The 104,438-nt window shown below is 39.7% G+C and overlaps 4 protein-coding genes and 1 long non-coding RNA gene across 7 annotated transcripts; 3 read left to right on the top strand and 2 right to left on the bottom strand.

The window, feature by feature from the left end:
• Positions 1–11,098: 11,098 nt before the first annotated feature.
• On the bottom strand, positions 11,099–29,577 carry LOC140934226 (sodium- and chloride-dependent GABA transporter 1-like). The gene is made up of 15 exons (XM_073383889.1): positions 29,346–29,577; positions 24,018–24,152; positions 22,247–22,397; positions 21,338–21,436; positions 20,593–20,725; positions 20,066–20,200; positions 19,223–19,326; positions 18,641–18,765; positions 17,670–17,782; positions 17,252–17,386; positions 16,373–16,472; positions 15,359–15,459; positions 14,184–14,351; positions 13,741–13,836; positions 11,099–11,155 (listed from the first exon to the last, which is right to left on the bottom strand). Exons 1-15 carry the CDS (start codon positions 29,575–29,577, stop codon positions 11,099–11,101), a joined length of 1,884 nt encoding a protein of 627 aa, XP_073239990.1.
• Positions 29,578–31,550: 1,973 nt separating this feature from the next.
• Positions 31,551–52,295, top strand: LOC140935959 (sodium- and chloride-dependent GABA transporter 1-like). 3 transcript variants are annotated; one of them, XM_073385534.1, is made up of 15 exons: positions 31,551–31,821; positions 36,217–36,351; positions 37,212–37,362; positions 38,419–38,514; positions 39,426–39,558; positions 40,176–40,310; positions 41,100–41,203; positions 41,846–41,970; positions 42,602–42,714; positions 43,190–43,324; positions 43,752–43,851; positions 46,908–47,008; positions 48,384–48,551; positions 49,594–49,689; positions 50,325–52,295. In XM_073385534.1, exons 1-15 carry the CDS (start codon positions 31,590–31,592, stop codon positions 50,328–50,330), a joined length of 1,830 nt encoding a protein of 609 aa, XP_073241635.1. In that variant the 5' UTR covers positions 31,551–31,589; the 3' UTR covers positions 50,331–52,295. The 3 variants fall into 3 exon arrangements, 2 of the variants coding, with proteins under 2 accessions (XP_073241635.1, XP_073241636.1); XM_073385535.1 differs by lacking the exon at positions 31,551–31,821 and adding an exon at positions 33,192–33,557; XR_012165277.1 differs by lacking the exons at positions 48,384–48,551; positions 49,594–49,689; positions 50,325–52,295 and adding an exon at positions 45,522–45,724.
• On the bottom strand, positions 51,614–76,736 carry LOC140935958 (sodium- and chloride-dependent betaine transporter-like). The gene is made up of 15 exons (XM_073385533.1): positions 76,136–76,736; positions 65,835–65,969; positions 64,834–64,984; positions 64,331–64,423; positions 63,401–63,533; positions 61,141–61,275; positions 60,184–60,287; positions 58,710–58,834; positions 58,098–58,210; positions 56,841–56,972; positions 56,356–56,455; positions 55,018–55,118; positions 54,177–54,350; positions 53,516–53,618; positions 51,614–52,586 (listed from the first exon to the last, which is right to left on the bottom strand). The coding sequence occupies exons 1-14, from the start codon at positions 76,374–76,376 to the stop codon at positions 53,526–53,528; spliced, it is 1,830 nt and encodes a 609-aa protein (XP_073241634.1). The 5' UTR covers positions 76,377–76,736; the 3' UTR covers positions 51,614–52,586; positions 53,516–53,525.
• A 5,504-nt stretch (positions 76,737–82,240) lies between these two features.
• On the top strand, positions 82,241–88,491 carry LOC140935957 (uncharacterized). Its single transcript, XM_073385531.1, has one exon. The coding sequence runs from the start codon at positions 82,889–82,891 to the stop codon at positions 87,443–87,445; it is 4,557 nt and encodes a 1,518-aa protein (XP_073241632.1). The 5' UTR covers positions 82,241–82,888; the 3' UTR covers positions 87,446–88,491.
• A 119-nt stretch (positions 88,492–88,610) lies between these two features.
• On the top strand, positions 88,611–93,898 carry LOC140935965 (uncharacterized). The gene is made up of 3 exons (XR_012165278.1): positions 88,611–89,382; positions 89,996–90,139; positions 90,474–93,898. It is a non-coding gene; the product is annotated as an uncharacterized lncRNA (long non-coding RNA).
• Positions 93,899–104,438: the final 10,540 nt, after the last annotated feature.

The raw sequence follows: 104,438 nt of genomic DNA, 5'->3' as shown, positions 1-104,438 counted from the left end.
AAAGTGCACAATCCTTTGTTTTCTGTTGGCAAATTGTTACGGAATAAATTAATGCAACGTTTTTATTGGTCAATACAATCAAAATGATAGGAATTCTTTTGAGCGTTGTGCACTTTCAGGTCCACAAAAACATATAACAAAGGAGTCTGACGGGTTTCATAACCATTCCACTCAATTAACTATGGTCAAGCGTACCCCCCAAGATTCCATTAATGAATTTATTATTCGAAAGTTGAATCCCTTGGTACTTCTGATTTCAGATTCATCTCAGACAGTCTGCATTCTTGCTTTCGTAATGAGCTCTGAATTCACACGCGAGGCAGTTAGGCTCGTTTAGCTCCGTTAGCTGAGTTTCCCTGAATTTGATGTAAATGTCTTTTAAGAAATTTCATCCATTCAAAGATTTTCAATCTGTCCAAATACAGAGAAGTTCTCGTAACATATTCACTGCTCAGTAGGAAGGTCGAAGGAGACTCTGTTCGCAGGGTATACGCATGCAGAATGCCGAATTGAATTTGACACCAGTTGCGGGAACAACAAACGGATTCATTTTTCAAATAATCAATTCATAAAAAGAATCTTGTGGGCTACGCTTGACCTGCCTTGACTGTAAAAGAAGGTTAAATATAAACCCAAATCTACTATGGACTCAGTCCTCAAAGCCTGTTCGCGATAATACACATTCTTGTAATCAAGATGATAACCCGACGCGGAGAATCTGAGATTATCTCCAACCTCGTACCCAGGCGGGGCGAGTAGGAGAGAATCCTGGAAACGAGGTTGATTTCCCACTACCTCGCATTGCCACAATAATAAACTGAATTTTGGTTACTAGGTACATTGAACTGAAACGTGTCACAACTGTGGATGTATGAAACAATACGGTTGCTGCTTTTGTCACTTTTAGCATTATTCTGATTATTATCAGTGGCAGATCCAGGGGAGGGGCCCGCCCCCCTTATTTTTAGACCAAAATGAGACCCGAAGGGCGAAAACATTTTTTTTTTTAGGCCGCTCCCCCCCCCCTTACTCAGGGTTTCGATGACCCCCACTCCCTTCTTATCTGAAGGTCTGGACTGCTCATTTAGTACTTGCCATAATTCGTATCGCTTATCTCGGCCGTAGATAATTATATTATTAATTTTGTTTTGTTTATTACCAAGTATTTATCAGTAGTTCGTTTGTAAGACTTTCCTTTTACCCTTTAAGGTCCCTGTTTAGTAGAACGCTTCTTTAGTAACTACTGTTCTGCAGACTGGCTCTCCATCAGGGAGATCTCCAGTGAAGACTAGTCTCTGACGAAGGATCCGGTCTTTAATTAAAGGGGATGTCAATAAAACGAATGTAAGGAAAAATGACATAACACCCCACGAAACGACCAGAATGTTTGTAAAAAACATGGCGATTCATTTGAATATATAGAGCGATTTTCGTATGACCTTGAATAATGGTTTCAGCAATCGGTAAGTGTACGCTATTTATTTTATCAGCCAACGGATGAGAGATTAAAACATGGCCTCTTCGTTTTCCCGCCAAAGAAAACCCTAATGGAGAAGGCATTGTTCGATTGGCCAATCGTGTGGCAGTTTGACGTCAAAGCGAAGTATCTATTGATTTCTAGAAAGTTCTCGGGCATGACGTTTTTTTTCGCTTAACCAACCAAAAGGATTAACGTGATATTTATTCTGAGACAAGGAATGTTTAGATAGTAAAATCTCCCAGAATTGATAATGTTTTTAACCTACATAAGAGCCTTCCCGGCCGCCAGCTAAAATGCTGCGTCACGCAAAAGGCTAGAAATTCAAACGTCACCTCTATCGCAAAACGAAGAACCCTTTCGAACCAAAACTTTGTCCAAATAAAGGTGTTTAGGAGCTGTAATACCTCATGAAACTCAGAAACTCAGAAGAGTCGATAGTTTCTTAGTTTGAATTTTTGGTGACGTCATGTGAAAACCGAGGCCGGGCTGATCTGGAGCACAATCGGAGCCGGACTAGAACAACCGGTCTGCGGCATTTTCGAGCCAAAATCGAGTCAAACAAGCATGGCATTCCTGTGACCGCTAAACAAATTGAAGACTTTGTCTATGGTGACTTGGATTGCCTGACACAACATCGTGGCTAAGATCTTTACAGATTATGGTAATTATAGTTTGGAATTTTTGACCTTGTTAAGAACCGACGAAGCCTGGGACTTGTCTCGTGCTCAGGGTTCGCCATTTTGCTTCCGCATTTTTTGTTACATTCAGTTGGAAACAAAAAGTTAATCTTTTTGCAAAGGGAAGCTGGCTGAAGAAAGGAGAAAATGAAAAAGCCATCTCTTAAACTTTGAAAGTGACAAATAAACTTTAGTTCAAGCTGCGGCTTAACTCGTGAGTTCTTGAGAAATGTTTTAATACTTTCGTTACTTGTCATGTCGCGCGGTGCTTTGTGAAAGAGATACAGGAGGGCTTAGCAGAGGTCAGTCTCATTTTCAACACATAAAGAACCAGTTTGGTGGACTGATTCACTTTAAGTTAGGAACAACAAGATTGTCCCTTAAAAATGATTATACAATACCGCGTCAATATCAGATAGGGGGTAAGACTAATCTGTGGAACCGCAATCCGTGGAATCGCGGAACCTGCGGAACCGGCGGAACCGAAGGAAATTACTGTTTTTTTACAACTACCTTTAGCTAACGTGACAAAATAACTAGTTAAAATCAATTATAACACTGATAGACTGTTCACAGTGCCCTATGTTCCCTTAAGATCGTCGAGATCGAGCACTCACCGTCACTGGTAGCCATTTTGTAATTGATTTCAAATGCACCGAGAGGGCGGGCGTCGGGGTTCCCAAACCGTCCCACACCCTTTAAGTAGAGTAGATGGTCATCTTCCTCACCGGTCAAGATGGCCGCGTGTAGCACTCGTTCTCGACGATCTTGCGGAAAAATAGGGGACTATAAACAGTCTATAACATTAATCGAGAGCTAACGGGAAGTCCGCGAATCGCGGACTTCCGGCTTTGTTAGTACTTCTGAAGGGAACTAGAGGTATAGATTTAAACACAGTAGCACAACACTGGAAGGAAGATAGAATGTTAATGTGTTTTTGAAAACTACATGATATTGAGGGAAGAGCTGGGTTGTATCCGGCAACAAAAGGATTACGTGTTGGTGAGTCGCTTATGGCATCGCTGGGCCGGTCGATGGGTTCGGAGTGCGTCAGTGCGCGTGATAGTGTGAACACTCTTCTGGTTGAGGAAACCGACATTGTATCCACGTCTGTTAAGGTATTTTGTTGGTTCGTTACAACGCAGTCTGTACGTCTCAATTTTCTGATTTATTTTTATTAAAAAGCTATTCAGCGGTACTGGAATTGTTTGGTATTAAAGAATGAACTTGACTTGTCAGACACAAATCAGCAACGTAGTCATAGTTGGCACTAAATCTGCCCCCGACCTTTCAAAAACCGAATTAAGACTCCATGTGGTTATCCATGTATTCGCCATGAACCTTTGAAACATGGACCACTGTTTCAAGTTTCTCACCTTTAAGATATTTCCCAGTTCACTTTTTCTGATCCTTGTATCAAATAAAACAGTCGACGCCCGAACCTTCAAGGGAAATCGGAAAAAGTTCGAGTTATCGGGAACTCAAAGAAAATAGCCGGAAGTAAGGAAAAAAAACCAGTTTTTTCTGCACAGTGAACATTTTAATCACCCATTTAATTATAGAAAGGTTAAAGAGACAATTGAAAGATCAGAAAAGATATTTCTACATTATAAATCAGAACGTAACGTAACAAAACATTGCCTAAATAGAGCATGCGATGTACTGTTTTGAGAAGTAAAGCTGTTTCAAATTAGATTTGTGACAAACAACATAAGCCTCCACTAGTAAACTATATGGCTAGAGCACGTTTTCGATCACGTCAATGGGAAATTCAAAATTCGATGGTTCGGACGCCAGGTTCGCTGTTATTTTTTTTTCCGACGTTTTAAGGGCTCAAAACATGTTTCGAGTTATCCAGGGTAAAATTATATAGAAATGATCTAAGGGGAAACAAAAATTACTTCGAGTTAGCGGGTGGCTCGAGTTATCGAGGGTAAAATTACAGTAAATGTATAACGGAAATCCAGAGGAAATCGATTTTGGTTCGAGTTAGCGCAAGGTTCAAGGTTTCGAGTTATCGGGAGTCAACTGTACCATGAGCAGTTTTTGTCGTCCAGTTTCCGTTGACTTTTCGCGCAAAATCGCTTGTGGGAAAGAGAAAACAAGCTGCGCCACCATCACTTCATTCTGCTAGTGTTATCGACAATAGCTCTCTAGTTATTGTAATAAAAATAATTGTAACTAAAGCTTCAAAGGTAGTTGTAATAAAAACAGTCATTTCCTTAGGTTCCGCCGGTTCCACAGCTTCCGCAGTGTTTGGTCTTGTTAATTGGCGCATATCTCAAGGACGCCTACAAACACAGCGAATTTTACTTCTACACCGATTTTGGACTTAGGACCTCGATGTTGAATAAACACGGAAGGATGTTTAAAATTTTCGCAGTAAGAAAGTTAAAAATAAAAATAATAAGTAACTGACAACGAATTCAGCAATAGAATTAGAATATCGAGCAAGCATCAATTTGAGCCGTAATACATAATCAAAGGGTCAAACAGTTGTAATATGTTAGCCATGGGCGCAAGCCAATTTTAAAGAGTGCTGTTGACCTGACCAACTTCAATGGACGAGTTCGATGACATAACAACATATTTTGCACCTTTTGTACGCAAGATGCGCACAAATACAACACATAAAAGCAAACTGAAGAAACATAATTTACCTCCTCCGTTATTGTAACACAGGTAAGGAAATCGCCATACATTTCCAAGCCCGACAGCATACCCGATACAAGAGAGAAGGAAATCTAGTTTTCTTGGCCAATTCTCACGGGTTGGCTCTGTGATAATCGGCGAAACATCGTCTTGCCTCTCTTCGGCTCTTGTGAGGGTGATGTTGCTTGGATTGCCAACCGGGTAGAGATCTAAGTCAGTCTTGTTGCCTGATTCGGCAGTCATAGTAATTGTCAACGTTGTTAACCGCGCGCTTGCCTTCCTCTACTGAAACGTGCTGAAACGAACTACGATGTGGAGTATACAGTTACGGGAAGTAAGCAAACTCAGTGCAAAAGGTCAATGGGGTTAGACTGATTTAGACTGGCGCCAAACAACGTTGCTTTATAATTTTTTTTTTATTGGAAAAAATGAAATGAAAGGTGAACTGCTGTCAACGTATTTACTGTTTACGATCAGCGCTGACAGGTTTCTGGTAAGATAGACTTCTGGCTCCTACCACTTTTTAGTACTCGTCAACAAATCCATGAACGAATTTGGCGGGGAAAGAGCGATTGTACTTACCGGGCGACCGGAAAACACTGTCACCTACGTTTGAGGAGTACAAGTATTACCACGCCTCTTTGACAAAGGATGTTCTAATCTTGTTGCCTTCGTTGTAAAAATATTTATGAATTGATTTGGAATTCAACCGGAAAACATTAATGTATTTTTTAAAACAAAAATGGGTAAGTAACGTCACTGTAAGTTAGGAAAGCCGTCAAGTACTGGTTACTGAAATAGGCGCAACTATACCTCCCATTACCTTCCCCTCCCCTCAGAAAAAGGCAAAAAAATGTTCACTTCTTTTCCTGATGGGGAGGGGGAGATTAAACATAGGTTACCAGCGTCAATGTCCGATTTTAAGCAAAAATAAATTTAAGTTCCATTAAGGGCAAAATGTATGAAAAGCCTCCTAGTTTAAACGCTCTCCTTCGAATAAGCTCCCCCAATTCTTCTACAATCTTGGACAAAATAAAATGGAACAGCTCACCCCCCCCCCCCCCCACCCATCCCCCCAGATCAAGGATGAAGCCGCAATTTTCCCATCCTTGATTTGGGAGGGAGCGGGGGGAGGGTCGGGGGCGCAAGATTCTTAGGCCCAGTTCAGACGTCGTGCTTCTGCCGTGCCGAACTAATTCGACAAAAGCACGGCAGAGGCACGGCGTCTGAATCAAACTTTTGAATTAAGTTCGGCAAGCAATTAAGTTCGACAAGCGCTGCCGTGCTACACGGCTCTGGCACGGCAGCGATTCAAACGTCGTGCTTCTGCCGCGCTAAGCAAAATTCATAAATTGTATTAATGTATTTTGGCGAGATTGCGTTCCCACGGGGAGTTAGGAGGAGAATTGTTACGAGGCATCAGTAAGTCCTGAATTTGGTTCGACTCTGGCACGACATCTGAATCAAAGTTGTTTTGCTGCCGTGCTACAGTCGAACCGAATTACAATTAAGTTCGGCACGGCAGAAGCACGACGTCTGAGCTGGGTCTTATTCGAGGGATGACGGTAATTCGAGGAGCTTAAACATGATTAAAGGAGCCGTGTCACAAAATTAATCAAAATTTAGACAGTGAGAACTGCGACCAAAAATAACCACCTCAAAACATTTAAAAGAAGGTTAAATATAATCCTACTCAGCAATAATGCAAAGTAAGACAAGCCATGGATGGACAAACTTGAAGCTTAAGAAGATTAAAACGGATTAAAATTGTTAGTTTAATTTTTTTTTACAGTTTATTTTTGTTTTCTATATCGTTTGATTTAATGCTTGGGATACGTATCACATATCTGTGATTTTGCCAGTGATTCCGTCGCTAACTTTTTTTTCCTTTCCGAAATTAAGACGTGTAATTCGCACAGTAAAAACCCGCGTATAAGAATGTAAGTTTTTCCAAGCTAGGCTAAGAAGGTTTTTGTAAAAATGGTGCTAACTGGAAAATTAGGCTACTCGGGTTCTTAAAAGGTTCTTATTTTTAAAAAATTAATAAGATGTTTGTCATTGGTAGGTGTGGCCCATTTTGGGCCTATTTTTGGCATTGCATGCATATTATGTTATAAAAATCCATTTAATCCAAGCACGTTACCAAAGCTATGCAAGTTAAACAGAACAAATTAAGGACAAGGATATATATAGATCTAAATGTCAGTGGTCTCCTTGCCAGGGTTTTATATTCATTTTACTACCTGGTAGAGCTTGTTCAATGAAATATTCAGTGTTTAACTGAATTTCTCAAAATAAGAACTTGTTTCAAAATTGTAGGCTTAAACAGGTTCTTTTGTGTCGAAGGGGTCTAAATGGACAATCTTAGCCTAACAGCTTCTTAAAATCTACGTTCTTATAGGCGGGTTTTTACTGTACAGTGGAACCTTGATTTAACGAACCTCTATATAACGAAGTTCTCGGTATAACGAACGATTTTCTTCAGCCCGGCCAAAATTACAGTAAAATGTATGGAACACAACCTCAATGTAACGAACCTCGATTTAACGAAATCCTCGTTATAACGAACACAATCCACAAGCCCAAACGTAAAATTTGCCTCGATATAACGAATAAATGTCACCGTGTGATAAAAGATAAATGCCAAACAGACCAACAAGGATAAAATTTATGTGTACAACAGTTTGAAGCATTTTTGTTTGCCTGTTCTTGAGTTTCTAGTGCCATAGCCCTGCATAGCTCGGTACTGAAGTGTTATTACAGTAATTTTTCAGATCCGGAAATAATGGGTTTTGTAAATTAATATCGAGGTTCCACTGTATTTCCAAAACGAACTAGTGAGCCGTGACGCAGAGGTTACGTGATAATTAGACACAGATGTACGTGAAAACACAACCAGTCATAAGCTCTACTGGAAGTGGACAAAGCTATTGCACACAGCAATCAGGGGCACCCATTGAGAATATAGTTCAAAACCACTTAAACATAGCATTGTTAAACGTATTTTAGTATTTAAACGGTAGATATAGGCATATTTTTATCCCCTAAAAATTTTTCATCTGTTCGGATTTCCTAGCTGGAAGTCTAGTGATCCGAAAATTATAGGGATCAAAACTTACCTTTTCGAAAATTTCAGCCAGAAAAAAGGCTCCCGAAAATTCTAGGTGACCTTTTTAGGGTAAAAATCCGTTAAAAATGGGCAATTATACTATTCTTTAGATCTTCGAAAATCCTAAGAGAGGCAGGCATGCAAACAAGAAATTTTAAACAAAATAATGTTCCGAAATTTCTAGATCTCAAATCGTCTTCCGAACAGATATTTTCCGAAAATTGACGTTGGGTGCCCCTGAGCAATGAATAGATTAAAAAATGAAACGGAGGAAAATAGGAAGACAAATTCTGATCGTAGTCGAGCACTTTCGAAAAGTTATTCAATTTTTAAACATTAGTATAGTTATAGGTTATCGCAGTATAAGCTTAAGGGACTGTTCGTTATTTATGCCTAAGGGGGGGGGCCGGTGTTTAGAGTGGGGGGGTAAAATTTTCAAAATCAATGAAAAAGGGGGGTGTTTTTTTAAAATACAAATAAGGGCGGGGGGTAAGCTTTTAGAAACTGTTGTTTCAACACTTGTGCAGCCGTTTTGCAGACATATTTAAAAAGTTGAACTCTGTATCGATCTTTTCTGGGCCCACGTTAACACCGGCGCTGCAAAGTCGCTTTCCTTATTTAGAACTTCCATACTGTACGATCACAAAAGACCTTGCAATGGATTTTGGTTTATCGGCAACCGGCCAGAACACGTGTTGTACGCAATTTCGCAATCGGGGGCACGTCGCGTCCTGAGAGGAGGGGAGTGGGGGTAGGGGGGTTACATTTTGGGCCTGTCACATAAACGGGGGGGTAATTTTTTAAATTACCCACTTCCGGGGAGGGGTAAATTTTTCATATGCCTGAATTTCTTGAAAATCAACGGCCCCCCCTTAGGCATAAATAACGAACAGTCCCTAAGCAAGCTTTAAATAAGTTGCCAAAAACTGTCCAAAACGCGTAGGCCATTATCCAGTTTAAGAAGTGAAGCCAGTGATAATTTCGTTGAATTACAACCGGGTCCTGGGAACGAACACGACCATTATGCAGAGTTGAAGAGTACAAAATTATAATTAAAGTTAAAAATAATGAACGCCTTTTCCCATGGAGTTCCATCCCGCCAAAAATCAAAGTAGATCACCACATTCAACTTGAGAGTGTAACATTTGACTTGCGAAAGATCAACATTCAACTTTGCAGTTCAATTTTGTAGTTCTTAACGCAATCTTCAAAACTTTAGACTTCAACTTTATTAGTGAGGGTTCAACATTAAACTTTGTCCATCAATATTCAAGTTTACTGATCAACATTGCTCTCGATACATGCGCTTTCCGCGAAAGATGAACTTTGAATCATCAAGTTAATTGTTGAGTAACCAAAGGCGTACCAATCCCGCCAAAAATCAAAGTAGATCACAACATTCAACTTGAGAGTGTAACATTTGACTTGAGAAAGATCAACATTCACCTTTGTAGTTCAATTTTGTAGTTCTTAACGCAATCGTCAAGACTTTAAACTTCAACTTTATTAGTGAGAGTTCAACATTAAACTTTGCCCATCAACATTCAAGTTTACTGATCAACATTGCTCTCGATACATGCGCTTTCCGCGAAAGATGAAATTTGAATCATCAAGTTAATTGTTGAGGTACCAAAGGCGTGCTAATCCCGCCATAAATCGAAGCTGAGACTTCAACTTTCGAGACGAGAGTTCAACATCAAATGTTACGTATCGACATGCAACTTCGGCAATGAACATTTGTATTGACCATAAAGATAATTAGACTGGTCCCTTTTTTGGCAAAACTGTTAACTTTCTAGGCCAACATAAACAATGTTGAATTGCACTGCGTACCATTTCCGACAATAATGCGGGACTCTGTAAAGGGAGGAACAGCGGACGGCGGATGACGGAGGGCAGAAAATGATAAATAAATAAATTTATAAGATAGATATATAATACAGATAAATAATTATAAGTAATATAATTATAATATAAGTAATTAAACGTTAAAAATATAAATAGCAGTTGTGACATCTTCTGATATAGACAGAGTAGCCAGCTATGTGGCTCCCTAGAATGTTAGTTCCAACTCGTGGCCGAGGAAAAATGTCGTCTCATTTTGCGAAATTCTTTTGCTGTAAGGTCCGGGTGCCTATGTCGAAGAAAATCATGGACAAGAGAAGCTACGCTGATGTATTATTTGGCCGGTAGGTACCCTGGCCCAGTAAATTAAATTGTGCGGTATCCATAATATTTTTGTTTGGCCTTCGCAGCTTCTGTCCACTGCCTTAGATTTCTTCCCGGTCAACTGACTCCGATAAAAAATCACACACACACAAACAAAACTTTAAGACTAGTTGCAAGAGCGGGCTCGCCTACACCCAGGCCTTTTGAAGAGGGGTGAGATCCGAGGAGGGAACCAAAAAAAGATGGTCATTTTGGCATGGCTCAATCTGAGAACAACTGGCTGAGCATGGCTCAGTGACCCCCTAAAGGAGATCATACTCCAACACGATATAACGGCATTTCTGTACATTTCTATTTTACGCACAACCCTAAGAGAAACCTTTATAAGTAAAAATATTGGCTTTCCTTCCTACCAAAATCGGCAATTTATATTCCCAAGTGATACGACGAGCATTTCCGTCATATTGATGTGGGAGTCCCAACCAACATGGAAAACTCACCAAAAAATGGCGGCTTCGAAAAAGCTTTATAAGCGAACATACAGTAAAATACAGAAATCAGACACAAGATTAGTCTTTCTTTTTTCGATCCTTTTCAAAAGACAAAATTTAAGACAAGTTTTTTTTAAAATTTATTCATTTATTTCCAAACAATCTCTCAAGACCTCTCAAGTTTAAACGAAGCTCGTCGAGGCTGGGATTAATGTGCCACGGTTAATTCACCCATGCATGCAACATACCGCTCATGCTTTCTTAAACCACGAAGAATATTCCATGTCTGGGAAAATTTTATCATGATGGCACGTTTGATACTCTGGTTGTATGAAGATGCAGGAAGAACAAGACCTACGATTATGAGTTTTTGAACCCGGTTTTTTTGGTTAAGAGGTGAGGAATATCTGATAAATTCAGTTTTATATTCAAAAAAAAAAAAAAAAAAAGCCAGTTTTGTTGGTGCTTTTGCAGAACCTCATAATGGGATGTTCAACCCCTTATGAGATTCTGGTTTTTGTTATTCAATTGGAGTCAGCTGACCCGGAAGGGATCCATTAAAGGCAGCGGACATAAGCTGCGGTAAACAAAAAAAAAAATTGGACACTGCAAAATTTAACATACTGCGGTACCTACCAGCCAAATAATACATCAGCAGTCCCCTCCTCAGGCGCTTCGTTTCTCGCACGGTTTCGCAAAGAGGCGAGCGCAACTGGCGTGAGTGACTGGTGACGAAGCGCAAGGAACCGCGAGCAAATTTTAACGAAACAGAGACGTCTGACTACGCGAAGCAGATACATTAGCGTAGCTTCTCCTGTCCATTTTCTTCGACATAGGCACACGGACCTTACAGCAAAAGGATTTCAGAAACTGAGACAAAAGAGACTACAGATCTTTTTTCCTCGGCCACAAGTTGGAACTGACATCCGAGGAAGCCACATAGCTAGTTACTCTGTCTATATCAGAAGATTTCACAACTGCTATTTATATTTTTAACATTTTAATTACTTATATTTTCATCAATTTGTCTTAATTATTTATTTATCTTATAAATTTATTTATTTATCATTTTCTGCCGTCCGTCATCCGCCGTCCGTCGTCCGCTATTCCTCCCTTTACAGAGTCCCGCATTTTTTTCGGAAATGGTACGCACTACAACTCAACATTGTTTATGTTTGCCTAGAAAGTTAACAGTTTTGCCAAAAAAAGGGACCAATTTAATTGTCCTTATGGTCAATACCAATGTTCATTGCCGAAGTTGCATGTTGATACGTAACATTCAAGATGTTGAACTCTCGACTCGAAAGTTGAAGTCTGAGACTGAGACTTCGATTTATGGCTGGATTGGCACGCCTTTGGTAACTCAACCACCAGCTTGGTGATTCAAAGTTCATCTTTCGCGAACAGCGCATGCATCGAGAGCAATGTTGATCAGTAAACTTGAATGTTGATGGACATAGTTTAATGTTGAACTCTCACTTATAAAGTTGAAGTCTAAAGTTTTGACGATCGCGTTAAGAACTACGAAGTCTTGAACAGCAAAATTGAATGTTGTGATCTACTTTGATTTTTGGCGGGATTGGTACGCCTTTGGTTACTCAACAATTAACTTGATGATTCAAAGTTCATCTTTCGCGGAAAGCGCATGTATCGAGAGCAATGTTGATCAGTAAACTTGAATGTTGATGGACAAAGTTTAATGTTGAACTCTCACTAATAAAGTTGAAGTCTAAAGTTTTGACGACTGCGTTAAGAACTACAAAATTGAACAGCAAAGTTGAATGTTGATCTTTCGCAAGTCAAATGTTACACTCTCAAGGTGAATGTTGTGATCTACTTTGATTTTTGGCGGGGATGGAACTCCATAAGTATTTCCTGAGAGACCAGAGAAAAGATGATTTGTATACTCTGTTCTATTTGATGAGAGGGTTGAGTGGCATTCGCCGGGGCCCGTGCAGTTTATTTCATAGGAGTAGCCCCTCCCCCGCGAGATTCTTGAAGAACAGAACAAAACCAAGACGTGCCGACCACAATGATATTATACAAGTCATGCAAGAGAGGATCATTTGTTTCCATACATTTATTTTGTAAAAGTTAAATAAACAGAAAAAAAACTGAAACAACTTGATTCTCCGTTGTTTGACTGGACTGAACCTATAGCCTAAACCATAAAAAATATACTTTGGGCTAGAGAATAAAAATTACAAAAACTCCTATTAAGAAAAAAGAAACAACAAACGAAGAAAAGAAAATAATCAGTATGTACCTCACTCATGTTGTGGCCTATTAAAGGGGTATTAAATACGTTTTCCCGAAAATCTGATCTGTAGCTAGTATTATGCTTTAAAAAAAATAAGACAGAGTTGTACGATTTGCATTCATAACAATTACCAACTGAGCTTGCTCTCAATCGCCGAATTCCCAGCAGCGTTTAGTTGAAAGAGTATCGACAATGCCTTGATCAGTCTCACATGGTTGCTTCTCACAGCTATAAAGTGGAAAATGAAACAGAAACAAAAACCAAAAAAAAAAACAAACACGGAAAAGAATAAAGAAAGGCTTTAAAAATGATGAACAAAACAGCGATTGCCATTTTGAGATTCCTCCTGAGACTGGGTCGGTGTTGTGTCGAATTGCACTATGGGATGGTTTGAAGTTCTGTATTGGCTTTCACGAAGTTGCGCAGAATAATGGGTCAAAATTCGTCTGTCAAAACAGTCCCATAATGCAGTTCGAGCGCAGCCCCAAAATGGCCAATATCCATGTAGACAACCTCCGAGTTCTATTTAAACAAAAGAAATTACATTGTGTACCTGTCAGTCACACATCTCCGAGGGTCACGGAGGCTACCTCACGCGGTCACATTGCATGTAACATTGCCGGGTAACATTGAAACATTAATGACATGCAACACTGAAACTCTTTCCTGCGCCAAATGGGTAAACACTACAGAGTGATTGTAATTACCCGCGCAACCTGAATCTCAGTAGGAGCCTTACGATCCGATGACGGAAATTAAACGTCAGTGAAAATCAGATGCCCTCGAATTCTTTTAAAAATTTCCTCGAAAATTCTAACTGGATCATCTATCAGTTTTAAAGGCCATTATAAAGTATAGCTTTAGCACGTTTCAGGACATAATTATACCAGAGGCACACTCACCAAATTCGGGTCTTCATTCTTATCGCGCTGAAGACCATGGTCTCGTTCAATTCGGGCCATCATTTTTTCATCGGGTTTCAAAAGTATAGCGAAGCGCTGATAAAGACAAACAAAAGTGATTTAAATTCTTGCAGTCGATTTGCTAACAAGAACCACATGGTGCTAATACGTTTCATAAGACATACAAGCAGGGTGAAGTTCCACAGAATAAAAACCTTTGGTGAATCCCAAGAAACTTCGCTAGATTATGAATTGCCTTCATCATGCAGAATTTTCCTATGGTAATACGCAATTTCGTATGGCTGGGATAAAAATTCAATGCGTATGTCAAAATTCTACTGACTAACTTCTACTTCCTTTGCGAAATTTCGCTATTTCATCCGGGGAGGCAACATTTCACAAATGTTTCAAGTCAATCAGGGGAAATTTCAAAACTTCATTACCTCTTTAATACTTCCAGGTGTTTTCCAGAGCTGGTAAATTGCAAATCCAGGAATAAGAGACATGGAAGATAAAGCCATAACCCAGCCAATAAACTCAGCCCACCCAGGGTAAGGTTTTTTGTTGTATGACACTCCATTCCATTGAATAATATTCGCCATGATGATTATCTGTGGAAAGGAAAGAGAGAGAAATAGGCGATCGAAATTAAAAATAAACTCCACCAGCGAACTTCCGCTTTGAAACTTGTACAGTCGAATCTCTATAAACCTCTACCCCTTGCCTGGGTTGGTCGCCCAATAGAGGTTCGTCATAAAGTAGCATAATTTGTAACAGAAACATCACCTTATTTTGAAACTAGAGAGATTAAGCATCGCCGTTTTATATACATACGGCAAAACGACAAATGTGAATCGTACCACGTGACCAAGTTTTCCATTTACTTGTCACTTACTGTTCATTATAGCTACAAGAAAATCGGTACATTCACGCCAACTCTATCCATGGAGAACAATTTTTTCGAATCTGCTTATTTCTCACTTTGAGCATTTCTCCACGTGAATCTCACGTTTGCAGTGAAAACGATGCTTAATCTCTCTACTTACACCGGGCGGGAATCCCGGGTCAGTTTTTCAAAAACGAAATAGCGCTATCCAATGGATAAATCACTATTCCATGCCAGTGGATAAGTATTAGGGACACCAATTGCACTATCCCCTGGATCTCAATCTAAATTTTATTCCAAATTATTACTGAATAATCGCCTATGTGGGATGTGAAGATACAACTTGAAATGATAACTGGTATTAGACTACTCCAGAAAATTTCTGAAGATTTTTCGTATTTAACAAAATTATGATAGAAATAAGAATTAGTGTAACTTAAAATATTTTCCTTCCCTTCATTTTTTTTTTTCTTTTAACTGGGCCGCTTAGATTAGCAATTGTTATTTTGCGGGCCAGTCTGTTGTAAAAACCATTTTTACTGAAATAAAGTTGAAGTTTGAAAGTTTAAAGTTAGAACTACCGCTGACCATGCGTTATCTACCTTTTGAACAATTGAGACTTGCTATCTGTCTTGTTGAGTACTCGTACAGTGTACAGCACTCATGTAATTTTTAAAATAATAGCACCCCAGTAAGCAGCTAGCTTCATTTCTTTGACTATGTTCAACTTACCAGTGTAACGACAGGTGAAATGTATTTCCAAGCAATTCTGAACCACAAGTTTGGCTTTCTGCCTGTCATAGCTTCCACGTCTGAACTGAATCGATCAACACCTTTGCGGAAAATTAACAAACGTTAAGCATCTCTGAATGATTGCGAGACCCTCACATCCATGAGTTTTAAATGTAAGTTTTCTAGGAACTTATTGTCGTGGGAAATTTACGCTCATTTTTAAAAAGCCGCCGTAAAGCAGCTAAGGGATCAGCCTGCCCATGACACTGCAAAACTTGCATTGATTATGCAATAAAGCATTCTCGACCCCAGAGTAATTTTTGTTTGACTGCGCATGAGAAACGAACTCAGAGAATCTCCGGGTTATGAGCAGCCATAAAGCCTGAGGCTTTGGTAACGAGAATTCTCCACTTTGACGTTGCCCATAATTCATCCGTCACCAAAAAAAAAATAACAAAAAATCGAAATATTTTCAAATTATCTTGGGTATCACAGTATCACAGTCGTACGTCCCAAGGCAAGACAAAAACAATGCTTATGCAACTTTTTGTTTTCCTTTTTGGGGGGCTGGGGAGAGGGGTGTTGGGAGTAACGAATGTGAAAATAACGATGATATAATAACGATGGTAATGTGAAAATAGCGATGATATAAAGCCTGTTCAGCACAAACTTCCAGCAGGGCTCCGGACAGGACTGCTGCGGCGATAATAAACAATTATTGGATTAGGTTGAGCATGATATCATGAATTATCAAAACCGAGGTCTGTGTTATCGGCTGAGGCAGATAATACAGACACGAGGTTTTGATAATTCATGATATCATGCGAAAACCGAATTCAATAATTGTTTTATTATACATCTTTTAAACAACTAACTAATCTGCAGGTTGCGCTGATTTCCAAAATTAGCTGTAGGCTCTTAGCCAATGAGAAGACAGATAGTGAGTACAATGTATAATAATAGTAGTTATTACCTTTTTTAAGCGTTTAGTTTGATCAATTATTCTGCACTCACCGTAGATCCACCCAATAGAGATAACTTCCATCAGAGATATAAACAGCAAAGACAATCCAGCAGTCTGGTAATCCATCAGGTTAAATATATACATTCCGCCCTTAAAAGGTAACATTACCAGTTTTTTTTAATGGCTTTGCGGAATACTAACAAAGACACAAAGAAAACCGTAGTCTTGGGAACTATATACAAGGCTATTCAGCACGGACAAACCCATCAGAGGCATGCGCATTCACTGGAAACGCCACTACTTTGTAACGATTTAGTAATTATCCATTATGCCTGACTGATTTTTTGAACGACTGCAGTTTCAATTTGACAAAGACTAAACGGCAAACCTTTACCGTTGTACTGTATCTGTCTATAAGTCGGACAACTGCTTGCTGGCCGATTTCCACTTTCGCTTAACACGCTTTAACGTTCATGTGCGGCACTTCATACATTGCCTCCATTTGCGTGGAAATCTACCTCCAGAGAAGTTCATAACCACAAATTCGTTACAACTCCCTTGTTATAATGAGACCTCTTCTTCAGTAAAGTTCTCTTCCCCCCACCCCCACCCTTTGAATGGCCAGTATTTTAGGCAAGTGCACACCGCCAATAAGCATAACATGCCTACGTTCGAACTCCCATTGGTGAATAGTTGCCTTCCTTTTTTTTATTAAGGAAGGTAAGGGTAGTAGCTGGGGTTAAGGTTGGGTTACAGGTTATGGAGGCAGCGTTAATGGCCGGTACCGTGAAGATGCAAAGGATTAAGGTCGAACATTTTGAGTAGATCATCCAGCAAATAATATATTTTTTGGGTGAATCATAGTCAGGAAGGCGTGCTGAGGTTCGATCAACGAACATTTTAGACAAGTTTGGCGGCCGTTAACTCACCTGTGTAACACACGGAAGCCCAAGAATAAACATGCTAATGCACAACAAAATTACGAATATCATCTTTCTTTTGCCTTTCTTCAGCCATGGATATTCATCCACTATGCCGGTAATAACTGCCTCAATCGTGGCAAACTGAAATTCAAAAAAAGAGAGTAAGAATTCCTCGAATATTTTCTAGCGGACGAGTAAGAAGCCAGGGGTTAAATACTAAAGGTTACAAACATGGAAATGTCGTTATAAATGTCGTAATGGATCAGTTATACGTATATGGACGGAAATGCTGGGTGGACCTTAGATACTGGTGGATTACAATTTCGGGCTTAGCGCTTCATTGGAAAATCACGTGGTCACAGTGTTCATTTACAATGAACATGAATATCTTGCACAAAAGATGTTAACGTTTTGTCTTGCTCACCTGACTGTCCAGTCCAAGAGTCACTAACATGAAGAAAAACAATATGGCCCACAAAACTGACAAAGGCATTTGGGAAATTGCTTCGGGATAAACAACAAAAGCCAATCCAGGACCTGGCAAGCGGATCAGAAATAAACGGAAGTGTATGTTCAGTACATTTTTAACATACGACACTTATGTCCAGAAATATCTAAATGCAAGAAAACTCGGACTTAAGATACCTTATATTAGACATAATTATTTCTAATTCCCCTTGGATGATGACTGTACTTCATACAGACAGAATTGCTTGCGGTTTGTTGAGGGTCAGGGCTAGGGGACACTCTTTGATATCTTTCATAAGGAGCATAAATCTCATAAAACTTGCGATCTTTGACATATCCATCTGGAAATCATACTAAAGTACCGCACGTATCTCGAGCTTGAAGGTGGCACAATTTTTTGTCCAAAGCTCCTTAGCAAGTTCACACATGTCATACCACAGGTGGCCCAATTTTGAAAATCGCCCATCAGCCTTGTTCCTCCCCCATACAAATTCTTATGTTTTAAACGTTCATCAACATTGCCGATGGTCATATTTTGAGCTTGGGCCACCTGTGGCAATACTTTATACTCTTCATACTGTCTTCATACACGTCAACGATCCTCGTCCTATTAACAATTATCCATCGAGCCCGAATGGGCTCTGAGTCAATAGCCCTTCCTTCGGCCATATGGGCTATTGACTCAGAGGCCATGAGGGCGAGAGGAATAATTGTTTAGTAAAATCCAACTAGTTGGCAAAAATATCGAGACAAAACAACTTTAGCTAGTTAAAGCTAGACTTAAACCCTTTTTTGGGGCCAAAAGGCCGACGCTTTTTCGCTACTAATGGGCTATAACATATAGTAGTACCTCAACCAATCAGAACGCAGCATTGATAATAGACCACTAGTTGGATTTTACTAACAGTTTTTATAAATGACACCCACCAGAAGTAGCAACATTGGCCACTGTAGTGTCCAAGATGAACGCCATGAAACCAAGAACACTGAAAATCACAAAACCCGCGAAAAAGCTGGTCCCACAGTTAGTGAATGTGATGATGAACGCGTCTCTGTAGAAGAACAACAAGAACAGGTGTCACAAAACTACTCTCTGTCACGGTTCACGTTCACTTAAGGTCAAGCCATAGAAAAGTATTGTGAAGGCTAGACCGCACTTACTCGATTAAACGCCACCTCCAATAAACGCCACAGATAAACACTGTCCTTATCACGCCCAGTCAGAAGAATGCGGCGTTTATTCGAGGATTATAGGAAAAAACTCAGTATACACCATCCAGATAATCCGGCAGGATTTCGTCTCAGTAAAAAAAATGCCAGACACTTGAGCTTTAAACATCTTCCTTTGTGTTTTACACATTACTGATTCACTAAACGATTTACATCATAATTGTGGCATTGATTTAAGAATTTCGTGTGATTTTGAAATTAATGCCACCCTCGAATAAATGCCGTGCGTTCAACTGAGTAAATACGGCAATTGTATTGATGCCGGTCTGGCTTTGGTACCTATGGCAGTTGTTTTGAAAGGTGTTATAGCTTCCAAATGTGATGAGGGTTCCAAAGCCCACTCCAAGTGACCAGTAGATTTGAGTCGCAGCGTAAATCCACACCTAATATAGAAAAATGAAATTTCATTGGCACGATGATGTAGTAACCTTTTATTTCCTTCGAATCTAGCCAGCGAACATAGCCACTATCCATCGGTTACAACCCATGTAAACTGACAACTTCGAGAGGTGATGACAGACTGCCATATTCCCAGGGTTTTCGAGTTGGAAAATAAGGAAACACTAGTTAGATTTCTAGATTTGTCCGTTGCAATTGAAGTGCTGCGTGATTTAGTGCAAACATTTTTCACTTGTTCCACGAGCAAATACAAGTCAATTTGGAAGGACAATCAAGCCGTTTGTGGAGTCACATGCAGGGGCTTTTTGCTCTAGCTAGGCTCTTTTTAAATCGATGTTGTGACAGTTAATCTCAAGGATGGATAGATTTTAAGAAATTGCAATTTACCATCCTCTCTTGTCGCTTTAAGATGTTTTTACCCTGCGTCTTGAAACCAAATGGTGAGAGGGGAGGGGGAAGGGTTGACCTAGCTAGGCTGCGGTGAATAGGGCGATACATGGGAATTCAAGGATCCTCATTAGATTCCCCCTTGCCACACTTGTTGAAGAGGAACAAAAATGTGTTTAAGGCGTGCATGGCGGGCATTCGGAAGAAGGGAGGGGGTGTGGGAAGGATTGGGGGCTCGGGGAGAAACCTAGCCTCCTACCGCCTTCGCGTTCCCTCGTGCCTGCAAGAAAAATCTTCCTTTACCGCTCGCGTCTGCCACTCAGGCTTGTTGATTACCTGGGGATCAGCAAGTCGTGAGAAGTCTGGCTTAAGATAGAACAGAATTCCTTTTCCAGCACCTTCTAAAGTGACGCCACGGATGAAGAGAATGAAAAGAACAATAAAAGGAAACGTAGCTGTGAAGTAGACGACCTGAAATTTATGAAAATAAAACCTTGAGAAGTTAACAACAAACGGTAACTTTAAGTACTAGTTTTAGTAAAGAATGTAGCTGTGCTGTTTTGCCATATGATAAATCAGGATAATTAATAATTGAAAATATACCGGCTTTTATAATTAAAATAGAAAAAATTGAAAATAGTTTAAATGGAACATAACCGACCCTCATAACATAGTTAAAAATCCCAACTAGTAGGAGGCGAACCAGTTGGTTATTTTACAAGCGTAAACGAGGATTTGAACTTGGGACTACCGAACCCAAATCCAGCTAGCGGTCAGGGCGGGACTCCAAAATGGGGGCCTCTGAATTACAAGTCCAGCTCTCTAACCGCTCGGCCACGATGCCTCCTTATTGCTTGTATTACCTTTCCAGATGACTTGATTCCTTTAAAGAGGCAGAAGAATACAATAACCCAAGCAAGACATGTAGTTCCAACTAACTCCCACCGCATATCTCCAAAGTCTCCAATCTCTTCAGTTATCTGCAGTACATTGTGTCTTGAAAATGGACATATCAATTATAAACTATTTTAGTAGAATCCAGCTAGTGACCTATTATCAATGCTATACGCTCTGATTGGTTGAGCTACTACTAGGCTATATGTTTTTGCCCACTAGTAGCGATAAGCGCGGGCTTTTTGGCGGCAAAAAAGGATTAAAGTCTAGCTTTAACTAGCTAAATTTTTTATCTCGCTTTTTTTGACAAACTAGTTAGCCCGTTCGGCCTTCGGTCTCATGGGCTATTGACTCAGAGCCCATTTGGGCCCGGGGAATAATTGTTAATTATCCGTATACCACTTCACAAATACTTAGAGAATATTTAGATTTTGTGAAAGTGTTTAAAAACCGTAGTACGTCATTTCTTTTCTGCGTAGAAATTATATTTTGCGTTTCTTTCCAATATTTTCGATGTCGCATTACTGAATTCGCAACTTTTGAAATTCGCCAGTACGCGTGCAAAGACTCGGTAATTATTCAGGTAATCTACACAAAACTAACACATGGCACGAAGCTTAGCATATCAATAACAAAAGCAATATTGTTGCTTTGCCTAAATAAAATCGAAGCAAAAAGCCATGGAAAATAACAAAATTATTAGAGTATACTTACGTCCAGAACTCGCCGGTTGGAGAGGTATACTTCGCCGTGCAGTTTTCTGGCAAATTGTACGCTGAGCAATTAAAAATATCACCTCCTTTTCTTTCTGCTCTATAAAAGAAGGAGTTAAACGCACTTTTATATTAAATTTGTTTTGGTAAATTAAAACAGTAATAAAAATCAGTTGAATAAAAAGACGTTTCTGTCGAGCATAGGTACGTTCATGTAGGAATCACTTGACTGAGTCATACTTCGTAGCTACACCATGCTGAGGCTTAGAGACATAACAGGCGTTATGTTTTCGCGTTTTTTAGGCGAGCAACGAGCGACGAGGGAGTGCGCAGAAAGAATAACCCGTTGTGCGTGTCTCGCGATCCACACCCGTCAATCGCTGGCCTTAGCTTGCCTGAGAAACGCCAAAAAACAACGTTTATCAGGCTAGCTGCGACTCTGCCAACGTTAAAATGTTAAAATAAAGAGTTCCACTTTGGTGGTTTTTCCGGAGGTTTTCCTTATAAAGACCCCATAGGCGACGGAAAGGAAAAAGAATTCGCTGATGTCATGCCGTGAACCTTTTTTCAGGTGTCTCTTTTCAAAAATTGGATATAGGAGGTCGTTTGGAAATGGTCTCAAATTAGTAATTTGACTGAAACAAGAAAACTAAATATCAGGAAAGCACGTTAAAACAAACAACGTTAATTTGCAGGTTTCATTTGAAGCGAAGTTTGCAACTCATGCATCCAACATGAGAAGAAACGCATTGTTCATGTAATACTTATCCACTGATGCCAAACACACTCTCCTTTCGATTTCCGTTAACTTTTGTTGGTGGGGGGTAATTCTATGATTCCCGATTGTTTCCAGGCTTAGCGAAGGGTAACTATATCATCTCGCACGAAAATGGTCGAATACTAAACTTACCGACAAAATTCTGTATTCCAAGGCTTATCGCATGTTTTCCAAGGAACCTCAGATCGAAATGATTCGAACAAGTAGAATAACGTCCATGACAAAATGATGATGTAGTAGATGCAGCAAAGATAGGACATCACACATATAGCGTAACCAATACCTAAAAAAAAAGGTTTAAAGACTTGTTTATACAGTCAACTCTCTCTAAGATGGACACCTTCGGGACCGGCACTAAGTGTCCGTCTTAGAGAGGTGTCCACCTTATAGAGAATCAAATAAAGGGAGTATAGAAAGGCAGGGACCAACTCTAGGTGTCCGTTAAAAGAGAGTCGACTGTAGTTAGTTTACAGGCACGCAACTCAAATACTTACTAAGAAACAAATAATTCAAATATAACATGACGGGATTAAAAGCCCCAACTGGCCGCTAGCAGGCAACCAGTTGGCTATTTACATTTTTGCCGCGGATTTGAACTTGGGACGACCAAGAACAATTCCAGCAAGTGACCAGAGCGGGACTCGAACCCGGGACCGTGCGCTGTCCACCCTGCCACGCTGCCTCCTATAGCTGTTGCTTCTTCCTGGAATCGTTAAAAGCAACTATCATTTATTAGTAAAATCCAACTAGTGGTCTATTGTCAATGCTGCGTTCTGATTGGTTGAGCTACTACTCGGCTATATGTTAAAGCCCGCTAGTAGCGAAAAGCGCCGGCTTTGAAAACCAATACAATGGCGGCTGAATCGCGTTATGCTAGCTAAAGTTGTTTTGTCCCGATATTTTTGACTAACTAGTTGGATTTTTCTAAAACAATTATTCCTCTCACGATCATGGCCTCTGAGTGAAAAGCTCATTCGGCCTTCGGCCTCATATGGGCCATTGACTCAGAGCCCATTCGGGCTCGAGGAACAATTGTTAAATATCTTGATCTGGTTATGGGGAAGGGTGATGGGGAGGATGCAGGAGGGGGTTAAACCCAGGATTAGAGTTAGGATAGGGAAAAAAAGGCAGAGAAAATAGACGGGACAGACCGTTCTCTCGACTTCATGCACATCCCCCTGTAACGCATGCCCTCCCCCACTCTGCGCCTGAAATCCATTGTAGCGTATTCACCCAACAGGTATTGAGCGATCGCTGCGAAGCGAGTGCATCAGTAAGCAGTTGGGCGAAAATACTCTATTAAGGTCGTGTTCGATTGATCGTATTCCAGAATAAGAATAAAGTGGAATGAACTCTAGAAGTCACTTGTTTTGACGCCCTTTACTTTCTAATATATCTAGAAATCTCCTTGAAATAAAATATTGCGATGTATGTACCGTTTAAGTGGTCCAACCGTAAAGATTTGCGATAAAACTTTTGCGTATTCTTACGGAATACCATCAATCAGTCACACCATATAATAAGGTAAATCAGACAGTGAATCGGACATATTCTGATAAAACATTAGCTTTTGATACGTGACAACCCGCCTTTCAATCATACTTTGTCCAATTGGCCGATACAACCGCGCGACGTTTTTTTTTATTTAAGACTCCGAGGAGTCTCTTACTTTTCTTTTTGAGTCACGGTAGATCGCGAACACGCGCGAAGGGCGTGCGGCGAAGCCACGAAGAACGAGGGTGCAGTCCGAGATAAGGAAAAAATTTCTCTCCACTTAATCTCTCCTCACTTTTTACCTCTAATTTGCATAATTTTACTTTTTCGCCCGCCGCGCGTGGTTCTGAGGAAAGAATGACGACCGCTCGCGGTCTGCGTTTTTTGTAACTTCTGGAGTCACGCTTACCTTTCATTAGAGGGCACACGGATTTCCAGACCCCAATTACTCCAGCGCTAAACCACTGACCAATGGCAAGCTCCATAAAGAAAAAGGGAATTCCGTTCAGGAACAACATCAGGAAATATGGAATAAGAAACGATGCTGTAAGAGAAATAAGCTACAATTTTGGAAAGCATGTAAGGAAAATTGAAGATCATCCCTTCCCTTAAATCAAAGCTTGGAAAAGTATGGCGCGTTTTGGTCTTTGCGCGGATTCAAATTTGATTTCGGGAAAACGAGCTGAGTTTGGTTTTCTATTTTACAATGTCAAAAATTGATCTTAGACAAAATAGAGGGGAAAATTTAGACTCCACCCATCTCTCTCCTGAAAGCTTGCGTGGCAACGCTTGCAAGTAATACGGGCACAAGAAAGAACGGGGCGCTAGTCCCGTTTTTTCTTGCACCCATGTCACTTACAAGCGCCTACTACGTAAACTCCCCTCCCGATCCTCCCTTAGCCCGCCTTCATCCTTGATCATGTTCTTGACGGAAATGAGGTTTGCTTTACCAATTAATTCTTCCTAGATTTTAGGTTATGACACCTCTGTGAGGAAAGTTAGTTCTCCCTCTCCCTACCGCGATTTTGCAATACAAATGAAAAAAGCTTTAATTTGTCTTTAAGGAAATTCACAGGCTCTGCGCAACAGTAAATCAGAACCCCTCTTTTCGAAGAACCCCATATAACGAAGCACGTTCACTAGTTTTCCTTAAACTGTTGTGCCATTTAACGAATATACAACAATTTTCTAAAGTGGCTAACCTGGTACAGACCTTACAAATGTAGACTGCAAAACAGTCGGTTTTTATATCAAAGCTTATCATAATCGTTTTCTCTAGGTTCGAAGCGCCGGCGTAGCGTCTCACTCGCCTCCCTAATCTCGCTCTCCGTTTTTAGCCTCGCTCCAGACCTTTTTTACACTGTTCGCTCGTACTTGACTACGAAAAAAATAAAGATTGTTTTCAAAATTTTCAAATTCCTGTAAAGCCACGTTACATCGGAGGCTAGTGGTTTCTCTGAAGTGCATTTCCGGCGATTCTTAGAAAATCGCACGCGCGCGAGAGAAATATGCACCATTTCCGTTAATCTTAACCAATGAGCACAGAAGAAATTACTTAGTTATTGCTAAAATTATGTTAACTTGCCCTGCTTACACTGGCCGGCGTAGCAGGCGCCGGTTTTTTAGGGCAAAGGAAGAAATCTCGAGAACGCGCGAGAGTAGAAAAGGTGCCTTCTCTTTCCTTCGCGTGTTTCCCTCACGTGGCCTGTAACTACGACTTATTATACGACCCTTTATGGCAAGAACTCAGTAGAGTACCTGGTGGCTATTACTTGGAAAAAGATTTCTGATACCATAGGATCCCTAAGTACATTGCCAGCTTTTAAAAAAGCACTCCGCCAGCTAAGGTTCTAGCAAATTCTCAATAATATCTATATTCTATTATGTAATTAGGCTTTTTTTGGTAAATAGCTATATCACTTAATGTTAGGCTTTATACTGTAAATAAGCTTTCGTATATCCCTTTCTTTCTCTATTATTTAATTTTTGTTTTATTTTTCTCGGCTTATTAGCATATTTTTGCTAGAGGTCCAACCAACCTCATCAAACCGGAGATTAAATAAAGCTTCATTCATTCATTCATATTCATACCCAGGCTATGTTGCACAAGCCAGCGATATGCATGCGTAATATTCTGCTAGGTAAAGGTAAAATGACCACGTTATTTTCACATTTTCGCCAGGGATAATTTTCTATATAATGTATATTTCTAGGAAATGTATATTTCTCTGTTGATTGCTCCACGATCACTGTGGACCGAAAAAGGGATACTCATCAAAAGGGGGTTTTCCGTGAACTATGAACACCTATTTTTGATTGCCGTGAATCGTGAATGAAAGAATATCTTTCTCGTGATTCGTGAAATAACTATTTTGTTTCTCGAGATTCGTGAACAGGGTCTATAATTAGCTAATTTTTCGTGAAATATTCAACCTAAACTTTCGAGGAACTTGCTGTCAACAAAGATGAACAAAATGCCAGGATCATCCCAGACATGTCTAACCGTCACATGATCAAATGACTGGCACGATGAGGTGCATTTGATATCATATGAAATAAGGCGAACGAACTATGAGGGAAGCGTTTTCCAAGTTTTTTCCGACCTATCCAATCGAACAAAACCGAACAAAAAACCAATCGAACCCAATCGAACTCCAATCGTTCGATTGGGTTGGGTAATCGAACAAAATCGAACACCTATTTTGCTGTGAGTTCGATTTTCGAACCAATCGAACCAATATAATCGAACAAAATCGAACAAAATCGAACTAATCCAATGCAATTGTCTCTTGACGCCTCAAACTGAGTAAAACACGTGGAATATAATCATTGTCAGCTTTTATTGAATAAACAGGAACTGAACATCATACTGCAAGAATGTCAATGTTCGAACAAAACAAAACAAATAAAAGGCATTTCACCACTTCCATTTCAATTTTGATTGGAACGTTAATCCCACCGCCAACTCGCCATCTTCCTTTTGGATCGTCGAAAGGCCTTCCAATAACTTCGCTGGAAAAAAAAGGAAAACAATTCTCCTGTTATTCCCGGGGGAAGTTTCTGTTATCCCTCGTGGCATTTCCGCTTGACACGAACACCACTGTTCGCCCTGGACGAGGCGCAAAAATAGAACGCGTGTTCCTTTTCCGATTTGACAACATTGGTCAAATGTTTGACCACAAGAGCATCCTAACTGGCCGAAGTTAATTGCCAACTGTTTGGTGGCTTAAATTTAATGAGAATTCCTAAGCAAGTCGGAAAAGTAACTGTTTTCACGAGATTTCCGGTTGAAAGTCGCTAAGCGACTTGAAAAATCGCTCGTGAAAACACGGCCATTTTCTCCTTAAAACCCGGTGAAAACAAAATCCGTTTAGCATAAGTGCCCGTAAGTGGGATCATAACTCACCATTTCATCCCGTCCTTAAAGGGCCAAAGTGGTGAGACCAACGTCCGCTCAAGATGTCCTAACTGCCCTTTAGTGTTGGTAACCTTGAATGCTCTTCCCTTAGAGCCAATCTTCTTAAAGATAAAGAATTCTTCTCCCACATCAACAGTAAAATTACATTCTTGGTAACCTTTTACACTGCATGTAATTTCAATACATGCAGTGTCCTCCCTCTCCTCCGTGTTTGACATTTCAGACATTTCAGTCCTGGGTTTCACTGCTCAGCAAAAGCCGCGTAAAAAGGGAAGGGAGTTAGCGGTGATTTCACTTTCACCTTCGGAATTTTCCAATACAACATGCCTATCATGCGATGCGGCGTCCGTTAATCGAACGTTCGATTATACCAATCGTTCGGTAATCGAACGTTCGATTGGGTTCGATTACCAATCGATCGGTAATCGAACGTTCGATTGTGTTCGATTGGCAAAATTTTATTGTGAATTCGATTATGTTCGATTGAGTTCAGCAATCGAACGATTGGTGTTCGATTGGGTTCGATTGCCGAACTGTTCGATTGGATAGGTCGGGAAGTTTTGGAAGGTGTTTTCTATTATGTGGATCCAACAACATCCTCAAATGCAATGAATGCGTTTGTTGCGGAGTGGCAGCAAAGAGCGTGTACGTCAGTATTCCTTTATCGGGAACGCACTGCTCCTTGCAGGCATTTGTAAGGCACGTGGTAGAACATGCAGGCACAGTTGTGATTGTGTTATCTGTGTCATTGCCTTATGAGACCTATAAAAGTACTGGCAAAGATATTGTCGTTGTACATACGCACTACATTAAAGGATTTCAAATAATGAAGCGTAACCAGTTCTGCTTGTGTAGAGTACAGGGGCACCCAGCGACGTGTTTCTGTAAAATAACTGTTCGAAGGAGCACATATTGAATATGTGCTCCTTCGAACAGTTATTTTACAGAAACACGTCGCTGGGTACCCCTGTACTCTACACAAGCAGAACTGGTTACGCTATTGCCTATGAATTTCTCCGAATTTCTAAAGCTTGAGAAAAGCTATAAATATCTGGATAACCGTTCCATTTGTCTTAAATGTTGGGAGGTTTTCTAGTAGCTTAACTACCATTTTCGGAGGTTGCATTATTCACATTTTAATACCATGCAAGGTATTGCGATAGTCTGCAACACATCCGTTTTTAGTGTCGTCACGCAATGCTCCTCCGAGGAGCGTTGCGTGACGACACTAAAAACGGCTGTGTAGCAGACTAGGTATTGCGATTATTGTCAAAAAAGGTCTCCTTAGGCTAAAAATTTCGGTTTAAGGGTAGCTAACACTTTCGGATAAGACGAAAAAGCCACGTAAGACTTTCGTGACAACCAAAGTTCCCGTAAGACATCCGAACAGATAATCAGTTTTTAGGGCAATGCCAAATTAACTAAACAGGCCTCTAAAGCCAGGAGAAAACCATTTGAGACACTTCTGGCGTATTTGGAAACATTCGGCCGTTGGGTGCCCCTGAGAGTAAGGCATGCAGTTGTGAATTAATAACGAAAGTTTAGTATTTTAGGGCGTGAAAACAATGATTTCTTGTCTTTTAAGTGGCCAACCATACACGTCATATTATGTAATTTCCGGTCATTATTTTACTCCATATATATTTCTGTAAATTCGTGATATCTCAATAAACCTGATGAAGACTGGTATTGGTTAGTCGAAATATCGCAACTTAACTCTATTTCACGTTGTTTGATCAGTCCCTGCAAAAGTCTTCTTGACTGTAACGTTTTCAATTTGATCTATTATGACTGATCACGATCATTTTGGATGATCATTTTGGATTGATCGTACACGGTTTTTGCACTGTTTTTTTTTACCTTAACTAAACAATTCAAAATAGTCGACACCTCAGTTTTGCAATACTGTATGGACGACAAATCAAACGCTGAATTTCGCATGATTCGTGAAAAGTCTGATTTTATCCCCGTGAACCGTGCACGACACCTCTCTCCCAACCCCCACCCCCCCTTCCAACCCTCTCATAGTTGAATTATTGACAATGCAGAGCGGCAATGAACACCAAGAAAGCAGGCGCTCTGACTGGGCAGCTCAACACTTACAACGACCTGATGCGTAGCAGGAGTACAGTTTAAAGTCATCTTTCAATCAGTCTTGATTTTCAATCGACCCTTAAGTGGAAACCTTTTCGTCTTTTAAATTATCCGGACTATTTGAAACCGATAGAATTTCGTACCATGTGGCAGGCGTGCTGGAATTAGCATATCAATACAGTGATCAAATAACATACCATGTTAAAAGTGTTCCAAATCTCTTACCTCCTCCATTCTTGTAAGCCAAGTAAGGAAACCTCCAAATGTTGCCAAATCCGACACAGTAGCCTAAGGACGCGAGAATGAAATCCGCCTTTCGACCCCACTTCTCACGCTTTTCGCCATTTTGATCCTCTAGCTTTTCGGGAGGCGGTTCATGCGAACTGATGTTTCGCACACTACCACTTGCTTCTTGTAGGGCAACATTCTCAGCGATTGAATCTTTTTCCGTGGGCATATTTATCAATGGAAAAACACTTACTGTACGGATCGAACTGCTAGACCAGGAATCAAAATTCGGCCAGTTGATAATCGTTATGATTTGTTTTGGAAAGACCAGATTCACGGCCTTCAAATTGCTTGGCTGTGAAGTCAACTGTTTCACCTCATGTCAGCAGAAGCTGTGTATTGTTTTACTCCACGTGACACTTTTCCGTCGGAAGAAAAAAGGAGAATATTAGAGGGGGTGGGGTAGGGAAAGTTTCCTCTTTCCCCCCCTCCCCTCCCTCTTCGTCCATCTTTTCGGTTTGCTCGCTCCAACTTTCGCGCGATATCTGGATCGGAAAACGCATGTAACGGAGGCTAACATCACTGGGCGCGATCCATTCATCTAAAATTCAGACCGGTCCGACCGGGAAAAGTGGTCCACCTCAAAAGGTGGACCAGTTATTCCGAAACTTTTCCGGTTGGACCGAACCGATCCATTGAGTTTTGGACCGAAATTTCCGGAAATTTTGGTTGAATGGATCGCGCCCGACCCACAGATAACATCCCATTGCGACTTTGACAGTCCCCATAATGCAATTTGTTTTCCCCACAAAATTTTGTATAAATACTGTTTTCAATTTTCTCTTGAAAACCAACCGTCCGCTGAAAATTTGAAAACAAAACTTATGGAAAATTATGTGGGGAAGACAATTTGCTTCATGGGGAACGTGCACAAATGCACCAAAAGAATACAGCGCCGATTTGTGTCGTCGAGCGCGAACAAGTGACGAGTACTCTAGTATTCCAAATATGCCTAATAACCTGTAGTACTCCTCAAAGACCAGGCAATATGAATTCTTACCATAAAAGGTAATTTCACGTCTTCAGTGCGCCTTGCAATTGATAGTGAGAGCGTCACTAGCTTGTGAAACTTATGTTATTACCTTCGAGTTTAAATGTACCCTTTTTGGCACAGTTATAGACAGGTTAGCCTGTTCCAAGCGTTCAGATAGTGGAGAGCTTTTATTTTTTTCGCGCTCCTTTTTACTTCGCACCGCTCCCCACTATCTGAACGCCTGGAACAGGCTATAGACAGGTATTCTTTAGATACATTTTATTCCTACGCTTTTTTTGTCTTTCAATTTGCATGCAAAAGAGTTATGTTTAATTCAAACAGCGGGGTGGTGGCTTTTGCGGTTATCGGCTAAAATTTTGGCTCTTTTAAGGCTATCGGTTAATTTATTTCAGTTACGGTTAACTATTTTTTTACCCTATTTACGACTAACCGTTAAAATTTTTCAATTTTTACGGCTATCGACTAAATTTTTGGACGTTTTACGCCTATCGGTTAACCCCATTAAGACCCTCTTGTAAAAGCCAATTCCATGATCAATAGGAAGTTTGTTTTGACCACAATACTATATATTAATGGCCAGAATTATTCACAGCGATATTTGAATAAATTATTTTCCTTGTGAATATCTTATGCTTTATGATAGATTTTGTTGTATGACATTATTAGCGTTTAACTCCACAGTCAGCCTCGTTGATGATAGATGTCGTTACGGAACATACAAGCCCAAACGTTGTTTCTGTAGTTAGGTAAATATCTGTTTGCAGGGAACAAAGTTTTCTTGTACGCTTCTGCCAAAGAGTCAGTGTTATTTAGGATAAAATTGAATAGAGTGTTTTCACATGACGTCACGGCGGCCATATTGGTGTCCCAAAACAATGAAACGGCGGCCATGTTGGTGTCCCAAACCAATCCTCTGGGAGTTGTACTCTTTTCTTATGCAAACGCTTTCTTTTGTTCCTATAAATTTGCATAGATGCTGGCCACGTGAGTGAAAACACTCTATAGCTGCCAGTTATATACTGTTATTACAACCGCGCCTATTGGCTAATGGCTATTCCGGGTACATACTATGAAAGCGACATGTGCTTTGAGGCTTGACTTTATATCCGAGACCTACTTGACCAGTTCGGAACTGTGCGTCGGTTCTTCTGGATTATCCCGTTTTGACAAGTAAAGTCAGGTTAAACATGTCCAGTGATAAAGACACAACTGAAAACCGTCCTTTACACGAGCTAGAGCCTGAGCCGGCAGCAAGTGATAGTGTCGACCAGTCCTCGGAGAAAGAAAATGAAGTTTTGATAGTGGAAAAGCGCGAGAAATGGGGTCGCAAGGCAGATTTTCTTCTCTCATCACTCGGATACTGCGTGGGCTTTGGCAATGTGTGGAGGTTCCCTTATCTCGCGTACAAGAATGGTGGAGGTATGATCTTGATGTTTATAGGGCTTATAGCATTAAAAGTGCTGCTGTAGTGATCAAAGATATGCAAATTTAGTTAGCTATCGTGATCGAGTAAGTAGCTCAATAGAAACACCTAAAAATAATTGTATCTGGACATATTTTATAACGCTCTTAAAGACACAGACCGGGGCAAAACACATTTTTTCTTGTTTGGATTTTCGTTGTCGTTTTTAAGACTGATAAACGATTTGAGGTGATAGTATAAAAGGACTAATATCACTGTGCTCCCTGGTGGGCAAACATTGATTCATGTTCAAGTTTCGACACTTGATCTAAAAACAAACTTAAGATGATGTTGGCCTAATATATAGGAAGTCAAGAAGTCGGAATATAAAGTATACAAAATTAATGCCAATAAAGCTACCCTCCATTTAAAAGAGCCAATAGCGGTAACGGTACCGTTGGAGGTTTCAATTTGAATTTTCAAGTACCGATACCGAATATGGTACAACGCCCTGGTTGATTTGTCACGCGCCAAAGAATTTATCAAACAAGAATTCATCAGCAATAATTATTAAGACTTTCGTGAGGTTTCCCGCCTAAAAGTCTGGGAAGTTTCCAAACGGAGGCCTAAAGGTAGATAAATATTAATGAAATACAGCTGCACTAAATTGTCAATGACTGAAGGTTTTGTTGTTAATAAGTGGTTTCGGCTGAGAACGCGACAGTTTCAATTTAGTCTTTATTTGTTTTTTCTCCGTGGCTTATTTAAAATGCAAAGCTATGTTCACAACTGATACCGGACAATGCAACGTTACGCAGGACGTTACGTGCCAACAAGAAAATCAAAGTGCATGTATTGTATGACCAGCGAAGTCACAGCGCTAGCCCGCACTGGAACAAGTTGTTGAGACACACATAGAAAACCTCTTGGAAAGTTGAGAACATTTTTCAGCGATTCGGCCGCCATCGAATCCACTTCGCAGTAGCTTGGGCCTGAGTCAGGCAATGCTCCCTTGCGGGCCTCCACCATAGAGAGAAATAACAGAGTATGAACCCCTACCTAGTCTGCTACACAGCCGTTTTTAGTGTCGTCACGCAACGCTCCTCCCCACTAAGTGGGGAGGAGCGTTGCGTGACGAACTAAAAACGGCTGTGTAGCAGACTAACCCCTACCCTGACAAGAAGATTTTTGTTGACCACGCTGGACTTAGCCTCCCCCCCAGACATTCTTAGGTGGGACTGGGAATTATACTCTTAGGAAGTGAGCTGCTTTGTTGCCGGGAACAACACGTGTTAAACGATTCTGGACCACTAATCTGGCTTTTTGCCGCTTTTATATTGTTTATATATTTATTGCTTTTCCGTTTTCATCATCGTGATTATCTGCACGTGAAAGTCAGAAAATATGTAATTAAGCAGAGCTGCCTCGCCTGTACGAGCGACAACTCAGTCCAGCTTTGAGGGTTGTTCTGTACACACTTTTTAGTACAGAGTCCATTGTCGGTAGATAACTTTATATTACTAAGCACATGTGCGAGACATTGACATGTCAAAAACCGAGAATACTGTTCCACAAGATTCAAATCAGAGTCGTGACTCGAATGAATCTACAAACGACGGGGCAAAGGTTGTTTGGGAAATTGAACGAGACAAATGGGCTCGCAAAGCGGATTTCTTTCTCTCATCCCTGGGGTATTGCGTCGGATTCGGTAACTTGTGGAGATTTCCTTACTTGGCATACAAGAATGGTGGAGGTAGGCCTTAATTTTTTGTCGGGTATGCCCGATTCCTTGCCGTGTATCAAAACATTTAAATTATGTCTAGTAATTATATTCATATTTATTAATTCATTTACAATTCATTTACATTGTACAATTACCGTATTTATTCGAATAAGCGCCCATCCTGAAGGCCGAAAAAGTTAATAGGCGCCCACCCTCTCCTCCTCCCAATCAAACTCAAATGAGCGCTCACCCCCACCCCACCCACTTGAGTGAATAAATTCTAATAAGAGACTTCCCCGAGGACGGAGTTTTCTTCAGAGTATTTTACAGAAACCGGCCTTGCTTTGTTACTTCTTCGCGTTCTGTTATTAGCATTTATTGTTTTGTTGCAAAATAAACATACTTCACTTGCTGAAAACATAGTTAATAGAGGGAATGGTTATGAAACCCGACAAAGTTCTTTGTTGTATGTTTTTGTTCTCTTTTTTGGCCTTGACCCTGCACAAAACACAATAGTTGTTTACTCCGTACTGAGGAACTAACCAATAGAAACGTGCTGGTTACGTAATTCATGCATAACGTATGAACGCAAAACAAAAGATTGTGCAGGGTCGTGGACCTTCTAACATAAATCTTGGCATCTTTGTTTGCTCCTTTGATGTTTGCCGGGCTTCATAACCAGTCACCTGCATTAACTATGCTGAAAATGTTGAAAATGTAATAAGCGCCCGGCCTCGAATAAGCGCCCACTCTCAAGGTCCAAAAATTTAATAAGCGCCCAGGGCGGTTAATCGAATAAATACGGTAATACAGTGTATTTTATTCTGCTCTTCTTAATGGAGCTTCCGAGAGCGGGCAGTTTTTTACGATCTTGCCCGCTAACCCGGGCGGAATCGTTGGCAGCTTTATTCACAGGTTTGTTTGTTGTTTGTGAATGAGCAAAACCGGTGATTTTTAACCATTTTTCTTTTAAAACTTGCGCTATTATTAGCGTTAGCTAGGGAAGAGTAAATTTTGTTATTCCGACAAAACATCTGTGGGCAAGGCAGCCAGGAAAACCGCTAAAGTAAAGCAAAACAGGCGGCTCGTGACGTCGCTTCAGGCTTTATAACCTACGCTGTAAGTACTGCAATCTTGCTCTTCTGCACCGTTTATTCGACATTTTTCCTCTGTTTCAGTTTGTAGGTTTGTTTTCCATTTTTGCTGTCTGAATCTAGATTCTGCCGTTTATCATGCATTGAATTTTGCCGCGCTAGTTTTCTACTTTTCAGAAAAGGTTGATTGAGGGATCGATATTATACTGTAATGCCCTCCCTGCCGTTTAGTTTGCGTGGCGCACTGAGGTCAGGGTGTGAGGTAATGTCTAGAATCTCCTCATGTTTGTTCCCGATTTGTAGCTTCGCTCGAGTCAAAGTTTCGCTCGAAACCATTAAGTTATCTTAGATCCTTGCTCAAGCCCCGCTTAAGTTGGATTGTGTCAGATGCATGGTCTCTTTAAGGAAACACTGTGGTTTCCTTGCGCCCCTTTTAGCGGCAAAAAGCAGTCGCTGACATATAGCTGATTCTAATCAATAAAGGTTGCTTTGGGCGTTGGGAGTTGGGCATTGGGAAGCTATTGTTTGGTGGTCACTCAAGTAAATAATTTCATTGTTTCATTTGCTCAAATGTCCCATGACCAATTACCAAAGCAAAATTTTTTGATCAAGCTGTATATGTATCCACGATTAGCCTGCGAAAACATCCGTTTCTCCTCGCTCTTCGCCGCTGAAGACGTTTCGCGCGAAACGTCCCCAGCGGCGAAGAGCGAGGAGAAACGGATGTTTTTGCAGGTTAATCTACAATCGGCCACAAAATGAGTTGAGATACTTCGCTCAAAACTGGGCTTTTTTACGTTTTACTAACTTCAAAAGGAGGAAATCTAGCTTTCCTCCCCCATTCGCTCCATGAAATGTTGTGCCGATGTTCGAGCTACCCATAGAAAACAACAAACACCCCCAACTTTGAATGGAGGGGACAGGGGAGGAGTGTGGATTATTTTGTTCTCTGAAGTTACCCTATGCCTGAACAATTTTGTCGCCAATTGTATAGCTGTATATGATTGTGGGCAAATGGGCGGAAGTCCAGCGTATAGCACACAATCATTTGGCGAGCGCTCTTTATTATAAGCTTTCTGTACTCGAAAAAATGGTAGCCGCTATTCCAGCGCAGACTTAAAAGGCACACCACCCGCCCTTGTACAAGATCCCTTTAATGCTTTGACGGGAGTAAGATTAATACTTCTTCTTGTTCAGCCGATAACTAAGCCAGTACTGATGTATATATCCCAAACACGACGAATAAATATGCCCTCTAACTTAAGTACTGCAGAAGTTTGAGTATCGAAAAGAGAAATAAAATCAGTATTTACAAGTGTTTTTGTAATTGTTAGTCACTAATGGCTTTATCCTGTATTAGTGCGAAAAACGAACAATAATGAACTGTAATTTCAATGGGACTTATTCACCCAATCAGAGAAAACTTTAGTTTTCATTGGTATTGCAGGATACTGCAAACTTTATGCTGCAACTGCTACTGCATGAAATAAAAAAAGGAAAGAAAGTGTATATAGTAGTAAGGTTCACCCTTGCAAAATGCGGCAGTGTGTGCAGTTGAATACAGGCAGAAGCGTTTTTTTATTTTTATTTTACAGCATCTTTTCTTATCCCCTACTTTCTGATGTTGATCATCAACGGAGTTCCTCTTTTCTTTATGGAACTTGCCATTGGTCAGTGGTACAGCTCTGGAGTGATCGGTGTCTGGAAATCTGTGTGCCCACTAATGAAAGGTAATGCTGTCTATATTTTTTTCCTTCTGCGACAGTTTTGTTTTAGTGTGGGGTCCACATTCAACGTTTGAACAACCGGACCGCGGACCAGGTGTTCGTGGCGCGGCTGGGAACAATTCAAGGTGTGAATCCGTCTTAAAGAGGCGTTCGTTGAAACAGAGTTAATTGTGCGAAAAATATAGAGAAATGTACTGTAGTAACATTTAATACACAGCATCTAATGTTCTATATAGAGTCATTTACTCAGTAACATTAAATTCACAGTAACTATTTGCTTGTTCCAGGCGTTCAGATAGTAGAGTGCGGCGGTCGATGGGGAGCGAGTCTCCCCTCGTTTTTTTTTCTTCTTGAATTTTTCTCCCGCGCTCTACTGTCTGAACGCCTGGAACAGGCTAAGTATCTATAATATTCTTGAGTTTCTGCACCTTAGCTATCGGTGTTATATGCACCGGATCGGAGATATGGGAGTTCACGGTTTTCAAAATCTGCAGAGCAAAAGCTCTCCGGGGAGGTCTAGCGGTGGAGAGCTTGTTCGCAAGCTACAGAGAACCGTCAATAATCCAGTTTCGAATGCGTCGTGGCCGGCTGGCCGCTGAATAGAAGCACTGAAGACTCATTTATACAGGGTTAGCCTCGACCTAAGGTAAATATATTCATAAATTCCATTCAGACGAAGATCTGTGTACAACTGTGTCTATTGCTTTAAAGTCAAATTCAGCCGCCCTCTCACCGGTATTTGTGAATATTTTACGTTAGATCGAGGCTAACCCTGTATAAATGAGTCTTCAGTGCTTCTATTCAGCGGCCGCGACGAATTCGAAACTGGACTATTTATGATTTATTTTCTCATTGAACTCTAGGTATTGGATATGCTATATGTGTTATGGGTTATTTGGTTGGTATCTACTACATTATCATTTTGTCCTGGACATTCTTCCTCTTGTTCCAATCATTTCGTTCCGAAGTGCCTTGGAAAACTTGCGATAACTCATGGAATACAATGTTTTGCAGGTAATGACCTGGGGTACCCAACGACTGTTTTCTGTAAAATAACTGTTCGGAGAAGCACATGGCTAGAATTAATTTTCTATCACTTGAGGACGGCTAAAAAATTCTAGATGACCGTTCCATTCATGAACGATTTTCGAAGCTTATCTGACTAATAAATTCAATACAATTTTCTGAAATTTCACCGCCCAGGTTAGGCTATTTTTCGTACAAAAAAGGAAACCTACAATTTTCGGATTCACAAATGTGATGGAAAGAGGAATCAGAAAAAATTCTCACTTTCGTAATAACTTAAAGTACATCTAAAATTTTCGTGAAAATATATAATAATATACTGAGCCCTTGTAATTTCGAAAAGACTTAGATTCCCCTAGGATGACCGAACACGTACGGGTACAAATTTTATAGCGCCTCTTAGAATGCATTTCTGGAAATCTAGAAGAAGTATGGATAGCCCAAAAAGTGTGCTTTTAATTTATCAAGGAGGAAACCGTCCTTGGGTGTCCCTGAATGGCAAAATGTTTCACTTCTGGGACTCAAGCATTATCTTGGCTGTATGTGTTTAGTCATTTGTTGTGCGATGTTACGAAGGCCCTGTTCACACATACTACGCAAAGTTTTGTTTGTTTTGCAAAAAATCTGTCAACAGGCTGTCTCTCCAGTTTAGTGCAAACGAGTTTTTTAACCTATACCAAAATTTTCTCAAGTGTCACCAACTCCAAAGATGCTGTCGAGAAGATTTTGGAGGCCTACAATTTTTTGTTAAGCGACAAAAACCTAACTTTGTAACTTGACAGCTATCTTTCGTCGGGTCATCTTATTGCGCAAACATGACCAATTAAAGTTCCAATTGACGTTTCTGGTTATACGAAAAATTTTGCGTGTCTCGGGTGCGAACAAAGCTACAAAAACGAAAAATTGGTGATTACAAAATTTTCATTTTTTTTTTTGCAAACGTGGAACTCTATTTTTTTTTTTGTCGTTGCACGAGAGGGCCGAAGACAGAGAAGTATTATAAAGTGTATTTGTTGGTATGTTTGTTTTTCTATTTCTTTGTAGGGAAGAAAGAAAGGGTGACAGTTTTAACTGCACTGTCTTTGATTTGCCCGTGAATTGTACAGCGAAGTACACCTCCCCGAGCGCCGAATTCTGGACGTACGTAAATTCAATTTTTATCGGTCTTTATAGCAATAATAAGGGGTTTGAACATCATTGTCCTATAGAGTTCTAAGATCTTTCTGCTTGCGAGTGACTTATATGGAGGGAGCCAAACTCTCCAAACTCCATTACAACTGCTACTGATACAAATATAGGACAAAAATTGTCTGTCAAATGTAGTTAGACAAGAAATTGACCTGAGTCGTAATATGATGGAAATTGCTCATTCTCACTCTCAGACACTTTCAGTTTCTGTGATCGTGTGTTTTGATAGAGATCATGATATTATTGATTATATAAAAATCCGTCTGTTAAAATTTGGTCAAATAAGTTTCAACTGTTAATGGATAATTATAGTAAGCTGTGTGAAAGTTTATAGGAAAATCTGAAGAGCGAATTTTATGTAAACTGAGCAAAAGTGAAATGTTAAGGTTGTATTCAATTGTTCATGTTGCCATGGAGTCTACGAAAACGTCACATTTTACCTGGCAATCAAAATATTTCATCTATATTTTGTTTATTTGCCAATTAGTTTCAGCTTGTGAGCTGCAACCTTTGTCTTGCCATGATTTGGCAAATTACATATACTCACAAACTGCCAGATCTGTGTTCAGCCACCTTAATTGGTGCCTGCCACGGCACAAGCTATAGAATCCATTCTAGTTCCACTGACCAAAGAATCGGGAATCCAGTAAGCATGGAGTCCGGAATCCAAAGCGTAGAATCCAGAATCCAAGACTGGATTACCAGGGGCGAGGTATGAAATATTGTTTGGCTGAAAAGAAATATTGGGCGATAAAAATGATACTTTTTAAATTTCAAATTAGCCTCGCATTTGGTGTTAAATTTAAACAAACCACTTGGCGAGCTTGAAAACAGGTTAAAATCCAGTCATTTTCATTTAATAGAAACAACTTACTGCAGATAACCGGAGAGATCGGAGACTTTGGAGATATGCGGTGGGAGCTGGTTGGAACAACATTGTTATCATGGGTTGTTGTCTATTTGTGCCTCTTCAAGGGAATTAAGTCATCTGGAAAGGTAAAGAATGCATTTTAAGTTAATCGGGAGCGATTGAAACTCAAAATATAATAGGAAAGAAAAAAAAGATTCCCAATCCTTGGGCACTCAAAAATTGCTAATTAATCGGAAAGAAAGACTTCCTTTTGACGAAATTAGGGAACAGTCTTTTCGTGTCTTATAATGAAAATAAATCAACGAAGACCATTCATCTATACTTTGATTATTTCCTCGATGCAGTAACTAATTGGTAGATTTACTAAAGAAGGCAATGTCGGTACATTTAATAAAACCAAGATCCCCGCTAGTTTAAGAAAGCACTCGGTTTCGATAATCTTGCGTGGAAACAGGGAACTGTAACAGTCCATAACACTGCAATCTCGCCTTAGGACGCGTGTTGGCCTTCTCTCCACTTCCCTGAGGTTTTTATTAAAGAAACGAACATTCTTTGTAAACGTCTCATCCGTTGGCAGGAGACAATTACCTGTCCTAACCTTGTTCCTAATGTTCTCTCCTACCCGTCGCTACGGAGCGAGAGAGAGAGAGAGGGTAGGAGAGAGAACCTGGGAACGAGGTTGTTACCTGCCCTTGGTTTTTATCAAGGTCTTAATTCCATGAACATCTGTGTAACATTTCAGGTCGTGTATTTCACAGCCACATTTCCGTTTATCGTTCTTTTTATTCTCTTCATCCGCGGTGTTACTTTGGATGGTGCTGGAGAAGGGGTTCTGTTCTACCTTAAGCCAGATTTCTCACGCCTTGCCGATCCTCAGGTAAAAACTAGGTAAAAACTCCTTCCTTTCGTTTTTGATATCATCATTCATCATCATCATCATCAGAATCACGAGAACATTATCATTATCATCAGCATCATCATCACAATCTTCATCGTCATCACCATCACCGTTATCATCATCCATGTGGATAATGCCTTACACCTTGCCATCATCATCATCATCTTGATAACTTGATAACAACTAGCATGAGGTTCCTCTTGAAGGGCATTTGTTTGCTTGCCTTTCACGCTATTCTATCCCCACCTAATCTCCTCGCCGTCAGAGTCACTAGCTAGAGGCATTTTGCTGAAAAAGAAAAGAAAACTAAGTTATTGGTTCGGTGGCTTCCCAATAATTTTTGTTGTACTTTGTATTGTGGAGGATTTGGCGTGTTGATAAGGGGCTTCCTAGAACTAAAACGAACCGGAGTCAGCAAATTTTTACGTCCAGTGAAGCGGACGTTAGAACATTTTTGCCTCAAGTTCGCTTTGATTATTTCACTTTAAGGCAAGGTCTCACAAGAACCTCGGTTAGAAGGAGGCGGGCGGTCAAAGAGGGGGAAGGATAATTGTGATTGAGTCATAAAATCATAACCCCCCCCCCCCCCCCCTTTAACGATAGGATCCACGAAAGTAGTCCCTAAAGATGTTTAAGCGTCTCTTAAGAGGGGGTTTTACATCGGCACTGAATTCTTTCTTAACCTAAAAGGCCTTTCAGTAAAATGTGATGATTATGTACATATGTATATATGCACAAATTTGTGACTTTAGCATGGCTCAACAATAGGTCTGGATTTATGCTTCCACTCAAATCTACTGGTCACTCGGGGTCGGCTTTGGAACCCTCATCACATTTGGAAGCTATAACAAGTTCGAGAACAACTGTGAAAGGTAACGAAATTCTAGCTGCTAGGATTGGGTAGATAAGACTGATCTGAAGACGTTTTTTTTCGGCCTTCATTTTTGCTGAATACAGATCTATTTTTAAACAGCTTCAGCTAGGTTAGGCGATTATTGCATTTTCATTGTAGTCTACAAACTAGAACACAAAGACAAATGACAAAAGACAAATTTTGCAAACCGAACATTTCATTAAATTAGTAATTAACCCAACTGGTCGGAGATTATCCCAGTCACTGGACCGGAGATTTAAATCTGCTTCACCAAATTGAAACTAGAGCAAGTGCTGTTCTGCCGCCTGCCTCAACCGAAAGAGAATTTCACCCGAAAATCACGCAGTGAACGTCACCGGTTTCACTAACCACACGTTTACTTATTGGCCATCAGGCTTCAATAGTTCAAAAGGTGGATATTGCTCTCCACTGGATAAATCGCTATCCACTGAATAGATGTGCAATTGGTTTCCCTAATGCTTATTTACTGGATAGGGTGGATAACTGGGACCTGACAGCTATTTTTCTGCGTTGTCTTGGTGACGTTTAACTGATAATAAACGATGACATTATAATGTAATTATTTAAAAAAATAATTGAAAGCGAAAGCAAAAACTAATGAGTTTACTGTTTACCACAGGGATGCTATGATCATATCATTTGCCAACTGTGGAACCAGCTTTTTCGCTGGGTTTGTCATTTTTAGTGTTCTTGGCTTCATGGCTTACGTCTTGGAAACCACGGTGTCTAACGTTGCTACATCAGGTGGGTGAGACCTAATGAAAATAACAACAACCCTTAATATTAAACTGTTGAAAAGATCTTTGACAAACATTTAACAACATAATATTTTGCTAGTTTTGTCGTCACGATGACTCAAGAATGAACTGATAAAAAAAGGTAACAATGCAGGATAAAAAAAAAATTGTTTGCTTATGAGATGCGAGATTCTAGCTAATCCACGCGCTAAATTTGTTTACCTAGCTCTCTTGTCTCTGGAAAAGAGGAAAAACCATTTGGTAGTCAATAGTTATGCAGAAAATCCTTATGCAACCTTTGAAGTACCAAAATTTTAGTACAGCATTACGAGAGTGTTTTTCAACAGAGGGGGAATCTATCCACAGCTCAAGAGCGCCGATCCTTTCCAGTTGATTGAAAAGCGTGTCTCGAGTGAATATGGCTTGAGAAAACAGAGATACAGTGAATAGAGACGTCACATTAAGGCAGTTGGCTTATTTCCAATCTGTAGTAATCAGTTTTCTTTTTTTCCTTGCTTATCATTGTCTTGATTTTCCAAAGTAGGGTCTTTAAAAAGGTCTATTCCATACAAACCACTATAGTCAATCAAGCCGAAATCTTCCAACGATCTTTACTATTGATCCTATGGTTGTCACAGGTCCTGGACTGGCTTTTGTTGTTTACCCTGAAGCAATATCCCAGATGCCGTTATCAGTTCTGTGGGCGATATTGTTTTTCTTTATGTTAGTCACCCTCGGACTGGACAGTCAGGTAATACAGCTTTTTACCGATTCGGAGGCCGTATTGAATTTATTAGATTTAGGGAGTACGTATTGTGGGATGCCCAGAGGGCACTCGCTCAGTATTTACTCGCACTTTTCGGGAAAAAAGAGAAATTCACTGTACAGTTCTCAAGAAAAAGGTGATCATTATTACATCCAAACACGACACAACGATCTTTTTTCCCACTGCAATCCATTTCTAGGAAAACTGAAAGAAAAATTGGCCCAAAAAGCGCGCGTAAATACTACTGAGCGAGTATATAGGATCGTGCTCATGGCCCCTAGGCATCTCATAATACTCCTTGAATCTAATAAATTCAATATCGCCGCCGTATCGGTAAAAAGGTCTATTGATTCTAGATGATGGTCTCGCGAATATCATAACTCTATAACTCTAGTTTATCTTGTATGATGGGATATAGTCGCGAGTTGCGTTGATGATTTTGTTTCCCCTTCAATTGTAGTTTGCTACTATTGAAGCAGTTATTACAGCACTTGTGGATGAATATCCGTGGCTGAAGAAGGGTTATCGGAAGCAGATATTTGTGATGATTTTGTGCATCAGCATGTTTCTTCTTGGACTTCCGTGTGTTACACAGGTATAATATATAGATTTAGCCTTTAGTGGTCAGCGGAGAACTTAAAAAAGTCACCCCGTTGAGTTGTAAACTTGAGCCTGCGATACAGTTATATGACACTGGTTAGCGGATACCCTATTTTGACAGCTATCAATTGATCATAACTTGGATGTCCAACACTCTTTCTGATATGCCTTGGACTTTTAAGCTATAGTAAGTAAGACATGTCACATGCGCTTACGTGAAGGGAAGACGTACGTACGGACGGACGGACGATATTATCAGAACCAAAATTTATAGATATACAAGCGGAGCTTCGAGAGCTCCGCTAATATTCTGTCAAAAGTTTGAAATTTTAATTAAGCTCCCATTTGAATGTGGACTGCGAATAGAGCGTTTTTTCACTGGAGCGTAGAATTGACGTAATATTTCGCTTCGTATATTCAAGGGTGGAATGTACATATTTAACTTGATGGATTACCAGACTGCCGGGCTGTCGTTGCTGTTTGTAACTTTGATGGAAATTGTTGCAGTTGGTTGGATTTATGGTAGGTTAATATGAAAAGCTTTAACACTTAAAAGACTTGGGTCACCCTCTAAGGTAACCATCAAGTTTATCTGCCATTTTTAATACCCAAGAGACCCTTTATTAACCTCCCAAGTTTCTCATTTTTACCCATCCGGATAACATGGCGCCCTCTGATTGGCTCGCGAGCAGTCCAGAATCCGAGATCCGGACTCCGATTCCTGACAGCTCACCTCTCTGTTTACAAATCTGAAACTTTTCGGTTAAAAACAATATTTTGTAAAAGTTAACAGCATGGCTAGTGACAATGGAAACTTCCATGATGTTTTACTGGCGGTCAACGAGAAGAAAATTCACTTCGTTCGATTTCTGTTAAGTCCAAAAAATAAGTATACCAGATATTATTTACCAGTTACATATAGGGTCGGTCCGAACCCTGAAATACCATGACCTCGGCATTGAAAATGCTGAACTCTATCAATATATTTCACGATGCGAACCTACCGACCAGCGAATAACATACATAATCTTCCCTATGAGCCCGCTTGGATTTATTCAGGTTGACAAATTCACGACCAGTTCTTGGTGATTATGCGACAATTACATATATCCCACACAACGTGTCCGTGTATAGGTACGTTTGTTAGGTGTGACTTGTCCATTTTGTTTTGCACGCTTATATTTTTGCTTTGATTGTGTGTTTTTTCTTTATCCCGTTAATCAACCTCGGGGATTAAGCTATTCAGAATTATATTTAAAAACTAGGAACGTACTCCTTAAAAAGCTAGCTATAGATCTTGGCGATTCTTGGCGCTTCAGGGCGGCGTGGAAGTGAGATGTTTATCATTATGGTAAAGAGATAAACATCACTACAGTGGAACCTCGATATAACGAAGGGCCAAGGGACTGGCAATAATTGTTCGATATAACGAGGTTTCGTTTTTATCGAGGTTCTTTCTCATATATTCTACTACTACTGGGGTAGAGAAAATCATTCGTTACACCGAGGACTTCATTATAGAGAGGTTCTTTAAATCGAAGTTCCACTGTAAATGACCGCCCAATGTAAGGGAATCCAAGACAGTCCACTCTTGTTTTCTGAATTCCACCCATTTTGAACCTAGAGTTTTTAGGTTCAGCCCTGAACGTAGGCAGTGTTACAAAAAATACTACATTAATTTTATCTACTATATCTTGAAATTGTTTTTCTGTTTAAATTTTGTTTCCCATTATTAGAGAAATGTTAGAGATCATATTTTAAAAACCTGTTCTTAAAGGGTGAGGAGAAGTCGGTTGATTTAAATCCTTTCATCACCTATTTTCTCTTCAATGTTGATACTGTATATAGGTCTGCAGTTCTATAATTAAAGGCCCAGCTGTGCCACAGAATCGGGTTTAAAGGCAACTTTAATGGTTTAGTGGAAATATACAATGGAATGTCTTTATGTATTGAACACGTTTAAAATCGTACAAAGATCAATTTCCCTACAGGCACCAAACTCAAAGATAATTGGTTAAACGAAAGGCTCGTCTCCTTTGGTCTTCTAAAAAGAGAGTTAATTCAATGTTTACAAAATAAATCAAGATAAACTCAAGCATCAATATGTAAGAGTGGATTTATTGCAGCGTGCATGTGACGCATGCTAAAAATAAGTGAGTGCCTTTCATGAGTAACACGCAGTTCATTTTCAGTCGCCCCATGTAATGAAATCCGGATTCCGGATTGCGGGAAATTTTTGCTTGTGGAATCCGAAATCCTCGGATTTGGAATCCGTAATACAACTCAAGGAATCCGGAATCCCACTAATGATTGAAAGCCGGAAACTAAGTTCCACTGAATAAAGCTGGAATCCAGTTCCTGGAATCCGGAAATCACGGTGGAGGCTGTCAGTGAGGTATGTCTCTACTCAAGAGACATTTTATAAAATCTCTTATAGTCAATGGACAAAAAAGGGGTCTTAATCGATAATGGCCTCTGCCATGAGCCTGGTGGTTTCTTAAGCTCTCCTTGCTAGAATTAAAACCAAGGCCAATAAACTTTTAACTTTTTGAAAGGCAAATAAATGATCATGCCAGTGATGTTAACTACTTGAGACCCCGTCCACACGTATCCGGATTATTATTGAATCTGCAACTTTTCCTTTTCGGTTTCAAAAATATCCACGTTGGTCCACACATAACGTATTCAAATCAAGTTGCCAGTCCACACGTATCCGGATTCATTCTTAGTTCGTCAGCTAATTTCACTAAATTTGTAATTAAAAGTGATTTCTCGATTTCTCGTGCCATGTTCTGTCGCACTTTGTAATAAAAAAAGCTATTGCACTTTGTAATAAAATAAGCTGTCGCACTTTGTAATAACACTTGTCGCACTTTGTAATTAACTTGAAATGGATGGTCGGAGGTTAACCCAGTAATAAGTATAATCATCGACAACAACAACAACAACAAGTAAGGAAGCGATAACATGGCGCCCGGCAACCACCTTGAAGATTCACGGTAAGAAACTGGACTCGATCTATGTTACCGTCGGGTCGGATAGAAAAATATCCAGATTAGCGTCCACACGATTCCGGATTAATAGCGCATTCATGAATTTCCACTCCGGAGAGTGGATTCAAAAAGTCGCGGATTCGTATGCCGGATTCATCGGATACGTGTGGACATCGGATAAATGACAATATCGTGGATTTATACAGTTAGACACAGCTGGCACCAGTTGTTCAAACATTGGATAGCGCTATCCACCTGATTAATCAGTATTGCTAGTGTTAGGGAAACCAGTTGCGCCATCCAGTGAATAGTGATTTATCCGTTTCACAGCTTTATCTACCCTTTGAACAACTGTGCCATAAGCGGGTGGATAACAAGCACCAAAAAAATTCGGCAATAAAGTTCCTCTAGAATTCACTACAGCTAGCGCTGTTGTTTGCATTGTACTTAGAAAAACTTCTATATACCGATACTCTAAAAACCGAAATTTTATTTTATTATACGACAGTCAGCCATGAAATTTTTATCGCCCGTTATTGCCTAAACAGTTAACCCCATTAACATCCTCTTCTTGATTTCATTTAGGTGTTGATCGATTCAGTGATGACATAGAGGCTATGACTGGGCAGAGACCTAAACTGTGGTTCAGGATTTGCTGGAAATACTTGTCACCCATTTCCACACTTGTAAGTAGTGACTACATGAAGCCTTACCCAAGCCTCTCTGATGAATTTTCCTTCATTTACTGTGAACTTACCATTGGGCATAAATTAAACGCGGCACACGGCATATCCGCGGCTGTATCAGGACGAGCTTTTGAAATGTTATCCAAACCTCCTATCAGCCTGCGTGGCAGGCGTTCAAAAGTAGAGGTAAAGGGGATTTCGGGCGCTTGAAAAGCGCGGATGGCGCACGAGGAAGGGGGGAAGGTCTCGTGCCAAGTAACCTTTCCCCTCCCTTTCGAACGCCTTCCACGCAAGCTAAACGTCCTATATGCAGGTATCAATGTTTGAACGTAGGGGGTTGGGATGGAAGTACGGGCATAGGTGCGGCAATTGATTTTTTTGCTCAAATTCCCGACCCTTGGGACTGAAAAATAGTTTAAATTTGATAAAACATCCCTTTCTGGGGATAACAACACCGCAGTTGGCGGCAAAGTTTGTGGTCAAAATCCCCTTAGAGGGGACAAAGGAAGTGTTCAAATGCTACACCTATGCGCCTACGTACGTCATATTTTTTTGCACCGTATTTGCCCCGCGCAAATTTGTGGTAACTGAAATTTTCCCCTTCTCCATCTAAACATTAATTCCTGCATTACGTGGGAAATCGACTTTAAACTATTAACTCAGTATACTCTTGGTATACTGAATTCACAACTGTTTTAATTCAAAATATTTCTTAGCACAATTCACATCCTTTCCTCTGCGTGGAATCTCTTGAAAACATTTGCCATTTCCTCTGCAGTTTCACGGCATATGAAAATGGATATTACCCGTTCCAGATAGGCATTCCTAAATAAAAAGTATTTCACACGCGAGTGTTTCTTTTGTATAATCGCTCTTCTTGAAGCAGTGATTCTGTAAACCAAGGGAAATCACAAACAGCGAATATAATGATGATAATGATAATAATAATGATATCACAATCATGATGATAGAGCGGTTTTCATTTGAGTGTCGAAAAGTAATTGGTTTTGCACTTTCTACACGATGCGATTGGCTTAAAAGATTCGCGCCACCTTTTCATCCAATGAGAAGTAAAACCAAAGCCAATTGTGACGCGCTCGCATGCATTTTCCCGCGCTTTGCGTCAGCCACATGTAATTACTTCGAGTTTTGATTGGTTCAATGTATTGTCTGTGTCCTATGTGATTGGCCAGAGTAATTACTTTGGTTTTGGTTTTACGACACTCAAACGAAAACCACTCTATGTAATGACAATATATCAATGATTAATGATACTGATACTGATAAAAAGAAGATCAGGGGCCCATTTCTTCCTATAAGACTTTGCGAAAACGGTCATTGCTTGTTTTCTTTAATCTAACTGAATAAATTGCAGGTCATCATCTTGGCGAATGTAATTCAGTGGAAGGGTGTATCGTATAACAACAAGCCTTACCCCGGATGGGCTGAGTTTCTCGGCTGGCTCATGGCTCTGAGTTCTATGGTGCTTATTCCCGCCTTTGCGATTTACCAGCTCTGGAAAACTCCGGGAACTGTTACGGAGGTGAGGATACTGTTTTTGAATTTCACATGCTGTCGTTCGTTTATCATACCAGACGTGGTGCAGGTTGACCTTTGTGATTCTGGGGTCTCCACCTCTGGCCATTTATGTCCTTAGTTGGGGAACCTTTACTGGTCGGTGGGGCAGCGAAAGTTTTTTGGTTACGAAATGTCTCGAAATTTAGACAAACTTTAACAAGGTTTGTCAAAGCCTCATTAAAAATCGCGCTTTCCGTTACGGGCGGCCATCTTGGTTTCAAATGTTCCGAGTTTAGCCTGGGAATGAGTGTCAAATCTACCTGGGGGGCGAGGGAGGAGGCGGTAAGGAGGCGAGAAACCAAGATGGCCGCCCGTAATGCATTCACTTGATCTCGACGATCTTACGGAAAAAAATGGGGGACTGTGAACAGGATACCTCTTTTCGATCGGCTCTTTCTGAACTGAATAATGTGAAACTAACATTTAAAATTAAGGAAATAAAACTCTGTGCGTTTTATATAAATTACAAAAAGTCGACTTTCTCATTGCGATCATTCAAGCAACGATGGCTACAATTTTTTTTTGACACGAAAAGTTGGCTCAGTATTTATTTATGTTAATTTTCCTGTTAGGTCTTATGCACATATGTATAAATAAAATTTATTATTTATTTAATTATTTTTTCTTGAGTGAGTGACACAGACCGGATAAGACACGGAGATCATCATTGCGGGTCGCTCAGTTCGTTCAGCTCGTCTGGTTTTAACTTGGTTTCATCCTTTTTTCCAATTGGTTGTAAAGCTTTAATAAGTTTAGTTGTTTGGCTACAAGTTAATCAGTATTTCATTATATACCTGTACAGAATTTTAACCCTCTTTAAATTAAATGTACATTGTATTGTACATGTCCCTTACGGAACTCCCATTTGTCTTCACTTTAAGGCAACTCTGTAAGCCATCTTTTCCCGTGTCTTTACCCCGCGCATGCTCATTTCTGATCTTTTTACAGTTGGAATTTCAAAATTCAATTAACTTATAACCTAACGTTTTTTTTTTCTCCCTGTGAAGCGTTTTTACACATTATTGAAGCCAGACGAGAAGATGCTCTCCCAGATTGAACGGGAGCATGATGTCAACCGCGAGCGAAAGGCAGAGGTTATCTTGGTGAGTTGATTGTCATGTCCATCTTACCGGTTAAGTAGGTTGGTTAGATATTATGCCATATTTTTCTCGAGTAACTATTTATAGGCTCAGGCTAACAAACGCTAGGGCTAAAAGTGGATACAATTTGTGGTACTGAGGTGTGTTATTTTAAGGAGTAAGAATGGCACTGATTTACAGCTGTGCATATCGAGCTATGAACTCTTTGTTAACAAACAGGGGGTCCAAATAAACAGCAGATTTAGTCAAACAATGGACAGGTTGTTTAAGGTCGTTGCCAGAGTTTTGTTCTGTCTCTAGTGGCTCCGGTTACGTCCGACAAGAGTGAGATCCGTGAAAGACGCTGTGATATACGGGGCCTCCGGGTTTTATGTACGAAGGCTTTGCCATTTGTAGATACCAGAACAAAGGCAGTACCTTAACCATTGTTAATTTAAGTTTTTAGACTCTCAGTGTTAGTTGGCCAGAAATCGAACCCCAGCCTACCATTCCAGCCTAACCACTCTGGTCTAACGGGTGTCAAAAGCGGTTGGCGTTTATTTCTCCCCCCTGCTACCGCTCTGAAGTCTGCACTGATACTACCTGTCTGGCAAAGTGAGCTAACCAGTTGATCAAAATCTTTACTTTTTCATTTTAAGCTGTGAGGAGGCACCATCCGATGCTTGCCATCAAGACGTCAAGCTACAAGAAGTTGTTTTGAGATTAGGTAAAGGAAGCTAATGGATCAGAAGCGAATGTACTTTCAGAAAAAGCAAGGGGCATAGTAGTAAAAATAGCATGCACGGGACCCGTCACCCGAAACACGGCCTAGGTAACTGTCACCTCCGCAGAGGCGCCTGCTTTGTATTGGGTAAAAATAGCAATCATTAGTAATAGCAATGAATTAGTAAGGCACTGTGCCTGAGCTATAAATGAAGTTCATTATTATTATTTATTATTAATCTTTTTTTTTTTTAGTAAATTAAATTTCGAGCCCTGCTCACCATAGAGCCTCCAGTAGATCAGTGGTTAGTGGAGCGTCCGAACTAGAACTCGGAGGGCGTCGTGATTTCGATTCTCACCCGGGTTCGGAATTCTTTCTGAGCCTTCTAGTGTTAAAAAATCTCTTTCTTCCAAATTAAAATAATATTAATAGTAAGCTTGCGGTGCGCTTTTATTTTTCCCTCTCTCCAATGGAGGATAGCTATTATAGGAGTGAGCAACTCGCCAATCATAATTATTCAATCCTGCGGCTGGCATAGCTTTAAGGAGGACGAATATGTCCCGCCTGGCCGGATAAAAGAAAAGCTTTATTCGATTGCTCGACAAATGACCCACTCAATGAGAGTGAACAGAATGTCGCCAAACGAAATATCGAATACGTTTCTAATAAATCCTTCCAGCGGTAAGGCTGAAATAAAAAAATTAACAGCAAGGCTTGTGTTTGAATGCTTCGAGATAGAAAGTAATTTAAAGCTAGTTAATTTATAAGTTTGAATTATTTGGGAAAAGGCGATGTACCATCTGGTGTACGACACCGTATAAATATTGTCTTGTCTATGTCTTTTCCACCTGCAATATGTTGCTGAAGGTCTTGGTGGTGTTGGTGTTAGGCGGTGTGGGTGTTTGGTGGCGGGTTGGGGCTTGTGGGAAGAATCGTGAATCATCACAAAGGATACTGAGAACTACACTTTTAAATCAAGTCACGATGCCTGTTATAGGGAAACTCGTAATTGAGACAATCATTTCCTTTAGCTTAGCTAGAGGAAAGGAAGGAGCGAATCTTTGCGATTCTAAGGTATTTACAACCCTTTGTACACCTCTAATCTGCGCTGAATTTATTTAACTCCCGCCAACCTTTGCGGAATATTCTTGTTTTCCCATAAAAATGTAAGTACAGCTGTAGGGGAAAAATGCGTAGAAGGAAAACAAACAAAGCGCCAGGAGATAGTTTACAATAAATTTATTCTGACACTGAAAAGTAAACGTGGATATTCTTAATACACATCATATTACATCACATTACTTAGTCTAACCAAAATAGCGTAAGCAATTCTTTAAAACTCTAATATGATCATAACATCCCATGAAAAAAAAATTCCGTCCGAAATATCCATCTGAAACTGAATCTTGAAGAACTTGTGAAAAATTTCAGGGACGGCCCCTATGAAAACGTTGCGCGTGGTTTCTAATAAAATTGCATCACCTGCAATTGATATGTTAGGTTTACCCAAAGTTCAGATCCTCATTTGTCACCCCTGTACGTTTCCTGTAGAAGTATTGGGGAGAATTTGTTTAAGGACCTGTTTACATAGAGGTGGGGGACCCCCGGTGTGTGAAGTAACATGTGGCGGGTCACCCCACCTATCATGTAAACGTGATCACATTAAAATGAGAGATTATGTGACAGGCGGGTTACGCCACCTACCTGGTGTCTCCCACCTCCATGTAAACAGGCCCTAAGTATCAAGGAGAAATTTGATGATGCTCACTCGTAAGGCGTAAAGGGTTAAGTGAGCTAAAAGGTGTATTTTGTAGCATCGTAGGAATAAAGGTTTTTCCCTTAAAAATGGTTACAATTGTTTGTTGCCATTATACTTACAAAACCCGGGATAAAGACACCCATAAAATTTAAAGTTCAAATACAGCATGCATTTCTTAGCTCAATATTTCTTTTGCCCTACTGACATGCAGCTTTAAGCGGAATAAAAAATGATAAATAGAAGCAGCGATTTTTATTTCACACTCAAACAGTTAGCAAAATTAGTATGTTTCCTGATAAACCAGCAGGCCTTCAAAATAAATTCAATCAAAATACTTGTATATCACATTAATACATATAATACAACTGCAGTCGTGTCTCTCGACCAGGCTTCTAGGATAAGTGTCAAACTTCGTGGAAACTGGTCAAATAATGGTTGCTAAAAAGAGAAAAAGAGGAAAACAGGACGCCTATTGAATAGCGATTTCCTAAAACACTAACGGAAAAGACAGTTTGATTTTGGTCTTGAGATAAGTCTAGTTTTTTACTAAAAAAAGAGAAAAGATATCGAACGACGAAAAAAAGAATTATATAAAAAGATAATATAAAAACCGGCGATAACATTGTATAATACAATATTATACATTGTCATACTCGCTTGAATACCAGGGATGGGTTTCTCATGGTTTCATATTGTGTACAAGAAAGATAGACTACCACACAAAATGGACGCACCTCTTAGAGAAAAACCTAACAAGAACTTAACCCTCGTACATAGACGCAGTCATAACCCCACCGTGGTACAAGAGGGGGTTGACGGAACCCCTCCCTAGAGTGTTTGATATGTTGCAGTACTTCGAAACGATTTGCGTTCAGTGGAAAGCCTTTGATCGTCTTAACAAGATGAAGTATATTTTATGCGTGGTGGCGCTGCTGGAGGCCTGTGACATCACCAAACATGGTCGCCATCCTTGATTTCACCAAGAATTAGAAATCAGGTAAAAACGGCTACAATTGGTACTTTTTTGTGCTTGACATGTAAAATAACCCATAAAAAAGTACTTCGCATCATTTTATGCGCAAGCTTTACTTTATTTCTTGACCAGCTGCTACTTATGACGTCAAATCTAGCAGCTATAGTAACCAGTCCATCACCAAACTTGTCTCAAATTGGGCGCGAGGGAAAAACGAACTGCTACTGCAAACGTGATGTTTTATCGCCTAGGAAAAAACTCAGAAAAACCTTAGACAGGGGTGGCAACCCCCCCCTCCCTCCCTTGTACGTTCGAGGGTTAATTTGATCAATCTTTTATTTGTCAAAGAAAAAGCTATTTAAGATAAGTCTGAGAAAACAGGAATTCAACATACCTTGCAAGTTTTATTTAATGTCCAAAGCCTTTCTGCTCACTCCCTCTCTTTCATTGACCTCATTCATCACGTGTTCATCGGGAAGTAGCAGTGACCTCATCCTCTGCAAAAAAAAGGAAAATTATACCTCAGCACTGGCGAAATGTATTTATTTTTAAACCTGCTTAGACCGATAGGCCTTTTTAAAGAATTATCTGGAAACATTTTACCGTCGTCGTGACGAGTACGTCAACATTGACGTTACCATGGTAACCGAGTATTGATACCGTGTTATCAAAATTTGCTTTGTTTTCCTAGAAAAAAGGACTTATTTATTGAATTATAGAAAGAGGAGGACGGCCAGCAATCATTTGTTTAGATTGCTCATTGCACCAGGTTATATCCTGTTCCAGATGTTCAGCGAAAATGCTCGCTCTTTATTCCAACTTCACTCTTGCTTGCTGCTCTTGCTTGCATTTCTTGTCACAGTATTTGCCCACTACCAAAATTGAGTTAATTATTTATCACGCCGCATGACAAGTAGTTTAACTATTTCATGCCAAATAAGGTCGTCTCCATCTGATGACCGAAACATGCATATATCAGTTCGAATACTGAAAACAGATCACACACCGGTTAAAGTAAAACGGAGACTCAACCATCAGGGAAATAAAACACTCACCGAACCAAATGAGCCTCCTTGGCTGGAAGAGAAATACTGTATAATAGCAAATGTTGGAATCATTATCATAGATGCAATTGCAAGAAGCCAACCGAAGAACTCGGCCCATGCAGGATATGGCTTGTTATCGTATGATATACCAGTCCACTGAACCAAACTAGCTAAGATGATGACCTATAAAGGAAAGACATAAAATGAGATCATTGCCTTCTGTTATAATGTAGCGATTATTGAGCTAAAATATAGCAAAATTTTTTGCTTAAAAAAAGCCTTTATGGGCTACCTATTATTTGGACGATCTAAGCTACAATTTATCAACACCCTGTGTTGTCAGAATTATCTGGTCGAAAAACTTCAAGTATATTTCTATCTTTCGTAAATGATGCCTTTTTCCGTGAGAGCGCTTTACGTGAAATCAGCCAGAGCCTATAATTCGACAGAACCTAAGACTATTTAGAAACTTTTTCATGTACTTCATCTTATACACGTCAAAAGGCTTGGCTACCACTGGTCGCGCCGACCGTTAAAAAAGACAACGTCCGTTTACAAAGGGGAAATAAGCGATTTTGTAAATAAAATAAATAACACAACACGACGAGGGATCTAAGAAGCTCGGGAACAAGTTACTGTTAGTGGATTCCTGTAGGATCCTGTGGAGGGAATAACTTTGACTGCGTTTCAAGTTCACTTTGTTCCCCCTTCCCTCCGCGCCCCCCCTCCCCCACCCCCCGCCCCTAGGCGAAGTTTGATCATTCGGTTTGTTAAAACAGCATGCCGGCGCTACTTCCGTAATGTCGCAAATAAGGCGAAGATAATCTTCTTTAAAATGAAATAACTGTACCAGAGTTGCGATTGGTGATACATATTTCCAACAAATGAGGAAAAACATGTTGGGGCGATGGCCAATCATCTTTTCGATCATTTCAGCAAGTGTCTCTGTACCTGAAATATTAGGAATACAATAGGCGATTAAATGTTGAGTTCATGCTGGATGTTCACATGTAACGTAAAAAGCTTCTTTTATTGACTCTCTTGAAGACTGCAATATTACGGCCGAAACTCTTCACCCCTTACCAACAACAACGAGCTTTATTTGCATGACCATACAAACACATGCTATGTTTAAGAATCAAAATTACAACACAGGGCAATTACGTTACTTTGATAATAATTTGTCACGAACATCAAAACAAGCTGAAATATATTTTGTGAATTGTATATTGATAAAGTAATTAGAAGAGTTCATCGATTCATTGATCAAGCCGTTTATAGGTGACTGGGTAGTATTTGGAATCTCGACTTTATAGTAAAATTTATTTCTAATCATAGAGTATGTAGGACATTGAAAAAGAAAGTGAACTTCGTCTTCTATTACATTGCATCCACAAAAAGGGCAATGCCTATTATCCTTCGTAGTTTACCACTAAGGCTAATTGTCTACACGATACCAGATAGCTTTTCGGGAATAGAACAAGGCCCTTTTACACCATGAATCCTCCCAGAGCGATTGGCCGAGAGGACTTGGTACACTAAATCGCAATTCTCGCTCCTGAATATTTACTCCTGCTTACTAGACGTGGGTTCCAATCCTCGCTCCTGCTCACACCTGTTCGCTCTGCGACGACGAATAGCAGAAAGCTATTCGATATGTTCATGACGAGCCACTTTCAAGATCGGCGCGGCGCCGCGTCCTTCCGTTACAGAAATTGAGCCGAAATCATCGTTTCTTATATGTAAACAGAAGCCCTATCCTCCTACCCGGCATGGTTTTTGGGTTGGCGTATGACGAATCTGGTATAGTGCGAAAATAGCCTAACGGTACTAGCCTCGCGGGAGGGAAAGAGGGTGGCACCCTCACTTTGGGCAGTAAAAGTAACGGTTTTCAAGCAGTCAAGTACAGATAAGGGGGAAAGGGAGAAAGACCTTCCCACCATCAATTGGAGACCTTTTAATAGCAATCATAAAGAAATGGTAATGTCGCTTATTAAGTGCTTTCACGTTCTTAAGCTGAGTCATCTATCTTCTGCTTATCAAACCTACTACTGTAACTGTTTGCGGTTTAGTTTTCCCACATCTGATTGCCTGTTTTCTTACAACACAATAAACCTCAAAAAAAACTATTTATAATTTGGTTTTCACGTTTAATTGTTTCTGGGTTTCAAAGAAAATATATACTCACCAACTCCCCAACCAATGACGGCTGCTTCACAGAATCCAATGAAAAGAAGAGAAATTCCTCCCGACTGGATGTCGAACAGGTTAAAAACGTACATACCCCCCTGACAAAAAAAGAAGAAGACAATAAAGTTTAGCCTTACCGCTATTAAGAGGCTTGTAAAATTAACACACTTTTATCATGGCCGCCCTTACACTCAGTAACGACATTTTTCACTCGCTCTCTCTATTTAAGAAGTCCTGGATGCGATGCAAGTTCCGGATGTGAGTCACGGAAAACCGCTGTGCAATACAGATTAATTCGAGAAGAATAACTTACAAAGCTTTTAATGGGTATTATGACATTGCTACGGGATAAAATGACCGTCTTAGGTTTGCTCGTCAATATAACAAGTTATTACGATCTTCTGTCTCAGATCATAAATCTAGCTTTGTGTTGGCCTAGAGACGCGCACGCCAAATTACAGACAATAGTTAACAAGATCCTACCTGAGAACACATGGGGATGGCTAAAAGAAACATCAAAACGCAGACAGAAATCAAGAAAACAGGCTTGTAACGTCTGAGGTATTTAGGGTACTCATCTGAAAGGCCTGTTACCACGCACTCCACCATGGCAAACTATAAACAGACAGGATAAGTAAATAAATAAACAAACAAAATGACGTTTTAGAGGTAGCACAACTACATAGTGGGTCTTCCTCATCCATTCCAAGAGAAAAAAATTGGGAGCAAAGGAGAGAAGCAACAACAAAGTCAGCCTACATATGGTATCGAGCCCGTGATTTGAACCCGGGCCACATTGGTAGTGGGCGAGTGCTCTCACAAAGAGACCACACTTGCTTCCAAAATAAGGATCTTGAACCAGCAATACCAATAAGTTAGTTGAATTACAGAATTAACGTTTTTTTTTGCTCAAGAACATACGAGTTAACCCATAGAAGGCGTCGCCGTATATACAAATCAAGTTCAAAAGTTAATTTTAAGGTCTTCGTAAGCAATTCTTAAAGTAAATAATAGCTTTCAAAAACTTTGAAATTGCTGGATGGCAAAAAAGTTAATGAAAGATAAATTCTTTGTAAATCGTCAAGTTTTTTTCAAACAGAATTTCAGCCCCGGGGCTTATATTTTTCAAAGGCCTTTTTCAGGGGCTTATTTTTGGAGGGGCTTATATTCGGAGGGGCTAGCTAGCCTAGCTAGCCTAGCCTTGGTAGGAAATTTACCGTTTTTCTTTGTTTTACTTTGTGTTTGAGGGCAATTTTCCAAGTACAAGCCCCCGGGGGGGCTTATACTTGGAGGGGCGATTTAACGGAGGCTTTTTTACGTTTCGAGTTTTGGGGGCTTATACATGGAGGGGCTTATTTTCGGAATTTTACGGTATCTTAATAGGGTAGTTTAATAGAGTTCAGCAATTAATATATTCGTCAAATTTGATGCATTAGCGTGCTCTCACCATCAATAGAGAGATTAAGAATCGCGTTTACGGCAAACGGAAAACGGCAAACGGCAGATTCTGGTTGAGAATTTCTCAGAATAGAAAATAAGCAGTTAAAACCTGTCCGGAACAATTCCTAGGGATAAAACTGGCGTGAAACTACTTATTTTTGTGTAGAAGTAATAAACAGCAAACGGAAATTAAGGGGAAACTTGGTCACGTGGTACAAATTCACGCTTGCCGCTTGGCGTAAACGTGAATCTTAAACTCTCTAATATTTAAATCTATAACGGCATACGATTGTTCATTACCTGACTGTCCAACCCAAGAGTAAGAAGCATGAAAAAGAACAGGAAAGCCCACATAGAACTGACAGGCATCTGGGCAATGGCTTCTGGGTAACCGACAAATGCAAGTCCAGGACCTAACAACAGAGCAAAAATTTATATTACAATACAGTGAGTTCAAAACTTCTAGGTTCCCCTTCTGCTAAGGATACACTGGGGAGCCTGTTCAACTTGCAATCTCAACCGCGCGCGACATTACAACAAAAGGTGCGTTGTGTTCTGCCACTATTCCAAACTCTTCAGCTCAATCTGTAAAACATAAGCGATTTTATCTTGGAAATGAATTGCCATTGGCAGAAATTTAGTTCAAAAAGAGAAAGACTTTTTTCATTTTTTGTGATGCGTTTACTTTCTCCTTAAAACTTCGCATTTAAAAGTTTCAGTTACTATATTTGTGCAATGTATACAATGTATGTCGACATTTGACAAACCTAATAAGTTCTCTAGGTGTCAAACAATGTGCCCTAATTTCCTTTGAAAAATCCTATATACGCATCTGAGCGCATTCCAAGCACAGCTAAGGACTTGTTTAGCCCCATATGTTCATTAAATTCATGTAGTTCAGACCAGGCTTACCTGACGTTACCACTTCCCCAACACTAGTTTTAAGCTCGTGGGCCATAAATCCCAGCACGCTGAACACGACAAACCCTGCGAAGAAACTTGTCCCGCAATTGATGCAGCTTACAAGGATGGCGTCCCTGTGGAAAAAACAAAAATTTGTGTGTTTATGGATCATTCGTGATGTCGCAGTATGGTTCTAAAGATTATACCTTGATCCGCGCGTATTATAGCTTAGTGCGCTCGCGAAATTGAAAATACGCGAAAGTTCCACAATCAATTTATAGCGAACCAAAAAATCTTTAGTTAATTCTTTCAATTGATGCCGATTTATTTCTAAAATGTATACCCTTTCATATATCGATAGTGTATATAGATATTTAATGACCCATTTTTTGTTACGAGATTTCGGAAAATCTTCACACAGTGCCTTACAATATTCGAAGATGCACGAATAGTTCTGATGAACAACTTTAGAAGAAGAAATTAAGGCAATATGATTTCAAAAGACTTATTAAAACTAAATTTCCTTTGTATTATGTTTATAAATTATTAATGAGTCTGAAAAGTATACGCACAGTGAGGTTTGGTTTCCTAGTGATCGCTACGATTACCACGATCTCGGAAAAAGTCCAGTGTTCAGAACTATGGGAGTAATTTTATGAAATCCGGGCTTAAAGGAGATGTGTCACGAAATTTATCAAAATTCAAACAGTGAGTACTACCGCCAACAAGATGGGTGAAGCATGAAAATAACTGCTCAAAACGTTAGAAGAAGGTATATTATAAACATTGCTTGACACGAAGTTGTGATGTTGTCATTCACAAGTAATTTCAAGTTCTATAGCAAATAAGGACCCGTAATTGGCTTTATAAAAAAAATCAGGCAGCCAGCCATGTCACAGCCTCTTTAAAGGATATTTCGAAGACCCTTCTCACAAAGGTCGCTGCCATTGCTAGCTACATCCATTGGAAGAACAATTTGTCCCGGGGAATTCTTGGTGGGGGTGTGCCGCCCGCTTCTCCAAATCCTGAACCTATTTCAGACCTCCAATTTTTATGCGCGTTTTCAGACCCCGCCTTTAGGCAGAAATTATGTCATCATTACATATATTAGAGCACAAACAAAAAAATTCTTCAAATGCGAATCGAATTCGAATTCGCATATTTCTATTTCGTTCCTATTAATTTGGAACTGAAACGATAACTACGTTCATGCGCTCCCGTAGTTCCCTCGAAAACCGTACCCGTTTTCAGACCAAAAAGGCTGAAAAAAAAACAACAACCGGTTGGGGCAGCACACACCTATACGGTTTATATTAGGGAGTACCCCCCCCCCCCCCCCCCCCAGGGCAACTTGTTTTGTTACTGCTAGCATCACACCGATTCAAAAGATCTTAATAGGACCCATTATCATCTCTTGACCGAATCTAGTGATCGTAGCGCGCGTAGCGATCATCAAGGAAAACCAAGCTGAAGTGTTTCTTACCTTTGACAATTATTATTGAATTTGTTGTAGCTTCCAAAGGTAATTAGAGATCCAAACCCGACTCCCAAAGAATAGAAGATCTGAGATGCTGCTCGAACCCAGACCTAGAGATTAATTAAGACAATAATGTGATACAGTAGCCACACTTACCGTAAGCGACTCCTCCCTTCCCGCCTCAATGGCTCGATTGGGTGTGGTCGCTTACGATAGAAGAGTTGGTCGCACATAGAGGTTCACCTGAAGTCTATTTTCTCGAGTGCGCGGCTCTTTTGCTGCTACCTGAATTTTTGTTGTTCCCCCTTCTTATACATATCTAGAATTGCAATACCTCCATCAACACGTATCAATCGATGTGGCTACCCGCTGAAACATTTCTTGGGCCTTTACGCTGCCTTTTTGGGTGGGTGGTTAAATTCGAAGACATGTGTTGCAGATGGCGTGCAGACGATTAAATTTTTTGAGGGCTTTCAGTGTTGTAGATAGCCTGTGAAAACAGCAGGGCGTTACGCTAGCGGCGAGGAGCAAGGAGAGGTGGCTGTTTTCGCAGGCTATGTTGTAGAAGGAGATTTTACAGCACAGTATTGTGCCAGAAAAATAATGCAAACATTTAAGGGGGGAGGAGGGGGGGCAGACGATGCAATTTTGCATAATATTACCCGCAATATTGTACGGGGAGTCTGGGTGACACTCATCCATGTACAACCGTTTCGCTATAATTTATAATCAGCCCATAATGAAAATTTTTGTTTAGAGAAAGGAAGGAATAAAGTGACTACTGCACGTATAGCTTATTATCTAGCGGCACGTGATTAACTACTGCAAAGGAATTTGTCCTTTCAATAAACAAAATCATTACGGAATTCAGTAGCGAAGAAGCTTAAACACTTTGATGTCTTTGTTTTTAACAAAGTACACCAGCTGTACACTCAGGGAAGATTAACAAAAAATTGTTCATACCCTCGGGTCCTTAAGCTTAGCGATGTCTGGCTTGAGGTAAAAGAGCACTCCGTCTAATGATCCTTCGAGTGTAGCTCCACGAATCATAAGAATAAAAAGAACGATGTATGGAAAGGTGGCAGTAAAGTAGACGACCTGAAATAAAGTGACAGTATTGTACATCACTCAACAGAAACGGAAACTCTATAACTGAAGAGGAATTCTGCAACGTCAACAACACTTACTTACAATAATCTGTTTACAAACAAGAAGCAAGGGGCCAGTTTAACTACTGAACTAAGATTACCTCTTAGCTCACGCTTGCTGATAATGAGTAACGAAATAAGAATATGAGCTTCTACATGTATGCATTCTACATAAGTTTCAAACTGAAGGTATTTCATTGAAAATGATTAAACGATAACCATTTCAAACCTTATTCGCTTAATAGTTGCATAGCTCATCGAAGACCCTATGAAAAAGCCCGCTGAGTTTGAAAATGGCGTTTCTTTTCCAGTCAATGACAAACTTAAAGCGACTCCCACGATGAGTCGAACCTATGTCCCTCTGGTTACCCGTCCTGTTGCTCTACCACTAAGCTACAGGAGACTCTTGAGAGCTAAGGCTACCATAATTAGGTTCATGTGACAGACATTCTGTATATTACTAGGACTGGAATGTCAATGGGTACATATTTAAATGTGTGGTGACATTTTAAGCCTTGGGAAAACATGAGGAAGATGATTTTGTATTTTAAGTTAAAGTTTTAAACTGGCTTGAATAAAAATAATAATCATCATCATCATCATCATCATCATCATCATAATAATAATTATAATCATAATCGTAATCATTATCATAATCATGAAAAAAGAACAACGCAGCTCAGCACTTTTGGAACAAGTGCAAAGGACGTTAGAGAGTTAAGGTGTTTCGATAGTTTTTCAGAGGCCATACCGATATTTTTCAATCCCTTTAAAAGTGATTTTATCCTTGTCTAATCGTTATAAAATTTTCACCAATGATTGACTATAGATTGAAATTTGTCAAAATGTAGGTTTTAGTAAAATTGATATTACCATGACAACAATAAACAAAAACCTTTGAAATTGATAGACGTCTAATTTTGCGCGATCTAGACCAGCTACTGAAAATCCAACACTAGGAACTTAAAGTTTGGTGTGTGGCAAATAACCTCCCAAAGAAGTAAAAACGTCAGTATGTTTGAATTCGACTAATACGAAAATATACTTCAAACCTTAAACTTTCAATAGCCGTGATAGATTAGTTAATAAAAACGTTATAAATGACTCAAATTATTCTTAAATTATTAAGTGGTGTCAGAATGCTGCGTAATATCATATTTCGACGCTAGGAAATTTTGGTGTATTTTCGTTCTCTTACCGGTGAAAATTTTATAGCGATCGGACAAGGAAAAACCAGTTTTAAGGCGATTGAAAAATATCGGTATGGCCTTTGAAAACTGTATCGAAACACCTTAAAATGCGCTGTGGAACTGGCACATTTAATTTCGTACCCAGATCTCTTCGTCTCTTCGTCGACAAGAGTTCTGGGTACGAGATTATGGTACATTTCCATATTTGGTGACTGATCAAATGAGCAAGAATTGGCACAGCTGGTTACTATACTTCTGTGCACCGTTAGGTTCCGAGTGCGTGGATTCTTAGGTGTGACCTCAATCCTAGTTTCGGCTTCTTGCCTTTCCGAGACTCTTTCCTTTTAAAACCTGTTAACGAAGCGCTGGTGGAGGGAGGGGGTAAAATGAGCGCATCGCCCGTCTCGGGTGTATTATTCGGCTGATGGCTATTTCGAGCTACCGGGCCTTTATGATAAAGAGTAAGGTTACGTGGAACATCATGACAAAAAGAACCTGTAATCTCGTTTAAAAGTATGAAACAAGTATAAGCACAAGCGGGTTATTAGTACCTCTTGTCAAAAAACCACCGGTTAAAAAACAGAGTTATGTTGCCTTTTCGACTTATCACCCCATGTAAGGGAATCCAAGACAGTCTTGGATTCTGGATTCCACGCTATGGATTCCGGATTCCAGGTAGTGGATTCCGGATTCTTTGTCAGTGGAATTTGGATTCCGGTTTCCAATCGTTAGTGCGATACCGGATTTCTTAAGCTTTATTGCAAATTCCAAAACAAAAATTTGCAGGGGACCGGATTCCACAAGCAACCATTTCCGGGATTCCAGAATCCGAATTCCCTTATAATAGAGGAATATGAAAATTGCACTTAAATGATCATGACTTACTTTTCCAGAAGACGCTACTCCTTTGAAGAGACATAAGTACACAATAATCCAAGCAAGAACCAAGCACAGGACAATTTGCCAGCTAACGCTACCCATGTCAGAGATACTATCGGATATTTGCAGAATGTGACGGCTGAGTAAAGAAGAGCTTATTAGAATAACAGGCATTAGAGGGATAACCTCACCTCACTACCTTAAAATATTTCAATAGAAGTTATCGCACCGGTTGAGGTCTTGGAAAGGTTACTATGCTTGAGCACAAGAACTGATGAAAGTGTCTTCGAGTGTTGGTAGTAATATGAGGAAAAGGAGTGAGTGGATCTCTTGACGTTTTGCAAATCTGACCAGGGCTTATTCGGGGTGGGTGGGTGAAGGGGGGTATACTCTCATATCAAAATGAAGGGGAGGTTGGTCGTGCCTTTTAGGGAGTAAAATTTGTGGATTGGCACCCTTGTTGTTTTGTCGCGGAACCTTTTCGACGCCGAAAAATGGCGTGAGGTTTTTGCTTCTCAACTGATTTTTGGTGCCTCTCAGGGGTTGAAATGAATGGAGACACAGTCTGCACAAAACGGAAATCCAACAAAATTTTGTCGACTTTGATCAGGTATCTTACACAGAATTAATAATTAAATTGATGAATTCACAGAATTTTTCCGTAAATTCACATTTGTTGAAATTTATCTCATTATGTAATGATTTACGTACTAATTTGTTATCAAATCATGCTAACAACACTTGATTGACTGTAGTAATCATTGCATTGCATTATCATTGTTATAAATTGTAACTTTATGTTAAAGCTTTTGCAATACTGTAACTACATAATTATAGTCATGCAAATAAAGCTTATGTTCTTGTTGGTACATTCTAGGGATGTTTGGGAGTTAATCTATCATTAACCAGCAAATGTCGATGTCGGTATACACTTACTTGAAAAACTCCTCGGACGGTGAAGTACTCTTGCAACCAGCAGCATAACCTAGTGCAGTGCAATTAAAGGCTGACACGTTAACCGAACCTTCCCTGTAAAACGAATAAATGAATAAATGAATGAATGGATGGATGGATGGATGGATGGATGGATGGATGGATGGATGGATGGATGGATGGATGGATGGATGGATGGATGGATGGATGGATGGATGGATGGATGGATGGATGGATGGATGGATGGATGAATGGATGAATGAATGAATATATGAATGAATGAATACACCGTATGAATTCGGTACTTCTGGTTTTAGGATTAAAACTGTGAGAGATTGGTCTTATAGGAACCAAACGTTTCAACGACAGGCTGTTTCAAATCGTAGAAAATAAAAAACTTGCTTACTTCAAACAATGGTTTTTGTCATTGCTATTTCGTCTAATTACATAGCATTTTTTCAGTAACTTACAGTACTGTGTTAAGGAAGTAGGAATCTACCACTCACTGACAAAGTTTAGTATTCCACTTGTTACCGCAGGTTTTCCATGGCACGTCGCTTCTGAAGCCCTCGAACATATAGAGAAGACACCAGGCGATAATCAGATTATAGTAAATAGACACCAGTAGAGACACCATGATCATCGCAAATCCAATTCCTGAGGAGAAACGGTAAACTCAGGATAGAGATAATTGTTGCGTCCATGTTGGCAGTGGTGTGCAAACTGATGCAACAACTCCCAACAATGTTGGAAACAACCCATAAGACTTTGGAGATCACGTTTAATGCAAGTACGTGGCCCAAACAATATTGGAAGAGCTGTGTAAACGGATCCAACAGCGTTGCACTACGCTTCGGCGATAACGGAGCAAAATAAATGTTGGGAGTTATAGGTTCAAATGTTTAACCGGTTTCAAACTTTGCACAACAACTCCCAACAAGACGCAACAACGTGCATCAGGATGTGCAAAAGGACGCAAGATTGTAACATCCAATAATGTTGCATCCGTTTGCACGGGGCTAAACAACATGCAACGGGGTGTGCTAACGGAGGCAACATGTAACATCCAACACTGTTGCGTACGTCTGCACGGGGATTTAGACATGTTGGACTGCACTAATTCAAACGCCAATCTTTTCATGTAAAAAGAAAACGTCGCCTATTTTGCGACATGAATATGTGACATATATTGACATGTGAAATATTCATCTTGCAAAATAACAGCTCGGGACGGCGAAAAAACATGGTAAGTGACTAAGTTAACATTTCGCTTGAACTTCAAATGAACTTTGAAGTTCAAATATGTATTTTAGAGAAATTTGTAGCCGCCGTCATGTTCATCTGAACTTCTTCTAGTGAGTACAAAAAATTGATGCTCAGATTTTAGTAACAACCACGCCCACACGGACAGATAGTGGTGTGGTGTTGTGCTGTAGCTTTCAGCGATCGTGTGGATCGTGACATCTATCAGCGTATTTCCTTGTGTTTCAATCCCTTTTCATCATACCTCTTGCAATGGGACAGAGAGCTGTCCAAGCTCCTACTGTTCCAAGACTCAGGTACTGGCCGATAGCAAGTTCCATGTAAAACAGAGGGATTCCGTTGATGGCAAGCATTATGAAGTACGGAATCAGGAAGGTTGCTGCCAAAAATAAAAAAAAATAAGATAAAATAAAATAATGCACTTTATTTGCGTGTCAAAGTATTTGGTACGGAAGTACTAATGGAAGACACTATTTTCACGTCCCCTACCGGAGACCGGACCGGTAGGGGACAGTGCCATGAGGGGGTAGAGGGAAGGGGGAACAACCAAGGTGCAGTTAACTTACTGGGAAAAAATAATAATTAAAATGAAGTAAATGAAAAGAAAAGATAAATAAGTAAAAATATGATTTTATTGGTAGTACACCTACAAAGTGCCCGTTCTTTTAATTTATCTTCTAACCATTCCTAATTTTTACAATGTATAGGGGGAATACCGAAGGACATTAAATTTTTGGCTTAACGCGACGAAGAAAGGGACATTTTAAAGTTTTGTTATAAGGAGCAAAATTTAAAATATATCTGATCGAACATTTGGTGTTGGAAGCTTTACCACAAAAAACAAACAAACAAGCAAATAAAAAACAATAACAAAAAGGGTAGGAGAAGAAAAACGCTTTTGTAGCTACGATGTTCCGGTGACTGAGTCTTAATTATGCCGTACAAGACTCACGATCAATTCATAGATGCAGCGTGGTTATTCAAATGGTATTTCCCACTGTCCTTTAAATATTTTTGCTTTGGGTGGTTGTTTTAATTTTTGTTTGATTATTTTCCTCCTTTCAACAGCAAAGGTGTTGGGTGTGTGAAAATTATTTAACATTTGAATCGATTTGTTGCAGCATATAGCAGCTGTTGTTTCCCAAACTCTTAAAATCTAGTTGTTTTCTTACAATTGTGAGGCGACATAATGACGTCAAATGACTCAACTTCGGCATTGAGACAAAAATACCACGAATGAAGGTGAAAAGCGTAGGAACTTGACTTAGTGAAAAACAACTGAGGTATCAGCCCACTGAAGATGACTTACTTCGAGGTACGTAAAGAGGAGTACTGCACTTATCAGCCAGACATAAGTCCGTGAGCTTATTTTACATCATTCCTGACCGAAAGCCACAAAATCACGCTTTACGAGAATCTAACGCTTACTGAGATACAAAGGTAGCTCGAATTAAGAATAGGCCACTAAGAAAACAGTTGAGAACAGCGTTATATCACTATGGACCGAAACGGGGAAGAACAAGCAGCTTCGACAGCATTTTCCAACACCACCAGCTCAGTGTTTTATTGCTCGACACACGGACCAGGTGTGGCGTTCGACCTACAAGACACAACTTCTCCTTGGATTTTTGCCGCTTTTGCAGCTATAACCGCTCCCATCGCATTTCTCTTGAACACATTAACAATCTTAGCAGTAAAGCAAACGATGGAACTGCGGCAGAGACTTTCCTATATCCTTCTTTCAAGTATGGCAACTGCAGACCTTCTTATAGGTGGTATTGGTGTCCCTTTAACTGCTGTAGTTGCCTTGTTACTTCCCTATCGAATAGTGGCTGTCCAGCGTTTTTGTTTGATGGACTTGGTACCTTCAATGCTGATGTTCGGTTTATCGTTTTGCTCGCTCATCCATCTGACAATGATTGCGTGGGAGCGGTACATAGCCATTCGAAAATGGAGTGATTACAAATCTATAGTGACTAGAAGCCGCTTGAAAAGGATGGTAATTTTAGCTTGGGGTATAGTGCTCGTAGGTGAATTTTGTCTATTCGTCGTTATGCCAATAGCTGTTGGCAAGGATAAAACGGCCCTGGCTCTAGCGGTAATCATCCTTGTCACCGGTAGCGCCCGTGTTTTAGCTGGTATCCTAGTTCTGATTGTGGCTTTTTATATCATGATCTACCTTGGAGTTCGCAAACGCAAGCTAAATCAGATTCTCCAAGTCAACGTATTGATACAAGCAAAACTCGAAAACAGAATTGCTGTGACGACTGCTTTGGTTACGATTCCTCTGATTCTTTCTTTCGTCCCTGGTGTGATTGTCGGTATACTGGGACGAGTTTATCCAGTCCTTCGTACGCGTTTTGCGTGGCGTATATCGGACTCGTTTCTTTATTTAAATTCTTTAGTTAATCCTTTAATTTACTGCTTTAGAGATCCCCGTTTTAAGAAAGCAGTGCTCGAGATGTTGAGGATCAGAAAACCAACAGTTGTTACAACAGAAGAGGTGAGATTCGTAAAACAAAACAATTTACTTGGTCCAGAGTACGTGGGGAGAGAGAAAGCAGACAATCCGGTTCGTTTAGCAAGGTCTCAATCCTGTAATTTAGCCCTATTTAGCTTAGATCGAGCTCATCTTAGGTCACTGGGCACGTCGCTAAAAAGACCCATATCAGCGCCGTCGCTTCCTAAAGATAGTAGTTCAGCGAATGCAAAGGTACAAAAGGTAAAAACTGACTGGCCTATTTGTTAGCCAACAACTGCATCCTGTGATTTAGCTTGTGATTTAATGTAATTTACTTTCCGGGACGGCCTTATTTTAAGGGCTTAAACAGATATTTTTGATTGAGTCAGTGTCTTTTTTTATGCACCCAAACAATCTATAGTATGAATAAATAATGAAGAACGCAAATACTTGTTTACTATCAATCAACTGATTGTTGCCATAACTAAAATTGGCGAAAGTTTGTAGGGAGACGATATGACAACGTTTTCATGGCCACTTAAAGAGTACAAGAGGAAAAATTCATTATACTGCAGATTTAGCCGCTAGTTTGCCAAAACCTGTCGATCCGGAATCAGCCGTTTTAATATGAAGCAATCCACTTTCATTTAGAGCTATTATATTATCTGTATGAATATACGCGAATCATTTATAAAGCAATTTTCCGGCCCAAGTCCAAAGTGGACAAAATACTATGTTCATGTGCAGTCAAAGACATCTTTTGGTGGTACTTTCGCGTAGTAAGATTAGTAAGTTTTTAATTAGTTTACTTGCAGAAAAATGATTAACAAAACACTGACGATTTCTGACAATTCAAAAACGAGCAATATGGTAAATAATTTCATAACAATAATAACTGACAACTCTTTAGAACGTAGCTAGGATTTTCCGGTGTTATTGCGTATTAATATACCGTATACGATAATTAGCTGAATTATAATTATGTAATCTACACAGTGGCAATTCACCACGATGCGTTTATCACGCTGTACATGAGTGAAATGATTTTTAATAGACCAAATTCGATACATTAAAATTCATACCTGGCCCCGAGGCTTGGGGAAATAAAACAAAAGAAATCATCTTGAGGCTCAGCAATGAATAACATATTTAACATTTTGTTTTATACCCCAAACCTTAGAGCCAAGTATGAATTTCAATATATCGATGGCTAGTATCAGTGCAATGAGCGTTCCAATTCGGCGGTGATGTTCTCTGGCGCCTTTTTATTGTGCCTTGATCAGTTTTATTTCGCATTTTTTTCGTAAATGTTTCTTTATTCTTTTCCTTCCCTTCAAAAATAAAGCCTTTAGGTATATGTGGCCATTTATTTCGAATCCTTTGCAGCTTAGCAGCTGTTCTGCTTTCTTATGGTACTTGAATCTGGTTGTTTTCGTCAGTAAAATTACGTACTGAGCCAAACATAGAAGGAATGACGCACTCTAGGGCTTGAGATAAATTTAGAATGAATAAAAAGGGAAAAATACTAAATCGTGAAAGAGGAAAAGCATAAGTACAAGATCAACTGAAAAAAAGAATATCAGCTGATAGTTCTTGCCCTTTTCACATGCACTGCAGTGGCGGATCCAGGGGAGGGGCCCGGGTCCTAATTCTTAGACCAAACTGAGGCCCAAAGATGCGAAAACAATTTTTTTGGAGACCGGGCCCGCCATTATCTCAGAGTCTAGATGACCGCCCCCCCCCCCCCCCCCTTCTGAAGACCTGAGGTTCGCGAGCTTCATTTCTTAAAATCATAATTCCTCAACATAAGCCACAAAATCACGCTTTTCTGAAAATGTAACGCTTACTGAGGTACAAAGAAAAAAAACCGTTGGGCGGACAAGACCCATCTGGAGGTGACGTTTTCAAAAATCCGGCTAGAAATAAATAATGAAGAATAATAATAAGAAAAACGCTCTTTGGAGCTACGATTTTCGGGTGACAGTGTTTATCATGCCGTTAAAGATAAATTCTTGGCTGCAGTAAGAATATTCAAATGTAATTTTCTACTGTCATTTTTCGTTTAAATTTTTAAGTGATTCGTTTCCTCCATTCAACAGCAAAGGTGTTGGGTGTGTGGAAATTATTTTAACATTTGAATCGATCCGTTGCAGCGTGGCAGCTGTTGTTTCCTAAGCTCTTAAAACCTAGTTGTTTTCTTACAATTGAGAAGCGACAGAAACGTCAAATGTCTCAACTTCGGCACTGAGACAGAAATACCATGAATACAGGAGAAATACTGAATCGCGAAAGAGGAAAAGCGTAAGAAGTTGCTTTAGTGTAAACTGAACAACTCAGTGACCAGAGGTATCAGCCCAGTGAAGATGATTTACTTCGAAGTAAAGAGGAGTAATCAATCAGCAAGACCTGACTTAGTCCACGAGCTTATTTCTTAGCATCTTTCCTGAGCAAAAGCCGTAAAATCACGGTTTTATGAGAATGTAACGCTTATTGAGATACAAAGTCTTGAGGGAGCTCGAACTGGGAATAGGCCTTTTCATCGAAACCCGACCAAGGAACAACAGTTATCATAATGGCGCGAAACGGGGAAGAACAAGGAGCCTCGAACTTTTCCAACAACACGAAGTCAGTAACTTCTTGCTCGACAAACGGACTAATTGAGGGTATTGACGTATATGACATCACTTCTCCTTGGATTCAGGCGGCCTTTGCATCTATAACCGCTCCCATTGCATTTCTTTTGAACGCAATGATAATCCTAGCAGTAAAGCAAAGGAGGGAACTGCTAAGACTTTCCAATATCCTCATAACAAGTATGGCAGTTGCGGACCTTCTCATAGGTGGTATAGGCGTCCCGTTATCTGTTTTAGTTGGACTATTACTTCCCTATCAAATACTGACAGTCCAGCATTATTGTTTGATAAACTTGGTTGCTTATATGCTGATGTGCAGTTCGTCATTTTGCTCTCTTATCCATCTGACAATGATTGTATGGGAGCGGTACATAGCTATACGAAGATGGGCCGATTACAAAACTATAGTGACTAGAAGCCGCCTAAAAAAGATGGCGGTAGTAGCATGGGTTATAGCGGTAGTAGCTCAATGCTTTCAATATGTCATCAGGGAAATAATGACGGCATTGGTTGGAGAGGATACAACGACTCTGGCTTTAGCCAACACCATCCTTAGCATCGGTTGGGGTGTTTTGATAGCGTGTATCCTAGTCCTGATTGTGTTTTTTTACATTATGATCTACCTTGGGGTTCGCAAACGCAAGTTAAATCAAATTCACCAAGTCAAGGCGTTGATACAAGCAAAACTCGAAAACAGAGTTGCAATAACGACTGCTGTGGTTACCATAGCCCTGATTCTTTCTTTCTTCCCGGGTGTGATTGTCATCATATTGGAAGAATTTTATCCAGCCCTTCATACACGCTTTGCCTGGAAGTTATCGGATTCACTTCTCAAAATTTTTAAATTCTTTAGTTAATCCTTTAAGTTACTGCTACAGAGACCGCCGTTTTAGGAACGCTGTGCTCGAGATGCTACGGATAAGAACACCAACAACTGTCAGTGCAACAGAGGCGGTGAAATTCGTCAAACGAAAAAATTCACTTGATCCAGGGAACGTAAGTTTACAGAAAAAAGAAGAAAACCCTGTTCGTTTAGCAAGATCTGCGTCCTGTGATTTAGTCCTGTTTAGCTTCAATCAAACCTTTAACAAGTCTCGCAACGCGTCGCTCAAACGAACCATGTCAGCTCCGTCGCTTCCAAAAGACTATAATTCAGCCAATGTAAAGATACAAAAGGTAGAGAACTGGCCTATTTGTTTGCCAAGATCTGCATCCTGTGATTGAGACCCGTTCAACTTCAACCCGTTCAACGCGTCGCTCAAAAGAACCATGCCAGCTCTCTCTCTCCCTTACTGACTGACACGTGTACAAGTACAGTGATCCATAGAATATTAAAAGTGTTCGAAACGGAGATGCGAGAAACATGACGATCAAAAACAGTATCCCCCACCAAAAATAATGATTAAAAATAACAAATAACAACTTAGTAGTTAAAAGAAATTACGTAGCACTCGGCGGCGATATCGGCTGGATAATGACTTTGGCATACTCAGAGAGCCACATTCGCGCATTTGTGCTTTTGTGTTTTCACGTTAATTTCTTGGCAACTGAGTCAATCAGATTTCCTGGAATAACAGCCGTCCCTTTATCAATGCCCTCCCCACCCCTCTCGCCATCTTCTCTTTCTTTTATCCCCTCCCTGTCAAGTTGAGAGTGGAATCCGATCCAGCAAAACTGACCAGTGACGATTCAAGCTCTGATACCGAGGATATTGACATTGAAAATTTATCAAGTAACCAAATTTGGAACACTTAAAAAGCCCATGTTCAGTCAATAAAATTTTCTGATTTAATGGGATAATACAACAAAATATTTAGGACACGACTTCCAGTGAGCAATATTGGAAATAATCGCCTCCCTCGAATAATCGGGGACGATTATTCGAGGAAATACGGTGGTTGTACACAGTTGCCAGATGAAAGTTCCTTTTTTGAAGAAATCAAAATTCATAATATTGATAATCAAGAGAGAAGAGCTAGCTCATTCTCTCTTGCGACAAAATATAAATATACCTAATTCCTTAAGTAACTTAACTTTTTCGATGTCGATGTCAGTTAAATGTAAATAGGACTAATAAGCAAGGACACAATAAAAATTTTCGCTTTGCTATAACGGAATTACTTTTGGGCTAACCCTTGTCTACCTTGTTTATCGCAAAAGGGCGCCCCTTTGAAGAATTCGGCCTTCTGAAAGTTATTGAGTAGATCATACATCGGATTAGGCAAATTCATGACCTCTATCCAAAAACTTTCATAGCCACTTTTTTTATTTGACAGTTAAACGATTCAATTCATAATTATAAACAAGACACGCTATTGCATTCCAAAGAGGATCTAATTTAATACAATTAAGTTGAGCACACTGAACTTATCCAAATACATTTGATTTCTCGAGTTTCCCTTTTAATCCAGAAAAGAGAGATATTTTTCATTCGGGGAGGGGAAGGGGTAGGGGAAGGGGGGAAAAAGGGAGGGGAAAGGGGGGAAGGGTGAGGGGTTGATGCCACAACGGTAGGCAGTCATTGCTGCAGTCTGTGCGAAGAAGTGGTTGTTGTCTTGGAAGCATTTAGCAGTGTGAGTACGTTCTTATGCTTGAATCAAATCGGCTGGGTCAGTCATCTGAGAGGCTTTCCATCTGCATAACCCTGTACTACAAAAGGTTTAGATGGCTTTGGTAATAATACTGCGGATTTTTCTTTTATTAGTTTCGTCCATGACCACAGGGTCCAGAAGAGTTTCGTGTAAATAAATGAATTTCTTATTTAAAGTCACACCTTGAAAAATGTCTATACCTGTCGCTTAGCACGATTAATTAGCCCAGTGGGATCTTTATGAATCTATTGTAAACGAATTCTTCGCTTCTTGTCTGACCCTGATGTCCTGACCCTGTCTGTCTGATCTTTGTTGTTCGCCATTTTGAAAATCATACCGAATCATAAGCCAATCTTGCGAGCCCTCAGTCTCTTGGTTTGCGGTATATAGAATGTGTAACGAAACTGTAACGCGATCAAAATAACCCATTTTTTCAGAGGTTTTCGACGAGTTTTGATGTTCCACGCGACAAACACATCTCCTCTGGACCCTGTGACGTGACAAGCGGCTATGCAAATTTATCGGAACAAAAGAACGTTTTTACACAAGAAAAACGTTCAACTCCCAAGGGACTGGTTTGGGACATCAACATGGCCGCCGTTTTATTGTTTTGAGACACTAAAATAACAGACTTGACGTCATTTTAAAACGCCCCAAACGGTTACCATGGAGCTGGGGTAGCCTGCGTAGCAGGCGCATGGAAGTAGTGGGCTGAGGCGAAGATCACTGCCACTGAGAAAATCGGTCAGAGGACCCCTCTTTTCTGATTTTTTTTCTGGGGGGGGGGGGGGGGGACTCGTATTCTCTCTTTTTTTACAGCCATACGAAATCTAGATATAAATATTTATTTTGTGGCCTCGATAAATGGATCGCAGCCTACTTCCTATACTTTGATCACACTGCGTCGTACTATAGCGGGCGGGACAGGGCGATTCTGTCGTTTCCGATGTTGTCTACCTATCGAAATTTTACATTGATACCTTTTACCATCCTAGACAGTTGATCTTTCTAGATGTCAGTGGTCATTATTACTTTTGCATACAGACGTTTTGATACTTAGTGACGTTGAATCCTCGAGTGTTCTTTCCACTCAAGATTTGGCTGAGGTAGTCACGTATGGAGACTACGGAGGGTGCAAGGTCAAGTTTAAATTCAACAGCCCGATAGTTTCCAGGATGTTTGAAGCTAGTTGCAGAGTAAGAATCGAAACTGTCTGCCTTCCACAATTCTTTTTGTGCAGCAAACTTAATCTAAGTAAGCGGTGCAAGTACATCCTATGAGCTGGTTTCTCACTAGTATGATACCGTTGATTTTATTTTTTTTATATCATTCCAGACTGCTGAAAAAATCTTTAAAAAGAATTACATCCAGAGACATAGCTCCTTTTAGACGTTTCACCCTGTTTTTTGCCTTTTCCCTACTACTTCGAAGCGTGATGTCCTGACCATAGAACTGCTTGCTGAGTCGCCGCTAAAAATCGTTGCGATCATGTTTCATTGTTTAGGTGCAATTATATTATAGGCGAAATCAAGCATTTGGAAATAATGTGTGAGAAGGGGTGAGAAAGGCCTTAGTGTGGGATATTTTGTTGAAAGATGTCAAAGATGGCAAGTTGCCCACTGTTTATACAATCTCTCTGTTAAAAAAGGGGCGATGGCCTTCGAAATTAGTTCACCTGCGGGAAACAGATCAGCCTGCCAAAAAGTGACACCAGGCGAAAAGTTTGCATATTTGTTAATGACAGAAATGAGGTGGCCTTCAAGTAAAAAGAAAAAAAATCCCAATGGCACTTCCTCTGTAAATTAGAAGCTTTGGCTATTATTTTTACCCTACAAAGCAACAGCAGAGAGTAGAATTAAGCTGGATGGAAACCAACTCCTCAGAGATGCCGCAGGGTAATTTAACAAATCAATAATTATAAAAAACGTAATAAAAGAAAGGCGATGTCTCGTGTCTTATTTTCCTCGGTATATGAATTTCCTGTACGCGAACATTGAAGGTCGTCGGAAAATGAGAACCAGTCTTAAATAAGGCTAGAAGCTGCTAGATAAGAAGGCTTTTCGCGTACAGTACGACTAGTACGGAACTCACAGACTGAACATGGCTGAGATACCCGTCAATCGATCACATCTAGATCATATACATTTTTCAACCTCAATCAGCGCCAAGGAGGAATTGAATCTCAGAATATTCAGAATGAAAGTAGAATAAACACAATGGGAAATGGCGACATTAAACTGTAATTATGTAATGCAGATTATAGCATTGTTTTTATGCGTTACAATACTGCATATAAAAATGCATGAAGTGTGGCCGTTTGCTGCAAAGGCTTTCGACGGTGGAAGCTCGACGGTCGATCATTCTCGAAATTCGCATCATATTTACATGTTTTTGCCGGTAACTGGCTCTACGAGGCCTAGCACATTCAACTTGAAGAACGTTTCGTTCCTTTTTCATCCGACCACAGTAAGCGTCGATTGGAAAAGTGCGATTTGTTAGTCTCTTCAATTAGATATTCAAGAACAAGAGAGTTTGCAAAGCAAAATATACTCATGTGATAGCTTTTTTAGGTGACCGGTCATTTGCTTAGCCCCCTATTTTCGAATCAAATGTAATATTCCTCGTTCTATAAGCCATAAACCAAAACAAGCACGCTTCAAATATAATATTTCTCGTTCTAGAATAGGGGCGAAGTAACAGGGGCGAAATGACTTGCAGCCCAGCTATGTTTACACGATTCGCTTCTTACGCAATATACTGTAAGCACAAAGCACTGTAACTCCACATTAGAATGTCATTGTTTAGAAACTGCTCAGTCAGAACTGATATTGATAACCTGATCTTATAAACTGATACGTACCTCCACCATTCTCATAGCACAAGTATGGAAACCTCCAAACATTTCCAAGACCCACTGCATACCCAATACACGAGAGCATGAAATCGAGCTTCTTTCCCCATTTCTCACGATCGTCCTCGATTTCCACTTCTTCAGGGCCATCTTCAATGGTCATTTGTTCGACAAGAGCAGCGCGGCTGTCTTCTGGTCTTCCAGGTTTCTGGTCCGTGATAACAACGCCATTGACTTGTGTCTCTGACATGTTTTACGCTGAACACTGCTCGATCGCTTTGTTGGTCTTTGTTGCGCGTGAGGAAAGGCAATAAAATGCACTCTTGAGATTCGTGACTTGCCGCTTTATCAAACACTTATCATCAGAAGCCCGGATCACGAGGCGAGTCTAGAATTACATGTAAGTCACACAAACTTTACAAACGCATGCAAATGTCGAAACTGTCGTCACTCAAATCGCCGTGTGCATATTTTAGGCAGTTTCAATTCAAATACCGGTCAGTGTCAACTCAGAGTGAAGACTATTGTTACCACGCAAATGAAACGTGACAACGATAGTCCCATTGTTTTCTAACCCTAAAAACAACAGTCCGCAGTCAGTCTGCAGTCTTCATTTTACACTACCCCATTCAAATACTAACAAATTAGCGATCTTGGTAAATAAGGGAAGCCCTTATAAATTAGGTTGCGAACAGCAGACGTATTTCCGGTCGTCGCTTCTTTCAAGCGACGGCCGGAAATTCGTCCGCGGTTCGCGGGCTAGTAGAAATCGGATTGTAAAAATTTCTCCGATTGTGCTCACCTACTATTGATGTATTGATACAGTCATCACACAAATGACGTCTTGAATAAGCTGACACTCAAATGCTCTTAGGAAAAACGAAGTCCTCGGCGCAGATCATAAAAACTGCTTATGCAACTGGTTTGGGGGACAAACAGAGTGAAACATAGTACACGTTGTAATGAATTTAAGAGGATATTAAATCAAGAATCCCGGAAAATTCACGTAGTATTTGCCATAGCGGGGAGGGGGTACTGTGATATATTGATATATGGGCTATATAGGTATGTGCCGCTGTGAAGGGTATGGTTTTCAAGCAGTTTACTTTAGGATATGGTATATAAATCAGAGCGTTTGGGTCTAGAAAGGATATCATTTTTCAGGAAACTGATCAGTTGGTTCAAGATTTTATCTAGACTAGGGATTGTGGAATAAGTTTTGTTTTGGCTAGACTGTGCTAGTGACCTCAGTGGTTTCTGGAAAACAGCTACTCTAGGATAGGGGCGGATTTGGGGAGTTCAGCTGAACTAGCTCTAGTAAAGGTTAAGGGTTCCAGAGTCCCAGCGGCACACCCCCACCCAGAACCCCCCCCCCCCCGGGAGCCATAGCTCATAGCTCACTTCCGAAAAGAGTGATAATAGCCTGGGACCCAAACTAAGGGCGAACATTTATGGCATTGTTTGGGGGGACAGGGGACAAGTCGGGCGGCCACCTTCAATTATGACGAGAAATGCAAGTCGTTGTGTGCCTTAGTGCACAAATAACTTCAGGAACTCCCCTGGTCTGGCATTTTATAGAATACCAAGGGCAAGACGTATCCAGCGAGAATGTGTACGTTTGCTTCGGAACGCTAATTTGAACGCTGTGGCTATATGGCCGGCGGTCAAGGTTTTCAAAACACTAACTGTCCGGTAGTCTTGTCTTTTCTATCAATTTCACAAATCGAAAAAAACAGCTAATTTAAACTATCATATTGATTAAGAAGCTAAGAGTCAAACGATTCTGAAACGTTTTATAGGTCTCAATTTAACGTTTAGTTTACGCTCAGGGCTCAGAAAACGAAACCATGTATTGTGACACTTACAACTTTTTAAAGGTCGACTGCCGGTCAAGATTTTCAAAACACTAAATGACCGGCAGTAGGAAAGAGGAAATGGGAAAGAGGAAAGAGGAAAGAGGAAAGAGGAAAGAGGAAAGGGGAAGGAAGAAAGAGGAAAGAGGAAAGAGGAAAGAGGAAAGAGGAAAGAGGAAAGAAGAAAGAGGAAGCTGTAGCCTGCGTAGCAAGCGTTCCCGCACGAGTTCGTCCTGAAAGTGTGGAAGAGAGCAAAAAAAAAGGAGTGACGGGGGAGGGGGAGGGGAAAGAAGGAAACGCTTGCCGGCAAACCCCACGATTTTGAAAAACTACGTTCGCCCACAAACGCAGCTTCTGATTGATGCGGTGCTAGTAGTGTTGATTACTTAGCACTCGAAACATCAAACCAGGTATGTTTTGTTTACGTGCATCACAGATCTGGTCTCATGTCTCATCTGATTTGTGCTCGCAGATTACAAATGCTTTGGATGCGTAAAGGTGGGATCTGGCCTCACAAAAGGGAAGACAATAGAGGAATTCGCCTGGCTAATGTTAGTTTAACCGCCTACTCCACTATGAATTCGGTACTGCCGCGCGTTCGTGGTAACCAATGTACGTAAAAGACTCCTATGACACTGTACTGTCGCAATTTGTAATAATCATCGCACTTTGTAATACCTGTCGCAATTTGTAACAAATCCATCGCACTTTGTAATACCTGTCGCAATTTGTAATAAATCTTGTCGCACTTTGTAATAAAAAAGCTGTCGCAATTTGTAATAACAGTCTATCGCACTTTGTAATAAACTAAGCTGTCGCAATTTGTAATAATTCCATCGCACTTTATAGCGGGGCTCCCACGCGCGCGAAGCGCGCGTGGGACAGAGCCCCATACTCATGGAATATGGTCAACCTCTTTTCATTTGGTTGTCACGTGACTGACCGAGCGTACGTACGTACGTACGTACGCGTCTACAGATTGTACGGGTAGGGTAGGGGAGACTATCAAAAGGAAGGGAGGGGTATCTCAGGCGTGTCTTGGCAAATCCACATCTTTTATATTGGACATTCACAATATGGTCAATTGACAGCTGTCAAAAGGGGATACCCACTGACCAGTATCACATGACCATATTGTGGGCTCATGTGTGAACTCATCGAGGTGACGTAATTTATTTGGAAGCTGTCCGCTGACCAGTAATTGTTTCACTAGATCGCGGACTCAAGTCTCGAGTTCTGGTAGCCCGCGTATTTTTGGCGGGAAATTGCGTTGACGACTGAAAAAGAAATTTTCAGTTCATTGTCTTTTTGAGACACAATATTATTACTCTACACTGTTAAAGTTTTACTAAAGGATAAACGAATTAGAAACAATTTTTATTGCTATGTCAACAAACAATAGCAGAGAAAATATAATTTGCAGAACACAGGGTTCAGGTGAAGAACAACGGGAAAGAGAGCGGCAGAGAGCAAGAATTAACTGGGGAAGAATGAGCGAAGAAGATCGCCAAAGAAGGCGCGCTCGGGAAAGAGAAAGGAGACGAAATTATAGCGAAGAACGCCGACAAGCAGAAAGAGTCCGGGCTCGAGAAAACAGACAAAATGCTAACGAAGAACGCCGAGAAGCGGAAAGACTCTGTGCTGTGGAAAACAGACAAAATTGTAGCCAAGAACGCCGAGAAGCGGAAAGACTCCGTGCTGTGGAAAACAGACAAAATTGTAGCGAAGAACGCCAAGAAGCGGAAAGACTTCGTGCTGTCGAAAATAGACAAAATTGTAGCCAAGAACGCCGAGAAGCGGAAAGACTCCGTGCTGTTGAAAACAGGCAAAATTGTAGCGAAGAACGCCGAGAAGCGGAAAGACTTCGTGCTGTTGAAAATAGACAAAATTGTAGCGAAGAACGCCGAGAAGCGGAAAGACTTCGTGCTGTTGAAAATAGACAACATTGTAGCGAAGAACGCCGGAAGCGGAAAGACTTCGTGCTGTTGAAAATAGACAAAATTGTAGCGAAGAACGCCGAGAAGCGGAAAGAGTAAGAAATAGACTATACAGGCAAAGACGAAGCAATGAGCAACGCGAAAGAGAGGTACAAAGGCGAAGACAACGGCGACAAAATAACCGGACTGTGTTGGCAGAAGGTGAGTATAAAGATGTTGTTGTTGTTGTCCTTGTTGTTGTTAGTTTAAGTTATTTAAACTTTTAACAGTTGAAAAAGGCGATTACGAAACCTGTGCAGTTCAAAATGCCAGCCCGTGCCAGGCTTCCTCTTGAGCCTCGAGGGGACGAGGGAGAGAGAAAATACAAAAAAAATGGCGCTTGTACTCGTGGACAATATTATCCAAAACGAACGCTGCTTTTACCGATTATACATGTAATTCCTGAGTTAATTTCTGCAATACAACTGTGAAATCGCACGTGAGTAAGCCGATAAACTTGTGTAAATTGTTGGTGTTTTTTGTACATTCGAGTGGATTCGCATCCCTTGTCTTTCCCGGCAGGATGGCCATTTGGACTATAGTTTGTTTCATTTCACTTTTATGAAGCCAATTTTTAGGGGACTAATAAGTTGTCAGTTAAAATTGGATGCCTTTTTTCTTGCAATGTGACTGTTCGTAAATGTTTTTGCAGTTCAGTGTGTCCAAGGAGCGCCCGCTGAAAGAGACTCAGCGCAGTTTGGATTTGATGGTGCAGGTGAGCTTAAGTTTGATTAAGAATTGTTTGATCGGTCTGAAAAGTAGACAGAGTGTAGTGTTAGCTTAGTTCCCGATCTTGCAAGTGAATTTTAAATTTGCTCTTTACCTGGAGTAGACGCCTCTAAGATTTTTATAACTTTCATGGATACCTTTTTTGAATGTGGATAATATATGATGTTGTATTAGTACAGCACATTGCTTGACCCTATCCTTGTGAAGCTCGATATAGTGTGAAAAAAATTACTTTCACTCGGATTAAGTAGTTTCGAGATAGGATTATATAACAAGCAGAGCATATCAGAGACAGTCAGTAATCGGGACATCAACTTTTATTTTTCCCTATTGTGGAAATGTGGAAGTTGTTATTGTAAAATACCGGTAAAGTAGTAAACATGCGTACTATTATGCAAATTCAATTGTGATTGCCAGTTGGATAGTTGGGATGTTGTGTTTTTATGCCATATTGACACCAGTAAATAAAAAAGTATATAATTAATTAGCTAATGATAGTGTGATAAAAGAAGAAAGTATTACATGTAATTATTTATCTACTTGTTGTGTATCATTTTGGATAAGTTGTGGAAACTAAAGGTGAAGATCATGCCATATTCCCCTTTTAGAAAAAAATTTTGCTAGATATTAAAGCAACAGAAGAACTTGTTACTAAAAACCTCCAATTTGCTCATGAGATGGAATGCTCTCTGCAAGTTGAACAGCGGCAGAACAATTCACATGCAGATTAGGGAATGTAATCATCCTGTTTTACAGTTATGTCTTCCTGTTTTCTTTAGCCTGAGATCATGTCTTCTGCTTATTATCTCTATATGTCCCCTCTCCCCCCAAAAAAGGAATGTCTACTTGGAGGTTATGTTTCATTCTGCTTCTTGTTAACATGTTTATTGATGTTTCAATTACTTTCATTGATTGAGATGAATAGAAAGTTTTTATTATGTTATACTGTAACATAACAAAAGTAAAGCATGCACTCTGATTGGTGAATTACCCATTTACTATTTGCCTATAAGTGAATGGTGACGAAAGCTAGCATGCGCTCAAAGCCGTACCTGTCACTTTCTATCCCACTCTATTTGTTCCGTCATACAACGTCATTAATTTAGGTAGGTATTAAATGTTCTTTTGTTTCTTTGCAGAATGTCATTCCCAAGTTGAAAGCCAATGTGTACATTATGCTGCTGGTGTGAATGATGTTGAAAGTGTGAACCCTGTAGGTCCCATTTCAACAGTGGAAAATACAGGTACATATGTAAACATGCTATTTAATGTTATTGCAACCAGTACCATGCTCAAGGTCATGGTATGAATAATAATTTAGATCAAAACAACAAAGTTTTTTTCTCTACAGATTTTAAAAAAGAGCCTAATACATCACAAATTTTGTTAAAATTGTGATTAATTGGTAACAGAACTTCATGTCGTCCAATTTGGACTGTAATCCTACTCGCAATTAAACAAATTTGACTCCTGCTATTCAGTCGTCCAATTTTGTCACTCACTCGTATGATTACAGACTGAATTGGACTCCACTCAGTCCTGTTACCATTACTAATTCATTAAATGGAGTAGTGACTATTATTTACGGAAATACATTACTGCCGTGTAATGTTGCTTGATTACAAGCAAATTATTACTGATTTGATTGTTGTTTGACTGTTCCAAAAGTTACCTGGAGCTATTTTTGGTCAAGATACTAAATTCATAGAAGACTATTAAAAGCAAAACAGTTTTTGTTGTTATATGTGGGTCAATTTCATAACAATTTCTTCTTATGCTTTCACTTGTTTAAAATGGCCTGATATATACAAACTGTAAGTGTGTAAGTAGACTTTATTACTTTACTAGGACAAGATTTTGAAACAGGGAATCCTGTATTAGAAAACTGTCTGATTTTCGAAACAAGTGACTCACTGGAAGCACAGCAACCTGTTCCAGAAACAAACAACAGTAGCCACTTGGAAGATAGCCAACTAATTGCTAGAGCAAGGGCAGTTGGTGTCATCTATGAGTTTGCACAGCCTGGTTTAGTGGAAACACAGGATGACAGAAGAAAACGATATCGGCGAAATCAAAGGAGAATAACAAATGAAGAAAAAAGGTTGCGTGAAGTTGTTGGAGATCTACCACCACCTCCACCAGCAGGGTCAAGTGACTTAGAGCATAATGCATACTGTGCTATACGAGCATTTGAGGTGGAGCAGATGACATACAAGTTCAGTTGTTGTGAAGTTTGCAAGGAACGAAGATTGGAATGCCAGGGCAGTGGGAACATGTGCTCTCGCTGCAGGCGAGATAAGAAGGTACCAAAGGTTTGGTCATATGAGAACAACATGGACCCAATGTGTGTTCCTGAGGAGCTGTCTGGAATGTCAGATGCTGAGCAGATGCTGATAGCAAGACTGGCGCCAACTGTGCATGTACATATGTTGAAGCATGGAGGTATTGCTTCAAAAGGACATTGTATTGCTTTCCCTCAGGCTGTGCAGGAACCAGCAACTATTCTCCCACGTCTACCAGCAGAGGTGGATATCATACGTGTGAGAAGACAAGGAAGAGATGATACGCATAAAGACTTCAGGGTCAGAAGGTACTGTGTTCAAGAAGCTCTTTGTTGGCTGAAGGACAATAATCCTGCTTATAGTGACATTGTTATTGATGTTGCCCGCATACACAATCTACCAGAAGATGGTGAGTTGCCGAATTTAAGAACCATTGAGTTTTCTGAAACAGAGCGTGTGGATGACCAAGGCCCTGCTCCGCAGCAATTAGATGCTGGTGAAACTGATGGTAATGATGACTCAACAGTTTCTGGGATTATTCTTCCTGAGCCAGGAGTTAACGTACAAGAACAAGTTGAAGCAGCCATAAATGAAGTTGTGACTGAACCTCAAGAAGCTGAAACAGAAGAGCCACAACAACGACCAGTGATCCCTTGGCCGAGCACGGACACAACACCAGCATCTGAGTTTACCACTCCCTTTTTTTTCACTATGGCATTTCCTTGTTTGTTCCCCTATGGAAAGGGTGACTTCCACATAAACCGTCCAGTAACATGTCCTGCACTCCATGACTGGGCAGAGCACTTGCTGTGGTATCAAGATGGGAGGTTTGCTCGGCATAAAGTGTGGAAGTTTGTTGCTCACAACATGATCATGAGGAAGCGTGCCCTGGAGCAGAGCAGGTTCTTTGTTGATCAGCAACTGGGAGACCCACAAATAACTGTTGGAGACCTGCAAGAGCGACTAGCGAGGGGTGATACTTCATTCACCAACAAGCTGTTGTATTTTGGTGCAAATCTGCGCGGTACGGCTCAGTACTGGCATCAGAGACGCAGAGAGCTTCGTGCCCTGGTCGAGTTCATGGTAAATGAGAAACGAGGATTGCCTTCGTTTTTCATGACTGGAAGTTGCGCAGAGTTTTACTTTCCCCCACTAAGGAGACTACTGGAACAGTACATCCTCCAGACGACTGGTGAAGAAGTCAACCTTGCTGAAGATAGCAATGCCCGCTTCAAGGCTGTTCAGGAGAATACCCATGTAGTGGTGAAGTACTTTGACCTACGTACCCAGTCATACCATGAAAAGGTACTGAAGCCAGTGTTTGGTGTCTCTGATTATTGGTACCGCTATGAATTTGCAAAGTCTCGGGGTCAGATTCATTGGCACCAACTCAGCTGGAGAGATGACAGGCAGCCACACCAGCTGTTACATGAAGCTCGTGAACATGGTTGCGATGATGAGGAGTATGCAGCTAGACTAAGCCAGTGGGCTGATGAAAACTTTGCTATGACAGCATTACACCCAGCTGGCAGTGATGAAGAAGGACAACCAAGAAAAGACCTCTGGCCTCCACCTGAGGGTTCGGCTGACCCGATATCAGAGGATAGGGATCCCCTGGTTAAAATGCTTATGGAAATGGCCGCAACACAAGATGCAATACTGGAAGATCATTTGCTTCTAGTGAACCGGGTTGGGCTGCACAGTTGTTCTGATTACTGCTTGAGGACTCCGCGTCATCCTGAGCCAGGATTGCAGCCAAGAGAACGGGTATGTCGCATGGAGTTTGGAAGTGAGTTTCATCCAGGGAAGAAACTGAGAAATAGTCCTGAAATTGTGGAAGATCATAATGGAGCTCCCCGCCTTGAGATGCCGCGTGACCACCCACGATTGGTTCAGCAGTCTCGCTATCAATTACAATCTTGGAGAGCAAATGGGGACGTGAGCTTGATTCTTTCCAATTCTCCCCCAGACAATCCTTGCACCGATGATATCATAGCTATAATTGACTATGTATGTGGCTATGCATGCAAGGATAGTGAACCCACTGGTGCAACTGCTGATCTCTTCAAGGACATGGTGAATGCCGTTGATGCGACTGATGCAGACCAAGTAACCGGCAAATCAATGTGTGCCAAGATGCTCATAAAGACTGTGGGAAGACGAGATATCAGTGGGCCTGAGGCATCATTTGAGCTAAGTGGACTAGCACTTTGGCGATGTAGCCGTTCATTTACATATTTGTCAATGTCAGGGTCGAGACGACTTGAACGGGATGGTGACACAGCAACACGCAGTACCCCTTTGGATAAGTACCTTGCACGACCACGGGAGGAGCATTGCTCTTGGTACCATTTTGCATGCAAGGATGGTAAAGTTCCTGTGGTGAGTGGTGGTGCTACTCACGCCACATGGCCGTTGAATGAGGACTACTGTAGAACAATGCTTCTGTTACACTGGCCAAACTGGTTCGACATCGAAGAAGTAAAGGGAGATGCTGAATCTTGGATTGATAGGTTTAAGGACTTTCTTCGTACCAGTGAGTGCCCAAAATTCGTGAAGGCCCAAGTATCTAAGGCACAGCGTTATGCAGAGCATCCACAGGAAGCAGTATTTGAAGAGGATGAGGATGATGATGCTGTAGAAGCAGAAGAACAACCAGATTGGGTGGATGTCTATGCAGGCCAGAACCAGAGATATGAGGGTGTAGAGAAGGACTTTGATTATGATGATGGTGGAGCTGAATATGACTGGAACAATACGTGCATAATTCTTCCTGAGGGTAGAGACCCCAAGAAGTGGCTTCAAGAAAGGATAAGGGAAGATGAAGAACAGGAAGCAGAACCTGAAGACCTTGAATTGCCACAGGTGTCTCTGTTGTCTCTAAATGAGAATCAGAGAGCCATAGTGAGTCTGGTGTTACACACTCTTTACAACTTTCTCGAAAACCGTGAAGATTACCATCCTTTACGACTCGTGGTCTCCGGAACTGCAGGAACTGGGAAGTCATATGTCATCAAGTGCCTACAGAGATTGGTGCGGCAAGTTGTTGGAGTCAATGATGCCATACAGGTCATAACCCCAACAGGGAATGCTGCCTATCTTGTTCAAGGGAGGACAGCTCACAGCTTTTTAGGAATCCCAACTGGTGGAAGGTCCTGCAATGAGTTGACTGTGCCTTCAGGTCCTGTGCTAGAGAGAATTCAGAAAAAGTGTGAAAATCTGAAAGTTCTAGTTGGGGATGAGAGATCAATGTTTGGCCGTACCACAATGGGCTGGATGGAACAACATGCACGGTATGCAGTCAACAGGGGAGCAACTGCACATGAACTTTGGGGAGGCATGCCTGCGGTGGTGTTTATGGGAGATGATGTACAGCTACCTCCTGTATGTGACACTCCCGTGTACATTCCAGATTCTCGCAGCGCACCATCTAACCATGGTCGGTTGGTATGGATTATGTTCGACACTGCAGTTGAGCTTACTGAGATTGTGAGGCAAAGCGAATCTGAACAACAGCTGAGAGATGTGTTGACGTCGTTGAGAACTTATAATACAACACAGCAGCAAATCCATTGGTTACAGCAGTTTCAGTGGCACAATCTTCGCTTAAGCCATGGTCCAGAACTTCTCGCAAGGATGGATGAGCAAGGGCTGTATGTGTTTCCTACACATCACTTGGAATGGGAGCGTAATAAAACTAAACTACTTGAATGTAACAGAAAGCCAAATCACCCAGTAGTAAGGATCAAAGCAGTTGAGGAAGGTAGGCATGCCAAGAAGGTCGACAGTAATAAGGCAGGAGGATTGCTACCACTACTGTATCTTTGTCGTGAGAGTAAAGTTATGCTGGTAGTAAACTTAAAGGCTGAATGGGGTTTGTTCAATGGAGCAGTTGGCACAGTTGTGGACATTCTGTACAAAGATGGTTGCAGACCCACTGATGATCCTGCACCATTACCTGATGTTGTTTTTGTACGTTTCCCAGGTTATAAAGGTCCCCCTTATATAACTGAAGATCCAACTCTTGTTCCAATTGTGCCTGTAAGTCGGTCCACTGAGTGTATATGTCGATGCAAGCGTGTCCAAATTCCTTTGAGATTGGCGTGGGGAACAACTATCCACAAGTGCCAAGGGATGACTGTGGGTGTTGGGGAAGCATTCAGGTATGTTGTGATCCATCCTGGAAAGCATGACTTTGAAGCTAAGAATCCAGGAGCTCTATTTGTGGCGTTGTCAAGAGCAAAATCAGCAGGTGGGGAAGGAAGAGACCCTGATTTTGCATTTAACGAAGCTGTCCTCATAAATGAAGACAGATTCAGCCCTGTTAACACTCCAACTACCCGGGCTAGAGCAGTGGAGATGGAAAGACTTCATGTATTGGCGACTGAATGTCAGCAGAGAGATGCTTTAGCACCAGCATTTCAAGAGCAAACATTTCTAAGGCTGATGGAGTGGGCTCAGTCCCGAATTCACCACTGAGAGATCATAAACACATTTGATTGCCTAGTTGATGACTGTATGTGCATGTCATTTGTAGTTAAGTTGTTGATTTATTCTACATGTATTGCAACAGTCAGGGAGAGGTCAAGTATGATTTCTCATTTGTGACTATATTACTGAAATAAGTTTAATTCATGTGCCAAAAAACAGAGCAGGTGATTATGCATAGGAAATTAAAGGGCCATTAAAGCCCATTATGCTGTAATGATGAACCTTGATTATCCAGACGTGCAAACAAGTTGATTTTGCAGAAAAATAATTTGAGTCCACTAAGCTTCTTTATGGAAAATTATCCAACAACAGGCAAGGTAAAGCAAATGTATCCATAATGTGTGACAGTTATTATACATCAACACATGTAAGCACTTTTTGCTTTTCAATAAGACAAAAATGATGTGATGATCAATTTTAAATATTTATCAAAAAATGAGGGACTATGGTTAAAACTCATGCCGATATAGTGTATATAATTTCTTAAGGTCTGGATGATTGAGGTTCTCCTGTAAGCAGCTGTAAGCACAGGTGGTCATGCAAACAAATGCAATGAAACGGCATTGTTTAAAGAAACTGCTACATTGTAGCTGTAGGAACATCCTTGAGCACCCCTGAGAAAGTGGGTTTAATGTTCAATCTTATTCCAACTTTGTCACAACTTGACATTTAGCAGATGACAGAAAGCTTAGTGGCCAATGCCAGCTTTGTTTTAACTTAACATGGACCAGATGGTTCAAAGGTAAGTGTCCACAATGCCAGCTCTGTCGAGCAGATGGCTGAATGCATGGTGGTAGATGCCAGCTCGCCTTGTTGTGGCTTTGGAGCAGATGGCAGCCTCCACAAAATTGCTAGCAGATGCCAGTGCCCTGTGTATGTGTGCACGATGACAGCCAGCAATAAAGGCTCTGGATGCTGGGTAGTTTATGCCATAAAAGACAGAAAAAAGCAATTATAGCATTATCTCATTTTAAACTGTTTGCTCAAAAGAATCTTAAAAATTATTGCACATTTGTTGTCATTTCATTTTAAAGTTGGTGTAAGTTATTTAACAAATTCAAATTTGATATAAGTTGCTTCTATCGAGTTTATTATTAAAAAATATTATTGACTGTAAATAAGTTTTAATAATTGTGCAAGTATAAATTATTTTGTGTAATTTAAATAACTGGAAACTTTTTTAATCACTTATTTTAACCAGACTTTCTTGATACATGAAGTTAAGGACTTTTTTCTTGCTTTTATGTCATTATGGCCAAAATATACCGGACAGCATGAGCCTCAGGGGCCAGCCATTTGACTATTGAGGGGGGAGGTGTTTTGCGACAAGAACAAAAAAAATATTGCTGACAGAATTAGAGCGAAAAAAAATCCATTTAAAAAAGCTTACATGAACATCAAAAAATAGGGACAAAATTTGTGTTCATGCCAGTATAATAGATGATGGAAAATTTTTTTCAGCTTGTACGAAATGAGCTTCCCCCCACCTGCCCCTTTGAAAGGCAAATGGTTGAGCTCTTAATAGATCATAATCAGAGGGTGGTAAAGGGGGCCAGTCTGTACCTTCAAAAAAAACATAAAAATAATGTCACATTTTATGATGAATCGTAACATCTAAAGAACAAAGTTTGTTCATGTAAATTGGAACATTACGATCTTTTTTGCTGAAAATGATGTGGGAAAATTGATAATAGTTCATGGGAGTACTAAGGAAATGAAAATTCATATAGGACTAATCCTGTTTGGGCACTCCTCATGTCTAAGGGCACTACCCTTTACCACCCTCAAAAGACAATAATGGTTCATTCGAAGCAAAGTAATTTTTAATTCACAATCAACCTATGTATTATTTCTCAAACAATCGGAACAAAAGTGGCCCTGCATTGTAACAAAGATGATTGACAATTTACACCCGTGACTTTAAGGTGAGTTGAATTACATCTACTTTATCTTTGACTTAAAATTTACATATTTTCAGTTATTTTCACACTTTAAGCAGTGTTATAGTTCAATACAACAGTAGCTAATATAAAATTATATATACAATGTATAATATATAACATGTCAAATGGATCCTGTCAAAGACATCCTCTGCATACTTCAATAAACAGAATATCACAAACAAAGAGTAAAACAATTTTTATTGAGTTTTTCATCTGCCACCTATATTTTGACCAAAGCCACCTTCATCGGGGTGAATGGCCGTTACAACCATCACACTCTACCATAATTTCATATATACTGTACAAAAAAGTTCTGCTCTGTTGATGCTAGTTTAAGATGAAAAACTTATAGGAGAGTCTTTTTGTAATACGCTTTCCGTGTTTCTGGAAACATCTGGGAGATGACAATTTGCATAGTGGGAGAGGTTGCTTTTAAGTAGCAAAGAAATTGTAATATAATTTATAAGCCCTTGGTGTGCAATGTCAGAGAGCTAGATCATATTTATTTGCACCAGTGATATATCTCACAAATGCAAGGTCTTTTAGACATCCAGTTCACATGTGGCAATTCCCAATATTTTTTTTTTGTTAACAGCCAAGAAAAGTATAGAGAGTGTAAAGTTGAGAGTGCCACAGAAATATCACATATATCAGATGCTAATTAATGGTACAAGCTGGTTCAAGTTAACTGCTCTACAGTAACGAAACCAGTCCAAAGACTTGAACAACACCTGAAGATGTAAGTATTAGTGAAATATTTCATTTTCTTAATACCTCGCCAAATTGACTTTTGTACTCTCTTGTAACTACACAGTGAAATTTGCTGTTTTGTAAAAAGTAGGAATTCCTCTGTGTAATAGACATGTGGTTATATTTTTTAATATAAGATTTAGTTCTAAACTAACTCTTGTTCGCAGCATAGCTGTTAGAGTCCAGCTTTCATCATCAACAAGGAAAATAAGGGCATTCTCATGTAGATCAATACAAGCTGAGGCAATGTGTTCTTAGGACAAAAGGGGAAGTAATAGAGGGTATATTTTTTTCATATTATCTTTCCTTTTTGTTTATCTCAGGGAATCATCAAAAGCAAAGGACTAAATTTTATTGAGCATTTACTGAATGCACAGTGCACACTGAAACACAGCGGACACCTCAGTAGAATCAAGTTTTCACTGGAATGAAAAAGACTTTGAGGAATGTTTACAAAGTTAAATTTGTAGAGTAGTACAATCATATGCTATAGTACGTGCTTTATTTTAAATACCTCTTATTTAACAATTATTCTATTTTAATTCTTAATTCAACTTTTACAACCCTGTACAATTGTAATTAATAATTGCACTTTAGAACAGTACAATGTACTCACATCGCAAAGTACAATTGAAGACCAAAGGGATGGTATAGCCTCCATTTCTGTTCAAACCTACTTTCCTCTGATTGACCTGGATGATTTCTTCAATTTTCCAATTTAAATTCATAGCATCCCTTTATGGCCTGTTTTGACGAGATATTTGTGGACAGTGTTCTGATTCCGCTCACACCAACATTTGCTAACACATATCGTGAGTACCTTGCAAACTGTCTTGCTGTAGCTTTATGCTGGGCATCAGACAACAGATACAGATATATGATCAAGTAAAAAGAGTACATGCAAGTATAAGATTGGTTTTGGTGAACGCCTCACTTCACAGCTTTAAATAAGGCACGTACATTTCATCTATAAAACAATAGAAAAAGGTTGCTGGGTATTTTTCAAAACTTGCATCAACGTGATGGATTAGAAAAAGAAGAAGAGAAGTATTTTTTTTAAGAAAACCACGCTTACTATTTGTTAAGTACTTGGAATTCCAATCCAATGACAACTGTTGTCAAGAGTTCTGTCCTCTACACACTGTTAAACTTTTGTCAGAGCTGAGCTCCTGGTTACAAAGAAAGATGAGAAGGAATACAAGGTGCATCATATGAAGAAGTTAATTGCCACTGGAGATAAGTCTTTGGTCTTTTATTTTGCTGATATAACCCAGCAGGCAAAGAAAATGAAACATTCAACAGTTCCTGGTTGGCCACCACAAGAATCAGAAAAAGGTTAACAAGACGGAGGTATAATGTGACATGAAGAGGAGATACTGTAAACAAGATAACATCACAATGGCTAGACCCCTGCATAACAGACTGTCAGAACACCGAAATCGATACTGTCTTGCTATCTGGAAATATCTGGAAGAAACAGACCAAAGAGGGTTTTAATTAATGAAACAACATCATCGTCCGTGACTGATCATGAGAGCAGGTGGATTTCAGACAGAAAGTGTAAAGAACCATATAGATTATAGAAAGGTTAGCAGATTTGAACAGAAACAGGGGCTAGTACATTCATGTATGATGCACCAATCAGGGTTGTTACAAGTAGCCATCTGTGGGTGAAAATCACCACCTACTTAATTATTACAGTAGTCATCTAATTAACATGACACTGCACTTACTTTAATTAGAAACTGAGTCATATATTTGAAACTTTGTGACAATCTTGTTAACTTTGGCAATGATGTTAGAATTAATATTATGGAGAGAAATATTATTAGGAGTGTCCTTCTTTCAACAACATCATCAACATATAAGGAGACTTTTGCTTCATCACCTGGGCCCGGTTCCTGCAAAGCGGATTAATATACCGGAAGGTAAATACAATCGTGTACAGTTGAAACTCAACACAATGGCAAGTGGCTGTTGTAGAGAGGTTTAAAAAAGAGTCAATGAATGGATTTTTTGTCCACCGAGACAAAAAAAGTAGTCATTTTAGAGAGGTGGTCGTTAGTGGAGGTTCGACTGTATTATTAGATTCTAGATCATGACTGGATGTCAAAGTAAGGCACAACAATATTTTTGATCATTTGGTCAAGATGCATGTTCCTAGACAAGAACACTTTGCTCAAAATTTGGCTAAATAGTGGGTTAAACTTAACCATCGTTGGAGGAACTGAGCCCATATGGACTAATTTTTGTCTTTAGAAATTTACATTCAATCTATTAAAAGTGTTGATTGATAAAAATAAAGATATTATAAATTTCACTTTTCCTCTCAAAAAGGTTATTTTCCTCTCCATGACAGGCTGCTTTAATTGAAACTCTATTACTTCTCCCCCTCCCCAATGGTTGTGTATATGGACCATGTACAGGCCTATGTATGCTAACGTCACAAACCAAAACTTCTTCATTTTATAGCTTACCAAATTCATTCCCCAGGGCTGGCTATACACTGGCACTGAAGTGAAATTAATAATGTGTCATTTCTTGTAATGGGCTAAATGTAGCCTGCTAATAATTTTGGGGACATGGTTTGCACGTTGCAGCTTGTTCATATTTTTTGAAGGAGAAAATGGCCTCAGTTAATAATGTATGATTCCTGTTTCAGTGCTTGCAGATAACATTAAGTGCTAGGTCTTTTTTGGAGAGGCTTGTTACTGTTCTGTTAACGTTGTTTGCATTGAGATGCACAAATAAATAAAACACATGGTATAACTATTATTAGTAAAATCCAACTAGTGGTCTATCATCAACGCTGCATTCTGATTGGTTTAACTACTACTAGGCTATATGTTATAGCCCACTAGTAGCAATAAGCTCCGGCTTTAAAAACCAAAACAATGGCAGCTGAATTGTGTTTTGCTAGCTCAAGTTGTTTTGTCTCTATGTTTTTGACCAACTAGTTGAATTTTACTAAAACAATATTATTATTCCTCTTGCCCTTACAGCCTCTAGCTGAGTCATAGTCCATTCGGCCTTCAGCCTCATGAGTATTGACTGACAGAGCCCACTGGGGTGTGAGGAATAATTGTTAAATATTGGTTTGTCCTTGATGTGCAAAATAATATACATTGGTTTTTCAATAACAGGGCTGAAAATTATACCACACAATGACATGAGGTGGAGAGAGCAAGGGCAGCTATTGTAAAAATGTAGCAGAGAAAACTGAAGCTTGTTCCCACTCCTCAATATTGAGAATAACAAAGCAAAAGTTTCCTGCCAGCGAAACACAAAAGGTCAACTGCATCTGACTCTGTCTCTTCTTAGATACTTGTCTTAAAGGAGCTTTTATTAGAACAGTTCAGTTTTTTCATCTATGAGACATTGAGCACAGTGACCTTGAGTGCACTGCCTTCAATGGCAGCGAGTTTAAGCAACAAGAATGCTGACATCCCGGGCATCATGAATAGCAACTGGAAGTTTTAGGACTTGCTTGATGGAACTGTTCTGTCTTGCACAACCAATCTAAATGCCTTTGTTTGAACTTATGCCATACAAATTTGCTGAGACAGAGCACTAGAAGAAAGAGAATATTAACTTCGGGTTGCCATTTTTGACGTCTGGAACATCAATGTTCTTGTTGCTTAAGGTCCCGAATGTTACATAAGTGGTGTTAATATTATTACTTTTCCATTGCATGTCTTCACAGTTTCAGTTTAATTTCCTCATAGTCAGAATAAAATTTCTTGGTTTTGAAAAATTTTATTTTCCCGCATCATTTTTTTACCTGTGGATGTATTTAGTTAAAATAAGAAAAAGCATTGAGATCTGTAAAAAGAAGGTGTCCCCCCTTAAGCCTGTTCCAGACATTCAGATTGAGATTGAAAAGAGTAGGCAAAAAAAGGGATCCCCATTCTCCCCACTCACTCTATTTTTTACAGCCTCCACCATATAAAAGTCTGGAACAGGCTACAGGTTCTTTTATTAAATTTATGCATTAATTCGAATAACGAATACAGATCATGAGGACTTTTAGTTGCCTTGCAACTTGCTCAAGTCCACAAGAAGGACAACTTTGTAAATGAGTATATCAGAAACAACACCCTAATACACTTTGCAATAATTCCTCCTTTATTAATAATAATGATTTTTGACATGAAATCAAATACAATATAAATTGTTACACAAGCATAAGCAAATAACACCGGGTTTGCTACTTCTCAATTTTTGGCCTGCCTAAAAGAACTGTAGTGTCACTGTATGGCCACCCTTATGGCCTGTATTTTTTGGCCTCCTACCCCCCGTTGGCCTCCTATCCCCTCTTCCCTTCCACCTTCCCCTTTGGGCCCCCTTGGCCCTCTCTGAGGGCCCAGAGGAACAGTCTGCTCTTATGTGGCCCCTGCCACCACAGTTGAAACATTTCTCTGCAAAACAAAAAATATATAAAACAATTAACAAGGCCCTGAAGAGAACAGCTCCCTCTCATATAATTTTAACCTCAAATACTGTGGAGTTACATTAAGTAGAGGAACACTATCAAAGGAATTTCCCTGCATTTTCAAAAATCATCACTACTTCTACAGACTCAAGCATCCCAAAAATAACTGCAGATGTATTTGTAGGGTTTGACTCTGTCCCCCTCCCCCAACCGCCTCTCTCAGAACTTCCAATGGCCATCATGAACATTATTGTCTGTATGGGATGTTGGATACACTGACCACTGAATAGCTAGTGTTCTGTACAGAATAATTTCCAGCATTTTCAAGTACTTAAGACACCTTCATCCAGGACTCAACAATCAGAATTCTGCTTTAATGCCAGTTATGCAAGACTAAAAATCAAGTGGTTTGGACAATCACCCTACAAAATGGGACCTAGAAACAACTTTGTTTGCTGAGTTTATAGATTTCCAGGAAGTGTATTCTATTTTCCAGGACTTTCTACTTGTGGAAAATGCCACAAAAAAATTCCACGACTTTCCAGTGCCACTGATATGAAAGCAACTGATCAAGTCATTTTACAATTAAAGCAGAAAGAGTGGCACCAAAGCCTTTAGGCTTTAATCTTTATCCTCCACAAGCCCAAAAGCAGCTTATGCAATTAATTATGCAGATATGTAAGACGACCAAATGTTACCACCAAGCCTAATATTTTGAAGAGAATATATAGCTGACCAAAGATTCCAATTTATTATATGACTTTAATGTCAGGAAACAAGTTTGTTCACGAGTGATTGGGACTTCAGGGACACAAAAAATAGTCGAATGAACACTCATAAGAAAACCATAGTACACATAGTAAGCTGACTTTCTATAACCTTCATTTCTTGGAATGGAAACAGATTAATAGAATAATTTAAAATAAAATTTTTGACGAAAACGTACTGTTTTTAAAACGACTCCACTTCTCCTTCTTATTGTCATCTGCAATTTAAAAATGGCAGCATCAATTTTGCGTTACTGTTTAACCTATGCAAGGCGAACTGAGGGCAGAATTATCGAAAACAAAAAAGTAACCTAACCCAATTAATTTATGATTTTTTTGTACGAGTCTCCGAAACTTATCACATAAAAGCAAACAAAATTATACATTCAGTACTTACCAGGAGGAATTGGACGATCGACTGAAATTAAAGAAATTGCATGTTATTAAACTGACAAAATGAAACTACAATAGCTATCATTTCTGGATAATATTATGAGGATTCAGTAACATTAGACTTATATATAAATTCTCACGCACAACATTTAGGTGCGGTTACTGAAACAGAGTTTACACAGAGTTTAACAAAACCGTATTCTAAGGCGTTTTCAATTCAGAAGACTATTTTATTTTATTCATCTGTAAACAAAATATTTGCCGGTTCTGTTGATTTTCTTAAACCGCGTTCTAACTAAGACTATGTAGTAATAAGCGACCCTTAGCATTCAACTTATTAGGAGGTTGTCCATTGTTCCCTGAAAAAAAAAATGTGAATTAAAACTGAGAAAGTATCGTGAGTTGTTCCAACATCGTGGGGAGCGGCAAACGGAAATTAGTCTGTAAGGCAATAGACCCCGCATTCTACGCCGTTTTCGATTTTCGCCAACGCTGGATTGTTGTTAACGGTATCAATATTACATAAACTCTTATGCAAAACATTTACAAACGGTTATCAAAACAGAGTTTAGACAGTGTTTAACAAAACCGTGTTCTAAAGCCCTCTTCAGTCTATTTGGAAGACCTTTTCTTTATCCACTTCACTCTTTTCTGACGAAGTCACTGAGCGTGGTAGAAATATGTACCAGAGCCGTTCAACTGGTCAGCGTTAAAATTGTGGGGAGCGGTTGTCTTACATGACGTACTTTCTGAAAAGAACGTTTTCTGTGCATGAAGCTTTTTATTTCATGAAAAATGACAAAATATAGCCAGAAATATTGTTTTTTTCCTCATATTCCTTCGAACACACCCCAAACTTTGTAAAGGATTTGTATGGCAGAATTTCAAGGAAAAAACGCCAGAAGGTGAGCCTTTGTTTAGTACTCTCTCACTCGCGTTCCGTTCGAGCCATATTTTTACAGATTTTTAGCATCAACAACCTTTGTGGAAACAGAAATCTCTACTTTTTATTTAATTTGAGGGCTCATGTTGACAATTTTGTTGAAAACACTGTTTCAAAAGGTACGTTTTCCAAGCTACAACCCACTTTGAACGGCAAAGAATGTAGACTTAATCTGTAGCTTGTAGAATTTTAGAAGATCGATATAATTCTACAGTAAATAAGCTTTAAAATGGTATATTACTTGCACAATTTAAGCGTGTAATAAATATTTTATGAATTTTTGACGAGAACTGTTTTCCATGGTTTGATTTATGTCCAATTTTGACCGTCAGAAAAGAGTTAAAATAAGCCACCTCTAAACAAAATATTTGCCGGTTCTGTTGATTTTCTCACTTGGACTATGTTGTAATAAACGACCCTTAGCATTCAACTTACTGGGTGGTTGTCCATTGTTTACTGTAAAACAAAAAAAAAAGAAGAAGAAATTGTGCATTAAAACTGAGAAAGTATCATGAGTTGTTCAAACATCGTGAGAAGCGACAGACGGAAATATGTCTACGTGTGAATAGACCTTGCCTTCTACTCCGTTTTCAATTTTCGCCATTAAGTTTATATATTGTTTGTTGTTCACGGTATCAATATTAAAAAGGTTTCTAACGAAGATATGATCGTCACAGTGGTATATGCCATTGCAAATTAGCCTGAAAAAGGGCTTATAGCCCAGCCTAGAAGATCACATCTTATCAGGAGGTTGTTGGCATTTAACTTACTCGGAGGTTGGCCATTGTTCCCTGAAAAAAAAAAAAAAAAAAATCCGTGAATTAAAACTGAGAAAATACGATGACCTGTTCCAACATTGCGGGAAGCGACGTTGTCTGCGTGTCAATAGACACCAGCGGAGAGGGAGGGGAGTTAGTGCATTAAAATTACTCTGCAGACCCCCCACAATTAACTAGAAGAATACATTCATATAATGTATTTACAGAGTATAAATGCCACTTTCTGTGCTTATTTAGCAAGGGATATACACTAAAGGATTGGTAGGAGAACATCATGTCCAACTGTTGACTTCTAGTGTTTTATATCGTACAACAAGTATTGCGTTAACTCAGGCGTCAGCTCGGTGAGGCCAAATTTCTCAGTGATAAACCTGATAAACCCGTCTGCATGGTTCATCGTGGATTTAATAGCCTTACAACTAATGGCGCAACACAACACAATAGAGACTAAGAAAATAACTATAATCTAATAGCTACACTAGCAAAGGAAAACGTTGTTATGATGTAAATAGCATCAGTGTTGTTTTTTGTTGTTGTTTTCAACTATTAGATTGGTACCGACAGAGGTTATATGCTTCTGGTACCCAACGTGGTTTAATTGCTGTATAAGTACTGCTGTAAAATTATACTGCTTGGAGAAATGTTCTTATCTGGAGAAATAGTGTAATAAGCCTACATAAAAAGATTACTGTATGTTTTTGAAAGTAAAAAGTTTTGGTTTCTCACATTTTCGGTAAAAAAACAAACAAACAAACTTCCTGGTAGAAGTAAGGTCATACACCATCGAACAATATTATACAGCTGTATCAAACGATGTAGTTTAATAGTAAATATCCAAAGAATCTTCTTGTTGTCAACCACAATATGTTTATAACCATAATATTATCATATTAACATAAAACACAAAATTTCATAACATGATTTATCTTACTTGGATCTGGATCATCATTAGGATTGTCTGAAAATAAACATACATATGAATCACCTCTCGTACTAACCAACTGAAACAAGAGAACATCTAAAACATGGCCATTTTCTGTAAGCAAACTCACAAAAAATAGTTTTATAATTTTTCGTTCTCTTTTAACCCACAGGGGTTCAACTACTTCCCAGTAACATACTTCACACATGGTGTGATCTCTTCATCTTCTGTACGTAGTTGTCCTAATATATGCTCACAGCATACAAAGATACATTATACATTACATTGTTGCTCTTACAATAAGAAGATTGTTGCTTTCACAATAGTGCAGTCTACAGGCTTTTTTGTATAATAAATTGTAATGAAGATCTCACACAGGCACTCAAGACTTAAGCAACTGTGATATCACTCAAGTTTAATAAATGGTTAAAGCAAACAGATACTGTGATTTGCTCACCTTGCATGTTGTTACCTTCAGCCACAGCACCTCCAATGGCATTTTCTGCAACATGTTGAAAACACAGTCTTACTTTGAGAGGAAATCTCTTTAACTTAAATCATATTTAACTTAAGTGCTGAATATAGTGTTGCAACAACCCTTAAACATCATTTATAAAAGCCATGTCAGTTAGATGGAAATGGACCTTGAACATTTGATCAAATTAATGTCTGCTAAATTGGTGAAATGTTAGGTTTTTGTAGTTTCCATTACATTTAACAGAGTGTGATATTTGGATTCATGTCTTGTTTATACAGTCTAGTAAAATGAAACGATCTTGTCTTGAATAGGGTGCAGGAGGATAGCAGCACAGGACTACCACGTTACCAGAACATAAGCTAAAAACTACGAACCACTCCTGGAGTATATCCCCTCAATTTACTTTTGGGTGATGATATGTACCGTTCTGGTTCCTGGAAACCATTAATAGTCTATATCAGGCCTTATCAAGCTGCATTTGAAATCCAAGACTATGCACCATGATTCGCTGTACCTTGCGGATAATATACCTTGGAAAATATAAACCTTTGTTATATGATATCGCTTTTGAAAGTCTATAATCTTCAATAAACCGCGGTTAGCGGATGGCTTTCGTGTCAGAGATCACAATGATTTGGACAATTGGAGTACCGGTAGGCAACCACAAGTTGTACAGTCCACAGAAACGTTTTAACTACGTAAAAATCGATTTTACCAACAGCTAAACGTTTACCTCATGAGTAACTACCTTAATTTATTATACATTCATTATAAGAAGTTTTCATTTAAAGTTAACCTTAATGTTTAACTTAAGCTTATAGTTTCAGTTGAGCCTTAAATAGTCGGTAGCTATTACTGGTTTTCACAATTCCTATACAAATTTCTTTGAAGTCCAATGAAACTGTACTTTTACAGGAAACAAAAGTAAAGACGAAGTTTGTATGAAAGATGAGCTCAAGCTTATATCTCAACTGTTTTATCACCTTCTTGTATGTCCATACTGCAGAACACTGTGTAAAAGGGAACAAACAAGTAAGTCTTGAATTAGTTTTGAAAATATTTCTGCCGCTCGCTCTTTTGCTCATGCTATTTCTGCAGGTTTATCCTGCAAAAACACAGTTGTGCAAAATAAAAAAAGCAACTGATAAAATTATTCATTTACTTCTCACCTTGTCTTGACACGCTAGCTCCGAGAATATTGCGAACTAAAATTTCAAGCAGTTTGCCAATTTAAAAACGTCAAAAAACGCGCGAAAGAATAATGCCGGCTGCCAGCAGCTTAGTTGGCTTTTGTGGCACTTTGGCGGGATGTGCTCCAACTCGATCCCAGGGTTAATCTCGGTAGCCTTCGTCACAACGTAGTCTCGCCTACGCAGCCATTCGTTTTGTCGTCACGCACGAAACGGAGGCGACGCCATCTCCATTTTAACTATAACTTTGCGTATATAAGTTTAGTGTTATTTTTTTTATTGCTGTTACTGAACCGGTGATCTTTTAATAAAGCTTTAGTCCCTTAATTGAAGTAGCACTCCAGAGGATGGGAAGAAGATATACCCTGGGAACAAGGCTCCCATTTTTCTTTCATATCATTGGGACTGACAGGTAAGATAACTACAAAGTCGCATAAAAAACCTGTTAGCTATTGTTGGTACGTATACAACTTTTAGCCCTTGTTGTTGGTCTAATGCGTGTTTTCCTTGAAAGCCGAGAACAAATTTTTTGGCACAGCGGTTATGTTGGCAAGTCGCGTACTCTTAATTCTCCAAAACTGTGCAATGCTTAAGGTCTGTAATGGAAACAACTTTTACCTTGGGGGAAAGCTCGGAAGACGTGCTTGAAAATGTCTGTTTTATTGTACTGAGCCTGGAAAGAGCCCTTATGATTTTTTTTTTTTGTAAATTCCCTTAGTACAGACATCCGTCACTATGGCAACACCTTTTTATAATCTCGCGAAGACAATTATCTTCACCTATACGTTATTTTTGTTCTATCATAAGAATGAGAGTCAGGAAAACAGAGCGTAAAGAACCTTCCTAGTAGTTCAGTTCACCTTTTATTACTTTCATATACATGTACCTGGTAACTTGAATTTAAGGGTGCTTGCATGCCCGCTCAAAAAACATTCAACCCAGGGGCTCCAGGTTTGAAGAGGATGATGATGCTGAAAAAGCAGAGCTGAACAACCATTAACAGCCTTTTTAATAATAAGTGACATTATATTCAATAAAATACTTTTATAAAACTTAGAAGAAGCATATGACCCTAAAGTGTTTCAGTTCCCTTTATCTGTGTAATACAACCATGCAAGGTTTTTTTTATCGTTGAGCCAGACGCAGAGATACCCTGCTAAAAGCCATGCAAGAGAGAAACCTCGGCTCGTAGGGTAAAGCAGAGAAGGTTTTTTGCCCATGATTATGAATTATAGGATTGGAGGAAACCCTGAAGTTCAGTAATAGATTCTTGAGTGCTTAATAATTTTACTGTTTAATAATTCAAATTGAGTGGCGTGCATAACTCAATTTAATTATAACATAAAAAAGAAAAACATTTACATTTATTTTGCTTCCATGCAGCTATATACTGGAACCTCGATATCAAGCTAACTTAAGTAAAAAACGCTAGCGGAACTTTCTAAATGTGTTTTTATATAGATAGTTATATCTAAGCCCTTTTCCATACATTTTACTATACCTTGGAGTAAACATTTATTTTACCGAGGTGTTCGTTTTAACACGAAAATGACGACAGTTGTGTCCTGCATTACCCAGTAGCGTGTTCAAATCTTTTAAATACATTTACGCAAATAGAATGGTTAATTTCATCAGGATAGAATACAGTACATTGATCACTTGTGTTTTTTTGTAGAATATACTCTATGACTTTGTAGGTAGAAAGACCGTACTAATGGCAGACGAAAGTTTAGACAAAAATCATAGCGAGTTAACCGACCTCGACACTAAACTATAGTCAAAAACGTTTGTGAATTCCTTCGCAATATTTTAGAATGCTTTTACAGTTTAAAGGGAAATGAAAGTACTAAACGGGGGCCCCGCTTTTAGGCTTGGCTAAATCTATATATTAATACTTTTTTGAGAGTGACTCAACTTACTTCGTTAACATTAATATAATGCCAAAATATGCATGGTACTTCATAAACAAAGATGATGACGTCTGCTAGTACGTAACATCACCGTGTCATGTTCTTTGGTCAAACATGCATGTCTTCCGCTATAAATTTTTCTGCCTTGATTAATCACGTGACCAACTAGAATCGCTTCTATGAAAGACATGAAACTTCCTGTGACATATCACCAAAAAGATATGAGTCATGTTTAAATTCAAAAATATTTAAATAACAAAAGCAACATTTAACAACAGAAAATTCATGAATAATCTAGTATTCGTCGTCCAAATCTATGTTTGCTTGCCACGTGACACGTGAAGTCTTGGAGGGGGGGGGGGGGGGGGGGTGGAAAATCCCATATATGGATGGGCTAGGTAGGTAAGTACCGCCTGATAGTGTATGGTTTTTGAGGATTTTGAGCCTTTTAACCTCAAGCTATATTTGTTTAAATTCACAATAAATAAATTGCAAATACAGACTACTTGCAGAATAGAGGAGCTAATCGAGGCAGGTAGTATGGACACGTGTCTATTACCCAGTATACAATATTTTTCTAACGACATAACTATATACAACAATTACAAAATTACAATAATTACATGTACAAGCGGCTAGAGGAGTGATAGAAAACTTGTAGACGTAGAGGCCAACGAAGCCACAAGCACACAAATAGAAACAAGAAAAGTTTAAATTCTTTTCATTTCATTTATCAACATATCTATATCAAGATAAGAATCCTGTTTTCAGAAGATTTGAAATAAGGATTCAGTTATTTTTTTCTTGAATCTATATTTTGGGAGCTGTCTCATAACATCTGGAATACTGTTCCAACTTTATTTAGCGTAGTATAGAGGACAGAGAATAACTTGTCAACATCAGGTTCTCTCTCAGAAATTAAAGTCTGAGAATCAATCTGTGATAAATCATGTAAAAAATTTTCCTCTGAAATGTGTGAGTAATCACGAAAAGAGCATTTCTCGTTTTTACCAATTACTGTAAGAGAGCACACAATACAAAATTGAGTAAAGTGATCAGTAATATCCGAAATTACATTTACCACTAATAATATCACCATCAAGTTTATTTGTAAATATATTATCCCCCATTCAATTAAGGAGAAGGAGTTGTTATGCACGATAGTTGAGCTCATTTAATAAATGAGTTTGAAAGTTTTTAAGATTGTGCTTGAGACTGCGTATATTTCTATGTATAAGAGAAAACTGTTTAGAATTAGATTGACGGCTTAACTTATCTTTGAATTGATATAATCTGTGCGGTGAATGATATTTACAACGAATGGGGCGGAAAGGTGAGAGCTCAGAGTCAGAGTTAGACTTTTCATCAAGATTTAAGCTAAAAAGATCAATGTCGTGAAGGCTGGGCAAACGCTCCTGCAGCCTAGTACCATCAAACTCTTGGCCGTTGAACTCAAGGCTCGCTTCATCTTCTTGATTCAAGATGGCCGAAGCGCGGCTTTCACTATTGACATTTAACTAACAATACATTCTTGGTCCGTAACTCGTTGCTCCTGCTTCTTCAACTCTTTTTCAGCTTCCTTGAGCTGCTTCTTCAGCTCTCCGTTACTTTTAAAGGGATTTTACTGAGACGGGCATTAAAATTTGAAAATAAATGGACGGTAACTGGGAGAGTAAAAAGACACGTACTGTCAGTACACGCACATGCGCAAGAGTATCATTTTTTACCTTGTTGGCCTTGTGTCTTTGGTTTGATCCTTAGATAGGGTAACTCAAGTATTAATGGATGGTTTATTCCATCCTTTCCATCTTGTGGGAAAAAAAGTAATCCTGAACACGCTCGGAAGAATTGCAAGGTCTTGTTGTATATACGCAGGGAAGAATTTTTTACTATCCTCATGGTATTTGCTTTAGAGGGCTCCATATAGAAAAAATTGTTTTAGGATGGAATGAGTACTCCTTTTGTTCCTATATGGGACCAAATCAAGAGAGAATAATGGACCAACTGGCCAGCCGGCTCAGTGTTAGACCCCAAGTGAGTTTTATAAAAACAGGTGCATGCAAAGGTATTGGCCAGCGACTAATTGGATTTTGTGCTTATGTTTCTGGTGTGGTTCGACGGTTTTGGTGACTTTTTTTGTTTATTTACAGTAAACATTTTGAATCTTTCCAGGCCTCGTTTGATTAAGTTGGCCAAAGTATGGAAGCAATTATTACTTCTTTAAGATTGCGCGTTTGGCAAGGAAGGTGTTGTGTCGACGTATTATGAGATCCAAAAAGGAAAGCTTGAACTTTCCTGTTTTCCTTATTCGAATGATTTAGGATGGATGTTACGATTTGTGGAAATTAAATGCTTTTTAATAATGGCTCGTTTTTGTCTAGTGTGTCTAGCTCTGTCTAGATCCTGTACTCTGACAATGCTCTGTCCAGAGGCACATCCCAGTATTGGCCATATATGGAAGTACATCCGCCGGG

The sequence above is a fragment of the Porites lutea genome, chromosome 4 (assembly GCF_958299795.1).
Source record: "Porites lutea chromosome 4, jaPorLute2.1, whole genome shotgun sequence".
Lineage (NCBI taxonomy): Eukaryota > Metazoa > Cnidaria > Anthozoa > Scleractinia > Poritidae > Porites > Porites lutea.
The sequence above is the reverse complement of the archived record's forward strand: the minus strand, read 5'-3'. Positions and strand labels throughout refer to the sequence as shown.

Bases quoted from the DNA above. Each gene is read 5' to 3' on its own strand.
- LOC140934226 (XM_073383889.1), bottom strand. From the start codon at position 29,577: ATGCCCACGGAAAAAGATTCAATCGCTGAGAATGTTGCCCTACAAGAA. The intron at 20,726-21,337 runs GTAAGTATACTC...TCCATTTTCAAG, and splicing joins CCAACCGGCGAGTTCTGGAC to ACACAATGTACTGCAGATAA. The intron at 17,387-17,669 runs GTGAGCAAGACA...TTTGAATTTCAG, and splicing joins CTCTTGGACTGGACAGTCAG to TTTGCCACGATTGAGGCAGT.
- LOC140935959 (XM_073385534.1), top strand. From the start codon at position 31,590: ATGTCCAGTGATAAAGACACAACTGAAAACCGTCCTTTACACGAGCTA. The intron at 31,822-36,216 runs GTATGATCTTGA...TTTATTTTACAG, and splicing joins CGCGTACAAGAATGGTGGAG to CATCTTTTCTTATCCCCTAC. The intron at 48,552-49,593 runs GTGAGGATACTG...CTCCCTGTGAAG, and splicing joins CTCCGGGAACTGTTACGGAG to CGTTTTTACACATTATTGAA.
- LOC140935958 (XM_073385533.1), bottom strand. From the start codon at position 76,376: ATGTCAGAGACACAAGTCAATGGCGTTGTTATCACGGACCAGAAACCT. The intron at 56,973-58,097 runs GTAATGAACAAT...GTCTGTTTATAG, and splicing joins CTCTTGGGTTGGACAGTCAG to TTTGCCATGGTGGAGTGCGT. The intron at 53,619-54,176 runs GTGAGTGTTTTA...TTTTTTTTGCAG, and splicing joins AAGGAGGCTCATTTGGTTCG to AGGATGAGGTCACTGCTACT.
- LOC140935957 (XM_073385531.1), top strand. From the start codon at position 82,889: ATGACATACAAGTTCAGTTGTTGTGAAGTTTGCAAGGAACGAAGATTG.